The sequence below is a fragment of the Camelus bactrianus genome, chromosome 1 (assembly GCF_048773025.1).
Source record: "Camelus bactrianus isolate YW-2024 breed Bactrian camel chromosome 1, ASM4877302v1, whole genome shotgun sequence".
NCBI classification, from domain to species: domain Eukaryota; kingdom Metazoa; phylum Chordata; class Mammalia; order Artiodactyla; family Camelidae; genus Camelus; species Camelus bactrianus.
Window position 1 is genome coordinate 6787086 of NC_133539.1, and position 144179 is coordinate 6931264.

General features: G+C 45.7%; 1 protein-coding gene and 1 long non-coding RNA gene across 3 annotated transcripts; one reads left to right on the forward strand and one right to left on the reverse strand.

The window, feature by feature from the left end:
• Positions 1 to 14477: 14477 nt before the first annotated feature.
• Positions 14478 to 97345, forward strand: KCNJ6 (potassium inwardly rectifying channel subfamily J member 6). Its single transcript, XM_010959434.2, has 2 exons — positions 14478 to 15613; positions 92111 to 97345. Exons 1-2 carry the CDS (start codon positions 14590 to 14592, stop codon positions 92434 to 92436), a joined length of 1350 nt encoding a protein of 449 aa, XP_010957736.2. The 5' UTR covers positions 14478 to 14589; the 3' UTR covers positions 92437 to 97345.
• LOC123618180 (uncharacterized) lies at positions 41204 to 47419 on the reverse strand. Of its 2 annotated transcripts, XR_012503382.1 has the most exons (5): positions 47162 to 47413; positions 45629 to 45766; positions 44553 to 44681; positions 44069 to 44184; positions 41204 to 43450 (listed from the first exon to the last, which is right to left on the reverse strand). It is a non-coding gene; the product is annotated as an uncharacterized LOC123618180 (long non-coding RNA). The 2 variants fall into 2 exon arrangements; XR_012503375.1 differs by having other exon boundaries at positions 44553 to 45766; positions 47162 to 47419.
• Positions 97346 to 144179: the final 46834 nt, after the last annotated feature.

Here is a 144179-nt window from a genome sequence, read left to right on the forward strand (position 1 = left end):
CTCAAGGTCCTCCACTGTTCTGGAGGTCAGAGTCTGAAATTAAGGTGTCAGCAGGGCCGCGCTCGCTCTGAAATCTCTAGGGTAGAATCCCGCCTTGGCTGTCACCTTCCAGCCTTCCCAGCTGCTCCTTGCCTGTGGCCGCATCACTCCCATCCCCGCCTCTGTCATCACAGCACCTTCTCTGCGTCTCTGTATGTCCTTTCCTGTCTCTTGGGAGAATGCTCTAATTGGATTTGAGGCGCACCCTAATCCGGTATGATCTCATCTTGATCCATATTTTACTTACATCAGCAAGTCTCTACTTTCAAATAAAGTCACATGCTGAGGTTCGGGTGGACATGAATTTGGTGGGGACACCATTCAACTCACTGCACTGGTGAATCCGTCGCCAAACCCAGTGGGCGTGGTTCAGTAGCTGTACACCGCATTTGTTCTGGTTATTTAAAACAGAAATAGCTTTATGTGTCCTACTGATTTTTAGATGATAGAAATATTAAGGGAAAGTTTAGATAGAAAAAAATGAAAGAAAGCAAAAACATCCACAAACTTGCAACTCAGAGGCTGATCTACATGAAGGTTTTGGATGACATTCTTCTACACACACATATAACTGCCAGAAGGCAGTGAGTGCAGGGTAGACTGTACACTTTATTCTGCTTTTCCACTTAACGCCGTGGCATAGACAACCTGCCCGGTTGATAAACACATACCCTGTCATCCAATAAATAGGTGCTGGGGCATGCTGCATGCCAGGTACTTTTTCCAGGGCCTGAGATCCAACAGCCAATAAAACACACATAGATCTCTGCCCTAGGGGAACTTCATTTCTGATGAGGCAACAGACAAAAAAATGAATGTAATAAGTAACTTCTTTCATGCTGGAAGGTGAAAAGTGCTGGATAAGAAGCAAACAGTAGCACAAGGAAGAGAGATGTGAGTACCGGGCAGCAGTGAGTGCGACTAGAAGTTCATCCAATCGCAAAATACTGGGAAATCATTTTTAATGACCGTGTAGTACTCCATTGATTATATCTGCCACAGTATGTTTAACCAGTGCTCTGTGGATATTTGAGTTGTTTCTAATTTTTTGTTATTATAAAAGAGGCTGCAATGTGCCTGGACTACAATAGATGGACACTTGTAAAATTTTCTTGGGATAAATGTCTTAACCCAGAATTGCTCATACAAGGCATCTAATCATTTCTAAATTGTGAGACCTCCTGTCCCTCTGTCCTCCAGAAAGACTTTGCCAGTTCTCACATCTGGTAATACACGCAAGTTCACAAGTCCACTGCCCCTCCCAGGACGTATACTCCACATAATGTATTTGTGATTTATTTTTAATGTCACCAACTTTAGAGGATAAACAATGTTATTTTGCACTGCTTTTACTTTGCCATGGTTGAACAGTCCTTCCATATGCTTTTTAGCTCTGTGTATTTCTTCTCTTATAAACTCCTTATTCATTTCTTTGACCATTTTTTTCCATGGGGGTATTTATTGCTTTTGAAAATTGGGAACATATATGTTATGCGTTGCAAATACTTTTCATGGTTTGTCTTATTACTTTTTTTTAACAGACATTTATAATTTTTATGTTGGCAAAAATAACAGTGTTCTAAAACAGTTTCTGGATTCCAATCATGGTTAGAAAGGCTTTCTCAACTCTGAGAATGATAAAAATACTCACATCTTCTACTCCTTCTATAGTTTTTTTTTTTTCTGCATTTAAATCCTTAATCTATTTGGAATTTATTCTGATCTGTGGAGTAAAGAAGGGACTCATCATTTTTCTTTCGAGTGAACAGCCAGCTGTCCCCACAGCATGTGCCAAATGCCCTCTTTGTCTGTCCCCCAAGATGCCAGTCCCACCTGCCCCTTGGCTTCCTGCCTGACCCTCCCCCTTCTTTTCACATCTTTCATCCTTTCCTCAGCACCCACTCTGGGTTCTGTACTTCCGACTTCATATTGTAATTGTTTCCAGAACCTGTCTTTCTATTCACTCCACAGTCTCCTGGGGAAGCCTGCATCCCTGCCCATAGTGACACTTCCACTCGTCTGTACTGACAACCTCCAAATCTAGAGCTCAGTCCAGGTCACTGATAAGTTTCAACACCACGCCCCTGACTTCCCACAGGAGAGCGCTCACCTGGGTGTCCACAGACACTTTAAACTGAAACAACCCAAACCACATCTGCTTCTGCCTCCTGGTCTCAACCACCCTGCCATCCCCCATTCACCTGGCCACTCCTTCCCACAGCCACTAATCTCCAAATTATGTCAGCTTTACTCCTTATTCAGCCCCACGTCCACTGCCACCCCTTCACCCTCATGGCTGCTCCCTTAATCCAGCACCCCACCATTTCTCCTTCTTACTAGCATCCTCCTAACCTGGACTTCAGCAAACTATAGCCCAGTGAGTCAAATCCAGCCTACAGCCTCCTTCTGGGCTGCCCATGACCCAAAGAATAATTTTACATTTTTAAAGCATTGTTAAAAGTTAAAAAAAAAAAAAAGAGTATGCAACAGAGACCTATGTTGCCTGCAAAGTCTGAAATACTCATTATTGGCTCTTTGCTGAAGAAGCGTGTAGACCCTTACCTCTAACCCACACGCCTTTTAGTGGTCTTAGACACCCAGGCACTCTGTATGCCCATTGCTCTTCCCCCTAAAATCACCCCATGGGCTTTACTTAACGATTTTCTTAGATTCAGGTGAAGCAACTGTCTCGGTTTCTACGTTGCCAGGTATATGGGATGGGACACCTTCAGATCAAGTCCTTGACGATTATTTAGCTCCTGGGCGCTAAATTCCATAAGTCACATGCCAGAAGGGTCTCAACGTTTTATTTGAAAATATCTCTTTTTTCCCCTTTCTGATGATAGAAGTCATATAAAGTCATTCTAGAAAATTTGGGGAAATCAGAATGTTTAAAAGGAGTATTAAAATCGCCCACAGCCCCCCTCTGAGAAGTTTCCTATTAACATTTTTTTTAACATTTTTTATTGATTTATAATCATTTTACAATGTTGTGTCAAATTCCAGTGTTCAGCACAATTTTTCAGTTATTCATGGACATATACACACTCATTGTCACATTTTTTTTCTCTGTGAGTTATCATAACATTTTGTGTATATTTCCCTGTGCTATACAGTGTAGTCTATTCTACAATTTTGAAATTCCAGTCTATCCCTTCCCACCCTCCAACCCCCTGGTAACCACAAGTCTGTATTCTCTGTCTGTGAGTCTATTTCTGTCCTTTATTTACGCTTTGTTTTTGTTTGTTTGTTTTTGTTTTTGTTTTTTAGATTCCACATATGAGCGATCTCATATGGTATTTTTCTTTCTCTTTCTGGCTTACTTCACTTAGAATGACATTCTCCAGGAGCATCCATGTTGCTGCAAATGGCATTATGTTGTTGGTTTTTATGGCTGAGTAGTATTCCATTGTATAAATATACCAAATCTTCTTCATCCAGTCACCTGTTGATGGACATTTAGGCTGTTTCCATGTTTTGGCTATTGTAAATAGTGCTGCTATGAACATTGGGGTGCAGGTGTCATCCTGAAGTAGATTTCCTTCTGGATACAAGCCCAGGAGTGGGATTCCTGGGTCATATGGTAAGTCTATTCCTAGTCTTTTGAGGAATCTCCACACTGTTTTCCACAGTGGCTGCACCAAACTGCATTCCCACCAGCAGTGTAGGAGGGTTCCCCTTTCTCCACAGCCTCTCCAGCATTTGTCATTTGTGGATTATTGAATGACGGCCATTCTGACTGGTGTGAGGTGATACCTCATTGTAGTTTTGATTTGCATTTCTCTGATAATTAGTGATATTGAGCATTTTTTCATGTGCTTTTTGATCATTTGTATGTCTTCCTTGGAGAATTGCTTGTTTAGGTCTTCTGCCCATTTTTGGATTGGGTTGTTTATTTTTTTCTTATTGAGTCATATGAGCTGCTTATATATTCTGGAGATCAAGCCTTTGTCGGTTTCACTTGCAAAAATTTTCTCCCATTCCGTAGGTTTTCTTCTTGTTTTATTTCTGGTTTCCTTTGCTGTACAGGAGCTTGTAAGTTTCATTAGGTTCCATTTGTTTATTCTTGCTTTTATTTCTTCTAGGAGAAAAATTTTTTAAATGTATGTCAGATAATGTTTTGCCTATGTTTTCCTCTAGGAGGTTTATTGTATCTGGTCTTATGTTTAAGTCTTTAATCCATTTTGAGTTGATTTTTGTATATGGTGTAAGGGAGTGTTCTAGCTTCATTGTTTTACATGCTGCTGTCCAGTTTTCCCAACACCATTTGCTGAAGAGACTGTCTTTATTCCAATGTATATTCTTGCCTCCTTTGTCAAAGATGAGTTGACCAAAAGTTTGTGGGTTCATTTCTGGGCTCTCTATTCTGTTCCATTGGTCTATATGTCTGTTTTGGTACCAATACCATGCTGTCTTGATGACTGTAGCTCTATAGTATTGTCTGAAGTCTGGGAGAGTTATTCCTCCAGCCTCTTTCTTTCTCTTCAGTAATGCTTTGGCAATTCTAGGTCTTTGATGGTTCCATATGAATTTTATTATGATTTTTTCTAGTTCTGTGAAATATGTCCTGGGTAATTGGATAGGGATTGCATTAAATCTGTAGATTGCCTTGGGCAGTGTGACCATTTTAACAATATTGATTCTTCCAATCCAAGAGCATGGAATATCTTTCCATTTTTTAAAGTCTTCTTTAATTTCCTTCATCAGTGGTTTATAGTTTTCTGTGTATAATTCTTTCACCTCCTTGGTTAGATTTATTCCCAGATATTTTATTACTTTCGGTGCTATTTTAAAGGGGATTGTTTCTTTACTTTCTTCTTCTGTTGATTTATCGTTAGTGTAAAGAAATGCAACTGATTTTTGAATGTTAATTTTGTAACCTGCTACCTTGCTGAATTCTTCAATCAGCTCTAGTAGCTTTTGTGTGGACCTTTTAGGGTTTTCTATATATAGTAACATGTCATCAGCATATAATGACACTTTTACCTCTTCTTTTCCAATTTGGATCCCTTTTATTTCTTTCTCTTGCCTGACTGCTGTGGCTAGGACTTCCAGGACTATGTTGAATAGGAGTGGTGATAGTGGGCATCCTTGTCTTGTCCCAGATTTTAGTGGGAAGCTTTTGAGTTTTTCACCGTTGAGTACTATGCTGGCTGTAGGTTTGTCATATATAGCTTTTATTATGTTGAGATATGTTCCCTCTATACCCACTTTGGCGAGAGTTTTGATCATAAATGGGTGTTGAATTTTATCAAATGCTTTTTCTGCATCGATGGAGATGATCATGTGGTTTTTGTCCTTTCTCTTGTTGATGTGATGTATTACACTGATTGATTTGCGTATGTTGAACCAGCCTTGTGTCCCTGGGATGAACCCCACTTGGTCATGATGTATAATCTTTTTTATGTGTTGTTGGATTCTATTTGCTAAAATTTTGGTGAGGATTTTGGCGTCTATGTTCATCAGTGATATTGGCCTATAATTCTCTTTTTTTGTAGTGTCTTTGCCTGGTTTTGGTATCAGGGTGATGGTGGCTTCATAGAATGAGTTTGGGAGTATTCCCTCCTTTTCAATAGTCTGGAAGAGTTTGAGAAGGACTGGTATGAGTTCTTCTTTGTATGTTTGGTAGAATTCCCCGGTGAAGCCGTCCGGTCCTGGACTTTTATTTGTAGGGAGGTTTTTAATTACTATTTCTATTTCCTTTCTAGTGATCAGATTGTTCAAGTGTTCAGATTCTTCTTGATTCAGTTTTGGTGGACAGTATGTTTCCAGAAACTTGTCGATCTCCGCTAGGTTATCCAGTTTGGTTCCATATAGTTTTTCATAATATTCTCGTATGATATTCTGCATTTCTATTTTGTTTGTTGTAATTTCTCCATTTTCCTTTCTTATTTTGCTAATTTGTGCTCTCTCTTTTTTCTTCTTTGTGAGTTTGGGCAGAGGTTTGTCAATTTTATTTACTTTTTCAAAAAACCAGCTTTTGGTTTGGTTGATTTTTTCTGTGGTCTTGTTAATCTCTATTGTATTTAATTCCTCTCTGATCTTTATTATTTCCTTCCTTCTGCTGCTTTTTGGGGCTTTTTGTTCTTCTTTTTCTAATTCATTCAGGTGGTGGGTTAAATTGTTTATTTGAGATTGTTCTTCTTTTTTGAGGAAGGCCTGTATCGCTATAAACTTCCCTCTTAGCACTGCCTTTGCTGTGTCCCATAGGTTTTGAGTGGTTGTGCTTTCATTATCATTTGTCTCAAGGTAGTTTTTAATTTCAGCTTTGATTTCCTCATTGATCCATTGTTTTTTCAATAACATATTGTTTAATCTCCATGCTTTCCTTTTTTTCTCCTTTGTTTCTCTGTTGTTGATTTCCAGTTTCATGGCATTGTGGTCAGTAAAGATGCTTGAGATAATTTCTATCTTCTTAAAATTGTTGAGGTTTCTTTTGTGCCCAAGTACATGATCGATCCTGGAAAATGTTCCATGTGCACTTGAAAAGAATGTATATCCTATTTTGGGGGGGTGTAATGCTCTGAAAATATCCACCAAATCTAGTTTTTCTATTGTAGTGTTTAATTTCTCTGTTGCCTTGTTTATTTTCTGTCTGGAAGATCTGTCTAGTGATGTTAATGCAGTGTTAAAATCTCCAACTATGATTGTATTCCCATCAATATCCCCCTTTATCTCTGTTAGTAATTCTTGTATGTACTTAGGTGCTCCTATATTGGGTGCATATATATTAACGAGTGTAATATCCTCATCTTGTATCACTCCTTTAATCATTATAAAATGTCCTTCTTTATCTTTCTTTATGGCCTTTGTTTTAAAGTCTATTTTGTCTGAAATCAGTACTGCAACACCTGCTTTTTTGGCTTTTCCATTTGCGTGGAATATCCTTTTCCATCCTTTCACTCTCAATCTATATGTGTCCTTCTCCCTAAAGTGGGTCTCTTGTATGCAGCATATTGAAGGTTCTTGCTTTATTATCCAGTCTGCCACTCTGTGTCTTTTGACTGGAGCATTTAGTCCATTAACATTTACAGTAATTAATGATAGATGTGTATTTATTGCCATTTTGAACTTATCTTTGCAGTTGAATTGGTATATCCTCTTTGTTCCTTTCTTCTTCCTTTTGTGGTTTGGTAATTTTCCTTTGTATTATCATGGATTTTATTTAATTTTTGTGACTCCTTTGTAAATTTTTGGCTTGTGGTTACACTTTTTTGTAAATCTATCAACCCATTACTATAACTGTTTTTATTAAACTGATAGTAACATGATCTCAAACACATCCTACTGTTAAAAAAATTTAAAAAAGAAAGAAAAAAATATTCTATATTTCCCTGCCTCCCTCTCCCACTCTCAGTGATTTTTATATCTTCTTTTATAATTTCATGTTTACTTTATTTGTAATTCATGAGTTATCACCTTTCCAGTTGTGTGTTTCTCATTTCTGTAGCATCCTGCTGCTTTTCTATTTAGAATAGCCCTTTCAATATTTCTTTTAGCATGGGTTTAGTGTTGCTAAACTCCTGCAGCTTTTTTTTTTTTTTTTTTGTCTGTGAAACTCTTTATTTCTCCTTCTATCCTCAAGGATAGCCTTGCTGGGTAAAGGATCCTAGGCTGCATCTTTTTTTCATTCAGGGCTTTGAATATATCTTGCCACTCCCTTCTGGCCTGTAGTGTTTGTGTAGAGAAATCAGCTGAGAGCCTTATGGGGGTTCCCTTGTAACTTACTCTTTGCTTTTCTCTTGCTGCCTTTAGAATCATTTCTTTATCCTTGACTCTGGCCATCTTGATTATGCTATGTCTTGGTGTGGGTCTATTTGGGTTCTTCCTGTTTGGGACCCTCTGAGCTTCCTGTACTTGGATATCTGATTCCTTCTTTAAGTTTGGGAAGTTTTCAGTCATGATTTCTTCAAAAACCTTTTCAATCCCCTTTGATCTTTCTTCTCCTTCTGGGACCCCTATTATGCGAAGATTGGGACACTTTATATTATCCCATAGGCCCCTTATGCTATTTTCATTATTTTTTATTTGCTTCTCTTGTAGTTCTTCTGAATGGGTGCTTTCTATTGCCCTGTCTTCTAGATCACTAATTCGTTCCTCTGCATTATCTAGTCGGCTTTGCACAGCTATTAGATCATTCCTCATCTCTGTCAATGAGTTTACCCATTCTACTTGGCTCTTCATTATAGCTTCAATTTCATTTTTGACATATTTTATATCTCTAAACACTATCTCTTTTAATTCCTTCAGCAATTCGATCACTCCTTTTTTGAAATCTTGATCTAGTAGGCTATCGATGTCTATTTCGTTGATCTTTCTTTCAGGGGATTTCTCTTGTATTTTTAATTGGGAAAGGTTTTTCTGCTTCTTCATCTTGCTCATACCTCTTTGGCACTGTGGTTTATGGAGTATCAGTTGTTTATTTTGGTCCTTAAGGATTTTATCTATCTGATGCCTATTTAGGAATAGAACTTAGGAAAAAAAAGAAAAAAAAATAAGAGAGACAGAAAGAATTTTAAAAGAAGGGAGAAAGAGGGTTTGAAAACAGTGTATAATGAATAATATAAGAGTGAGTTGAAGCAGAGTATTAATCGGGTTGAGACGTCCTTTTAAAACCTTTACAAAAAAAGGGGGGGGAGATGAATAGATAAAAACAGATTTTAAAAAAGGGGGGGGGGCGGGGTTTGTCGGTGTTCTCCTGGAGTCTGTGTGCTTTTAATGTGAAGTCTTTCTGTCTTCCTCCTGTTTTGGAAGCTCAGCTTGCTCTTTTCAGAGGCCCTCCATTGGCGCCCTCTTCTGTGCTGCTCCCAGCACCTGTCGGCAAGCAGATCGCGCCTCCTCCTAACTCTGGGTCAGGTGCAGCTCTCCTCTGCTGTGGGCGGGCGGGTCGCTGCCCCTCCGGATGCCGCAGTCAGATGTTGCAGACTGGCCAGGTAGGAGGGCGGGTCGTGCCCCCTCCCAGCACCTCGGTCAGGGGCTGTGTTCCTGCCCGAAAGGCGGGGGGTGCCGCTCTCCCTCTACCTGCGCGCCGCCGGTAGTTCCGCACTCTGTGTGGCTGCGCGCTCCGCCCTGGTCGGTGCTCCGCCCTGGTCGGCGCTCCGCAGGTGGGCTCGGGGAAGACCGAGGGACAGCCCTGTCCCTGCTCGGAGCCAAAACCCAGCTCCTTGCTTGTCTTTGTGGAGCAAGTTCTCTGAGGGACCAGGATGGAAGGATCCTGTCTGCCCCGGGCTGCAGGCCAGTCTCAGTCTGGCCTTTGAGGCTGCTAAGCCCTTCGGTGCGGATGCAGGTTTTGCCCCCGCCCCCGCCTGGGTGCTCAGCGCGGAGGATATGGCGGCTGTGCCTGAGCCCTGCCTCTCTTTCCCCCGAAAACTTTCCGCGGGTTTTCAGAGATGGGGGTGTGCACCCTTCCCCCGAGAGCACATCAACCTTGCTGTTTTATGGAGGGCCCAGGTTGTTCTGCCTTGTGCACCCACAGCCACGGCGCGCAGCCCCTTGCGTTCCCCCAGGGCTGCCTCCGTGCAGCCACTTCCATCCTCCGCCCGCTTGTGCAGCCTGGCCCTGCCCGTGGCTGCCGGCCCGCGTCTCAGGCTGGGTGTCGGGGGGACGCTCTGTGCCCGTTTAACTTAGTTCTGTTAGTCAAGGGCTGCTCTGTACAGATCCGAGCCTCGGGGGATCCCCCTCCGTCCCGCTGGCCTCCCAGTTGGAGAGGGGAGACCCAGCGAGCGAGCGCCAGTCCTCCTTTGCCTCTCCCTCCCGGCGGGGACCCGTCCCGCGCTGCTTTGCCTTTTGTTCTTTCTTTTTTCCTTTTCTCCTACCAGATTTTTGGCGTCTTTATCTTTTGAAGAGGGCGATGTTCTGTCGGAGTTCCGCAGGTGCTCTGGTTGGCTGAGTGGGTCTGTAGATGTGGGTCTTGGTGTAGATGTGGGTCTTGGTGTATTTGTGGGAGAGGGTGACCTGCGAGCATCCTTCTACTCTGCCATCTTCTCCCGGAAACCCCTATTAACATTTCTGTGTGTTTCCTTCCACTTTTTGATTCTGAACGTGAGCTTGAGATCCATCCTGTTTTTCTGTTGGGTTTTCCCCAAAAATACTAAAAATTCCGGACATGCTCTTCCCCCACCCCCAGAATTCGCATATAATCTGAAATGTAGAATGTCCCATCAGCGGAACATCCATGCCAGCCTGGGTCACCACGGCAGCCTTTCCTCCACGAACGGTGCCCAAGAAATTCTACGGGCTGCTGGGATCAGGTCCTTCCAGCTTGCAGCTCAGTCACGCGTTCTTTCTTTCAGGTGAATGTTTCAGCACCAGGCTATTTTGCACCTTAGCTAGTTTTATGTAAGTTGATCGTCTTCCTGAAAGAGAGAGAGAGAGAAAGAACAAAAGGCGGGGGGTGGAGGGACTGGATTTTTCCTGCAGACCCACATTTACTCTAAACCAAAATACAGGAAAATAACTCAAGTCAAGTAAATCATCAAGCTCCCTGGTGCCGCTCGTCCCGTCCTTTTGCATGCTGTACAGCACTTCACAGTTAGCAGCTATTCCCTCCACATTATCTCTGGTCAAGCCACGTGCACGAGGCTGAAGGACCAGGGCGCCGGTTCTGACTTGGAGTCCGAAGTGCATGCGCATGGCTGGGGGCCCAGGGCGAGCTCTGGACAGGTGCTGGGGGCCCTAGGTGGGGGAGAAGGGGTTTGCGTCCTGGGCCGTGCAGGAACGCGGGGAGGAACGCCTGCTTTCCCCACTGCAGCTGCCTCTGGCCCCGCTGAGCAGCTCCAGTGCTCTGGCAAATGCAGTTCACATCACCCCCTCAAATTCACACCTGGGATTCCAAGAAAGAAAGAAATGTTAAGAGCTCTCATTAACACCCCTTCTGTAGCTCCCTGCGAGCCTTTGCTTTCGTGCCCACGGGTGCTGAGGCAGCTCTCAGCTCAGGCCTGGAATGGCCCTCTCTGGTCCAGGGCTCCCTGCGCGCTCTGGACAAGGCCTGGAGGCTGGGCCCCCACCCTTCCGCCCACTCCACGCCACCCTCCTCCTCGCTGGCTTCGCCTCTCCTGCCCCTTGCAACTCCTACCTCAGTTCCGCCTGCTCTCCAGGGCCTCTCTCATTTCCATGGATTCGGGGTTTCTCAGCTCTGTGCCAGTTCCCCACCAGCCGCTACAGAGTGAAAGGTCCACTTTGCGCCAAACCGGCACCCACTGCGCCACTTGAAGGGGCGCCCCTGAGGCCACCTTTCCCCCACACTCTCCCCCACACTCTCCCCACACTCTCAGGGAGATTTGGCTCTGTTTGCTTTCATTTCTGTTTGTTTTTTAAAAAGGCACTGAAGTAGCATATGCCTTGACTTTTTTTCCCCCAACACAAAACACAGGCATTTGATTAATGACATGCTAGTTCATTATAGACACTGTTAAAAAACCAAATTCAAGGGAGTACATTTGAAGATCAAACTGGCTTTATTCAACGATTCATGAATCAAGCAGCTTCCCATCTAGCAAGCAGACAGGAGAGGAGCTGTACAAAATGGAAGGATTTTAAAGGCCTAAAGCGGATGGGACAGAAGTCATAGCCAAGAAAGGACTGTTCAGGCTGGATCAGCAAGACAGGGGTCTCTGGGGTAGATTACCTCACCAGTGGCCAGGAAATTCCAGACTGACTGGTTCAAGGTCACATTCCTGGGAGAGACTGAAAGTGTAATTAGAATAAGTACTCAGTCTGGGTTGGCAAACAGAGAGCTTAGCACAAGGGACTCCATCTTGGGACCCTTACTTCTTTTTAACACCAAACCCAAACACCCCATCTTTACTTTCTTCCTTTCTGCTTGCTCTTTCCCACACTAGCCCCCTGAGAATGCTTCTGTCTGCTCACCTGTGTGGGTATGACTCCCCGTAAAATGAGAGATAAGGCTCGATTTGATAATAGACACAAAATACATAACTGCTCAAACATGATTTTTTTTTTTCTTGTTTCTAGTTGGATGGCAGCTCTCTGCCACCAGCTTGGGGCCCAGGCCCCTCCATCTCGTGACTCCATCATCCCCTGTAGTAGGAGCAAGTCATGGGAGGAGGCATATCCAACACTGAAGGCCTCAGCTCAGAAGGGCACACGCGCTCCAGATGGGCCAGAACTTGGCTCGTGGCTGCCCCTCAATGCAAAGGATGCTGGGAAGTGTGGCCCAGTCCTGAGCTAGGAAAACAGAAAAAAACACCTTTGGAGGATGAACTGGCAGGCTCCCAGGACTGCCCAGAGCACTTATCTCTCTCCACTCGCTCATTAATCGTTCAAACACCCCATCTTGCAGGGGGGTGCTAGCGGTGAGCATAAACATCACCCATGACCTCCATCCAGATCCCCCACACTCCCCTCATCCTATCCTAACCTCAGCTGCCTCCTTTGACTCCTGTCCTGGTATCTATTCCAAGAAAAAGAAAAAAAGAAAGAAACACACACACACACACACACACACACACACACTCAGGGCTACTGAGGGTAGTCTAAAAGTTAAAGCTGTCACACCAAACATCAGGCTCTCAGACCAGATGCTGCCTCTTCTTTGTGCTGAAATATAAAAACAAGTCTGTGGGACTGGTGATTAACGAAACTATCCAACCAAGAGCAGGGTTAATCCATAAATTAAGTTGGTATCACTCAAGCCCCGTCCCCAGCTGTCTTCTTATTCAGGTAAATGTTTTCTCAACAGACTGTTTCTCCTTTAACCAAGGCGGGGAAATGCACAGCTAAGTCCGAGGACACAGGATGAAAGCCTGGGGGAAGAAACTGCCTGTACAACTTTTAGAAAGCTTCAAAATTATTGACTGAGGAATTTCATATAGTGTTTTATAGGTGTTTCAGAACAGTATCTGTTCCAAATGTCCCTTTGCACTCAGATTCTGGGAGAGTTTTCTTAATGCTTTGCATTAATCATAAAAGCCATCAGAAAGAAAATAACCATAAGTCAAAAACGCAAATGTTAAATGATGAGGCAGAAACCAAATCAAATGTGTAAACACATAGAAAGAGAAAGAACATTTCCCCCACACTTTTTTTTAACCTTGGCATTGAATCAACCATTAGGGTCTAATGCGTGCATACCTACCAATAAAAACCATGATTTTTTAACTCTGAAATTTAACTGACAACTTAAAGAGCTCACTCAGAATACTTACCCCTAAGTATACGGACAGAAGCGAAGGAAGCATTTATTACAAAGGAATGTTTATTACATGCCTGTTCCAGGCAGGTACACATCATGTGTGTGGTTTTGTTTAACTTTATAAAACCCTGTGAATTGGCTATCATGATTACCATTTTGTAAATGTGGAAACTGAAGATCTATGAATTCATATAGTGTATTAGTCTACTCAGCCTGCCATAACAGTGTCGACTGAAAAAAATGCACACCCTAAAATATGAGAATTGTGTTTTATTCGGCGGATTTTCTGAAGATTTCAAACCCAGGAGACAGCCTCTCAGATAGGTCTAGAGGGACTGCTTGAAGAGGTAAGGGAGGAGCTAGAATATATAGGCTTCTTTGCAACAAAGACCAGGTAGTCAGAACATCAAAAGATTACTGTTAATTAAAGAAAACCAGACATCTCAAGTTAAGAAATTTAGCCCTTTTATGTGTCTGGGAAGATGCAAGACTCCAGGCACATTGAAATCATTCCTTTGCTATACACCTTAGCTGTCTAGGGCCAGTGTCCCCTTCCTTCTCATCCCGAGTCCCCTCTGGAAGCACCACTGGGGGTGGCTGCAGAGGCCGAGGGCTTCGCGCCGGGCAGTGCATCTTTATCCATCCTGAGTTCCCTCAGGGCTCACAGTCTGGCCGTGCTGTCTTGATGGCTGCAACACCCTTTGTTTACTGACGTGTTAGGCAATATTTTCCACTCACAGCAGAATACCAGACACCGGGGGACTTAAACAACAGTGCTTTATTTTCTCACGGTTCTGGGGGCTGCAAGTTTAAGATCAAGGTGCCGGCAGGGCTGGTTTCTGGTGACCTCTGGAGGGTCTGGAAGACCTCTCTCCCTGCCTTTCCTCTGCGTGCTCACCCCCTGCTGTCCCTTCCTCTTCTTATAAGAACACCAGCCCTATTGAATTAAGGCTCCACCCTTATGACCTCACTTCACCTTAATTTCGTCCTTCAAGTCTCCATTTCCAAAAATGTCACATAGTGGGGTTAAGACTTCAACATATGGATTTGGGGGGATACAGTTCAGTCCATAACAGGCAGCCTGTCCGAGAGCCCACAATGGCTAAGTGGCAGAACCAAAACTGTCTGAATCTAAACATTTCTTTATCCAGAGTGCGCTGCCTTTCCCATGCCACAGCATCTCAGATAGAACAGGGAGACATCCCGCTGTAAGGACTGGTTCTGAGGACTTGCTGGCAGGGAGACAGCTTCACAGCAGTAAGCTCTGTCCTGGTGGGAAGGGCAGTGAAGTCCTTACACAAGCTAGAGCTCAGAGCACAGAGGTCCAAGGCAGCCTGCCCAGGTGATGCAAAAAAAAAAAAAAAAAAGCTTCATCTACTCTGTTAATAGGTACACAAATGGTATTTGTTTTCCTACCATGTCATACACAGTGGGGATTCCATGATCCCCCAAAAGCCAGCATTTCATTCCGCTTTTCTTTTCTTTTCTCCAAACCACCAGCTAACGTCCTGGAGGGCGACTCCATGGACCAGGATGTTGAGAGCCCTGTGACCATTCACCAGCCAAAGTTGCCTAAGCAGGCCAGGGATGACCTGCCAAGACACATCAGCCGGGACCGGACCAAAAGGAAAATCCAGAGGTACGTGCGGAAAGATGGGAAGTGCAACGTCCACCACGGCAACGTGAGGGAGACCTACCGCTACCTGACCGACATCTTCACCACCTTAGTAGACCTCAAGTGGAGGTTCAACCTGTTGATTTTCGTCATGGTTTACACGGTGACATGGCTCTTTTTTGGGATGATCTGGTGGCTAATTGCGTACATCCGAGGAGATATGGACCACATAGAGGACCCTTCATGGACTCCCTGCGTCACCAACCTCAACGGGTTCGTCTCTGCTTTTTTATTCTCCATAGAGACAGAAACCACCATCGGCTATGGCTACCGGGTCATCACGGACAAGTGCCCGGAGGGAATTATTCTCCTCTTAATCCAGTCTGTGTTGGGGTCCATTGTCAATGCATTCATGGTGGGATGCATGTTTGTAAAAATATCGCAACCCAAGAAGAGGGCAGAGACCCTGGTTTTTTCCACCCATGCAGTGATCTCCATGCGGGATGGGAAACTATGCCTGATGTTCCGAGTTGGGGATCTGAGGAATTCCCACATCGTGGAGGCTTCCATCAGAGCCAAGTTGATCAAATCCAAACAGACCTCCGAGGGGGAGTTCATACCCTTGAATCAGACAGATATCAACGTAGGGTATTACACTGGGGATGACCGTCTGTTTCTGGTGTCACCACTCATCATCAGCCATGAAATTAACCAACAGAGTCCTTTCTGGGAGATCTCCAAAGCCCAGCTGCCCAAAGAGGAACTGGAAATTGTGGTCATCCTAGAAGGAATGGTGGAAGCTACAGGTAAGGCGTTTTCCGTGCTGGGCTATCTGTGGGATCCATGCTTATTTTAAACTGGACCTCACATTCTTGTTTACAACAAAATACGGAAAACTGAACATCACTCACTACTGACACTGCCTCCTTAGTCATGAACTAGGATGCCACTGGTCCTGTAGCCTTAAGTATATCCACCAAGAAGTCTAACCATTTAGAAGAAGAAGTCTAACCATTTTCAAAGTCCTTTGGAAAATAAATTGATAAACTTTTTTTAAAAAAACACCTCTTAATATAGTTTAAATTTTGAAGTATTTACTTAAATTAAAATTTGACCTGTCTCTAAAGCACTTTTTAGGCAGTTTTTAAAACATTGTTTAATTTAAATACTTAAGGTTATTTATTGCCAAGCCAGGGGGAAGAAGTTAAGCCTTTCAGAGGAAGCCTGACAAATTGTTTTAATAAAAATGCAATTTCTCCCCTTTTTTGGAAGCTATTTGCAAGAAAAACCCATAGCATTGGTTTTCCTTTTATATCAAGTGAGCGTGTGGTGTCTTACCATAATCTACCCACTAAACCCCCAGTAGACAAGATAACACAGACCCAGCATATAACTCAAGCAAGAAAGGAAAAAAAATGAGATCCCCTTCTCATAACGCTATCGATGCTTCTGCTATGGAGAGCTAACCATTGGAGTGTTTTAACAAAGATGGTCTGTTCTCCAAAATAGAGAAATGATCTGTTTTTAATGACATCTTCACTCATGTCTTAACTTCACACGTGTTACGCATCCCAACAGCAAAGCAGGTTCTGCCCATATTTATCTGCAACTTTCCACAAAATAGAGCCATAAACTCTGACTGAAGCTAACGATAGTGCCCCACAGGGAAAGAATGAGCTAGAACACCAGTCCACGCACTGCTTTACTGTTCTTCTGAGTTACCAATATTGGCCTCAGAATCCTCTTTAGTTATATGACCTGCCTTCTGTGCTCTGAGGTCTTCAACTGGAGGCTCAGGGTTGGTTTACATAATCTGAAAATGCACGGCCACCAGCTGGACCCCACGTTCTTCATCCACTCATCACCTGGATCTCAGTCATCCATCAAAGGAAAGTCATTGTTTCCATGTCTCTGCCCCCCTGGACCCAACTGGCAAGGTCATTACCCCTAACAAATTTCTCTCATGGTGGTAAAAACCTTTGCAATAAGTTTTTTTAAATGCAACAAACAATGAAAATGTGAGTAGAAAGCTTTGCATGGAGCTCAGTGATATGAGTGTGCTCCTTTGCCTAAAACCAAAAGAACATGGAAAATAAAATAATTACTGTGAAGTTCTAAAATAGTGCTGCATACGTGAACGGAGCTATATGCACCCTGAACCTGACTGTGGGGTGCACTTGTGATGCGATAAGTGTGTGGGAGGAGGAAGGAGAGGAGAGGAGGCCCAGCGGGGGTAAAAAAATGAATCACACAGGGAGCTCTGTCATTTTCCCACTGACCAGAAATTTCTCCCGCCTCGGCTGAGCACAGGGACTCTGGATCCCCCTAGTGGTGGCCACTGAGGTACAGCCTCTGGCAGCATAAACTGACCACTGGTGACGCGGTTTTATTATTCAATTCCTCACTACAAACTCTCCCGATAGGACAGGAAGGAGGGCAGTGGACAAGCCTTGTTATCTCCCATCTCTGAGCACAAGAAGCAAAAGCCACTGGAGATGTGCCCTCTGGTTACTGGTGCTAATCTGAGCTTCAAACTGCAAAGCTGTCCCAGTCTTGAAAAAATAGACAAATCCAAAATCAGCGAATTTTCTTTGCGATGTCCCTAAGTCGGAATCCTCCCTAGGAGAGACCCTGTCTCTCTGATGACAGCTTGTAATGAGTGAGGCTTTCCGATGAGAGGAGCATCATTTTGTTGGTAATTAACAGTGATACTTGCCTCTGAGCATTCAGTGGCCTTTCTACTGCTTTCTTAGAGAAAACTGGGAATTTGCCAGCAAAGAGAATCAAAACACCCCTATTCCTGGGAAAAGGCAACCACTGTTAACTTTCTTAAAATAATAATTTTCTGCAAAGTGGAGAGAGGAGGGCTCTAGAAAGTTCTGTGTTCGTCTAGAAGCTGGACACGTCTTGATACTTTCCTGAAAGGATTCATACAGTTCAGTCTTTCTAGCACGTTTGGTCTCTTGAACTTCAGGGGGAGGATTTTTCCTTTGTGAATAAAAAGCATAGTTGGGATTTACAGGAATTAAGCAGACCCTTGGAGGGGGAAATGCTTCAGTGAATTAAAGTCACAGGAAAAAAAATAAATGTGGACCAAATGCACACTGAGAAAAGCAAATTTACCAGGACCTAATTATTCATCACAGGGCTAGATGGGAAATCAGAAGCCATGAAAACAGCAAGCCGACCCAAAACGACTTGTTTTACTCATCACTTCTTTCAAAAATGTCGTGGTTGACCTTAAATAACTCTCACTGATCTCAATTAGGGGACCTCTTTCAAGGATGAGCCCCTCACCGCCACCCCTGCAATGCCATCTTCCTGACACACACATCGTGAGCACACGATGACTCTGACATGTTTTCTGGAGACCCGAGATCTCGTGCGGCAGGCTGACCGTGCGGGTCCTGCAGCCTGCTGGGCTCTCAGGCCCCGCACTGGCCAGCAGGGCGACACATCATATTCCAGCCCCAGCTGTGCCTAGCCATGTTACTCAGGGTCAGGTGCATCTTTAGAAAAATGCATGTAAGCTCCTTGAAGGCCAGATGTGAGTCTTGCCCACCTTTGATGTCCTGAGGCTCCTGGTCCCAGTCCTTCACTCCATAGGTTCTCTGGCCTCATAAAAGAGAGACCCACACCCACAAAAGACAGCTGTCTTGATGGACAGCTTCACTCTGGTCCTGCCCAGAGTCAGGGAATGTGTGACCTCTCAAGAACCTTCCAGTCATGTGATTCTATTTTTGAAAGTGAATCAAACCCTGGAAAATTCTGACACCAGCCACCCAGACATCTGGGGACTGGCTGTGTCTCATCCCACAAATATATTTTTAAAGGGGGCCCTTTATGTTCCTGACACATGGGCAATTTTGAGATAGTGATGTTTACAGCAGGGTTCACAGCTACATAAACAAACATGCAGAGCAGCTGTGGCAAGTATGCATTAAAATAGTAAAGCATTCATATAGGCTGTTATTTATAGAGGGCAAATTGGCCTGGAGGCTAGATGACAGCTACACAGAGCTGGGCCCGTTGCCAGCCAGCTCCTCACTATAGCATTTCTGATTGATGAACTTCCATATTTACCCCCAACCATTATGCAACTATGACAAGCAGCCCTTCCCAACACCTCAGCAAATATGCCTCCTTAGGATGAATCCCCATTAAGCTTTTTTTTCTTACATTTTTTCTTATGGAAACTATAAAACTTATACAAAAGTGGACCAAATCTTATAATTAACTCCCACGTACCCATCATTCAGTTTCTCTAATTGTCCATTCATGGCCAAACTTTCTCCATCTGTGTCACCACTCACTAACTGCCCCCCAATGTGAGATCATTTTATCTGCAAATATTTCAATGTGTGCCTCTAAAAACTAAGGATTCTTTCAAGAACATAACTATAACACCATTACAATGGCTAAAATAATTAATGATCATTTCTTAAGATCCAATATCTACTAAGTGTTCCAATTTCCAATTGTCTCAGAAATGTCTTTTTAATTTTTTTCAAATCTGCTTGTTTGAATCCAAAAGAGGCTAACACACTGTGATTGGCTGGGATCTCTTCTAAGCCCCTTCTCTAGGAGTTCCCCTTCCATCTCTGTGGGGTTTTTTCCTTTCAAGTTTTTCTCAAAGAAGAGTATCTCTGAAATATTTATATGTTATGAGGAAAACGGGGAGAAGTGGAAGGTGGGAGGAGGCCAACTTAATGAAGATATACTAGATAACATTTTATAGATGAGGAAACAGGGCTGACCGTCCAAAAGTCAGGATCTATGGGTTGCCAAGGAGGAAGGGGGAGTGTATATCAGACCCAGGGGAAGGCACACCGGAAGCAGGTGAGGGCAAACCGGAAGAAGACCAAGGCAAACCAGCCTTCACCGTAGAAAAGCTCAGCTCTGTTGCTTGAATAACTTTATTCACGTGCAGAGAGTTTAGTCACATAAATCACGTCACAGATCATAGGATTTTTGAGTTGAAGAGTCTTTGCTCTCCTCTTACTTATTGCGGAAATGGAGACCCAGCAGGACTAGGGACCTGGTTAAGGTCAAACAGCTGCTGGCAGAGCAAGAACCGGAACTGTTGTCCAGCCTCCACGTTCAGTGCTTTTTGTGTCATGAATGTGTTGGTTCATGAGGATTCTGTAGCGCAACAACCCCCCAAAAAGCAGCTAGTGTTTCATGGGCAGACAGGCTCTCTTTTCTTTTCTGTCACCATTAGTTCTTTTCCTTTAGGGTTTCTCTGTTGGTCTCCGATGTTATGTTCATTTTAAAATTCTTTATTACATTCACATGAGTTTTTAGCAACAATATCTGAAAATGAGATGTGCCACAAAACAGTTCTGAAATCAAAATTAAATAAGTACCATCGACAAAAAATACTCCTGGGAAAATATGATGTCCTCTCAAATCTGATTTCCAAGCAGCATTTCTCTCTGCTGCAATCAAAATGCCACTTCACTATAATAAGGGAGAACATGAGATCAAAGAGTCTGGAAAGGTGACGTTTCTCAGCTGAGATGGTTGAGGTTTAGCATTACAGTACTTTCAGGCTGTTTCTGCTAATGATGTTTCATAGCCATTATATTTTTCAAACCTCATTTTCTCCTTTTGGTAAGTTACTGGTAATGCCCCCACTGACAAGGCAATATCTCCAGATTTACCATTTTTCTTTTAAGAGTTATACCCCAACTACCTAGCCTGGGAAAAGAGTTAATTGTTAAGATCTGAAATGCTAAGATCTTGGGTGAAAATTTCTGGGTAAATCTCTATAAGGTGCAATTTTTTAAAAATCCAAAGATGTGACTTTATTTTTCCTAGATAGAAATCTACAGCTTATCAACATCAAGAAATCCAACTAACCTTTCTTCTTTGAGCATTAGTTTCCAGTGATTTATTTGGGGCTTCCTCCCAAATATCCACCCCAGTATAATATACCCCAGTAGTGTCATTGGCTGGATAAAAACTGATAATAGCTTCTCCCTAAATATGGTAAACTTTCCGTGATCCTAAACAGTTTGCAGACACTGTGTTCTGCCTAATAATCTGAGGTTGGATGCTGTAGAGGACATATAGAATTTTACAGTTTTTTCACCACTCCTCTAAAGGAAAGAATACTATAACTCTGTTAAACATTATAACTTTATTAAAAATTTCTCATAATTGAGAAGTTACCTAGGGTCTCATAACTTAGAAGGCAGTGTATCAAGTTCACCATATATTATCGTGGTTGAAAAGACAAAAACACTGGATAATTATAAAAATTTTCATTATTAAAACATCAGTACCAGAAAATCCATTGTTCTTCTCCAAATGGGCCATGAGGAGCTACTGAAATAGTTGCTCAATAGAAGTCAGTGATGGTCACATAATATATACAATTTAAAATTCAAAACCAAGGAGAAAAATAGACTAGCATCTAAAAGTTAGGTCTGACTCAAAAGTCAATATTCTTGTTGGGAAGAAACTGCACCTTTCCAATTAAGAGATGAGTGTCAAATAGTAGGAAACCTCTAATTAGTGTATCCTTAAATAAATCAAGCTTTATTATTTCCTAGAGCATTCAGTAGTATGAGGGCTGACAGTATGATGCCAGGGCAGCAGTCCTGCTGGACAATTTCTAATGACCGGAAGACGACCATCGGGGGAAACCATGTAAATTATTCACACACACACACACACACACACACACACACACACACACCCCTCTGCTAAATAATTAAACAGCTAGAGTAATAATTAATAATTAAATAAAATTTTAATAATTATTTATTAAATAAAATTTATTTATTTAATAAATAATTAAATAAAATTTAATAATTAATAATTAAATAAAAATTTAATAATTAAACCTCTCTCTGCCACATCTCAGTTTATCTGTACTTCTTTGTGTCATTTATAGTGTCAGGCCATCTTGGGTTCAAACCACAGTTGCTACATTCATGGATTTACTTAACCTCTCTAATGCCTCAGTGTTGCCGCTCTAGAAGAGAAGCAATCATGGTACCCACCTCATCCGTGACTTTTCAACTTTACAGATTCTCTTAGGTCAGATCACTTCCGCCCCGCCAAGAGACTGCACAGGTGAAAGACAGTAGAGAGCAAAGCTTTGTAAGGAGGGAAGCCAGACATTTGGGAGGGCCTGTCCCAGGAGCTGGCTCCATTGTTTCTGGGGACCTGCAGCTGGTGTCTCCAGAGAAGGACAAATGACTCCCCTCTGAAGACACTCTGTATAGTCAAATAGCAAATGGCAACCTGCGATAGCCAGTGCAAGAAATGCACACTCACAACATGAGAGTAAATGCCAGCCTGGCCTCTGTCCCAGTTATCTCCCATGAAGTAAAAATCGATGGGATTTGAATTAATGAGGATCACTGGACGCAGAAGAGACTTTGCATTCCTATAGATAGTAACATTTCATCATTATAATTTCTGTCCAAAGTGGACATGAATATAGATTATTCTCAGGTCTTCTAAGGCAACTGCTCAAGGAGGACAGGATCAAGAGTCTGCATTTGAAAGCACTGTTTCTAAGTCCCAATTCCCCTGCTAGGTTTTTCATAGGAACTCTAAGGTGTCAGTTGATGCCCCAATTTGGAGAATGTATATTTGTGCCATTAACTCAACTCAACTGAATAATATTTATTTCCATAATAAGTCCTTATAGATACTTCTGCTTTAAAGTACAGATATACTTCAGTCAAGTGGACAGTGAGTGTGAATTTCTATACAGCCAATTCCATTGTTTTCTATTTACTGAGAATGATAAAGATACTGTAGCAGTCGGCTTTGGCTCCATCGTGCTGCAGTAACAAACAACCCCAAGGGCTTAAAACACAAAGGTTTATTTCTCATATACATTACACGTCAGCTGCAGCTCTGTTCACATGTTGTTGTCTCCAGGATGCAGACTGAAGGAGCGACCCTGGGTAGACATGCCATTTTCCTGACAGGGAGAAAAAGAGGGAGAAATGACAGAACATCTCACTTCTGCTCACCATTTATTAATCATAGCAAGTCATATGGCAGTGCCTGATGTCCACAGAATAGGGGAATATAATTCTTTCACAGGGACTGGGAATAAATAATTCAGAACAAAATAGTACAATCTACCACAGATACCCAAGTGGTTTTGAAAACCCATTATGAGTTAAACATTTTTGCAAGTGAGGGTTTAAAATGTGCAGTAGTTATTAGTGTTGTTCACCAGATATGTCCAGCGTTCATCTTTCTAGATACATGTTGGCTCATATTCCCCTGTTTCCGTTGAATGAGGTCATGTGACTTACATTTGTCCCACCAGCATAAGCATATGTCATGAGTATCACTCTGAAGGAAACGTCACAAGCTAACACATGATAATTCCCTTCCTGTGTCTACAGTTCTCATGGAAGCATGTGTCACAGCGAAGTTTCTGTTATTCTGGACCCTTGACTGGCTTTGAATAGACCATTGCCGAGTCACTTGGGACTTGTAGCATGACTGAGAAATAGCCTTAAGTTGGGTTAAGCCACTGAAATTTGTGTTGTTTGTTACCCTGGTATTAACAAGCTTATCTTGCCTGACACAAAATGTCATGCAAATATTTTGACCCGTTGGCTGTTGTACACTGCTAATAGCTCCAGACTTGCCAGGAAATGACAAGTGTATACAAAAGCACAGTGATAGTAGTCATTACTGATTAAAGTTTATTAGTATGCTGACAATTATGGCTCAATGATATGTTCTCTTTTGATCACGGATCTTGGCTTCCCAATCAGGCTCACCTCACCTAACCGCAGGAGGCAGGTAGGGGCAATCAGCTCTTGCGAAACCGTTGGCACTCAGTCTCTTGAAAGGGCGTCTACTTGTTCATACTCTTAGACTGCCCCCAACTCAGCATTATCAGGCAACCACACCAGTTGATGCCCTGGTCCAACCGCATCCATAACAGCCTGGTGCTATGCCAAGTATAACCCAAAGTGCAAACAAGCATCCAGCTTGGAAACCCTTAGGGGAGGTAAAAACAAAATTTAACACTGAAAGAGAAGAATTAATTTTGACTCTGAGCTTCCTGCCCAAAAGCAGGAATAATATAATAAGAAGATTTAGGCTTTGACCAGCCTAATTAAACCCTGTTGGAGTTTCCATTTCACTGCACAACATCCCACAAGACCATTTTTTGGGTTTGATGATGGTGATAATTTTTCTCTAGTCTCTGAGGCCATCCTTAGAAGATATTAATTAAACATTTGCTAAGAATATGCATTTTCTTTTACATTTTCTCAAGCATTATTAATTACATAGGGTATTTTTTAAATTAATTTGTTATGGAATGAGTGATTCTTTAAATTCTATAGTGCTTTACAGTTTTCAAGTTTCACACACATGACTTCATATTATCCTATAATAACCCTTTTCATTCCCCCTACCCTCATATTTCCCCTCCCCTCTCCCCACTGGTAATCACTCGTTTGTTCTCTATATCTATGTGTCTGCTTCTTTTTTGTTTTATTTACGTTTGTTGTATTTTTTAGATTCCACATGTAAGTGATATCATACAGTATTTGTCTTTCTCTGTCTGATTTATTTCATTTAATATAATATCCTCCAAGTCCACCCATTTTCTTGCAAATGGCAAATTTTCATTATTTTTTATGGCCACATAGTATTCCACTGTGTGTAAATACCACATCTTCTTTATCCATTCATTGGTTGATGGACACTTAGGTTGCTTCCATATTTTGATAATTGTAAATAATGCTGCTGTGAACATTGGGGTGCATGTATCTTTTCAAATTAGTGTTTTCATATTTTTTCAGGCATATACCCAGGAGTAGAATTGCTGGGTCATTTTGTATTTCTATCTTTAGATTTTTGAGAAACCACCACACTGTTTTCCACAGTGGCTGCACCAATTTACACTCCCATCAACAGTGTACAAGGGTTCCCTTTTCTTTACATCCTAGCCAATATTTGTAATTTGTGGCCTTTTTGAAAATAGCCATTCTGACAGCTATGGTGTGATATCACATTGTGGTTTTGATTTGCACTTCCATATAGGGTGAATATTAATAGAAATCTGTGAAAGCTGATGGATAAAGGAGGGGCTGGTGGGTAATGATATTAGATAAGAATACACAGGAGGGAGCACTGAGGAGGCAAGACTGAAGGTTGAGTCTAAAATGGACTAGTGCAATGTTCACATTGGCCCAAAATTAAGTATGTTTAATAAAGCTCAAAGATCTAAAGTAGTAATAAAGTACTAGTAATAAAGAATTTGCTTTAGATACTTGGTTATATATACATTGTATGTCTCCCCAAACAAAGTTGGAAAAGGTGTAAAACCTATGAGGAACAAAAATAACACTCATCTATGATTCTTGCAGAAGCTCGTAAGAATCCACAAGGCCCAACATGGGGCAAAGAGATTTCTAAACACCTCTGTGGGTCTTTCCAGCATGATCCCTTTGTGTTCACCCAGACGGATCTCAGCATGTTCAGCCCAGCCTGCAGACCCTGTGTCAACCCCCAAGCCTAAGAGAAGAAAGAGGTCACGTTCATTAAGCCAACAATAGATAGGTCATGACTACATGTAAGGGGGTAGGTTTATTGGCCATCAACAAATCAGGCCAAGAACAAGGAAGGACAGGGATGTTTCTAAATAGAGCTTCACAGCCTCTGCTGCTGTGAGGACCTGGCACAGAGTCACACCTTGTGCTTGGTGGACGACTTAGCAAAAGCCTCATCTACGCTGGAAATGTCCATTCCTGACATTGAAGGGACGAGCTGTGGGCACTTGGAGTTCCCATGGCAGCAAAGCAAGGTGTCCTCTATTGCCACGTTGAAGGGTAAAATGACACAGTGGCACTTCTTTCCCTGAGTTCACTCTGATGCATGCTCACCCACGTGGGAGGGGGCATCTCATGAACAATGAGCATCTTTAACCTGGGAAGGCGGTAGCCCAGGGGACAGGAGGCAGAGAAGATGCTAGACAAAAATCTGCTGTTGTCTTCAGAGCTTCTCGTGTGTCCCGCCCTAGGGTCTCTTCTTCTGATGAAACAAAATCCTGGGATGGACCCAAGGAGAACGCATTTCAATTTAAATGCTTAGTCTGTTTATTTTCCCATCCACCAAAATCACGATTTCCACTTCCTCCTCTTTCTTCAGTCCTCCAGTACTACTCCCACTTGGATAACAACCTGGCTTCACACTTCGCTGAGAAAATAGAAGCCATCAGACTGGAAGGCTGGCATCCCTGCAGGGGTCTATCCACCACCCCACCCGGGCCTTCTACCACTGTCTGTCTTCCCTCCTGTAACTGTGAGGTTCTGTTCAATCCAGGACCAACCTCGGATTCTATGCCTTCCTCACGCTTAGAGATGTTAATACTGCACCACCCTCTCCCCCATCATCAAGTTTTTTCTAAACAGTTTATTTCCATCATCATAAAAACATTTCCTAATATCTACCATTTTTAAGAACAAACAAAAACAAAACTACACTTCTCCTGGTACCGTGTCCCTTTCCAGTATGATCCCATTTCTTGATTCTCTTTCCCATATTTCTTCTAGAAAGAATTGTCTGCATCTCCATCGACAATTTTTTACTTCTGGCTCCAAATGAGCTTCCATTGCTAGCACACTGAAACTCACCAACAATGTCCATCCTGCCAGGTCCAAAGGCCACCCCTCTATTCCTATCTTCCTGGGCCTCTTCACGTCAACCCTGTTGACCACTGCCTTCTTCCCTAGCCTTTCTTCCCTGATGTTCATCACGACTTCTGCTTTCCCTCCTTCTTCAATGAAAGCTCCTTTCCATCCTCATCTTCAAGCTACTTCTCCTTTTCCCAAAACCTCAGAGCCCACTCCATCCAGAGTCCTATTCTCCATCAGCCCTCTCAGTGACTTCAGCCAGGCCCCTGGCTTTAATTACCATCTTTTTTGCTTTTGACATCAAATTTCTATCTCTGGTCCTAACCTTTCCCCAGAGCTCTGAACTCAAAGATCCAGCTGCCTACCTGGCATCTCTATTTAGGTGCCTAACAAGCTTGTACAACAAATGTGACCAAAGCAGAAACTAGAGTGCCTAGAATCCCCTAGAGTCTGCTCCCCTCTCCAATCTCCCCCTGTTCATAAACACATCATCAGCCACGCCTTGACTTGCACCAGAAACTGCAGCAGCATCCTTGATTCATCTCTGGCCCTTATCATCTAGAAGTCCCATAGATGTGGCTTCCCAAATCTGCCCAGCTTTGTGGTTACAACCCTAGACTGAGTTGTCATAACATGGAGGAAATGGTGTTCAACTGGATCTCACTGCTTAACTCTGACCACCGTACAAAAGTCCACTTTGCACACAGCAGCCAGAGTGATGTTAATAAAATGTAAACCAGAGCAAGTCATTCCCATTCTGAAAACCCTCCAATGGATTCTGGCTGCGCTTGGAAAATCCAGGTTCCCTGCACGGCCTACAAGGCCCTCCTAGCCTGGCTCCAGCCTGCTTGCCTGCTTCCCCTTCCAACCACTTTTGCACCTGACTCACCATGATGTGGCCAAGTGGGTTTTCCATTCAGAGCACTCAGCTCTTACCAGAAGGTCTTCTCTGCCCACCCAGTTGAAACGAGCTCCCATCCCTGTGCACCTGTCACTCTGTATGGAACTTGTCACCAGCTGACATTGTCCCGTGGGCTTGTTTGTTAGCAATTAGAATGTGAACTCCTTGAGAGCAGGGCCTTGTCCTACTCTCTGCTCTACCCCCAGGACCAGGAGCAGTTCCTGGACCACAGTAGGCACCGGATAAACATGTAGGTGTAGAATAAATAAATGGAAGACTGAATGAGTGAAATATCCTATATGGTCACAAACCAGGTTGGTCCCTTAAACACCGAAAAAGTCCAGAGTCATTTAAAATTGCCCCCTGCCCCCTGCCCCCTTCCCCCACTAAAATCAACCTAACCTTGGTCAGCTTGAAGCCTCTCCCACCTGAATCTGGGAAACACTCCAAGAACCAGTTCCAACCACCCCTTCTCAGGCCGCTTCAAGGCTCCCTTCCAGTACCTGCCATTGAAGATCTTGGTGGCTCCCCTGGGCTCCATCCTGGAGACTGATCACCTCCTTCTGCACATCCTCCCAAAGCCACCCATCCCTGCCTCTTGGCATCAACTCCTATAGGTGTGCAGGTGGTTCCCACAAATGCAGCCCCACCTCTGTATCCTGAGTTCCAGATCCAGAGAACTAACTGGTCCTGGATGTCTCCCATCTAAGTGGCTCTCAGGTCCCTTAAGTCTAACAGATCTGCTCCTTCTCCTGCATTCCATCCCTTGACTAATGGAGCCTCTAGTCTCCAGGTTGCTTGGGTCAGAAACTTGGTTATTATCTTATGTTCTCTCCTCCTTTGGACTCTGCAGCCTTCTCACTCCCAACTATTTTCCTAAGCCCAGGACTGCCTAACCCATAGGGCTTCTTTGTGCAAATGAGGAAAAGCCATCTTTTCTCAACTCTATTGCCATCTACTGGGTCATTCATGTCACAAATATATAAATGTATCTGTACCCCTTAGATGTAGTGAGTTGTGCAGTGTACAACCTGCACAACTGTGTGTGGTGGCCCTTGCTAAGCTTGCCCATATCATCTTGTACCTGTGTCCAGTATCCAAACGCCCTCTCCTCTCCAGCATCTTGGCCACTGCACTTGCTCACACCACAACTCCTCCCCTCCCGCATCCTGCCCGTCTTCCCCAATCCTGGACATTACACTGCTTCCATCCCAACTTCGACTTCCCTAACTGTAGATTCTCACTTCTGCAATTCCCCTCCTTGCAGTTATCAAAATACGCTTTATAATCTACAAAATCCCATACCCTCACTTCCCCCGCTCAAAACTCCCAGTGGCCGCCAAGTAGCTAAAGGCCAATCTCTTCTGCATGTCACAGCCATGCCACTTACCCAGGAGCCCTGTCATTTGCTCCTCTGCATGCATGTGCTGCTGGAATTCCCGAATACACCATGGGTTATTTTGCCTCTGGTCTGCACACGTGGTCCACCTAGAATATTCTCTTCCATTTACCTTCCCAGTAATGTCTACTCCCCACCAAACCTCCCTGCAGACACTGCCCCCTGGGAAACCCTTCTGACTGCTTGGCAAACTCAGGTGTCCTCCCGCTCTGCTTCCCTGCATTTCTACAAATCTCCACGATGTCTTACTGCATCCTGAGTGACTAATCACAGGGCTGGGTGTCCCCAGCAGACTTTATGTTTTTGCACATAAAGGTCATGCCCTGTCTTTTTTTCTATTCCCAACAATTCACCCAATCTCACACAGCATGGGTGCTCAGTGAAAGGCATGAATAACATCAATGGCTTTTTTTAAAGCAAGGTCTAAATGTGTCTCAGGCGCCCTGAAGCATTTCCTTTCACCTGGTACCATGTTACCCCAACTCTACTGAGAGCCAAGGGCCACACCTGCCTCCCCTATGAGGCTGTTTATCCTCTAATTTAAAAATTAAAGACATGCTTTATTAAAAGAGCCCGTTTGTTCTACAAGATCCTTTCTCCATCCAATATTCACCGTGCATCTTACAAATTCCATCCAATATAAATAAGATCGTTTATAGCAGAGATCTGAAAAGCAAACTTGGCCCAGAATTTGATCTCAAATCACACAGGGAACTCTGACAAGTATATGTATGACTGTGTCCCTTTTTAAAGCGAGTCTAGTCCACTGGAGACTCGCTGGGGACAGGAGACAGACTCCCAGAGCAAGTGGCCCTTAGGCCTTTCATTCCAACTCATCTTATGCACGGAGATGTCCCCTGATGCTGTCTGGTTCTGCTCTCGAATCTCCTCCCCTCTGCCAAGGGGCCAAGCAAATCACTCAGATGAGCAAATGGTGGGCAAGGGAGATCCCTTCACCTAAGCTTCTGATCCATAAATAAATAGGGGTCTCTCACAATCTAACCCTCACCCACTACAGAAATGAAAGATGCGGGTGGATGCCGAATCAGGACACACCACCCCACCTCCGAAGCCTCCTAGGACGGCTTTCTGAAGGTAGAAACTCAACAGGCAAGGTGTCTTAGGCTGAGATGTACTCACTCTGCAGGCAGGGATTTTCCAGAAACTTCCAGTGTCTGGCATTGTGCAGAGTTAGCCAAACACAGTCCCGCCCATAGGGAACTCACAGTTGAGAGCAGGAGGTTGGCAAAATGTTTTCTGTAAAGGGCCAGGTAGTAAATAGTTTAGACTGGTGATGTCCCTGTCATAACTACTCAACTCCGCTGCCTGAAAGTCGCCATGGGCAGTAAGTTTAACAACGAGCGTGGCTGTGCCCCAATAAAATTTTATTTATGGATGCATAATTTTCACATCATAAGACATTATTCTCCTTGAGGGCTTTTCCCAACCATTTAAAAATGTCAAAACTACTTTTAGTGCTCCCCTGTTCTAGGCAGTGGGACTGGACATAAAACCAAATTATAGTACAAGACAAAAATGCAATCAGGTAGACAAAGAACATTTTTACTGGGGAGGTGGGCCAGTGGGCACAGGAGCTGTCACTCGTACTCCCAGCCAGCACCCCACCTCGCCCGAGCTCCGCGTGACAGCAGCAAGCCAGGCAGCCCCCGGGAGGAGGGGGAGCAGCCGCAATCCAGCAAGATGAAATCACTTGCGTGTGCTTTTTCAATTTGCATTCCCCCAGAGTGAGAAGATAACAGGGAGCAGAGGGTTCCTGACCTTTGCGAGCGAGCTAAAATTGAACTCCTGTTCAAAAGAAGAGATGCGTCAGTAAACAGTGCTATTATTAACACCACGTTTAAAGGGGAAAAAAGAAAGAATGTGAGTGCCTTTGTTTCAGGGAGGGTGGCACTGACGCTCCCTTTTGTGCTTGCTCTGTTTTTCCTGGGGTGAAAATTACTCCCCCTGCTTAAAGGTGTATGACTCCTCTTACGGCAGCATTTATTCTTCAGGACAATTCATTTGGAGGTGGAGGGGCCTAAATTCCATTCCATCCATAAAGAGCTTTTCTTGGTCCAAATTCCCTTCTGCCCCCTGGCCCCCACCCCCATTTTCTTAGGAGGCTGAGTGGAACCACAGGGATGAGCCGTCAGGAAGGCACTCAACATTAGCTATCAATTACACATCCACCCAGCCCACCCCTGCCCTCTGAGACCATCCTGGGACTCAGTCCACAGAAAGGTGTCCTTAACATATTCGTCAGAAATGCCTCCAATCATACAACTTGCTGTCAACACAGCCTCCACGTCACATTGTTCAAAGTGTCCAGGCACTGACCCAACCCCACATGGTGGGCAGGAAATTCTCAAGAAGACCCACGCTCGTGCTTTGACTATATTTCTATCTAATCACAGGATCTTGAATCAGAATAATCATAACAAACTCTTGAATGGCAGTAGCACCTTGGAACTTTCCTCGATAAAAATCGTTTTCCCCAGGGTGGATTTTCACCGGGAACCACACATCGGAAGGTTTTGGGTACGCTCACAGTTCGCCGTTGTTCCCTGCATTCCCACACTGCTTTCTGCGGCTCCTTCCCCAGGCGCCAGTCCAGATTCTCCACTCTGTGTAAGGTCTGGCAAGTGCCACCTCCTCCATGAGGCCCTCCATGATTCAGCCAGCCCCTTGTTCTCACCTCTAATCAGGTCCTGTACTGCCCCCTACTTTACCAAGTGTCACTGTCATCTCCCAAGTGGTCTGTAAGCCACATAGTGGTGAGACCTGACCCTTCTGGTCTTTTCTCTCTCTGGTCTCCTGGGCACAGGAGATGACAGCGCATGTTGGTGATGGCTCAAGGACCCATCAGGGGACCTCCTGAGCTGCCCCTAGGGATCCCAGACATGCAGGGAGTTCTTTGTCAACAGTGTGACGGGTGTCGGAACCAAAGCTGGTTATGAGCTCAGTTACAGACACTCAGCATCGCTAACCCACTTCGGATCTCTCACAGTGATTCTGTTAGCCGTGCTGGGTCACGAGTCAGGGGCAGCAGGAACAGTCCTCCATATTTCACATTTGCTGCATCATCCTCTCCAGGTCTACCTACAGGTGTCAACACAGATAGGTGTGTGTAAGCATGTACGTGCATTTGAGGGTTTTTTTAAACCATTCGAAGGCAAACTGTAGACTTAATGCCACTTTACCCCTAAACTCTTCAGTGTACACTCCATGAACGTGAAGGCAGTCTTCCACAGCCACAGCAGGATCAGCAAAATCAGAAAACATACTGATACAAGACTATTATCCAAAAACCTGATTCAGATTTTTGCTGGTTTTCCAAATAATTTCCCTCATTGTCAGAGAAAAACACCAGGTTATGCTTTGTTGCCGCGTCTGTTAATCTCCTGTGACCAACGGAGCACCTCTGTCTGTGTTTAACTTTCAACGCATTGACTGTTTTTTGGAAGTATAGTGGGTTCACAGTGCTGTGCTAATTTCTCGTGCACAGCATAGTGATTCAGTTACACACACATATGTGTTCCTTTTCATATTCTTTTTCACTACAGGCTATTAAAAGGTGTTAAATATAGTTCCCTGTGCTATTCAGTAAAACCTTGTTGTTTATCTATTTCATATATAGTAGTTAGTATCTGCAAATCTCAAATTCCCAATTTATCCCCCCACCACCCCCCTCTTTTTCCCCTTGGTAACCACAGTTTTGTTTTCTATGTCTGTGAGTCTGTTTCTGTTTTGTAAATAAGTTCATTTGTGTCCTTTTTTTGGATTCCACATGTAAGTGGTATCATGATATTTGTCTTTCTCTGTCTGACTTACTTCACTTAATATAACAATTGCCAGGTCCATCCATGTTGCTGCAAATGGCATTATTTCATTCTTTTTAATGGCAGAGTGGTATTCCATTGTGTGTGTGTGTGTATATATACACACACACACATACACATATACATGTCACATTTTCTTTATCCAGTCATCTGTCAGTGGACATTTACGTTGTTTCCATGTCTTGGCTATTGTAAGCAGTGCTGCTGTAAACATGGGGTGCATGTATCTTTTCAGATTAGAGTTTTCACATATGCACAGGAGTAGGGTAAGACCTTTTTGAAGAGTATAGGCCACTTACTTTGTAGAATGTCCCTCAATATTGACTTTTCTGGTGCTTCCTCATGATTAGATTTGGGTTTTGCAGTTTGACAAGGTCACAGCTGTGCTCTTCTCAACCCATCCTATCAGTAGACACACAATATTGGTTTATCCCAACCTGGGTGATGTTGCCTTCAATCGCTGGTTAACGGGGTGCCAACCATCTTTCTCCACTGTAAAGGTATTATTTTTCACTTTATGCAAAGTATCCTGTAGACAGATACTTGGAGACCATGTAAATATCCTGTTCCTCTTTGGACTTTCATCTTAGTGCCCATTAATGATTCTTACCTGAATCAACTATCACTAAGATGCTGACCAAATGGTGGTTTTCTAGCTCCATGGTCCTTGCTACGTTTAGATGTTGACTTTCAACTCTAAGGAAGAGCTTTTCTCCTTGCCTTACTTATATATCTATCTCTTTATATCAGCATGGACTCACTGAGTCTTATTTTATCCAATGGATAACAACCTGCTACTACCATTATTTATTTGGGATGCTCCAATTATTTGAGATTTGGCCAATGGGACCCCCTTCAGACAGGCTTCTTGTCCTTCGAACACTCCCCCATCATTTTTGTCCTCTTTCTTCCTTTATGGCACAAACAGATGTTCCAGGCTACCATTATAATTTTCCAGTCCCTCCTATGGAGTCATATATTTGTCCAAATATTTTTTTTTTTACTCTTTTTAGTAGAGAATGGTCTTTAGAAGTCAGTATCTGAGCACTAGGTGTGCTGAGCAGATATGCACATTAGGCTCCTCCAGTTACAAAAGAGAAGATCATTTCTGGCCCAGCTCCACTCCTGCTAAATGTATATTTCTGAACTAAACCAGAAACTTGTCAGGGAGAAATCCCCAGTTCATCTCCTCCAGTAGGTGTCAGAAAGTTGCTCTGCAGTCAGGCAGACCCCAGCTTCTTCCAGCAGGCCTGTAACCCAGCTTTTGCACCTATCAGAAAAGCAGAGAGCGAGCCTGGGTTTAGAAGCCCCCTGCAGAGGGCTGTCACTGAGCTGCAGGGAGCAGCATCGGTCCTGTGAAATTGACCTCGTGTCTCCTAGGAGGTGGTGCTGGCTACAGTTTTGCAAACTCTCAGAAGTTTCCTCCTGTTACAGCACTAAGAATAGTTGGCCTTTTGCTTAGCAGTTGATTTCCTTTTATGTGGCAGATGCTGTAATTCTGTAACTAGCCAGGTCCCCCTCGTGGTTGCAATAATGCCTAGAACGGTACGTGCGGTGCCGGGAGCAGGGCTGCGCGCCGTGTGGTGTGCGTTTTGACGATGCCTCATGCCTGCTGCTTTTTAGGACCCCGTCCAAGGTGACGCTCTCTTCCCTCCATCATGAGGGTTGCTGCTAATAGGCTCTATGTACGAGTCGGGCAGAGCTGCCGTTAAACACACCGCAGGCTTGGCAGCTTGAACAGCACTGACTTCCCCGCGGTGCTGGAGGCTGGAAGTCCCAGATGGAGGTGGTGGCAGGTTCGATTTCTGGTGAGGGCTCTCTTCCTGATTTGCAGGCGCCTTCTCCTTGTGTCTTCATGGGGCCTTTCTCCTTTGTGCTAAGAGAGGAAACTCTCTCCCTCTTCTTAAAAAGACATCAGTCCTATGGGATAAAGGCTGTATCCTTATGAACACATTTAACCTTGGTTTCCTCCCAGCAGGCCCTGCCTCCCAGCACAGCCACACTGGGGCTTGGGGCTTCAACATGTATTTGGGGTGGGGGGCAGGCAGGAACACAATCGAGTCAGTAACACTGTGTACACCGCTGGCATCCCCATGGACCACGTCAGAGAAATAATAAAGGGATACAGTGTTGGCATCCTCACTGAGAGTCTGCAGCCTTCACTCCACTGACACCCAGAGCACAGACACCGCCAAGCATGCAACTTGGCTAACTGCGCTTTATCTAAAGTTACAAAAAGCAAAATCCACTAAAATGTGGCTCATTCTTCTATAATCAGGCAGTCTGGAAAAACCCTAAAGTGTCCCATCACCCCTGCCTGGAGCCACCCCGTCACTCCTCTCCCTATGGAGCTCATTGTCGCTGAAGGTGCCATCGGGTGGGAAGGTCATGGGTTTGAGCCAGGATGCTGCCCCGTCCTGGCGAGAACCCCCCGTGTAAACACTCAGCAGGGCAGCCGTGGGTCTCTGGCCACCCCTTGGCAGAAAGGAAAAGCCTGAGGGCACACGGCTACCTGAGGTTGGAGTCTGGGAATGTTGCATCTGCCCTCTAGCTTCCGGAACCTTCTCTGCACTTCCCTTCCAAGCCCCTCAGGCAGGAAGGGTGCTGTTGGCCGAGCGGCCAGCACAGCACAGAGCAGCATTCATCTGTGGCTCTGGGAGCGCTGTTTCAGCTCATGCAGTGGGGCATCTGTTTTTCTTTCCAAATTGCTTATTGATTCATTTTGAATTATCAGCCAGGCTGTGTCACCCACCCTCCCACGATCCCTCCTGCCAACAATAGTCTGAGGGGCTCAGTTCTCAGGGCCAGCATGCCTGCCCAGCAGAGAGGCCTAAAGACCCAAACACAGCTTCTGCCCTTGCATTCAGCAGCCCTGGCATCTCCTGTCCTGCCCCAGAGCCATGCAGCCACCTCACCCCCCACACCTACTTCTTGCCCCGGGATTTGGCCATTTGGACCAGGGCTGTCGTTTCCAAGCCATCACCCAGGATTCCATCTTGAGCACTCATCCATCACAACCCCGTCCTACCAGCTCCTTCATCCTCCAACTCAGTCACACTCCTGGGGCACGCTCCCCTCCTTGTGAAAGAGGCATTGGAGACACTGTCCCCCAACCTGTGATGCTAATCAAGAGACCACAGTATATACATCCCTGCTCAGGTGTCACTGAACTAGTTGTTGCTTGAGTGCTGTCTAAAACATCAACCCTGGCCTCGAGAAACGAGAAGACACCTGCGACATAGCACTTGGCACCATCAGTATTAGAAGGAAAAATGATCACATGTAAATAGTTGGTCTGATCGATTTCCAGATTGGATTAATTTCCTGCTGTCTGGTTAGAGAGCGTCCCGGGAATGTTTCTCCCTACCCAGCAACCCTTTTAATTAAAGCCAGAAAACAAAATGGAATGTAAACAGCCTGTAGCTGGTCATGGATGAGACAGGGTTGCTCACAGAATCAGTTTCCTGTGGTTACTGACAACACAAATAAAGACTGGTATAAAAAGCTACCCCTTCTTGGCATCTATATTAAGAGCAAAACTTAACATATCTAATCCAGCCCTTTTATTCTAACTTGAACTAAATAACGATTTATTTGAGGGAAGTGACTTTAGAAATTTGGGCTAAATAGATGTTTCCTTCGCGTGTCACCAGGTGATTGTGGCTCTCAGTGGGAGAGCTGTCTCTTCGAGAATGTCAGATTGTCAGGACTCTTCCTCTTTGAAGGTGACTTGTAAGAGCTCTCTCAGCTTTCTGATTCCTTCCGAAGCCAGGGTCTAAACTCTATTTCAGAGAGAGAGAGAGGCTTGACGCCTTGCCCCAGAGTCCTGTCAGAACCGGGAGAACGTGGTGCAGACTGGCCCCACATGCCCATCATTTTCCTGGTTTTTCTACTGAAATGGGAGGCAGAGATATCAGCATTATTCTCATAACCAGGAATTGAGATTGAAGAGGTTATGCTTGCTCCTGTCTACTTTAAATCAACGAGCTTTAAACACAGTTTGAACCCCGCATGCAGCTCCTTGGGAATTATTCTGAAAGGGGAAATTAAAAAAACACTACATTTATTTCTCAAAGGGAGAGGAAGTTGAAATACAAAATTTAAATGGGAACGTGGGTGCCTCTCAGTGTTCTTTAATCTCTGGAAGTGGCCACATGTATCAAATGTCAATGCCACAAACCCCAAGTAACTATCAAAGTGTGTTAGAATCTAACCATGTCAAAAATTGCTTGTAATAAGCAATCAGCTGAGGGTACAGATGTCTTCTTTTAGTCACATAGAAAAACATCGCAGAAGACATATTTGACCCACAGTGATAGATCATAGCCAAAGTGCGTTGAATGAGTGAATAAATTCATATCTGCACCACTGTTTAACTTAATGGGTCCTTCAGGGTCCATGGAGTTCTAACGGGGCTGTGCTTTCCAGGTAAATACAGGTGTGCTGGTAACTATTCAGATCCTGCCCCTGCCAGGTGGCCTCCGACCATGTCTCACTACACCCCACGACATTCCTGATCTCGACTCATGCCAAAAACTGAGCAAGCACAGTGGGCTGAAGCTCTGCCCGGAGGCCATTCCAGCCAGAGGCAAAATCTTGAACTGGGGGCAGAACAGGACATCCGGGAGGAACTCTTCAGAAGTCAGCCTCAGCTGGTGCTCCCACCCAGGGGACACGAACTCCTTCCAGCTTCCAGCAAGAGCTGTGAGGCTCCACGAAGGTCAGCAAAGCAAGCAGTCAGCCCCCAGCTTGGTGGCCCAACTTTTCACTCACATTTAAGGCAAATAGTGAGAAATGCAGGGTCAGATCTGAGACACTGCCCACCCCTACCTCACCTGTCCAGCTGCCCCTGCAGCAGCTTAAGGGGCTGGTAAACCTACACTCTCAGCCTCTGTCTCCACCCTTCCTCCTCAAAGATGCGGCTTAAGGATGCTTGGCTTGAAACTGACAAGTAACTTGAAGCTTCACCATGAATGCATTACTCTGATCTATGCATTCTCGGTAACCAGGTCCCCAGAATTCCAGAAAATATTCACAGGCCATTGGCAAAGTCAAAAATCTTGAGGTTTCCTAAGATTCCCAGAGCAGAGACCTTATATCCTACCAATGTCTGTTACAAAGGCAAACGCATGTAGCTGCCCTGTAGACCATGGCTGAGGTTGCAAACTTACCCCACAGTTACTCCAGGGCAGACAGACATTTTATTCAAAGTCTTATGGTTGACAGTCTTTGAACTTGTATAAATTTTTATATAACATTATAACATATATAATGCAATATATAATATTATATATTATACATATATACACAATATGTATACCTACAATGCATATATTTAATAATATTTTCACTACAATTGAGTTATATTAGTTCAGGATATATACAAAGACTCCCCTTTGACCTCTAGCATGCTGTCTTTGAATCTGATATTTTAGCCAAGATTTCCACCCATTATGTCACTATCTCTATTAGACACCTTTTCTAAAACTGTAGGACTAAGAGCAAATACTTACTGAGCAACCAAGTCTGGTTTCTAGCCAAGTGTCAGCATAGCCAGGTGTCATTCATGCATAATCTCAGGTATCTTATCCAACACCTGTGTCCCTCTTCCCCACTTGTTTGGCCATCGGAATTCAATATCCCAGGACGAGCCTTGCTGGTATTAAAGGAAAGCCAGAGCAGTTAAAGCAGTAAAAGCAGATTTTAATCAGGAACTATTACAACAGGGACAGGAGAAATCTCAGCACAGAACTGGGCTCAGTTCCAAATACAGTAGGGACAAGCAGGGACTTACAGCCAAGGCGGTTGAGGGGAAGGGATCGGTGGGCGGAGAAACACTAACAACCAGGCAAGGGGCCATTCTGACCAAACCCACCGACCAGGATTCCTGCTGAAGGCAGGCCAGGGCGATCAGACAGCATCTAGGGAGCGGTGAGGACGAGGAATCTGATCAGATATTGAGGGCGATCAGATTTCGAGCGGGGGATGGGGGTTCTGGCTAAACAAACTTAGCAGGAATTTTGCTAAAATTGGGTGATGCAGAGACAAACACAAAAGTCCAAAGGTCAGGGGCCTCATTGAAGAGAGGGCTCAGAGGAGTTTGCCTAAGATTGGGTCAGGGAGAGTCTCTGTCACCAGTGATGGGTTACATTACATGCTCCGTTAGGCTGACGGATGAGGGTGAGGTTCACCACGAAAAGCTGTGGACCTGTGATCAGAGCATGCACTCGCGTCTTGACCTTGCCCTGTCCTTGACTAAGACACCTGGTTTACCTGGATCCCCTGTTCTTTTATCTGATGGGAGGGGTAATAACCTGCATGGCTTGGTTCTGATGATTACTGAATGAGATAAAAGAGCTTAGCACAGAATCTGAAATATAGTAGAAAATCGAGGGGAAAAAAGGTTGCTTTTTAATTCTTATTTTTATTGACGTGTAATCATTCTATATCTCTAGTGCTCAGAGGTTCTACTCACCTGTAAAATGACAGATGGTTCAAATTTCTAAAAGTGTCAAGTTAGAAAAAGCACTCATCCTCCTTATTCAATGGCAATTTTTTCGTAGGTTGAATCTTGACAGGTGAGGTGGGAATTCTGTCACACGTAATTCAGATAACGGGAGAACACCTTGGCTCTAAAATAATCTTGAAAGGAAAAAAAAATACAAACCTGTCTGCTAAGCCCTTACCAAAAAATCAGCTTAGATAAAGACTGGAGATGTCTCTATTTCCCATTCAGGTGTTCCAGACCTAACACCGGTCGGATGAGAGGGACGCCTTCTGTCTTGGGTGGTAGGGCTCAGTGAACAGCAACAAATATTTAAGTCATCCAGAATCATTGAATATGCTCTAAATCAAACCCCCAAAAGACTTTGCAATTACCTGACACTTGTTTATCTGACAATTTGATAAACCTAGATTCCAGAATCCAACTAAGAACCCTAAGTGAGGAGAGAAATGCAACCACAAGAGACATCAGTGTCCACCGGCTAAACCTCGTGCAGTTCAGCACAGTAACTAAGGCAGACATGAGGACAGGCAGAAGACAGGATGTAAAAATAGGCACTTTCTTCTGCTGTACGGAAGAAAGATGTTTCTTTTTCTAATAAGGAATCCTAAGAAGCCTGGTTGACTGGATTCCCAGACCAGAGCAGACCCAGAAGTGGTGAATGAAGGCGGAGATGGGTTTGCACCTGCTAGCATGTGGAGAGCAGAGAGGTGAGGTCTGGCAGCGAGAGAGGAAAGCCCAGAGCTACACAGCCAAGAAAAAGAGCCCAAACGTGCAGCTGTTGGGCACCGTTCCTGCGCCTGAGAGCAGGTCTGTGTCGCAGGGCAGCACAGGATTTCAGGTTTCAGCAAGATGGCTGGGGGATGTGAGAATGCATTTAGATTACACTCGGCATGGTCGGCTTGCAGGGAAAGAGGGGTGTTTGCCACACTGCAGAAGAATTTCTGGCTTCAATTCAGAAGCCTTTATGTATTTACAATAAGGAGAAAACCTCGGGCACTGGAATGTCCACCCTGCGGTGTGTAATCCCATATTGCTGATACAGGGGCTGGGACCCAAGGAGCCATTAGCCTTCCTGGCTTCCAGTAGACATGTTCCCAGCCCAGGCTGTCCCAAGCAAGGATGCTCCTGCCACCCTGCTCTAACCCAGGCCTGCTCCGGAAGCCCTTCTGAGGGCCAGGGCGGTGTGAGCAGATGACACCCTCCGTCCGAAGGGGCCGCCTTGGGTCCTAGGAGGTACCCTGCCCTCTGGGGGCCACAGGTCCTCTGTGTTAGGGAGGAACAGCCCACTGTGGCAGCAAATGGCCATCCTGGGCCTCACATTCTTCAGAAACGAGCTTTATTTGGCTGAGTATTCTTAGGAGCTTGAATTCTTCTGCCTTCAGGAAGGGTATGCTCTGGGTTTCCCCACAGGGCCCCCTCCTCGAAATCTCCCCACCCCACACTCATCCCCTCCCTCCCCAGCCAGTCTGTGTCCCGGCCCCTGGGCGCGCAGGAGTCTGAGGCCTGTGACCCTTGTGTCCTGAACATCATGTGACAAAAGAGAGGAGGCTGTGGACATCGAAAGCAAGAAACAGGTTCAAGGCATGGTTTTGTTTGTTTGTTTGTTTTTAGATTTTTTTTAATTGAAATATAGTTGATTTACAAGGTTGCATTAGTTCTGGTGCACAGCATAGTGGTTCAGGCACACACACATAGATTCTTTTTCATATTCTTTTTCATTGTAGGTTATTACAAGAAATTGAATGCAGTCCCCTGTGCGATGCCTTCAGACCTTGTTGTGTATCTATGCTGTATATAGTAGTTTGTATCTGCTAATCCCAAACTTCTAATTTGCCCCTCCCCACCCCTTTCCCCTTTGGTCAGCACAAGTTTGTTTTCTATGTCTGTGAGTCAAGGCCTGTTTTTTAAATCATAATCATTCTTTCCCACCCAGACGAGAGGCACCGACCGCAGTCCTCCACCCACACAGCCAGCTTGACTTGGGTGATGAATCTCTCATTTGCTTCAGTCTAAAGCAGTTAGATTTTGCCTGTCACTGTCCTCAGCTGTGCATGTTAAGAGTTGCCCAGAGCAAAGCCATCTGATTGCCAGGGAAGGATCAATTTCTGCTTCCTCGTTTTTTTTTTCATTTTCATCTCGATGTTTTTACTTTAAAAGTGCTAGTTGCACGTGGTAAGAAATTCAAATAGCATAAAAGAATATATAACAAAAACACATCCCCGGCCCACCCTCTCTTTGCCAGGGCCTCTCCTGGAAGAGATCTGCTCACAGCCCGTGGCATGCCTTCCAGATACGTTCCATACTTACTCAAGCATATGTCCATACGCATTAATACATATTTATATTGTGTTGCCCAAATGGAAACATACGTTTTTGCCCATGGTTGACTGCTTTTCTAAAAATATAATGTATGTAAGTATTAACATATTCTTTTTAAACTGCAAAGTAATATCCCATTTTATGGGTGTCTGCTCATTTGCATAGCTAGTGCTCTGCTGATGAATATTTAGATGGCTTCCTACATTTTTTTCCATTACAAACAACACTGCAAGGAAACTCTTTGATTTCCCTAAAATAGAATCTCAGAAGTAAGATTGATGGGCGAAAAGAGGATATGCATATTTTGCTTTTAAAGATGCTGCCAAATTGCCCCCCAGAGGTTGTGTGGATTCACAGCCCTCCCTCCAGAGGGGCGCGGGCCGCACGCACAGACGTTCACCCTCACTGGAGGCAAACAGCTCACTGATCTTTGCTGGTTGCGTGAGAGAAAACGAGGCGTCATTTACATTTCTTAGAGTGGAGTTGAGCATTTTTTAATATATTTACTGGTGCTGCTTTCTCTGCCCTTTGCCCATTTTTTTTTTCAAATGGATTTTTAGCTTTTTCTTCTTGATTTGGAAAGTCCTGTTTTATACAAAGAAAATTCACCCTTTCTTCATCACGTGCCATGCAGATGCATGTTTCACAGTCTGTCCTGTGTCTCATGGCTTTCTTTGTTAATGATATTTTTATTCTTTTACCTTTGGCCTGAATATTTTTATAATGGTTTTATTTTATGTAGTGAAACTTACCAATATTTTTCCTTATGAGATCCTAGTTTTGTGCCATAGGCAAGCTCATTTTTCAGGAACACAAGAGTAGAGTTAGTCTTGCCCCTATTCCTATGTTACTAACATGAAATGACTGCCTTGTTTTCCCATAGTCCTTTTAACAGTCTAACTTTTAGACTGAGATCTTTGACCCAGCTGGACTTAGCTGGGAGCCCGCTTGCATTTCACTCTGAATGACTTCCTGGTTGTCCTAACACTGCCCACTGAACAGTCCATTCTTTTCTCCGCTCACTTGAATTCTCATACTTCGTGATTTTGCCTGACCATCCTCAGCAGAAGAAAACACAAATCGATAGTAAATATTCCTGATCTTTTGGTTTTAGTGACTGCTTCAAATATCAGTCTGAGCTCCTCTAAGCTGCCTGTGCCCACATGACCTTTCACAGTTGTTATTGTTGAACTGTGTCCCCCAAAACTGAGAAGGTAAAGTCCTAACTCCCAGCACCTAAGAATGGGGCCTTATTTGGAAACAGGGTCACTGCAGACGTAATTAGTTACAATGAGGTCTTACTGGGGTACGATTAGGTCCCTCATCCTAACCCAATATGGCTGCTGTCCTTATAAAGGGGGAAATTTGGACAGAGACACGTGCTCCCTGAGAGCATCATATTAAGGTGAAGGCAGCGATCAGGGCGGGGTGGGGTGGGGGGATGTAGTGCATCTCCAAGCCAAGGAAGGCCAGAGAGGGCCAGCAAACCAGCAGAAGCTAAGGGAGAGGGTCTTGCAAAAGACCGTCCATCACTGCCCTCAGAAGAGACCAAACTGCAGACACCTTGATCTCAGACTCCGACCTCCTACCACCCCCATCAGGCTTTAAGATTTCCTTCCCTCTTCTGCCAACAAATAAGCATGCCAAGCTGGGAAAACAGGCCTTGAAGAGACAGTGCATCCGAGATTCCTCAGCTGAGAAGTATGGTCTGCAGTGTATTCACTGAACTGCAGCAAAGCCAATGGGCGCAGAGGAGGGGAGGTGGGAGGAGAAAGATGATGGTTTCTGGGAACCCTGAGGAAGAATTTAATCAAAGCTGCTCTCTTTAAATACTGTTTTTCAAAAAGCAAGAACCTTGAAAATCCGTCCAGGAATGGGGCTTTCTTGACTGCCACGTCTCTGGGCGTCCAAGCCATGGCTGTCCCCGGGGGATCCACACCTGCGACACTGGCTCCATCTTTTCCCGCAAATACGACTTTTCTTTCAGGCTTGTTGGGGTGTCTATGTGAATTTTTGGCGATGTCCTGTGGCTGATTTCCTCCCTCTGGGAACACACAACAGAAGAAATTATCATGTAAATCAGGATGGTGATATGATCCAGGGGACACATGTTTCCAGGAATGTTGCCCTCGCTTGACGCCAGAGATGGAGCGCAGTGGGTGGGCGCAAGCTGAATCTACTTGGAAAGGCGGGCTGGGCGGCGGAGCTCTGACTCGGCCAGAGAGTGCCGTTCCCGAGGGTCTGCTCCTTCATGAAGCATCCCTGCCCCTGCTCCCCACTCGCTCCAGAGCTCCCGAAAACTGCTGGGCTTGCAACACCTTCCTGGCAGGCTGCAGGGGCAGACAGGCGCCCTTCTGTAGTTCTCAGCAGACCACTCGGGTCACTGCTCAGGCACCAGCCCATCTGTAGGGGGTAAATCGGTGACCCCCTAAAAGATGAGTTTATGCCCTAAGCGCCAGTCCCTCTGAATAGGGCCTTATTGGAAAGAGGGTCCTCGGAGATGTAATTAAGCAAAGAATTCCAAGATGTGATCATCCTGGATAACCCACGTGGTCCCTAAATCCTGTGACAAGTGCCCTTATAGGAGACAGAAGAGAAGAAGGCACAGAGGAAAAGGCCATGTGAAGACGGAGGCAGGGACGGGAGTGATGAGGCCACAAACCAAGGAACATCTGGAGACACCAGAAGCTGGAAGAGGCAGGAAGGATCCTCCCCTAGAGCCCGCAGAGGGAGCCCGGCCCTGCTGACACCTGGATCTCAGACTTCGGGCCTCCAGATCTAAGAGAGAAAACATGCTGTTCTAAGCCACGCAGTTTGTGGCGATTTGTCACAAGATTTGGCAGCCACAAGAAATTAACACACCATCCCTCCGAGTAGCCCTCCCCTTCTGCTGTCTCTAAAAGGACATCTAAACAAATAGTATTTGTGGAATAAAGGGACCAGCAAGACAGAAAAGCATCAGGCCCAGGGCAGTCCCTCAGCATGTGGGCACACCAGACCTCTTTCCCCTAAATAAAGAAATAGAGCAGCAGGTAGCCGTCACCATCAACAGACAGCCATGGGACTCCGTAGTGGGTGAGCTCAGTGGGCCTAGGCGGCTGCCCAGAGCCCCAGCCTTCCAGAAACCACCACCCCCCCCCCTTTACCTTCTCTTCGTTTTCTTAGCTTTTTCGTTGTTGCCAGCTGACTTCACTCGCATAATTCACCAGCCACGTAGACGTTCACAGAGAGAAAGTTTAATGAACAGCAAGACGAGAAAACATTATATGTGTTTCCTTTTAGAATCAAAAAAAAAGGTTATAAAGAATCAGACTGAGTGCAGACATTCCTAAGGAAGCAGGGCCTCTAGGGACAGATCAGAGTGAAGCCAACAGGCTTCTGTCAGAAGCTCCTGATCAGATTACAGGTTTATATTCGGCTCAGGGCAACACAGGATCCTGCACTAAATTCACTGATAAGCATCCATCACTCTCCTCTCAGACCGAAACCAATACAGAACCATCCACAGAAGATGGAGAGAAGGGCCCAATCAGAGAAACTTAGCCAGTTATCAAATTACCACCTGGCTGTTTCTAGGTGATCCTTCACTTCAGTTGCATTACCCCTGCCAACACCTTGGGGAATTCCTCCACTAATTTGAGAGTCTCAAGTTGTTGCCTCCAATGAAGAAATGCCAGGAAAAGTCAAGCATCGAGAACACTCAACCCCTGGAGAGTTAGAGAGACGAGAGGCAATCTGGGCCTTGGCATTCTTATTTCTGAGGGGGCCATGGGACTACGTGCTAAATCTACTCTTTGATATGTACCAGGGAGATTTCTTGAAATTGCTTAGAAATCTTGCCATCAGCCCTAGGGAGTCACAGCTCCCTCTGCAACCAACATGTTGCTCACCCCAGTGCCCTTGATGGGAAACTCTGCAGAAATCTTCCAGTAGCAGTGGGTCCCCCTCTCGAGAGAGAGAATGGACTCTCCAGTGAGCACTGAGGTCTCAGAGGTGTGGGTTGAAAAAGCTCCAGGAAGGGTCGTGGAGATGGTGGCTGCACTGTTCTGTGCAGTAGGCATGTTAGTCTGGGCTCTCCGGAGAAAAAGAACCAGTGGGATAGGGATGGGTGGATGATAGATAGATAGACAGACAGACAAACAGACAGACAGGTAATAGCTAATAAATGGACATAGATAGATAGAAGACAGATAAAGACATTTATTATAAGGAACTGGCTCACATAGCTATGGAGGCTGAGAAGTCCCGCAATCTGCAGTTGCCAAACTGGACACTTGGGAGAGCCAGTGGTGTAGTCCAGTCCAAGTCCAAGTCCAAATCCAAGTCCAAGTGCAGAGGCAGGAGGAGACCAACGTCCCAGCTGGAAGACAACCAAACAGAGGAAGCAAAACCTCTCTTTCTCCACCTTTTTGTTCTATTCAGGCCTTTAACGGGTCGGGTGAGCTCCACCCACGTTGGGGAGGGCCTTCTGCTTTACTCAGTCCACCAATTCAAATATGAACCTTTTCCAGAGACACCCTCACAGACACACCCAGAGTAACATTTGACCAAATATCTGCACACCCAGTGGCCCCACCAAGTTGACACGTACAATTAACCATCATGGTACGGATACCAAAGGTTTCAATGGCAGCCACGTGGGGCGCAGAATCGGCCGAGCAGCCGTGCTGTGGCTTGGGCAGTGACTGTCCTTGGAGACTGGTGCAGTCTCAGAACCTGAGCTGGGGGTGGGGGGCATGCTAGAGGGTCCTGGGAAGCACAGGTCTGAGAAACAGCCCCGTCACAAGGACCGAAACGGGCAGGCCCTTGACGGCAGCCAAACGTTTGGGAAGCCAGCAGAGACGCTGTCACCATGCACGCTGGCTTGCCTTCCTGCAGGTGCCCTTAGTCAGTGGCTCGGCCGGGCGCCGGCTGATCGGAGCAGGGTCCCGCTCTCTGGTGAGCAGAGTCCCATCACCCTCACACACATGGTTCTTGGTTACATATTTCACTCTGATCTGTCCCGAGAGGACTTGTTTCCCCAGGAATTCCTACACCAAGTTGGAGTCTCCATATGCTTTTTCTCCCAAAAGGGAGAAAAATAAGTAAACAGCAACAGAACATGAGCTGTTGTTTATATGTGCTCCTGGCCAGTGGGGAAGCCACTTGAGAAAGAGTGAGTGGAATCTACATGTCTAGCCTTCGTATCTGAGACTTAAATTTTTACAAAGTGATTCTCTGTAGGTTATTTATTTATATACAAACATCTAGCTAGAGTCAAACAAGAATTTTAATAAAAGGAGTCACAATGTTAACTGGCCCTTCTGCTGACTCAGGGCTTCCTTGGGCACCGATGCCCACAGGTAACTCTCAGTTGCTTCAGAAATGAGTCATGAGGATGTTCGGTAAAGCCCTGTACGGTCAGTAGATAGGGTTTTTTCAACAAAGTCTAGGAGGGGTGTGAGTTCGGCATGCTGGCTCACTGCATAAGGCAGCCAGGAGAAGGCACTGAGACCAACGGAGCTCTGGGCACAGACGGTCCTCCCACAGTGACCTCACTCCCCTTCCTTCACTCCCTCACTGGCCAGTGGACACCCTCACCCTCGTGCTGGGTTTGGGTTGCCAGATCTCACCAGCTGGTTAAGATGAGGGCTGAGTCCACCTTCCCTTCACCCAGCAGGAACTCTCCTTCTTCCCCACTCTTCCACCTTTGCCCCAAATTCATGCAATTACTACTAATAAAGTTAAAAATAAGTCGCATTGACTGAGTACTTACTGCATGCCAGGCACTGTTCTCAATCCTGTGTATGTACAAATTCACAAAATCCTTACTCCTCTACAATGTAGACATCATTATTATCACCCTAATTACATGGGTGAGGAAGCAGAGGGAGATTTAATTAACTTGTCCGAAGGCACAGAGCTTCTGTACTGGTTCTCTGTTGCTGCACAACAACCTGCCTCTAAACCCAGTGGCTGAAAACAGCAAATATGTTTCTGTAAGTTAAGAATCAGGAACTGCTTTGCTGGGCGGTTCTAGCTCAGGATCTCTCAGGGGCTTGCAGACGCAGCCAGGGCTGCAGTCTCCTGAGGGCTTGATGGGGCTGGCGGATCCACATCCACATGGCTGTTGGCTGGAGGCCTCAGTTCCTCCCCTTGTGAGTCTCCTTACACGCTGCCTGAGTGTCCTCACAAGGTGGCAGATGGTTTTCCCCAAAGCAGGCGGTCCAAAGAAGACAAAGGGAAAGCCTCAGTGCCTTTAGTGACCTCATCTCTCAAGTCACACATCATTACCTCTGCTTTTAATTAGTAGTTCTAAATGAGTTACTAAGTCCTGCTTTCCTGATAAGCCCTGCCACTATGAGGTTGTTCTGACTATCCACTAAGTTAGCCAGCGACTTCTCTCTGGTCCCATAGGACTTTGTACATAGCACTCAAATTGCATTTAACATTTTGTGAATTTACACCCTCGACTGGAAGGATATCTCTGTGAGAGTAAGGTCTGTGGGCCAGGCAGACAGCAGGCACTCCAAATGTGTGTGATGAGTAGATGGATGGACAGATGAATGGATGGGTTGTTGGCTGGTTGGATGGATGAAGTGATGGATGGGTGAGTGGATGAATGTGTTGATAAGTAGTTGGGTGGGGAGATGGAAGGATGGATGGATGGATGGATGGATGGATGGATGAGGGTTGGATAAATGATTGGATTCATGAACAGTTGAGTTGGTAGGTGGGTGGGTGGATAGATGAATGGAGACACACAGCTTCTGATATTATATAGCTCACAACGTTCCAATAAAAATAAGATTAACTATATAATCTGGAGAAATTTACTAAAGAAAAACATTATGGAAAATAGCCTAATCAGGATAAAACCATATGAAAAACAAAGCATAAAATTTTAATACAAACAACAACAAAATGGAAGGAGAAAGAAAGGAAGGGACAGGGGAAGAAATGAAAGGGCAAACAAAAGCACCAGTATTTTGCAAACCCAAAGATTTGGCTCCCTTGAGTAATACTGTTTTTTCCCCAACAGATTGAAAATAAACTGTCTGGGCCAACTTGCTCTCTGGGTAGGACACAGGCCGCGTGTGCCCAGTGTGCCACAGGAGCAGACCCAGCACTGAGCTGTTGCCATGGAAAAGCCATGGTCCCCAGGCTGTGTTTTCAGAAGCCCTCCCCCTCCCTGCCCCTGGGCTGTCAGGCTGCAGCAGTTCGGAGCTTGCCTTAAGCCACAGGAGGGATTGGTCCTGCAGTCAGAGGCAATAGTCCAAGGCCAGCAGGGCAGTGGGCACGCGTCATCCTGGCATCTGGGAGGAGGGACTGGAACCAATGATGGATTTCTGCCATTGGACAGACAGAGCTCCCTGCATAGCCTCAGCCTGGCCAGGAGCCGGATCCCTACAGTCAACTTGGACCAGGACTGCAGTCACTCCTGATAAGGTCTCAGGTCCCTATGCTGGGGACAGTGGAGGTCGTGAAGGGGATGCAGAGCCACTGTGAGACCAGAGAACCCCAACAATGTGGGCAGAGCCCCTCCACTTTCTCCCGTGGTTCCTCAACCTTGGCCCCACTAATATCGGAGCTTCTTTGCTGTGGGGCCATCCTGTGCATCGTACGGTGTCTTGCAGCAGCATCCCTGACCCCCGCCCTCCAAGTGCCAGTAGTGCGCCCGCCTCCCCTAGCTGTAACGATCAAAAGTGTCTCCAGAAGTGGCCCATGTCCCCAGGTGGACAAAGTTGCCCACTGAGCACCACTGTTCTGGCAGGAAGGTCGACCACTCTGCTTTCCCACTGTCCTGTTCATTCGCTTGTCACCTCCCTACAGGCCGGCCCTGGGCACAGCCCCTTCACTCACGTGACCCCAGCTGCCCAGGACCATGTGGCATGCCCACAGCCCTCGGTGGGGGCTCCCCTCTGAGGTCCTTCCACAGGACACTGAGGGTGTCCATTGCGTTCATTCCATAATGTTTTGTCAGTGTTCCACAATGATGTATCAGGTGCCCAGTGTCGGCTGGTAGCGGGGTACAAGGGTGACCAGAGGGCAGGGCCTGCCCTGGGGAGTTTAGAGCCCACCTGCCCACCATGAGCTCCTTGGGGTCACGGGACAGAGCTGGGACAAGACTTCCTCTCTTATCACGCACCCTCTTCTCGGGGCTGGAAACTTCTGCTCAGGGTGGGGCAGAGCGGAGGCAGCCAAGGACTGAGGCATCCCGGGGCTAAAGGCACCACCCCATTACACCCCTCCCAAATCCCGGGTCCAAGGAGAGATCAGGAGCAGTTCCTCCCGGAGGTGCTGGGGACTCCAGGACCCGAGGTGCAGCCCGAGCCGTCCCGGCGACAGCATCTTTCCCACCAGCGTTCGCAGTGACAGCCAGGTGCTCACTGTTCCGCAGTGACCAGAAAGCAACCTGGGCGGGCTCACCGTCCACGAAAGACATGCAGGCGCGAGCGCCACCTAGTGCTGCAGCGCCCACACAGCAGGCCTGGGAGGCCGCGCACGCCGGGTGCCTGGCGGACAGTTTTTAAGAACTAATGCAAAACACAGAGAGAGACACTGCTGTCAGACACAGATAAGAACTATGCACACTTTAATCACACAGGGAACTATATTCAATATCTTGTAGTAACCGTTAATGAAAAAGAATATGGAAAGGAATATACGCATGCGTGTATATGTGTGACTGAAACGTTACGCCGTACACCAGAAATTGACTTAACGTTGTAAACTGACTATACTTCAATTTAAAAAATAAGTTAGAATTAAAAGAATAGATAAATAAATAAAACCAGTGCGTTCCCTCCCTGAAAAACATCCTTCGACTCTACCCCCTCCCTTGTCAGGTTTAATCTGTGCGTGTTCGTATCTCCCAGGCAAAGGCAGAGCCGTCAGCCCTGGGACTGCAGACGATGGAAGGAAAGAGCTGCGGCGTTTGCACTAACCCTAAGCCAAGCGCAGTAATGTGACAGCGAACAAAGCTGCTCAGGTCTCCTGGGCTCAGTCCAAGCCAGGCACTTACAACACGATGTGAAGGGTGTCCACTGAGTTAAGCCCCAGGCACCTGGGAGCTCCGGACAGGGCCGCCTGAGGCCACCCGGGAGCCCGGCGCGAGGCTGCCTGGGGGAGAGCTGCCCTTGCCTCTCCTTAGCCCTTAACTGAGCAAGTTGTCCAGATTGTATGCACCCATTCATTCGTCATTAATTGAGCACATACTAGGCAGTGTTCTCGGTCGGAGGCACGCAGCAGTGCGTGAACCAGGCCCCGCTTTCACGTGTTTGTGTGCGAGTGAGCAGGAGAGAGAAGCTCAGTGAGAAACTACGCGGGTCGGGGGGTGGGGAGGAGGGACGTGCACAAAGGAAAAGGAAACGGGGCTCTGGAGTAGGGGGTGGGTGTTGGGCAGGGGAGCCAGGGAAGGTCTCTCTGAGAAGGTAATGTTAGAACCTCCCGGGACAGGGAGAGTGTGAGCCACGAGATCGAAGAGGGAGAGTGTTCCAGGCAGAGAGAGCCTGAGTGCAAAGGCCTCGCGGTGAAAGGCAGCTTAGAGAAAGCGAGGAGGCTGGTGTGGCTGGTGAGGAGGGGCGTGGGCCGAGCTGGGGAGCGCGACACCCCTGGCACCTGACCCAGGAGCCGTCGTGGGCCACTGTGAAGGACCGCGGGCCTTTGCTCTGAGAGGGGAGCTGTGGATGGCGTTGAGCAAGGGGTGGCGAGATGTTACATGCGTTCTTAAAGGGTCATGTGGCTACTGTGTGAGCTGAGATGACCTAGGTCCAGGTTTGCCTGGGCGGAGGGGTCTCCCAGGAGGTGGTAGGACAGTCAGTGCTAAATCTGAGAGTGACAGCAAGGCTGGAGGAGCTGGTCGCCCTGGGCGTGGCTAGCGGCAGGCAGAGGGGGAGAGGCCTGCGGCAGCCATTCAGGCAAGAAGCGATGTTGGGGCAGTTTAGGTTGGAGGTGGGAGAGCCGCCCGTGAGCTCCATGTCTGCGCCTGGGCATGTGCAGGGGCTAGTGGGTTCTTCCCTGCCCCACACCCCAGAGCAGCCTGTTTTCACTGTCTCCATGGCCCCTGGATGGAGGCAGACTTCACGTGGGTGGAATACACTGTAATCACTAAAGAGAAACCCCAGAGCTAAAAGTCTCACCATGAAAGCGGACAGGTAAACCCTGCTCTTCAGCCACCTGCTCTTCCAAGGCTCCTCCAAGTGTCTCCAGTGTGTAGCCGGGATAGGTCCCAGCAAGAGGCTCTTCCCCTTCTTGCCTCCACTGATCCACCTGGAAAACTCCTACTCATCCTTCAAAGCCCAATCCATCTTTTTTGAAGACTTCCTTGCAACCCTCTCACCCAGCAGACCCCTCCCTTCTCTCTGCCCACCTCTAGCCCTGAACACACCTCTAAAATGAATGCACCCATCTATCTGGTTACCACATATGTCAGTGTCTGCATCCTTGTGTCTGACCCATCCTTGCATCCTGGTGCCCAGCACAGCATCCAGTCCTTAACTGGTGTGTGATGAGTGAGTTGAATCCATCATAGAAACAAGTGAGCCCGGCCACTGGACCAGGAAAAGCACTGTTCTGGGATATGCCCTCATTTCTGAGGCTTGGAGATGATCCTGTGCCTGAAAAAGGAAGACTGTAGCTCCAGGAGGGAGGATGGATGAGCTGGCGAGAAGCCGGGTTGGAGAAGGAAGAAGAAGCAGCCATCTCAACAGCTTCTCCTGACCTCAGGAGCATCTTACAATAGTAGGTGCTCACCATGTTTTCAGTGTGCGCGGAGCTGCCAGCCTTCCTGCAGCCAGGGTCAGGCCACCAAGAGCATGGGCACCCATCCACTGGGAGCCTGTCCTCAGTGGTTCTCAGCCATGGCTGCATCAGAACCATCTGCTGAGCTTTGAGCAAACACTGCCCACAGGCAATGACATCAGAATCTCAAGGTGGAGCCCAGGTGCCAGTTCTTTTGAGAAACTCCCAGAATCTGCCAAGCACCCCCACAACCAAGAATTATCCAGCCCCAAATGCCCTCGGTGTGCTGCTGCAGAACCTGACGTAGAGATACGAGGGGTGACCCAGAAGGAACTACCACTTACTGGCACTCGTTACACACTCAGCTCTGGGTGCTTTGCCTCTGTTCTCATTTGATTTTTAAGGGAAATAAAATGAAAGAGGTACTAGCATTGTATTCTCATTTTACAGATGAGGGAAGTGCATCTCAGACAGGTAGAGGGACCTGCCTGGGAGTTGGATGTCCCAGCAGCCTTCTTAGCAGCTCCATCCCTCATCACACACCAGCCCCCGGGTCATGCCATCCCGCCCAGATCATGAGAGTCCAGCTCAGCCTAGGGTCAAAGTATCCAGGGTGGGGCTTAGCACTACTCAACAGGAAAGAAACCAAGACTAGGGGCTCTTGGACCCACAGAGGCTGACCTCCCCCATTCCCCAATCTACCCTTTGTACCCCATCTTCTCCCCTCTCCTCTGAGCCCCAACCCGGGCTGGAATCCCTCTACTCCTAATTGTGTGGTTTACAGAAAATCACTTAACCAGTGCCTGCCTCAGTCTTCCCACCTACGAAATGAGAATTAGTAATACCTTGCTCTCAGGTTCTCAGGGCGCCTTTGGGGTGTAAAATAAGGTCACACAGAAAAGCCACCAGCCGAGGCCCCGGCGTCACAGCACTGCGCTCGCTTCTGTCTCCTCCTTCCACGTGCCTCCCGTCTATTCTCTAAACTCAACGCATACGTCCTCCAGGAAGCCTTCCCAAACCACGTCTGACACTTCCATCCTCCAAATAACTAAACCACCACACCTTTAGCACGAATTCACACGTCGCTCTCAGCTGCTGTCCAACTCCGTCAGGATGTTTTGTTTCTTAGATACACTTTAAATTGCTAAAAGGCAGTAGACTTTGAGGAAGAAAATCGCCCGTGATGCTTGTTGGATGGGTGGCTGATTTCACCCAGCAGATGCTTGGATCCACCTAAAACCCTATTTTAGTTCTGTTCTGCCTCGAACCGCTGAGAAAGGCAGGAGGGGTTCGTCCTCCTAGACAGAGCTGTGTGAATCCCAGCTCTGACTCTTACTAACACCGAAGTGGCAACTCCCACCTTGAAATTAGGTGGAATAATTAAAAATTGCCTTCCCGCCTGGTCTCACGGTTTCCCTTTACAATTCAGAAGTACTTCTGAATCCCACGAGCTTTGTCTGCATCTTGCCAGTTGCTAAAGGTTTATTGGAAAACCAGAGTGAGTCATGATTACCTCCTCCCTGGAGAAGTGACCCGTGATGCTCCACTTTCCCCACCATGGATAGCCTCGTCAGTGAGGCTCTCTCGGGAACAACCTCCCCAACTAACACTGTTTTATGTTGCACAATCCTTAACAATAATAGTAGTTACATTTATTCAATGCTTACTCCCCTAAGTGACTTCCAATCACCACTCCTCTAATCCTCACAAGGACCCCGTGAGGTTTATATTATTGTATCCCATTCAGCAGATGACCAAACCAAGCCTTAAAAAGAGTCTTCTTTTTCCAGTCTCTGTACCATTAGAGTTATCTATCCCTTAAAAGTTTAAAAGAGCCCACAGTAGACCCACTTGGATTTTTCCTCCTGGTGTTTCCTTTTCATGAAGTCTTTCCACTACCAATTCAGTTTAATAGTTATAGGACTATTCAGGTTTTTCTATTTCTAGTTAAGTCAGTTTTGAGAAGTTACGTATTTTTTAGAAATTTGCCTATTCCATCTAAATTTTCAAGTTTACTGGTATAAATTCATATTTCTTGTTACATTTTGATATCTCAATGCATCTTTAGTTATGTACACTTTTAAATTCCTAATACTGTCTATTTAAATTATCTTTCTTTCCAACTGTGTTCATCTCATTAGGGGTTGGTCACTTTCATTAGCCTCCAAAGAGTCACCTACATTACATTATTATTAATTATTAATGTAAATCGATTACATTATTGTTTTCTCTTTCATTACTTTCTGCTCTTCACTTGGTTGTCGCTTTACCTCTTTTTCTTTGTATTATTTCTGCTACTTTTCCCCTTTAAAATGGATGTTTCATTCATTCATTTTCTGCCTTCTTTTTCTTATTCTAATATGACTTAGGGTTAATTTTCTAATTCTCTAGTTTCATCCCACAAGTTTTGATATGTAGTTTTCTCTTTATTGTTCAATTCCAAGAGTTATCTAAAGTCTATGATCTCGGCTCATTCACTGACAAATTATTTGGACGTGACTATTCCCAAAAGCATGGCATCTCACTCATCTTCCTTGGTTATTGACTTCTAATTCAATTTCATTATGGTTGGAGAATGAGCTGAATGATAGCTTCTTTGGAACTTATCAAGTCTTGTTTTCTGACTTTGTACATGGTCAATTTAACACGTACTCTGGGTGTGCTTCAAAGAATGCAGTCCCAGCCATTGGATGCAGCGTTTGACATGTGTTTGTGGTATTAAGCTTGTTAATTGTGTTCTTTGTGTAGATACATGTGTTCTCACTGATTTCTTGTCTGTTTAATCAAGTACTGATAGAGACTTCATTACGATAGTGAACGTGTCCATTTCTTCTTGTTCTATTTTGAAATATATAATTAGATGTACATAAATTTAGCATATTTATATCTTCTCATGAATAGAAACTCTTAGCATCATGGAGTGATCCTTTCATCTCTTGCAGTAATTTTTGCCTTAATCCATTTTGTCACAAACCCATATGGCTACAGAAGTGTTCTTTTGGTTACTATTTGCCTGATATACCCCATTCTATTATTTTCCTTCAAGCTTTCTGTGTTCTTCTGTTCCAGGAATGCCTCTTATAAACAGGATGCAGTTGAATTCTTTAAAAATTCAGTAGGATCATCTTTGTCTTTTTACCAGGAAATTAGTTGAGTGCCCTAGATCAAAGGTCTGGGGGTGCAGTGGTTACACAACTTTCCTGTTCACATACTCCTCAAAAATCTGGGCAGACCATTCGGCCTCTCACATAGTTTTAATTTGACATCTAAAATATTTATCATAAGTTGAAATTATTGCAAAAGATTTGGGGCATATTATAAGTACTGACATTATATAATGACTACATAATTCACTTAAATATATTTCATGAGATGTAAATATATAACAATTCAATAGTTATCATCCATTTTAAAAACAAAAAGCAAGCTTTTCTTCAAACGTCTGAAATTTTAGTGTCTTTTTCTTTTTTCTCGGACTCATATTTTCATTTCACCTCCCCTACAGAATTTCATTCTAGTGCATTACACTTTTTGTGCTTCAAAATCTCTTGATCACAGTATTAGACTTCTTTACAACAAGAACATGTATATAAATTTAAATTTGAAAAAATTCTTCTCATCATAAGATTTCAAGGATTAAATTGTTTTCTTCTAGACAGATATCATTACAACATAAGAAGAACACAAATGATCAAAATATAGGTACGTTAATTTGGGGTGAATAATTATTAAGTACAAAAGCAAAATTTTTTTAAATATACATCTCCTAAGGACACGGGTGCGGTTTTTATTTTTATGTGTAGCTGTAGATTACTATTACTTATTGGTAATCTGAGACAGGGATGGGCTTTACTTCCATCCCAATTTAGTGTCAGTTTGGCTACGAGTACTGATAAGCATTATTCCTATAAATACATAAATAGGGGTAGAATGGGCATCAATATAGCTTGTCACTCGGTTCTTCGAACTTCTTTGCAGTCATTTGTTTTAAAAATCATGTATTGATTAATCATCAAAAATTATGTTAAATGATCCACAAGCTGATACATGAATTAGGCCCTGCTTCAGTTTTGTCAAAAGCAATTCCTTAGAAACTAGCTACTTACAAAAGGATCCGTTACTAGTCATTCTAGTCAATCTCATTCTCAGTTTCAAAGAATTATACAAAGGTGGGGGGGCTTTATCAAGGCTGTTGCCAACAGTATTAGTAGCTAACACTATTAACTAGTATCAAGTTAATAATCAAAGTAATCAAAATTAATTATACCAGTTACCCTTGTAGATAGGGCTCTCTTGCAGCCCATTTTCCAAAAATTTTAGAAAAATCAAAATATTCATTTCAATAGATCTTTTCAAAGGAAAAGTTGAATAGGATACTCAGTAATTAAAATTTTGGCAATATTTAATGCAAATGGTTCCCATATAAGTCTGAATGGTGTCAAAGAAACTCTACAACACTGTCTTACCTCTGATGTATGGTACCTTCTCTCAAAGAGATCTGTCTGTGTTGAAGGTGGTGAACACGCAGAGGGGATGCTCAGAGGCCCGTGGGTCCACCCCGTGGGCCTTCTCCCAAGCCCGGGTATTTCTACCACAGGGAAGCAGACGAGACGTGGAGTCCTGTGCGTGTGTGTTTGCTGCTTAGGTGACATGAGGCACCACCATCTAAGAGTCTTTGTTTTGTCCTCATGGGAACAGTACACGCTGTGGACATAGTAAGGGGTGGAAGGGGCAGGATGGCTAAAGGGAAGTTGGTACCCGTGTGCCAGCCCACCCTGCAACACGTCTGGATTCAGAACCTCCCACCTGGCCCAGAACACCTGCCCCGAGCACTCCCCACCAGGGCGGTGCGCCGAAGACCCAGAGCAGCACCCAATTACAAGCGTGTCCACAGTTCTGAGGTTTCTTATCGCCCCTTTGTCTCGGGCCTCGGGAGGTCCTCGCACTCTGGGGCATTGATGCTGGTAAAATGTGGCCATTCTCGGTCAAGGGCAATGAGACCAATGAAGAGACTGCAGGTGTGTGTCAGGCAGATGCGTCCGGGAAATGCTACCTGGACGGCGAGGCTCTGCAGGTGACGCTGTGCGGAGCGGCCTCACCACAGCGTCCCCGCGGCCATCTCACTTCCCTCCCCGCTTCCTCTTCCTGCCTCCAGGGCTTCCCTTTCCTTCCAGCTTCGTCCTGTACTGGCACTGACATTTTTATCAGGTACCAGGCGTTTTAAGTGTTTCAGAGGGGAACAGTTTTCTGGTTGTCTATGCTGCCATACCATCAGAAACGAAAATGCTTGTGTAATTTTACAAAAGGTTTTGAGTCCTCACCTGTAGGGAAGGCGGGGAGAAGCCAGAAATGTACAAGATTGAATCCTGAAGTCGAAAACTTGGGCAAGTGTCAGTCAGCCTGTCCCTGATAGTCCCCGGCGGTCGAGGGTGATCGTGGTCCAGGCACTTAGTTGAGGCTGGAGACCACTGGCTCCTCTGAGCCCCATGGCAGTGCGGAAGCTGAGGCTGGAGCTGGCGCCTACCCTGGGGGTCCTGGGGGGTGGTTAGCCCAGGGTTCCCTGCCCTCGGATGGTCTGCTCCTACCATCCAGCCTCTGCGCTTTCCCTCTTTTGTTCCTGCCTCTTTCTCTTTCTCATGCTTCCCTTTTCCATCCTCATCGTCTCAGCTACATCTCAGACCTACCTGGGTACTTATAGCATCTCTAGGCATTGGGGGTCACAAAAGATCTGCCCCATATGTGAGGGGGTGGACACTTCCCCCCACCCCCACTTAGAACAAGGGCTTCGCTTCCAGTAAGGGCAACCCGAAAGCTGGGGCTCACTCCTCGAGGGTTACTCACACCTTTTGGGTTCACTTCTACGACTCATCTGGTGTCTAGTTCACGGTCAGGAATGCAGCTTCCCAGTTAACACATTTCTCTTGTGGAACAGTGTGATCTGATTCAACCATGCTGCAGCTTCCAGGAGTGTCTGGAAAAAAACAAAACCCAGGGACTGCCTGTAACTCATCCTCTGAGCTCCACCCGCAGTTCCAAAAGCCTCTGAGAACTAAGTTCTAACCGACAAGCCCTTACAAAGCGGAGAAGCACTGGAGGCCAGGAAACTTGATTAAAATGCATCTCGTTTGAGAAAAGAGTTAAGAGTATTCCCAGCTCAGTCTCTCCAGCTAATGTAAACACGGAAAACAAATTACTCACTTGAGGAGCAAGGACAAGGAGTTTTATGTTTTGAAGTGCGGGAGCCAACATTTCCAGACAGATACTTAATGTTTTGGGGGAGGCAGAATGGAGAGGAGATTGGCCTGGGAGTTGGAGGGTCTGAACAAGCCCCCAGGCTCTGCCATTAGCTGGCTGGATGGCCCGGGGCAGGCTGTCACTGCCTCTGTTTCCCCACCTGTAGCAGGAGGCACAGGAATGGCCTCTGAGCCTTCCATTCCTGATGAGGCAGGATTCTGTGCCGCAGAGAATTCTCTTGGCCTCAGCTTCTCTTCCCCTCCCACCAGTCCTGCTTCTGGTGTTCGCATTGTCTGGGGTGCCCCTGGGAATGAGCGCAGTATTGGGGTACATCTTCTCTTTCCACTCCTTCTGTAGACAAGCCCTTTCTGCAGGGCTTCTTAAACCATCAGAAAGTTGCACACAAGCATCACTTCCGCCGGCCTGAGGCAGCACTCTAGCGAATGAAAAACTCTTCTCAAACGTTCTGCACTGCAGGGATTTTAGGACCAGTTTTATGCGGCAGAAACATGATAGAGACACTCGTGCACGTGCGAAGGCATTTCCAAGAGATCTCGGTTTTCTCATCCAAACTAAATTACAATGTCATGCTTGTCTTCAGGGTCCAAACGCTTCTGTCTCTCCCTTTAATTCACTGTGTGTTCCTGCCATGTGCTTGCGATGCTCTGATCTCGCTTTATTTTCCACTTAATCTCTAAAATGAACGTCCCTGTTACACCATGGCTGGTATGAAATCAGTTAATTGGGCCCTTACTGCAGACAGCCACGTCCCCTGCCCCCACCATGTTCAGAGCAATTCTGTGCCACGTGTAATAAAGTAATCTGTAAATAATTACAGAACAGAAATATTTACCGTAAATATTAAGAGAGAACACTCGAGAGAGACAAATGAGTCTCAGAGCTCAAGTCCAGTCCGGCCTGGTGTGATGAACTTGGGTGGCCAACAGATCTGAGTTCGAATCCCCACTCACCACTTCACCCGCTTGCAAGGCAATCTTGGGAGAGATGTGGTCATAAAACATAGGTCTGAAGCTTGCTGTTTCCCCAGCAAAGGCACTTCACGTTGCAGGGACTCCTTCAAATCAGGTGGGTCAGTTTTGAGAAATCATCACTCTATTTAACTGTCTTTTCATGATGACCTCGTTTAACTATCTTTCCACCAGAAATGAGACGGCAAAACTACAGGAGTCTGATTTTCACCAGGTCCAGAAAGTTAGGGGAGCCCCTCTGGTTCATTATGGTCATCCTGCTGGACCCTTGCCCAGCAAACAGCGTCCCCTGAAAGGAAGGAGAAGAGGAGGAAGACAGAAGAGAGTCCTGTGTTCCCCATCGAGCTCAGGCAGGTTCTCCTGCTGCTGATGGAGAACTGGGGCTCTTCCTGGGGGTGCTGGGGCAGATCTTCAACCATCTCAGAACCACCCACCCCCGTGTCAGAAGTGCCTCCCTGGGGTCCCAGTGGCTGGGCCTCATCCCAGGCCCCTCTCTAAAGTTTATGGAGCCAGAGCAGGAACACAAGTGGAGCCCCCAGGAAACACGCCTCTTCTCTCCTGTCTCCATCTCTCAACTCAGCCAGAGGGGCCGTGCAAGTTCACCCATCAGGTGTGTCCAAGCCCAGGGGCCCCACACAGTCAACTCTGCGACTCTAGCCAGCGCAGGCCTTGGAAGCCAGATCAGGGTCATTTGGGGAGGGCATTCCCAAGTCCCAGATGCCTGGGGGTTGGTGGGAGATGGGGGTGCGTGGAGCCCTAGGACTCCTCATCTCGGGGAGGAAGGCCAGCACAGCCACCAGCACAGGGGCACCCCATCCACTTCCTCAACCTCAGAAGCAGCCTCTCTCCATCCCCTGGACCTTCAGGTGGAGCAGAGCAGGGCCATCCTCCCCGTGCCCTGGACCTTCTCTCCGGGGCCAGAACACGAGCGCCAAGACACTCCCCAGGGCTGAAGGAGGAGCGAACACCCCTCATTCTTTCCAGGGTCTTCCAGCACCTTCCCCAACAGGAAGGGCCTGGGGGCCAAGCGGTGTGGGAGCACCTCTGTCCTCACCCCAGCAGGATAGCACCCCAGCCAGAAACCAGGCCGAGGGTCTGCTCTCCAGGGCAAGGTCCAGGCAGGCAGGCTGGAGAGTGACAAAGATGAAAATTGCTCTTGGATCCGAGGCCCGCTCCCAGCTTCCGAGAGCTGCTCCTGGATCCCTCCCTGCAGCTCTGGGCAGCCTGGACGGGAAGATGGAGGTGGCACTGAACTGCCCATTTCAGAAGTGGAAGCACCAGGGGCCAGAGGTCAGCCCAGAAAGAGGGCCACCGAGTATCTTTCACACCACAAACCAACCTGGGTCTGCAGCTGCGCCCTCGGTAGGACCCAGCAGAGAGAGGGGAGACAGTGGGGACATTGAGGCGGGGCCCTGAGCAATCATCAGGGGTCTAAAGCCAGCGAGCTCAAACCTGGCATGCATCTTCCAGGGAGGAGGTATTCAAGACTGGATGCAACACAGAAGGAGCCCTGAGCGGTCTGATGAAGGCGCTGGCCTCCGGGAGTAAACACCTGCCTGCAGCACTGGGCCAGGAGGAGGGGGTGGTGGGCAGCGGACGCCAGTCTCCAGGGCAGGAGTGCGCCTTTTGTGGGGCACAGCCACATCGCCCTGCACCCAGATGCGAGCTCCTGCGCGGCTGATGTGATGTGCACGCCCTGTGCCTGCCCAGTCCCCGCCGGCTGGGCCAGGGTGATGGCCAGCACCACCGGCTCTGTCTCTAAGCCCACAGGGTCCCATGTGTCATGGGACTCGGAGAGAAATCGACAGACAAGGGTGGTCGTGCGATACCAAGTCCATGCATTCCCGCTCTCCCCCTGGGGCTGGGCTGCACATGTCAGCAGCCAACTCCAGAAACAGGAGAGGAGATGGCAGGGACAGTAGCTCCCCCCAGTGGAGGGACAATGTTCTTCAGAACTGGCCCCAGCATCGCACCTGTTGGCCTGGCCTCCTACCCGCCTCTGTCTCCTTTCTCTTCCATCTCAAGGCTGGGCTCTAGGTCACGGTCTCAGAGGAAGAAATGCTGTCCCTCACATGTGAGTCACTGCCACCAGGAATGCCCTGGTCATCAGGAAGAATCAAGGTGTTACTGTGTCCAAACTGGTCCTGCTCAGCCCACAACAGGCCAGTAAGTCAGGAGACGAGGTGTTGGGGCAAGGAATAACGACTTTATTCCACAAGCCAGCAGACCGAGAGGATGGCAGACTAAAGTCCTGAAGAATCATCTCTCTTAAGTCAGAATTCAGGCTCCTTTTATACTAGAAAGGGGACGGGCTGTGGTTGGTTGTTGCAAACTTCTTGATGTCAGAACCCTTAGTTCTTGCAGCTGTCCATGTAGGTCAGGTCATAGTGTCCCTGTAAACCCCCAACAAGACAAATGCTATTCTCTGTTCTGCAACTTCTTATCTCTACACTAATGGGAAAGTGTTCTACCCTTAAGGGCCAGAGCCTTGAGGACGGGCTCTCCTGCAGATTTCAGGCTCTAGGCCACGTTCTGTTACAAAAGGTGCAGAACCAGCAGGACTCAGCACAGGAGACCGAGCCCCGGGTTGGAGCCAAGGGAACAGACCTCATATGGAGTCAGGCTTGTTCCTCCCTATTACAAAGGGAAGGCCTTGCATTAAGGCCAAGAATCAACTGAACAGTAAAGGGAGATCACTTCCTATCACTTCATAAAATGAGAGTTTTAACTTTGCAAAGAATTTTCCCATCATTCCTCTTGTTCATCCTCCCCCACCATGTCCATCCTCTCTCATCGTCTACACTGCACGGCCTGCATAGAGATGTACATGAAATCCAGAATTAATTCTTCCTTGGAATAAAGAGTCTGTTGAAATTCTTGTAAAGAACATCCAGTGAGTTCATTCCGCTCCTTTGTAAATAACAGCAGCTTTGATTTGCACGTCACGTTCAGAGGTGTCATCTTGGAAAGCGGAACTACTTCAGAGAGTAACCTGGCTACCGCTGTGGAGGCTGTTGGTCTGGGAGCTCAGGGGCTCACCTCCAAGCCCTGGGTGTCAGTTAGCCTCCTCACTGTCAGTAACACGCGTAACGCACACCCACACGCTCATCCACGCTCAGACATACTTCCCTCACACTCACGCACACACTGTCTCCCACACACATTGTCACATGCACACTCACACACTCAATCCCTCTCTCTCTCTCACACACATACACACACACACACACACGAGCTGGAGCACAAAGACAAGTGTCACAAGCCCAGGCGGGACAAGCTAAGATACAGTTGGACCCAAGAGCTCACACGATGTCGTGGGGGGACCTTGCCTGCCTCCGTCTCTCAGCTGCACTTCCTGGGTGTTGCCTCCGCGGGCCAGCCGCTCCCACACCTCCCAGGTTCAGGTTCAGTGGGGAAGGGCTAAGGCCCTCTCCCGCCGCTCCCGTGAGCTCTGAGAGCCACCGCGGTAGGGTCTGTGCTGGAGTGGGTCGACTTCACACTTTGAGGACCGTCCTCCCTGGCATGGGGCCATCTTACCTGCGTTCTCCAGGAGTTGTTCCCACCGAGGCTACGCGTCCCTAACTTTCTGTGGAAAGTACTTTGGTCTCTAAAGCGGGTTATATACTCTTACCCGAGGTAGCCTGTTAAAAATGAGAAATATTACCTAGGAGGGTAAGAAGGGCAAGGTCGTTAAAGGAATACTTCTGCTCAGAGGACCAAATTAGAATGACACCAGAACTAGGGGCGGACTAGGGGAGAAACTGTGAAAGAGGACAGCCTATCAAATACTGACTGAAGTCCCACCGTCCCAGGTGGATGCATATCCTGCCGTTACAGAGCCTCGCACACTGGGCGGCTTAAACAACAGAAAGCTGGTCTCACAGTTCTGGTGCCAAAGTCCAAGATCAAGATGTTGGCAGAGCCATCTCCATCTAGGGGCTGTGAAGAAGGACCTGTTCCTGGCCTTTCTCCTAATTTCCGGTGGTTTCTGGCTGTCTTTGGCATCCCTTGGCTTATAGATGTATCACTCTGACCGCTGTCTTCTTTTTCACATGATGGTCTGTGTGTGTCCTAATTTCCCGCATTTTAAGGACACCGGTCCTGTTGGATTAGGGCCACCCAATGACCACATTTCAACTTGACTAATTGCATCTGCAGTGACCCTGTTCCCAAACAAGGTCACATGCTAAGACACTGGGAGTTAGGGCTTCAATGTATGAATTTTAAGTGGATGCAAATCAATCCATAATACCATTCATCCTGGAATTAAAGACCAGTTGATAACAGTAGTTTCCCTAAAGCATTTACATGCATCTGCTTTATTTTTTTGCAGAAGCTTGCCTCCGCTATCAATCACTCACCCTACTGCCCCCTTGAGTATTTTCATCCTTCCCTTCCTCTGTCGTAACACCCCCTGGGGACAATGTGTGCTTACAGACCCCAGCCTGCTGGGGCAGCCCAGCCAACACCCTCCCACCCTCACACCCTGTGGCCTCTGGCATCGATGGTGACGAGTTCACAGCTCCATCTCAACCACAGCCTCCACCCTGTCACCTCTCAACCTTACCTCCAACCTTACCAACCCATTGATTTTACTCCAAACCGCTTATCATATCTTCCTTTCTCCAGCCTAAGGTCTTCACTTCTTTCTTTATCCAGCCTAAGTTCCATGGCCCACCATTTCAACAAAATTCTTGGCAGCCATTAAATTTTCCCTTTCACTCTTCCGTTTTCTTGCAATTAATGTTGCACCACCTGGAAAAATGTCAGCCTTGGAGGAAGCCAACCATCCACCTTCCCTGAGCTACCCTGGAGCAGCTGATCTCTGCTGGATGATTCCCCCACACACAGTGGGCAAATGGGCATCATTATAAATTCATGGCACCCAACCTCAGAAGACCCTTCACCACCAGCCAGTAATACCACTGCATTTCTCTGGTCAACTTGCTCTCCCAAGCTCCTTGAGGAACACTTCAAACTTGCTCCATTCATATTCCCTCAGCAAATAATCGTATCCCTTACTTCATAAAAGAAATTGAAAACATCAGATGAGCATTCCTCGGTCTCCCCTAAACAAGCCTATGAACCTCCCTCTGTCTCAGTTTATCCTTTCCTTTCTTCTCATTGCAACAGAGAAGGTGCCCCTCCTCCTGTGATGTCAGTTCCTGCTTCTATGCTTTGGATCTCATCCCCTCTCTCCTTCTCTAAAACTTGGGGTGACCAACCATCCTAGTGCACCCAAGACTACTCTGGGTTTTGCACTGAAAGTCCTGGCTTCCAGGATACCCTTCTGACCTGGGCGAACAAAGACAGCCATTCACCCAAAAACTCTATTGATAACACCCTCTTTTTCCTGAATATTCAGCCTCTCCCTTGCCTGTGAATCCTTTGCCTTTGTGTCATAGTGCTCAAGTCCCTTTTATTAAAACCAAACAGAGCAAAACAAAACCTTCTCTGCTCCCGCTACAAACAAATTAAGAGTGGTCTGTATTCTCCTCCTCTCTCTTCTCTTTGCCACTCACACCTCCCGTCCGTGTCTGACCCCACTGCTCGGCGGACACATCTCCTCAATGACCTCTAGTCTCTAAATCCAGTAAAAGCCAGTTCCAGTCTTCATTTTATTTGTCCTTCCAGCAGTTTTCAGTGTTGCCCACACTTTCCTTCTGGAACTGCTCTCTTTCCTGGGCTCCGATGGCATCTAACCTTCACTGGTTTTCTTCCCGTCTGTCCATCTCTTTGGCTCTTGTTCAAGCTCAAAATCCTGTAACTATCCGTGAAATGTCAGAGTTCCCCAAGTTTCAGTCAAAGCCTCTTCTCCCTCATCTTATTCTGTCTCCAAATCTCATTCCCACTCACAACTTCAGTTACCCTACACCAGTGACTCCTACGTTTCCCCTAACCCAGACATGTCCTTGGAGTTCCAGGATGCTTTATCCAACAGCCTATGTGAAAGCTTTTCTTAGGGCTTGGGCTTCAAAGGCACCATAACTCAACATATCCAAACTCAACTCACAAACACTCCCTAAATCCGGGCCTCTCCTGGGATTCCACATGTCAGTGCATCACCCCACTGTCCATCTAGCTGCTCAATCCAGAAACCTAGGAGACATCTGGTACCACCCCCATCTCTAATCCAGCTTCAAGTTTGGCCTATGTCAACTCCCATCCCTTGAGTCCATCCACTCTCTCCCTCTCTGTGGCCATTCCACTTGGCCTGCCACCATCCATCTCTTGTCCAGACCGTCTGGAAGGCTCTCCCTGTGCCCTCCAGCCCCCTGTCCAGACTGCAGCCCTTTCCAAAGCATAGATCAGGTCCTCTCTGGCGCCTCCTTAAAACTCTCCCAATGACCCCTATTGCTCTCAGAGGAAATGCTGGTTTATGGGCATGACCCGCAAGCCCACATGTGTGGCCCTGCTCCCCTCTGCAGCCTCGTCTCCCACCATAGCCACCCCACCACTCTCCCACCACAGGGTCTTTGCACACCCTGCCCAACAACTCCTTTCTCTCCCCACTTCCCTTCACTGGACAAGGATCATTCTAACACCAAGAAAGCCTCCTCTGCTTACCAACTTACCCCAAGTCCCCCACCCTTTTATATGTCCATATCCTTCTACACCTTCCTTGCATAAAACTCATTACAACTTATATACACCGATCAATGTTTGTGTCCAAACTTGTGCCCCACAAGTTTCAAGAAGGCAGGATTGTGCCTGGTTTTATTCATTAGTATGTCCCATAATTACCACAGTACCTGACTCACATAATAGGCACTCAGACTTGCTGGATTACTGAATGCTTTATATATATATAGCACCTGATCTGGGCCAGCAGTGGGAGTGAGTTCCCAATAAATAAACAAACAAACAACAAAAGATTTGTGTAGTGCCACTAGAATTAAGTGTCCCACTTTTGAGATGTTGTCTAGATATTATCAAATATTTATTGAGCCTACGATTTGCAAAAGATACAAAATCCTATTCAGGTTACCTGATTCAGGGGCGAGGGTGGGGGTACAGAGTGATATTTACTAAGCTCCAGAGACTTGCTGCCTAGCTGAGGAAATAAAACTCACATTCATTTTTTTTTTATAATAGTAATAAATAAAACCCTTAAAAAATAGTCAGGCGAAAAACAACTGAATATGACAAGACCCGAGTGAGTGATACAGACAACAAATGACTCAGAATTCCTGCGGCTAACGCTAGCCTGGATGCTCAGAGAGCCCTCCTCGTGGCGTTAGATTGGACTCTGACAGGCAGAGCAGGAGAAAGAATATTCCAGAAGGGAGGAGGCTGCCTCCCTTTACTGCGAGCCTGTGATGGGTCAGGCACAACTCACTGCACACTTGTGTGGTGCACCTCACAGCAACCTGGGAGGTGTTCTTACTCCTCTTGTACAGATAGGGAAACTGAGGCTCAGAGAGATGAAGTGACTTGCCCCAAGTCACACAGCAAGTGAGAGGCAGACAAGGGCAGCGTACTCCCAGCAACGGCTCTCAGCCGTCGCCTCCCTGCCCAGACCCACCTCGTGGGGGCAGATGGCTCAGAGAGGGCAGGAGGGAGCTGGCCCCAGACATTCCAAGCCGGCCTAGCATGGGGTCAGACAGCGTCCAAGCCGTGCCTCACTGCTCTGCTTTTCTAGAATGCAGACACGCCGGGCAGATTGTTTTAAGAGCTGGAATGAGAGTTCCTTGGTTATTTCCACAATTGAGGACATGCTTTTCTTTGTCAAATCCAAAAAGAGATAAATAGACAGACTCTCATCCTATGCCACCAATCTTAGCAATATTCTGTGTGCTTTACCTAGTCATCTGAGGATATTCAGTCCTTCTAAGAGTCCAGGACAGAGCTAGTCTCCAGGCACCTAGACAGAGAGAGATGGAAACCAATCTACTGGGTTTTCTCCCTGACCCAGCAAGCATCTCTTCCATTTCTTCCTATTAGAGTGACACTGTCACTTTGTGAAATACAGACTTCTTATCAGATTGCTGAGTCAGTGAGGTAGAGGGAGCTCCCAGGTCAGGTTGTTAATAAAAATCTTAAAATCATATTTGAAGGACTGCCACGATGGAAGAGTGCATGAACAGTTCAGAGTCAATTAAACATTTAACTAAAAAAAAAATTGAAGGCTTTGCTATAAATATGTAACCAAGGAAAGATACTATAAAATGGTCAAGTGGAAAGTAACGCAATCACAAGTCTACTCTGCTCCTCATTAGAAAGCAGAGCTGGAAATGAGAGGGTGAGAGCAGAAAGGCAGAGCTGTCAAACTACGGAGACTCTCAGTAGGTTCAAACCATCCTGCCAAGAGTTGGGAACATCCCTGCAAAAGCAAATGCACCTAATGAGATGCTGCTGGAGGGTGTGGTGCACCCTGCGGGCAGGAGGGGTCCCCAGAGCTTGGAGAGGATGGACCACCCTCTGTGCACCGCTGCTGGGATCCCGGCTTGGGGTGAGTACCTTCCAGGCAGAAGGACCCCCCCAGTTGCATCTCCTATTGACTCCCCTCCCACACTCTCTGCCTGAATCCCATGGACCCAGGCGCAGACTCACCTCCACTCCAGACCTTGGAGGCCCATTGTTTGATTATCTGTCTCATCTTGTTCTTTCCCATTTTTCCATCCATCCATTGATTTATTGAGCACCTGCTATTTGCAAGGCACTGGGTAAACACTGTGTGAGGGAGAAAGCTTACTGTTGAATAGGGAAGGGGAAAGTGAGGCAGATACGCAGATAGCTAAGGTATCAACAGAAACTGAGCTGGGATGTGTGGGACCCCAGCTCAGTCCTCCGTGCTCTGGGCTTTGGCCTTGAACGGTACTAGTCACTAAGGGTGCTTTTCCTCTTGGCATTGTCTCCACGCCCTTCCCAGGCTTAACACTTCCAGCTGACACCCTTCTATGCAAGCATTTTAGTGTTTTTCAAAGTTGGCCTGCCACTATACATTTTCTGATTAATGCAGATCATGTCATAATTTATTACTTTCACACACATTGGTTTACACTCCTTATCGGTATTTTCACAGCAAAGTAGTCCTTTGGAAGTGCTGTGAGTTATCAAGTGAAACACAGGGCCTCCAATGAACTGAGAAACATTCCCCCAGCCCCTCTCCACCAAAAAGACTATGAGGGACACAAAGCCACCAAGGCCATCCGCGGGAAGCAGGGCTGTACCGCCCATGAAGCCCTTGGGAGGGGCACCTACCTAACGCACATAGAAGATGTTCACTGAATCAAGTTCATGCCATTCAGTCACCTTCTATTCAGTGATGTGGAATAAACATATGAGAAGTAAATGTGGCTAAATCAGAACCCAGGCTGGTTCGTTTGGAAACAGCCCCTTCAGAAATGTCAGGAAGCGGCAGCCCACCGAAGGCGATCAGGAGCTCACGGCTGCATCTCTGCAGACAGACAGCCTCTGGCCATGGACCGCTGTCATCCCCACTGCCTCCCGCCACGAAGGCCCTAGTTTCCAACTGATATCATCATGGTTTTGTCGTGGAGGGCTTTTGCAACTTACAAAGAATTCCTCTCTACGTCTCCTTCAGTTTCCCACTCGATACTCCTTACTAACTTCTATTGAAAAGTTACACACTTGTAATGAATTCCAAGTCTATGGAACCACACTGAACACTAAGTGGAAATCGGAGGCGTTGCCAGAAGAGAAAGGGCATCACGTCTTCCTCTTAGAAATCCAAGTACTAGGATTCCGTGGGTCCAGACTTCTCGGGCCTCTTCCCCCACAGCTCAAGGACATTTCTGTTGCAGAAATGAAACAGAAGTCAAAGGGAGGGAAAGGAGAAATGCAGTGATTTTAATATTTCCAGTTCTTTAAAATAATAACTTTAAAAATCCAAAGTAATGAATCCAGTGTGATGTGACTGTAGAAATGAGACTCTGGGAAATAACGAGAAACAGGGAAGGAGGATGGTTTTCATCCTGTTGTCGGGCCGGGGAAGGCCCCATCACATCCGTGCTCCGGGAAGCAGCACAATATGGAGACCCTCTGCACTGAGAGCAGCCGTTGTAAACACGTGCCCACGGACAGGCTGGTTAGGAGAAAACGCTGAGAGAAGGAAGTTTGATTATCCAGAAAGGAAAATAAACTCTTCTGGTTTTCATCCCCCAGTCTAAATATTAGCCAGATGACGCTCCCCGAGGCCGTGGACCAGTTCTCCAAGTTGATGCTCACGATGTGGGCCCTCGCATTCCCCAGAGGAAAGGCTGGGCGGTGGCCCCCACTGCTCCCCTGAGGACCATTGTAAGTGCTCGGCAAGCAGGTGGCAGCTCACGGAGGCTTGAGCAACGAACACCCACTACTTGCAAGACTACGGCCCCAAACTCTACAGACACAGCAGCCTGGCCTCACCATTCCAGCCTCCACCCTCGCAGGCAGAGCCTCCTCCCCCCTAAGTCCCTTCCCAGCCTTGAGCCCCAAGTCCCTGCTGCTTTGAGGAGCACTTTAATTCTTGTGAAAGGATTTGAGAAAGGCAGAGGGGGCGCTCCAAGCTGCCACCCCCACAAGTTCCTGACACCGCCCCGGGAACTGCAGGCCTCTGTGCCTCTGTGGCCGCAGCCGCCCAGCTCCCTCCTGGCAGCCTCAGAACAGCACAGATAACACGCGTGACACCTGACACCCCTCGCTGGCTCAGACCACGTGTCCCAGGTGGAGGTTCAGGGAAACACAATCACTGTTAGCGATGCTGTTACTTCCTCGTGCTCCATCTTTGTAAACCAAGCCTCGGACCCGCCCTCTAGTTCCACCAGGTGCGCGCTGTTTTAAAATAGAGTGTATCCAAAAAAAGAAGGCAACTCACAGATGTAGAGAACAAACTAGTGGTGACCAGTGGGGAGGCGGAAGGGGGAGGGGCAAGCTACAGGTAAGGGAGTCAGAGGTACGAACTGTTAGGTGTAAAAGAAGCTACAAGGATAGACTATACAACACAGGGAATAGAGCTGACGTTTTATAACAACTATAAGTGGAGTATAACCTTTAAACATTGTGAATCACTATACTGTGCACCTGAAACTTATGTAATAGCGTACCGCAACTATACTTCAGTTTAAAAAACGATAAACAAATAAATTAAATAGAATGTGTCAATAGAAGAGTCGAGGCTCAGTGAGGCCAATAGATCAGGACACAGTTGCCATTGCAAAGACGATTTGTTACAGATCCCAGGAGGAGGGGACACGCCACGCCATGGGGGTGGGGGGACATGGGAAGCACCGGACTGACTAGGAGACAGAGGGAGGGGGAAACTACAGCAAAAGCTCTTATTGTGATTTTCGTGGGGAGTGTTGACCTTTAAAAAAAAAAAAAGTCTACTTATTTTGCCAGCAAAATGAGTTTATTCAGGAACAGAGAATTGCAATTCAGGACAAGCAAACTATGGTGACCCACAGGCAAGTCCCGAGAACAGAGGAGGGGCTTGAAAGAGGAAAACTGGGGAGCACTGTGGGGGTCTGTTGTTGGCTGCAGGTGGCGGGCGGCTTGTGTCGTGGGGTCAGAAGGAAATCTTTCTTCCTGCTGGGTCTGTAAACTTCAGAGCTTTCCTGTTCCTTTTTAAATGAGATTTCCTTAACTAAAAATAAATAAATACATAAAGACACAAATGAATTTATTTACAAAACAGAAACAGATTCACAGACATAGAGAACAAACTTATGGTTACCAGAAGGGAAAAGGGGATGGGAAGGGATACACTGGGAGTCTGAAAACACTAACTGCTATATGTAAAATAGATAAACAAAAAGTTTCTACTGTAGAGCACAGGGAACCATATCCAGTATCTTGTAGTGACCTATAATGAAAAAGAATATGAAAAGGAATATATGTATGTATATGTATGACTGAAACATTATGCTGTACACCAGAAATTGGCACAACATTGTAAACTGAATATACTTCAGAATGAAAATTGGAAAAAAAAAAAAAAAAAAAAAAAAAGAAGGCTAGTTTCTAAAAAGAAAAATGAGATTTCCTTCATCTGTTTCCAGAGAAGGGAGGGGTGAGGCAGGGGAGGCAGGATGAGGACTGGCTCGTCTGGGTGACTGCAGTGGACTCTGGGCGTGGGAGCTGCCCTGGTTGTCTGATCCCTGTCTCTGGGGGGACTAGGGCAGGTGAACAGTGGCCCGGGAGCCTGGAAGCCCTGGGAAGGCGGTGGTTGGGGGTGTGGGTTCTGGTCTGTATTTGACAATCACTCTCACAGGCAAGTGGGTTACTATCTACCTACAGGGATTGGCTAACCCTGGGAGGGGCGGTCCCATCAGGGCCAGCAAAGCCCCAGATGCCAAAGCATCAGACTTCCGGAAATAAAAGACATGGTTAATAAATCGGCTAAGGACCAAGCCATGAAACATCCACAGAATACTGCTGTCCCTCCCCATTCCAACCCTAACAACATACACACCCCCTCAGACAGGTCTTCATATTTAATAGGACACTCTTAGAAAGACCCCAAAATTCACAAGAGTCAAGGAAACGAGCCAAAATAAAAGAATCAAAGCAGCGCATCGAGGATACAGTAAGGATCACACAACAGCCTGTGCTTCATGGACGGTGTCCTAGATCAGGGACGTGTTAAGGACGCTGCACTGGGCTGGATACCCACGTGACATCCCAGCTGACACACGGTTTGTCTTCCTCCCACCCGGGCAGAGGAGGAGTCCTGCCTCACCCTTCAGTCTGACCCATGCACACAGTCTCCACCGCGCTGTGCAAGTACCGCTGTCACAGCGAGTCTGAGCCGACTGCTGAGCCGCCGTGACCCAGAATCCCGGCACCTGCTGTTCCCGTCTCTCGAGAACGAGAACGCGGCTCAGCATCGCCCCCACGCCGGCTGGAACGGACCGGCCTCCCTCCCGGAGGAACAGTGAGATGAGATGGCAGAGATTAGCCCGAGGGGGAACACAGTGTGTCATTCGGTTCCTCCTTCCCTTAAAAGGCAGAGCCAAGTAAACGCTGAAGCTCCTGGAACACAGTTATCTCTCCAGGATAACGACAAGCTACAAGTGTGAATCCAAACCCATGGGTTGGGCCTGTACTGCCCGACTCCCAGTCAGGCTAGAACGCGGACACCTGGTGGTGACTCAGAGCCAAAGGATGAATGATAATGTGGTTTATTTCACCACACGAAGTTTCCATCCACTTGAAATGATTGATTCTTGTGTAACATCAAAAATCCAAATTTAAAACATCAAACCCACCTGGTTTCGCATTTTTCACCATAAATGGTGTGCAATGAAGAATGCAGAGATGGGGTGATATATACTTTAAATCAATACTTCAAAATGGGATTCAGACTAAAGCAGGCGCGGGTTTTAACGGTAGGATGCGTGTTTACGAGGATGGGTTTGTTCAGAAGGCTTGCCTCACGCTCTGAAAACCAAACCACATTTTCAACAGGTCAGGAAAGAATCCAGTTTGGAAGAGAGGATGCAGGTTCCTTAACAGAATCGTGCATAGAAGTCACCCCAATTTCACTGACTGTTCACTGTTAGTGGAAGAACAAGGAAATTCCAACAGATCGCAAGAATGTCACTGGATTTGTGAGTCAATCTGCAAAGGTCTTGTTTGTTTTTAAAAATCTGTTGCTTTTGGTTAAAAAAAAATTTTTAGGGTCAGTTTTTTCAAAAGAAAAGCACCTGTTTTCTTGCAGTCAGCGTTTCTCACCCTGGTTACTTCTTCCCTTGCCGGGCAGCCCCCCTCCCCCCGTGGGAAGGGCACCTCTGAACCTCGCTGAAAACGTTCTGAGGAGAGGAGGGAGGGCAGGAAGTTTGGCCATTGTTCTGCAGGAATGCCATTAACTCTAAGAAGAATTTAAAATATGCTCAAAACATTTCCTTTTTGTTTTCTTCAATTTTGTTGAGATATCATTGACACACAGCTCTGCGTAAGTTTAAAATGTACAGCATAGTGACTTCCATTGACCATCTTCCTCCAGTTCCCCTTCCCCCTCCCCCACCTCTGATAACCAGACATCTGATCTCTTTTTCTGTGAGTCTGGTGGCTTGGGTTGTTTTCTTTTTCAATTCCACATACAAGTGAGATCATACGGTACTTGTCTTTCTCAAAGCATCTCCTTTCGACAAGCTATTAATAAGGCAGCACACAAACTGGTCCCCCAAGAACACGGAAACTGGATCGCTCTGCAAATTGATCAAATGTGGTTCCTAGGGTATAAAATTAATGCAAACATAAACGATGAAAAGGCAATAAAAGGGTTGTATATCGAGGCCACGCCTAAGCTATATTTAATTTTCAGTTAAGGTGTCCAGCTTCTGTACACTCCTGAGAGATGGGACAGAATCGTAGACTTAAAGGACAGTCAAGAGGAGGAGTTCACAAGTTCTGTTCCCTTCTCACACCTAAATCATCCCCGTGCTAAAAACCGTGGAGAGTCGTACACATTCATCTCACAGGCAGAGACAAATCTCCGTTCAGGGAACTAAAAGCTGTTTTGACAGGTGTTAGAGGCTTTGGATTCTTGGCCAAATCAAATGCAAATCAGTTGATGTTCTTTCTCTCGAGTAACCCATGCTGCCTTCACCGAGACCCTTCTCTGCACTGTCAGCTCCCTTAACAACCGCCCAGGTGCAAACTTATGGCAAGGGGCAGTCTAGAGACCTGGGTCACTGGGACACCAAAGGTATCCACAAGATGCCAAAATGAGCCTTTCTTGAAGTGTCCAGTTTTCAGTGGTCACACTTCAGTCCAGAGCTTGTTGCCAAGTGACAGATGGAGACTTCCAGACCCATGGCTTCTGCTAACCTGAAGCACCCTCCTGCCCCATCTTCAGGGCCCAGCTGAAGGCATCCTGGTTCAGAAGCCCTCCCAGCCGGCCCCACCCGGAGTGAACCCCTCGGCCTTTAAACCTGGAAACTCCCCGGGCATCTCATTTCAGCTTTGATCACATGCAGCCTCTAATCCCCTGTTTTGTCTTCCCCAGGTGAAGGCGTTCTCTCTTCAACTGGATGTGTGCCATCATAGGGGTTATCAGTGAAAGAAATGCACGTTATACTTTGTAATTTCCCCTCACTTTTTTAGTTCCCCAAATCTTTACTGGGCACTGACCATGTCCCACTCTGGGCACAGTTCCAGAAATAAAACAGAACAGACCCTGTTTATGTTCCATCAGGGGTGGCAGGCATTTTCTGAAGAGCTGCAATGAGGGTCTCACAGGGGACAGGCGGGTGTGATGATTCAGAGTGACAGGGAGACCTAACTCAGAGCCAGGATCAGGAAGGGCTCCCTGGAGGAGGTGATATGGCCCCGGAGGAAGGGCTCAAGCCAGCCAGGTGAAAGGAGGATGGAGGTCAAGTGCAGGGAGCGGAGACCCAGAGAGACGACTGTAAGAATTCGGGCTTTTATTCTAGGAGCGATAGGAAGTCACTGAAAAGCTCTAAGCCAGACGCAGATATAATGAGATCTCTGTTCCAAGGTCACTCTAGGGGCAGGAAAAGGAAAGAGAGGAAAGGCTGGAGGCAGGAGATGAGGAGATGCCGCTGGAGATGAGGGTGACACGGGTCAGGGTGGTGACAATGAGGGGAGGGAGCAGCGGAGATTCCAGACATATTTCAGAGGCAGGATCAACCTGATGTGTTAAGGGAGTTGATTTTGTGGGGAGGAGAGGGTTCCGTCCGGGTGGTGGTACCGGTGCCTGGAATCAGGAGCCTGGGGGGAGGAGCAGGCTTGGAGGGAAAAATCATACACGTTGCATGCTCCATTAGGGGCATTTACTGAGCCATCGGAGGGAAGATGCCCAGTGGGCAGGTAAATGTCAGGTTCTGGAGATCAGGCTTGAGAGTCAGGCTGGAGGTCTGAAAGCCAGAAGCATGCGAAGAGGGTGTAGACAGAGGACCCTGGAGCCCCATAAGAGGGTCTTGACGGCCAGGAGGACCTAGTTGCTGGTTGGCAGGGTCAGCTACAGAGCCAACCCAATGAGCTTGCACATAGTAGGAGCTCCAAGGTCACTTAATTGATTTTTAGAGGACATAATCACCAATCTGTTGCCTGCCCACAGCTGTGTTTCCACGAGTTTTGGGGTTTTATAAAAAGCTGGACAGGTAGGCTGAGATCACCAGCTAGAGTTCACTTCAGCATTTGTAATGCTTGATTGCCACAAAAGCAATGTAGTCAGTGGTGCATGTAAATGTTAGTCTTCTTGAAGCCGCAATACATGCTTCTAACTCCAGTGAATTACTGTGGTGGGACGAGAGTGCACAGGTCCAGGGAATTGTCCATCTGGATATCCTTTACCTATCAAAAAGATCCTACATCTCTTGCCAAAACTACACCCCAGCCCCATATGTCTACATTGTTCTAATTCTCAAACTCAAAACTTGGAAGTCTTTTTTTCACTAGACTCTTAAAGTCAACTGAAATAAGATGTTAATGTTCAACTATGCAAGACTAATAGAATCACCTAAGCTTTTCTAAACTTCATAAACTCACCGGAGGGCATTCTCAGGATCACAAACTTTATTTTTCCCTCCAAGATGAGGCATTTTAGTTATACATGTCGTTTTTCACTTTATTTGGGAAGGAGGGATTCTAAGCATTTTAAGCCAACTTTTAAAAATATGTTCAAGGAGAGTTAATAATTTTATAAACACACTGTTACTGCATCCAAACTTGTTATTCTGCTCACCGCACGACAGGCCAGTAAATCAGGAGACGAGGTGCTGGGGCAAGGAATAACGACTTTCTTCAGAAAGTTGGCAGACCAAGAAGATGGCGGACTAAAATCCTGGAGAACTATCTTACCCAAGTCAGAATTCAGGCTCCTTTTATACTAGAAAGAGGAGGGGCTGTGGTTGGATGTTGCAAACTTCTTGGTGTCAGAATCCTTGGTTCTTGCAGCTGTCCACATGGGTCAGGTCACGAAGTCCCTGTAAACCTCCAACAAGACAAATGTCTCTGTTCTGCAACTTTTTATCTCTATACGAATGGAAAAGTGTTCTGCCCTTAAATGTCAGAGCCTTGAGAACGGGCTCTCCTGTAGATTTCAGGCTTTCGGCGACATTCTTTTACAAAAGGTACAGAACCAGCATGACTCAGCACAGGAGACGGAGCCCAGGGTTAGAGCTAAAGGAACAGGTGTGATATGGAGTCAGACTTGTTCTTCCCTAGGACAGCAACACTCAGACAAGTAGAGTCACAACTGACTTTCTCTACAACTGAAATTAACTCTTAAGCTCCCTTTCTGCTCCCTAGTACAAAAAGGGGTGGGGGAAGCCTTAAATTTGCCCATGAAAAGGTAACTTAGTCACTTCTAACTTTAAATGCAGTTAATTCAGATCTAAACTACCATTTGAGATATTCCCCCTCTGCCACCCCAGGAGCAATCTGAATTCGGGTGAGTTATCCATCATTTTGGCACAAGGGATGGGGGATATGGCCCAAGCACATCCTGTCTCCTTGCTGCTCCCCCCAAGGTCCTCGGGGCATCACATGACATCTTTGTGTATGATCCAGGTGCGCACCAGGTCCCCGTGTGCCTCTCCCCACTGGGCCCACCAGCACCTCCACCCTGTCGCTGGCAGGATGTGGGAACTCCTGCCCACGCACACTCCTGCCTGCACACCAGCAAACACAGGCACTTGCATGTACACACGGTGCACACGTGCACACCCACGCCCAGCCACTCTGGGGCCCGCCCCACACCGCTGCAGGACACTCCTCTCTCCGCGCTTGTCCAGCCCCCGCCGCCAGGCTGCTCCGGAGCCCAGCCAACCCCAGGCTGCTCTGCGTTGCCTGAGATCTGCCAGCACCAAGGAAAAGGGCCCAAGTGCTGATGGCTCCCCCTCAAACTCTCTGGGGCCCTTTCATCTCGGCCCTCTTCCCACACTTAGGTCAGGCCCAGGGCAGGGGATTCTGGGCCGCTTCTTGAAAATCCTGGCAGTATGCAAACCCTACTCACAGCACCCCTACCAATACCTCCACTCCATCCCTCTCCCCAGCTGGTTTCACAGTTCCTGATGGCCCAGTGGTACAAGAAGGCTTCAATTCTCATAGCCGTGGCTTCTGGAACTCCCAAATCCTTTATATTTTATCCCAACCAAGTTTTTCTCTGTTAATGAAAGTTCTGCTTTCCAGGCCACGGTTGCAACTTTGGCCTTAAAGTGTAATTTAGTGTGTCAAAGCTGAGAGCATGGGTCCAGCCTCTCCCCACCCAGCCCACGAAGCTAGGAAAAGCTTTTACTGGGTGGGTGGGAAGACACAGGGCAGCCAGGGACAGCCTGGGATCACCAGGAATAAAACTGCATCTGAGACCATTCCCAAAGATTTTCCCTCTGCATGATCATGTGTCCCTCCATGAAAATTCAGACTGCAGGAATCAGCTCTAAAGTGTTGTGTCCTTGACCAACAGAGAGCACAGCGAAAACCTTAGCAATCTGGCTGGAAAAGGGAACCAACACATCAGGGCAATTTGGTGCCAAGGTTAGACAGACAGTTTTAGGATGCTGAAGACAACCAAGCTAGAATGCTCATGAGGTCTGTTGCCTCTCATAAGTGCAAAGTCCATGGACAGATAAGGCATCTGCTCCCGGTCACCTTTTCCTGTCTCCCTGCTCTCAGAGCCCCAATACGGCCACCAGCAGCCACGAGGGCTGTATGTGCCCTGGCTCCCAATCATGGGGGAGAGCTCCCTTCTGTCCATCACTCTGTGCAACGGTCTTAAATTCATCCTGAATGAACCATTGAGTGAACCTCATTTTTTTTCTGGAACCAATGACTGTGGCCAAGAAAACTGAGACGGTCAATAAGCTTAAGCCCAGTGGGACCCAAAAGTTCACGGTCTGTCACGGAGGGGTGCACCTAGTAAAACTCTGAGTACTTGTAAGAAGGGGATATAGGCAACAAATATTCACTGCAAATTCATGATTACCTTCCTGTCTTAATCCTCCTTTGTTTGTCTGATCAACCCACTCTCCCACTCTCCACAGAAAATTTCAGATCTTCCCCCACCCACTTCCTCCTTCACAAAGAAAACAGGGACTTCCAGACAGAAATTCCCTCAACCCTTTGCCAACACATCACAAATCTACCTGGACCAACATCCATGAGCTGTGAGGACAGAGGGGTCCGTCCACCCTGACTTCCCAGCTTTGCTCATCTCTCCAGAACCACTAGCTACCGACCACCTCTTCTCCTACCTGGAGGTCGAGCCCTGCCCACCCAACCAGGGCCTTTTCCAACAGTATTTGAACGTGGTCAGGTGTCTCATGTCTTTAAAAACTCACTCAGTCCCATATCCCTTGCTGAGTATCCTTTCTCTCATATTCATGATCAGATTTTTGAAAAACTTTCCTAAATTCACTCAGCCCATTTCCTCACCTCAGACCCACTTCTCAAACCCCTTCACTGGCTCTTTTACCCTTCAGCTCTTACTAAGCTGACAATGACCACCATGTCTGAAATCCAGTGTATACTTTTCAGTTTGGGTTTTACCTCCTCAGTTTTGGGCACTGTTAACCACCTGCCCTTCTTGAAACATTCCCCTCCCAAGGCTTCTGCAACCTTCCACCCTTTGGCTTTCCTCCTATCTCTCTGGCCACTCTCTCTGTCAACATCCTGGGCGAGCTCATCCTTCGCCATTCATCAAATGTTAAGTCTTCACAAGGCTTATTCTCATCCTGTTTCTCTCATCGCATACCCTTCTCTTGACAATCTCATCTGCCCCCAGGCTTCAATTCCATCCATATGTCGCTGACATCCTGATGTATATACACAACCCTTGGATTTGAGACCTGATTATCCCAATGACCTCCTCAATATTCTTGCATATCCTAAAGTCACAATAAAATGAACATTCCTCCAAACTAAACACACTATTTTCCTGTACTCAAGATTCCCAGTGGCACCAGCATCCAGCTCATTGCCTGAGCTGGAAATCTGGGCTTCATTCTTGGCTTTTCCTTCTAACTCACTCTCACGACAGAGGTCCATCCATTTGGCCTCCTAAACTTATCTTCAGTGTATTTCAGCCTCCCCATCTCCACTGATTCTTCTCTAGTTCTGATAACCATAATTTCTTCTTTGTGCCATTGAAGCAGCTTTCTCGATATCCTCCCCACCATGTACTTTGCCCTCCTCCAAGTCATTTTTCCCTCTGTAGCTAGAGCAATATTTTCATTTGGTACCAAGCTCCCCTCACCTACATCCCAAACACACTAGTCTTTCAGCTTCTGAGACACCCTCCTACAACAGAACCTTCCTCTGCCAGTGCTGTTTCCTTGACTACAGTGCACTCATCCCCACCTCACTCATCCCCTTCCTCGTCCTTCAAGTCTTAGCCCAAAATGCCACACCTTCAGGGACACTTTCACTAATTCCCACACCAAACCAAGTGCAGTTCCTTCGTTATGGTTTTATAGAAGAATCTGCCTTTTCTTCACTGCATTGATTAGAGTTTTAATTTTGTTTTTATTTAGATGTTTATTCCATTTTCAGTAGACTATAAATCCAGTGAACCCAGGGACCATGTCATCTTTTGACTCTCAGAATCTGCCAGAATGCCAGACACATAATAGGCCCTCAATAAATATGTGATGAATGACTAAACAAATTACTATCACCTGGGTTCCTTTATTGTTAGCCACTAACAAATATTTATTGGACATATTACCAACCACTGTTGCCAAACACTATAGTAGGCGATGGAGATAAAGCGGTAGCCAAGACAGAGCTGCCCACAGGAACCCCTGCCCCTAGACTTGATAAGGTATAAACAAATATGGACAATTGCAATTCGGTGAGGAAGATGCCAGAAGGGTGAGCAGTGGCCACTGGGGAAGCACGTGAGCTGCTTACAACCCAGCTGCAGTTTAGCTAAACTCTCCCTTCCTATTCTCTGTTTTTCCTTAAACTTCTTTGTCCTCACATGCATGCACACACCTTCCCTAAAAGCAGCATTGTTTTATTCTTTTGATTTTGCTTCTCTTCGTGTTGTCTGAACCTGGGATTCCACGAGCTTCAGTGAGTTCCTGAGCACCCGACCATTTGCAAACTTTTGAATGTATGCTCATTTTTAAGACGAGAGGATCAGTGAGTTTCCCAAGATTCCCAAAAGGGTCCTCAACTAAAACAAGTTAAGAACCACTGCCTAAAAAATGCAGAATAACGGGGGACATTGAAGAGATGAGTGACACTTCAAACACCAAGCATCAAAGAATATTTTGAAGTGTTCACAGCACAATAAGGCATGAAGTAAACCCTGACATCAACTGGAAGATGCAACATGCCATCTCCAGATCTTTCCCTGTAGGGTTTTATCCCATTGGAAAAAAATCAACATGTGACAAAACACTTGATGTACGGGACAACTGCTATTGACCAATGCGTCTAATTCTACAAGCAAGGTCAGCTTTTATACTTGACCAAGGGAAGGAAGGGAACTAAGAGAATTGCCAGCGATGTCCTCAAGCAGAGCCCAACGTTAACACTTTCATAGGTGAACTTTCTTGTAGATGCTGTCATACCTTTACTCTGGTCATTATCCCAGTGTGACAGGTGAGGAGTAAGGGTCATTAAGCAGCCTATCCAGGCCACACTGAGACCCCGGGCAGCCCAGACTCAAACCTGGGCCTGTCTGCCTCCAGCTCCCAGGGGTCAGCGCCACTATATCATTGGGGATCCTATGATAAAAGGAAATGAGCACACCCAGAGATTCCACATTACTTTAGTAGAAGGAAATCATCATACAGCTTCTTGTCCTAAAATATATTTGCTCCATAGAGTCAAAATGAGAAATAAGAAAGTGTGTACATGCATCTTAGTGTTCATAGCAGCACTACTTACAATAGCCAGGACAGGGAAGTAACCTAAATGTCCATCGACAGATGACTGGATAAAGAAGATGTGGCAAATATATACAATAGAATACTACTCAGCCATTAAAAAGGAATCAAATAATGCCATTTGCAGCAACATGATTGGAACTGGAGACTGTCCTACTTAGTGAAGTAAGCCAGCAAGAGAAAGAAGAATACTATATGGTATCACTTACATGCGGAATTTTTTAAATAACACAAGTGAATTTATTTACAAAACAAACAGACTCACAGACATAGAAAACAAACTTATAGTTACCATTGGGAAAAGTGGATGGGGGGATAAATTAGGAGTTAGGGATTTGAAGATACTAACTACCAAATATAAAATAAAGAAACACAGGTTTCTACTGTAGAGCACAGGGAACTATATTCAATATCTTGCAACAGCCCATAATGAAAAAGAATAAGAAAAGGAATCTATATATCTATTTACATGCATACACACATGTATAACTGAATCACTATGCTGTACACCAGGAACTAACACAACATTGTAAATCGACTATACTTCAATTTTTAAAAATGCAAACAAGGGGGAAAAAAAGAATGTGTGTATATCTATGTTTGCTTATTATTACAAAAGGAAACACAGGAAGAGTAAGGCAGAAATTCATGAAAAGGGCCACATACAGGAGGTGGGCAGAAATGGGATAGAAAGAGTAGAGATGGGAATGAGACGTTTCTGAATATATCTTTTTATGCTGGCCTAATTTTTGGACTATTTAAACGGTTTACAGTGTCTTTTTTTTTTTTTTTAAGAAAAAAAAAAGATGACAAAAGCAAATCCTGAAAGGAATTACAATTAGAAACAAATGAACCGAACTAGATATAAAACAGATAACACGGCCACATAGAAAAAAGAATGAATTCAATAGCTTTTGAACTCACTACTTTGATGGTACTACCTCAGTGGAAATAGCCCAAGATTAAAAAGAACTGCACTTTTTAATTTTACCTTATAGGTTTGTGGTTGACGGTGAAAAGGACCAAGCCCACCTGTACTATTAACAAAAGGTGGTTTATTCAGACCATAAGGGACAATCTGCTACTAACTCATTCCTTCCAGTAGAAACTCATAGAACTTTGAAGGGGCGGATTTTATAGAGTAAAAGGAGTGAAAATGAGTCCGTGATTGGTGCATGTTTTGTTATAGAGCTGTTGGAAGCAGGGACGCTTTCTGGTGGGTTTTCAAGCTCCCTGGGCAGTCTGTGATTGGTTAGCACTACCTACTGGTACATACTGGGGGTTTCTTAGAAAGTCACCTGGGGTTTCTTCTTTCAACTGGAAGAATATCTGGTCTTCTGCTTTGAGGTCCGAGTCTTGTAAAAACAGTTCCTCAGCAGACTTCTTGGTGTAATAACGCCAAAACTGTTGGTAGGATAGAGTCAAAGATAAATATGGAGCTTGTTGGGAACTGGGAACCATTGGAGAAGAGAGATACAAATATAGAATGGGAGAGACTGAAGAAGCATAGAAGCATCCTGCAGGTTGTGGCCTGACTTGAGGGTCTCTCATGCTTTCTTTAAAAAAAGCATCAAGGTTGCTTAGTGTCTCCAAGCAAGGTTCTGAAGATGGTAGCCAGTAGTCCAGAGTTAGTGGAGAACAAGCATATTTGTGTGGAAGACAAGGTAAGAGTGGACAGGCTTAGGAGAGCTGCTGGGAAAAAATGGTAGGTAGGAGAGAGTGGAAACACGGGTAAGACAAACGGTGAGCAGGTACCAGTTGGCAGCCAAGTTACATCACCTAGTGGCGGCATCACTTTGGCCATGATGCTTCATCCACACTCCACGTTATTCTGTAAATTTAAGTATAAGGCATTTATAGGAGTTATGAAGATCGCAATCAACACATGGCCCCTTTTTCAAAAGTGGAAATAATAGTGTGGCAGTTGAGGGCATAGGCTCTGGAGCCTGACTCCTTACATTAGCACCCTGGTTCCACTCCTCTGCTACTAGTCTGCTCGGGCTGCCATAACAAAATATCACAGATTGGGTGGCTTGTCCAACAGAAATTTATTTTCTCATTGTTCTGAAGGATAGAAGTCCAAAATCAAGGAGCCATCAGGGTGGGTTTCTGGTGGGGTCTCTCTTCTCGGCTTGTAGACGGCTACCTTCTGTGCCCTCATGGAACACGTATGGACACGTGGAAAGAGTGAAAGCTCCCTGGTATTTCTTCCTCCCACAGGGACACCAGCCCTATTAGATTAGGTGACTTCATTTAACCTTAAGTCCCTCCCTATAGTTCCTATTTCCAAATCCAGTCACATTAGGGGATTAGACTTCAACATTGGAATTTTGGAGGCATACAATTCAGTACATAAAACTGTGTGACCCAGAAAAGGTACTTAACCTCTCTTTCCCTTAGTTTGCTTATATGTAATGTAGATATCGTAGCATCATCCAGCGAAGAGGGCTGTTGTAAGATGTTGTCAGTTGGTTGATGCATATAAAAGCATTCAGTGCCTGACATACAATAAACACCCAATAAATAATGTTTATTACTTAATTCAATATTTGATTTACGAATTTATCAGCCACTCTGGTGAGAGTAGGACTAGGGGTACACATGTAGAAGGTCTTTTTTTAGACATTAAAAAAATGCACATTTCAATATTTTTGTGTGTAGCCAGAGGTGAACCTCAATGGCCCTCCAATATTTCGGTAACAGAAGAAGCATGCTGTTTATTGGAGGGGTTTTTAACCTGAGCACAAGGCAGGGCTTGTTATTTAAATGATCAGCAGTTGGCCGAGCCTACTGAATTAAAATCATTATTACATTATGGAAGAGATTGCTCTATACTGCTTCTTTCTGACACTGGGCTTGATAAATCACCAACATTGTTCTCCCACATGAAGACCTATAAACGTAAGTGCAGAATGCTTTATTACTGTGCTAATTCAGTGCAGTTTTTATTGAGAATGAGAACAAGGAGTAAAGGAAAACATTACATCATGTAGCCTGGCATTTGAAATAAAAAGGCAAAACGTCTGTAGTCAATTGTTTCTGAATATTGGCAACATAAATTAATTTTACAGTATTCCAATGTGGTGAGGGTGGTTTCTATCCATCTTATTTTATTGGAATTATATTCTCCAGTCAATTTTGATGCATTTTTTATCTCTGAGTGAATACTTCTGGCTTTATCCAGGGGGCTCTCTCTTGAGGATGGCTTTCATCACATTGGTATTCAGCACAAAACATCTCCCGTCATAATTTGTCACTGCGAATCTAAAAATAGGGCTTTGCCTGTTAAATCTCCATCTCGCAGGGCCCGACCTGTGTTTGCTCAGTGCATGTGAGTCCCTCAGCTGGGCCTCAGTTTGGTTTCCTGCCTTCCAGGGATTTTAGTTCACCACCACCAGCAAACTCTCCCTCCCTCTCCACTCCTTACTTCTAACACAGTCTGACTCAAGGAATGGAAAGCCACCAAAAAGATGGGCTGTTTCTGTTCACTCCCATGCAAGTTAAACTCTTGGAAGATTAACCAGAGTTCCAACCAGAGAGTGTTCTCAGTGGAGAAATTATGAAAGGCAATCATTTTTTAAAGATACACACACAGATACCCCTTTGGGCTTTGGGGAAATAAACCAGGCAACGCTGCTACGGAAATTAAGGAGCCTCCTCAAGCACAAAGTCCAAGGTGCGCCTGGCCCTGCGAGCACTCCAGGAAGCCCTTCCTCCTCTAGTCACTTGCCCCAGCGCTGCCTTGCAATGGCACCTGCTCCACTCCACGTCTACCTGTTTCTTTTGAGATTGTGGGGCCAGATTCCCCAGAGGTATGATGTGAATGGTCTCTACACCTCAGTTCCCGCATCCGTAAAATAGGGAATAATAGCACGGGTGCGTGGGGCTATTATAAGGACTGAATGAAATAAAAAGGTAAGAATATGAAAACGAATATATGTGTGCATATGCATGACAGGGACATTATGCTGTACACCAGAGATTGACACATTGTAACTGACTGTACCTCAGAAAAAAAGGAAGCAAGGTAAAAGGCGCAGGAAAGCCCCAGCTCAAAGTAACTACTTAGGAATAGTACATGATGACGATGACAATGATAATGAAGAATAAGGACAAAACGAGGACCATCACTCATAGCACAGGCCTTAGATGCCACGTTCCCCTCCCTGATTTAGCCTTGCCCACCTCTACAGTGCCTCTCCGTTGTGAATTTCCCAGGGTGATCTGCACAGAAAGCAGTCAAGGAGGCGATGTAGGGTAGTATCCTACTTCCCAGAGACTCAATTTCTGACTCACTGTCAAGGAAATAAAAATGCATGAAAAACAAGTTCAAACGTGGGAGACACAATCATGCATTTCTGTTTAATTCCATCCGCTAGAGCACAGATCCCAAGGGACCACGGACGGAGGTCAGGCCCCGGATGCACCAAGCCGCCCTCCCTTCCCCTTCCCCCCACCATACATTGTGAAGGCCCGAGGCACCCTGTCTGATATTGCTCATCGTGAGCCCTTGGTTACTAGGGAACACAGGCAAGGGTCCTCACTTCTGAAAGTCCCAGTCACAGTACCTGATTCTGAGCTGCTGCAGGAATGAAAAGATGGACTGTAAGTTCCCTGAGGCTAGGACACCGTACCAACGCATGGATCCCGTTTAATAAATATTACACAAGTAAATGGATGGTTAACACAGAACAAGAAGAGCCTTTGCACAAAAGATAAGCAGGCTAATACTCCAACAAAAAATGGAATTAGTGACCTCTCAAAATACCGTACTTGCAGTGTTGGAGGGCATAGCTCAGTGGTAGAGTGTGTGCGTAGTATGCATGAGGTCCTGGGTTCAATCCCCAGTACCTCCATTAAAAAATAAATCAAATAAGTAAATAAAACCTAATTACCTCCCTACCTATATGTATAGCTATACCTCCCTATAATTAATTGATTATAGTACTTGGCAAGTACTAAATAATGTCTGCCACATATGTTACAGGCATAAGAAAACACTTCTCATTTGACTGTTCAATTTAAAAGCCAGAACATCACTGTTACAGCTACTTCTGCTTCCCTTCCCCACCCCAACATAACTACTTACTTTTATCATTCCCTTGATCTCTTAAAAAAAAAATTTCTCTACGTGCCCCTAAATGATATATTATTTATGCTTACTTTTAGCTTTATAAAAAAGTATCATATTTTATATATTCTATATGACTTGCTTTTTCACTCAATATCATATTTTCTAATTTATTAATTTATACACTGATATTTATTGCCTATTGCCCATGGATTCATCCTGTTTTTCTTTTTCTAATTCTGCACCGACTTTCTGCTCTAATGTAAGCATTGAAACCTGTGCATTTTCCTTACTTTCCATGTATTGACATTTTAAATTTCAGTATGATTCAGTAAGTACTATTGAACTTCCATTATAGTTTCTTCATTGAATTTGTTTAGAAGTGTGATTATATGTTATGAAACACATAGTCATTTCTTTCCATTCATCTTTTCTTTTTGTTCTTGGTCCTGGGCATGCAAAGCTCAGGACTTGCATCAATTCATACACAGAATTAGGGGAGACTTCTCTCCAGGACTGTGCTTTCTGGGATTCCCCACCCTTTGCAGCTCCCAGGTCACCTAGACACCCTCTGCTCGGATCTCTCTCCAAAAGGATCTCTCCCCATACTGCTGTATAGTTTCACTGCCTCGGGTTCACTCTGGGAGAGTGAGAAAAGAGAAGAAAACACAGCCACAAACTCTGGTCCGCAGAGTCCCTCGTTCCCAGTCCTCTGGCCAGAAAGCCTTCCTCCCGGCTCCAGACAGGGAAGCCCTGAGCGCTGGGTGCAGAGGGACAGAACTTAACAGGGCCTCCCCACCCCCTGCTCCCGCTCAGACATGCTGTCCTGGTCCTTTGCCAGAAAGACAGATTTTCCCTCTGAGGTTCTGTTGCCAGCACCTGCTGACCAGTTCTAACCTGGGACCACTCTCAGGTTAAGCCAGAGCATAAAAGAGGAGAAAAAAAAAACAAGAAATTTATCCCCAAACAAGTCATTCTTCAAGTTTTGGTACCCCAATCTTCCCGCTAATAACAACTGTCCAGAGACTGCAGGCGGTAGAAGTCCTGGTTGCAATCAGTGAGAGAGAAAAGCTATACTTACTTCATCTTACCCAGCAAAAGTAAGGGATGGGACTTCCCTTACTTTATATTGGACTTACTTTTGATTACAATAAGGGCTTTTGTAACTTTCCAGTATCTAGTTTGTATTTTAGCCGAGGGTCCTCCCTAGGTAGTTTGACATACCGCTGGAAGCAGAAATCTCCTACTTTCTTTTCCAGTGTCTCACAAGCCATCTTTTAATTCAATAATTCATTTCAGACATTTCCAATCAATAATATTAAGTTGCCTCTCTATAGTTCCCTAAGTCCTCTCTCTTCACTTAAAAACAAGTATTTAGGGGGAAACTCCAATGTTGAAGCACTATGCTAAATGCTAGGAATATGGAGACAAACAAGAGAAACAAACCTCGAGGCATTCACAGTCCAACGAGGGAAACAGACACCATTAGCTGCAAAGGCGGTGCTAAGGCCAGTAATAGGGTGTAACTGAAGTGTCATGGTAGCCCTGGATTCACAGTTCCAACTAGAGACTGGTTGGTCACAGAGCGCTTTAGAAAGGAGATAATAAATTAGTTAGCTCTTGAAAGATGAGCAATATCCCACTGGGGAAAGGGCATACAAGATGAAGCAAATACCACAAATACAGGCACAAAAGCACAAATGCAAACAGCAGGACAGCCAGCGCGCCCAGAGGAAAACGTGTGATCGGAACTTGGAGGACTTTGCAGGTTTTATTCTGCTCGACAAAAGAAGCGTCTTTTTTTCCCAGAGGTTGCTTTACTCACTGAGATACCTACCTCAGGAGACCCTGTGATGATCTTTCTGATGTGAAAAGCAAACATAACTTGTATACACAGTGATAGAATCTTTTTTCTGACAAGATCTCCTTTTTACCTTATATTTCTATATACACCTAGATAGGTAATATCTAAACCTTACGGGCATGGTAAACATACATTTGTCATTCCTGTTTTCCTTTATTAGAGTTGAATATTTTTACAGTTTTCATTTTTAATCTTTTTTATGAAGCAAATAAATTTCTGCATCCTCTGCTTGCAAAGCCTGAAACACAATCCATGAAAAATTGGTCTCAGAGTCACGGTCACACTTCACGGAGTTAAAGTGACATCACAAATCACCGGGGCTCCACTGTCCCCTGCTGATGTAATTTTGTCAGCCCCACCTTTCTTACGACATTAACCCAGTTGGTTTTATTTTGTCCCTTTTTCAACATCAGTAAAAATCACATTTTTTAAAAGAATGGACTGGAATCAACGTGAAAATGTAAGACGGAATCTTTCTGAAGAAAATGAATATTATCAACTTAAACTAGAAGTACTTTTTACTATTGTACTGATAGACAAATACATTAATCATCTTTTTAATCTCTTTTAAAATGAATTAGGACACCAAAAGATGAATAGAAATTGGAAGCACATCCATGAGCATTTGTTTAAATCTTTCTTATTCATTTTTGGCTACATAAATCAATCCTATTACAATGGTACTCTGAAAAGGTATTTCACTATCCCTATGGAATTCAATAGGCTCCCATAACAAAGTACCAACAGGCTTAAACAACAGGAATTTACTGTCTCGTAATTCTGGAGTTCAAGGTCAAGGTGTTGGCAGGGTTGGCTGCTCTCCCCTTGGTGTGTAAGTGGCCGTCTTCTCCCTGTGTCTTCACATGGCCTTTCCTCTGTGTGCACCTGTATAACTAATCTCCTTTTCTTATAATGGCACCAGTCATACTGGATTAGGACCCACTCTAAAGACCTCATTTTAACTTAATTACCTCTTTAGAGACCCTCTCTCCAAATGCAGTCACAGTCTGAGGTACCGGGGCTTAGAACAGCCTATGAATTTGGGGGAGGGGGCACACACAATTCAGCCACTGGTTGTTTTTGACAAACGACCCAAAGGAACAGGATATTCACACTGGGCAAGCTCCGTGAAGAGACAAGCCTTGTAAACCGGGTTTTCTAGGGAACTACTAGACACTTCAATGATGATAATTCTGAGCAGGAGGCTTTGAGAGTTCCAGTCCTGTTCTGGCCCCTCCAGCTGTTGCTAGGCTGCTCCTCTGCACCACAACTGCAGGCTGTGGCTTTTCAAGGCTAACATAAAGCTGAGCAGGGGGAAGGTTAAAACTCCACAAAGCTCAGGGTTCTTCCTGAAATTCAGCCATTTGTCTTAAGCAGACACTCCCAGAGTTCATTTACTGAGCTCTGAAGGAGTCTGCTTCGTCCATCGCCACCGGTGTTCTCATTGCTTTCACGGAGGAGGCAGTTTCTGGAGGTCCTTTCTCCATCCCCGCCAGTCACATTCTCTTGGCGGCATCCTGTGTTGTTTCTTCACACCTGTATCCCAAGTTTCTAATTCTCTCTCCGGCCAATTCCAACTGGATCTTAAACCTCCATGTAGATTTTAATTTCAATAACTGTATTTTTAATTTTTAGCTCCATTTGGTTAGTTGCACAGCCAGAAATGAAAATCTAGGTGGATTTTATTTTATTATTGCCTGTTTTCTAGTCACGTTACAATAAACACATACCTCCTTTTGGGGAAAACATAGCTATAAAGTTATTTTATCACCGTTTCCTTTTGACTTCCTGCTTGTGCCTCATTCTGAGGCCATGTATCCCTGCCATCAACTGTCTCCCCCCATCACTCCCAAATAGGTAAAGAGTTGGTAACTCAAAAGAGAAACATTTTTTGAGAAATAAAAGCAATATGCTGTTGCTCTTTGCTTCGCAATGCTCAGTAGGCCTGCAATACTTGTTTTTGGGGTATGGGGGCAGGGAGAATCAAATAATTGTGTCAGCCAGGGAAATCCTGAAGAAGGGTAGCGTTCCGCTTTGGGGGTTCAGAGGAAGTGCAGAGGGCTGGACGATGGCTGTGCTGGCTCAGGTTCTACCAGCTGGAGCTGGGTCAGTCACTACATCCCCGGCACCCCAGGTTCTTGTTCTAGCCACGAGAGCAAGCACAGTGCTGTGGGAACGCTTTGGAGACCTGAGCCCTTCTGTGTGAGACCCCTCCTCACCCCACCTGCATTCAGCATGTAGATCTTATTGGCTGTCCAGACGGATAATATACTGACTGGCTGGCTGGCCTTTTCCTGGATGAATGAACGCAGGGTTGCAGTATGGCTATCGTGAGTTCTAGTTACTTTTACTTTTGTGGACCCTTTATTCCATTAAACAACTTAATTATGTTTTTATATAATTATATACTATGTATAAAGCATATACTATACTTTATATAAAAATGAATATACTAGTATTTTCTTCTACCTAAAAGTTCTTTTTTTTCCTCCTGATTTTAAAGGAAAATAATAATTTTCACAGGCCTCTAAAAGCACTGTGGGCACTCAGCACTGGGTCCACTGAGCTAATGGAAAAATCAGCCCCGCAGGAACGGCTGGATGGATGTTTCCATTTCCTGAGAAGTTTCACAAGAGAAGTCTTCAACTCAGAAAAAAACGCACCAATGACATTCCCCATATTTTATACCAAGCCTGCTGCCTGGTTTTCTTTGCTAAGGAGATGGGTGGAATGTCCCTTGTTCTCCTTTTTCATGTTTAAAAGGAAGCTACTCCTGACTCCTGGGCTGCCAGTAGCTCATATGGCATTTCTGTGCATGTTAGAAAAAGGCTTCTTGTCTTTAAGCAGGAAGGCGGGGAGGGGAGCCGGGGGCACAGTGCAGGCAGGTGGGGTATGGTGTGAATTTAAAGGATTACATTATTGCTCAGTCTGAACAACCATCTCCACTGGTCCTGGGGAAAGTACAAACTCAGGTGGGCATCCCTTCCAACCTCATTTGGGGACCACAGTCATGCCCTGTGTGTCATGGCATTGGGGGTTGGAGTTAACACTAATTCAGCTTAAAGACATATAGGTGTAGTTCATAAACCAAATTTCATTCTAAGTCTTTGGCTAGAGCATTCAAGTCCCAGTAGGACTCAGGCACAGCCTTTAAAAGCAGTGTGAGATCAGAGTCATGACCTCAGAGGGATCCTGGAGTAAAAGTAGACAAGCAGAATCACGTGAGTGTGCACTGGTGTGCATGTGTGTGTGTGTGTGTGCATGACCCTGAGGGCAAGTGTTGCCTGCTGTGAGCCAAAACTCTCATGCTGCTCCCTGGGACTCTGCTGGGAAGCCTGGAATCCACCACAGGCATGACCCCCTGTGTCTACAATAAGAAAGGCACCGCCTTAGTTATGGCACTATTACCGAGTCCAAGCTTGTACTGTGCACTGCACAACAGGTCCATAAGTCAAGAGGTGAGTTGTTGGGGCAAGGAACAGAGACTTCATTCAGAAAGTCAGCAGATCGAGAAGATGATGGACTAGTGTCCCAAAGAACCATCTTCCCCAAGTAAGAATTCAGGCTTCTTCTATGCTAAAAAGGGAGGGGGTATGGTTGGTTGTTACAAACATCTTAGTGTCAGAATCCTTTGTTCTTGCAGCTGTCCATGTAGGTAGGTCATGACGTCCCTGTAAACCTCCAACAAGACAAATGTTATTCTCTGTTCTGCAACTTTTTAATCTCTATATAAATGGAAAAGTGCTATACTTTTAAAGGTCAGAACCTCGAGAATGGGATATCCTGTGTATTTCAGACCATAGGCAACATTCTTATCTCGAAGCCAAAGCAACAGAATACAAAGGTTAAAGTAGAAGAAACAGATCCAATATGGAGGAGGAGCTGTTCCTCCCAGTTACAGCACCCTATGCGGGTCACAGTCTCAACAGCTGCATGCAGCAGCCCCGCCTGGCTCACCAAGTCCCTTAGCGACGCAAAGCCCACGTGCACACTCACTAAAGCCTCCATTCTCTCTCTGCAGGGATGACGTGCCAAGCTCGAAGCTCCTACATCACCAGTGAGATCCTGTGGGGGTACCGGTTCACACCCGTCCTGACGCTGGAGGACGGGTTCTACGAAGTTGACTACAACAGCTTCCATGAGACCTACGAGACCAGCACCCCGTCCCTCAGCGCCAAAGAGCTGGCCGAGTTAGCCAGCAGGGCAGAGCTGCCCCTGAGCTGGTCCGTCTCCAGCAAACTCAACCAACACGCAGAACTGGAGACAGAGGAGGAAGAAAAGAACCCCGAGGAGCAGACGGAAAGGAATGGTGATGTGGCGAATCTAGAGAACGAATCCAAAGTTTAGTCCCCTGGCCGGGCAACCCCTCTCCTCTCCCCCGCATCCTTCCCTCGTCTCTCATTCTCTTTCTTTTCTGTCTCTCCTACTTTGTTCTTCCTTTGTATTTAAGTTTGGCATTACCAGAAAACAAATCTTCAAGGTGTAAAATATCTACCTGCCCTCTCTCAGTTATTCGGGTTGACAAGGCAGACGCGGATTGGGTTAGGTTGTCACGCGCCCTCATTTATGGCCCAGGTCTTCTCCCTAAATACGACACATCCAACTCCTGGAGATTTAAGTACTTACCTGCATGTGTCGCACAAAACCAGAGCACTCAAGCGAGCGCGGCAAAGATGTCACCTGGGACAGGATCAGGAGGGTCTCTGGTGCCTACTCACTCATGCAGGGAGACACGGGGTACAGCCCTCAGTTTTATACATCTCAATAAGTTTCATCTGCGGGGCGAGGTGCTTGCCCCATGCGGGCATCGCAGTCACAGGACCCAGGTGAGGCGGAGACAAAACCCTGTACATATATACGCCTTATGTAATTATTTTCCTTTGCAGTTAGTAATAAAACCCAGCATGTACAAAGGTACTGCAGAACACAACTTCTAAATGATGTACATAGGTGTATAATTAATGTAGGTTTAGATACATAACTTTAGAAATGAGACAAAAAAAAAGATTCCCAAAGTACAGTAGGCATTTCTGTTCCGATGTCTCTGTTTTCTGGATTTCTTTGGTCCCACTGACCTCTGGCCCTTTAGTGCATGGCCTTTGTTCTGTGTCCCAGACTGGCAGCCGTTTGGGTACCTCTGTTCCCTTGCTAAACCTTTCGTTGAATCTAATAAGCCATAGGTCTGGGGGAAGTTTGGAGGTCCAGGAGATGGCAACACCCACCACCAATATACTGATTTACTGTGAAATGTTTACAAAACTGAGGTCTCTTTTTTAAGACATCAAGGACCTCGCCGACTAGCCTGGGGGAGAATTCCAGGAGGAGGCCACGCTCTGGCACATTACCAGTCATGTGTTCATGCTTTTCAAGTGAGCTCTTACCCTTTGTAGCACAACAGTTTGAGAAACTTTTCTTCTGTAAAACCATTGATTCTCCAGCTGTTCCACTCTACCATCACAAGAAACGACAGACTATTAAAAAATGAGACATGATTAAGTTAGTAGAAGATGGTTTGGGTCTAAAGTCAAGAAATTCATGATGCAAGAAGTCGGTAAAGTATCTTGTAATCACTGATCTCACACACTTTGACTCCATCTGGCACTCTTCCTGTGGCTGGGGGCTTACCCATCAGCATTTCTTGCATGGGTACTTTTTTTTAATGAAATTACCACAGTTCAACATTCAAAGATTAGATCAACAATTTTGGCGACTGTCTAAGAAATCTCTCTAGAGTATGCCAGAGGTTAGAAATCAAATCCAAGGTAACTCCCAATCAAAGAAAATTTTTAAAAAACTAGTCTTAATTCATTGTAATCTATAAAGAGAAAGAAAAAAAGTAAGAAAGAAAAGAAAGGAAGGAAGGAAGGAAGGAAGAGAAAGAAAGAAAGAAAGAAAGAAAGAAAGAAAGAAAGAAAGAAAGAAAGAAAGAAAGAGAGAGAGAGAGAGAGAGAGAAAGAAAGAAAGAAAGAAAGAAAGAAAGAAAGAAAGAAAGAAAGAAAGAAAGAAAGAAAGAAAAGAAAGAAAGAAAGAAAGGAAAGAAAAAGGAAGGAAGAAAGAAAAAGGAAGGAAGGAAAGAAGGAAAGAAAGAGAAAAAGGGAGGGAGGGAGGGAGAGGGGAGAGAAAGAGGAATGGAAGGAACCATATTGTGTTCTGAGAATCTAATTTTCAAAATGAAAAAAAAATGTTCAAATGGAAAAATAAAAAAAGGAAGAGAATCTTAGACAAAACCTCAAGGGCAGGTGGAGATTTTGCACTGAAACAGATCTTTCACATTAATTTTGCATTTATAAACTGTATGTTCCCTAACACAATTGACCGTCATAAATATTCATTGACTGGATGCAAGTTCATTTTCAGCTCCTACAGCTGTGCTCAGTTTGAGGCTCTGCACCATGCAGGTCAAAGGTCTCAAACTAGCTGTCCCTCCTTGTCGCCCTTGCCTTCCCTGACCAGATAGCACAGGCCTTCACTGTAGTTCGGGGACCCTGTCTACTGAAACACATGTCCCAGAGATAAGGAAAGTGGCTCCTCAGTCTGACATGGGGGTCTCTCTTCTCCCACTTCTGACACCTTGCATCAAGACAACCGCTTCTTGGCACTGACCTTATGGAAAGCAAAACTGTTCACCATAGCTCTTCCCTGTTTGCCAACATTTCATTTTCCCATTGAATATCTGTTGAATCATTTATTCATCCCACTCACTCTACAGAGGAGGTTGTAGTTGAGGAGGAGGAGGAGGGCGCCCCATGCACTTCCTGCAGGCTGTGGGGAGGTACTGTGGCCTTACCTCTCACTGTAGCCTTATGAAGGGTGCTCTTGCCTTGGGGGCGCTAACCCTGGACCATCACCAGAGTTGCAGGGCGAGGCGTGGTAGCACAAAGCAAAATCAGCTGGGGCTGCAAACAGTCTGCTAATTTAGCTCTTGAAGACTCAGTGGGCCTTTTGAATCCATTGCTAAGGCTTAAAGGGCGCGCAGCTTGGGGCCCTTCAGCACGACCGCACGAAGAGCCCTGGCAGCCCTCGGGTCACGCACACGCGTCAGTCCTGTGTCTGTGACAGGGCGCCTGGGTATGAGGTCTCTCCCTGTTTCTCCCTGTTTTTGGTATCAATGTAGTTGGAGAAAGAATATGAAACCAAATCTCATTTTTGTAATGGGAGCCTCTGAACCTTTAAGTGAGGATGCTCCAAAAGAACCTTTTATTAGAATGTCCCTATCAAACATGTCTATTTTTCTACAATTATTGATAACAGTTTAACAGTGTATTTTGTGTCAACTGTTAAAATTTGGAACTGAAAGAACCTCATCAAGACTGAATTTTTCTAAGTAGCAAGTGTTGAATGGTGTTTTTCATTAAGACAGTCCAGCAAAAATGACCTTAAAATTTCTGCCCATTCTACTCCACCATATCCAGTCTCTGTTCCATCTCCACTCACTTTGCTAGCAAATCAAGTGCTATAGAAATAAATAAGCCTATTTTAATGCATCAGTACTCATAATGAATGAGGACCACTCTCAACCTGGTATTTTGGTCTGTTGGTTGGTGTATTTAAGTCCCTTTCCCATAAAAGCATCATGGTATCCATTAGCCAGATAAGAACTTGGGACTAAAGGGTTACAGTTTGCCACAGTTGACCCCAATCTGAAGAAAAGGGCAGACTCAGCTGGGAACATGACCTCCCCAAGGGCTGCTAAGACCCTCAGATTCTCATTGCCACCCACCCCAACATGCTTTCCAACTGGAAGAGCACCTATTCATTTATAAGGCAGCGTTATGTAACTAACGACGTTGTTTGTTTTGGGCTGTCCCCTGAGCAAACTATACCCTTTTGGATTAACACACTTGCAATCACTGTAACGTCTGGTCATTGCTTTTCCATCCCTTCAAAATATGGCGTTCCAGCCTGGCTGGTCCAGTTAGGTAGACACTTTATGTCCACAAGAAGGAAATCTCTCTTCCCCCACTCCCTCCCTCTATCTGTCCCTCTCTCTTTTTCTCTTTCCCTGGTTCTCCGGTTCTGGATCCATTTATTTAGTTCAGTATTTTATGTTCCCTATCAGAAATCGAGCTACTGTCTCTAAAAATGTCAATCTATTTCTTAAGCACAATGTTCTCTTGCCAGTTTAACCAAACTAGGGCTCTGAAATGTCTCTTTTTCATGATATTCTAATTAAAAAATTATTCATGACTTCTTTCAAAAGCCTAAGTTTTGAAGTCTCTAAGCAATATTCTTATGTTTTCCCTCCTATGTTTTCTTACATTTCAGGTGTCTTACTTTATCCCCTTTGCTTTTTTATTTAGATTAAAGCCAGGGTCTTTGGGGTGTTCAGAAACTGTTTATAAAGTTGGGAGCTGGTGGACAGAGAAAGAGACTATAAAAATTCCATTAGAAAACTACCTGAACTCACCAAAAGACTGTGGAATCATTTGATTAGCTAAATGATTCAAGATTTAAAAAATTAAGATATTCATAGTCATTTCCAAAACAGCTTGTCAATAGTCTGACTAGTTTTGATCCTTTCTTTCCTTGACTTGGATAATACTCTGTGTGATTCAGAGAGTCATAAGGTAGTTGAAAATTAAATGCCCTACATAGCTGGTAAACATTATCTTTTGTGATTTCCTTTCAAAGGATGGCTATAAAGTCAAAAATAAAGGCAACATATATGCAATAGATGATTCATTGATATTGCAGTATAATATAGTAAAATAATAATATCTTGCTTCTAGACTTTATGGCCAACTTGTGTTTAAGATAAGGTTATCCTTCAGTTTAAAATTGAGTAAAACCATACTTCTTCCTAATATATATCTGCCCTTAACATCTTGAAGAGCATCTGATGCAGAGTGTCTTATCTAGAAGTCAAAATTCTGTTAAGCTACTATTTGATTTGGACAAAGCACAGTATGTACAATAATAACAAATCGATATCACACCCCACATCGTGTGGTGTTTTGGAGCATCCAGAGCGCTTGCACAAATTATCTCGTTAATTCTAATCCACCATGAGAGCTTTGTACTATAATTTACACTTTACAGACGGAAAACTAGGGTTTGGGCAAACTGAGTAATTTCTCCAAGGCTCCAAGGCCAGTCAGTCACAGATCCTGGTCTCAAATCCAGGTACTGGGGCTTAAACCATGGGCTCTTTTTACTATAAAAAGGGTCGGAAAACCAAATCTGCTCACAGAATCTGGCCCACTGCCTGTTCTTGCACCCCTTGTGAGCTACGAATGATTTTACATTTTTAAATGGTTGGGGGAAGAAAAAAATTAAGAGAAGAATATTTTGTGACATGCAAAAATTATATAAAATTCAAATTTCAGTGTTCATAAATAAAGTTTTATTGATATTGGTTTATGGATTGCTTATGACTGCTTTCACAATATACAGCAGAGGTGAGTTAATTAAAACAGAGGCCACACAGCCAGATGACTAAAGTATTACTCTCTGACCCTTTCCAGGAAAAGTTTGCCAACCCCAGTACTGTACTATTAAATACTATTAGTACCACTAATTACTTTCACATATTGTGCTATACTGTTAAGAGATCCTTGGACAACTTAGAGTAATGAGGTTCTTTTCCAGTATAAATCTATTTTCCAGTATAAATCTATTTCCAGTATTGCTCATAGGTTTGTTCAAGGAAAAATAACTCTTTTGGGAGGGAGGGGGGCGGGTAAGAGAGACAGCTGCTTCACAGGACTTTGTGTTGAGTCTCAGAAAAAAAACTCCTTCCTTTTCATAACCATTCCCCCAAGGATGGTAAATAGAGTAAACAGCCAGGCAGGATTCAGTGGCAGCTCAGAAAGTGATGTGGTAAAACTATTCACTGATGAACGATAAAGAAACAGGAATTCTCAGTCCCAGGATTGAGCTATTGCTTCCCAAGTACACAAAGGCACTTAAATATGTAGATAGTTGGGCCATGAGTCTCTGCTGAGTGGGGGGAACTGGATTTGCAGTAGGTACCTCACATCCAACCAACTTCCCCTCCCCTACAAGCCTTCTCTCTAATGCTCTCCTGGAGCAGAACTAACCAGACTGCTGAGCTGTCTCTCCATCTTCCTTCGTAAGTTTCCTCTAGCCCACAATTAATCAACGTGGTAAGAAGAACTTCGAACCACCACTCTTGTTTAATTGTACTAGAGCTGGCTCCCTGTAGCTATTCAGCTAAAAGTTTAACATGCAAGTAAAAATGAAATGCTTCTCTTAGAAAACAAACAGGTTCTTTGAAAAGAGTTCAGAGAGAAACAGAGGCGTAGTGAAGGGTTGTTGGGTTGTTTGCTGCTTTCTGAGTCTGAAGCACAAAATAAAGGCTGGTAATTACAGAAATATTGGATGGAAGGAATCCAGACAATGGAGTTTTGAGATAAATCAATGACATTCTTTAAATCACTAAGCTGAACTCACTTGTATTCTAAGGAAGCATTTCCAAAACCAGACATAGGTCAGCCAAGCTAGGTTTTTTTTTTTAATCTCTTTAGTTCTATTCCAAATATATCAGGTTCTCTTATGAGTGCTTTCTTGGAAATTAGGTGGGAAAGAAAAAATTTTGTAATAAATCATTGTGATGTTGTATTGCTGACAGATAAATGATGGAAAGTGAGATGGATTTGGTCCTGTGTCTGAAACTAAGCAGGTGATGGTATCTGCGATCACGCAAAAAGCTCGAGACCCTGCAACTGCCTGGAACAGCATAATAACTAAGTGGGAGGGGGAAAAAATCTCGAAGTTCAACACCATAAAACTGAAATAAATGTTACAAGGAGTCAAACTTGTACTTGGCCTCATTGCCTTGGTGAAAGAAAGCTTCATGCAACCACCTAATTCAAATAGGAGAGTCATGGGGAAAGGAGGACAAAATAACCCTCAAAAGAATAGTTCACTGAAGTAGTCAACAGGACTAAGTGATTGAGACTTATCACCAGTGAGAAGTGGTATTTATAAAGTTATTTTTAGACACTACCCCACTAGGCATCAATCCTAATGTGCTCTATAGTCAGCTAGGGCATTGGGACCACACAGGCAACAGATCTTGGTTCCAGAGAACTAAATGTTCCTACTGACAAAGTGTGATTAACCATTTCAAGATTAAGGCTACGCACCCATTGTATGAACACTGAATCATGAATACTGTGACATCAACCAGCCAATCTTTATAAGAATAGGAAGGGCTGCTTTTCTCAGGCAATGTAAATGTCTGCTACCAACAGGCACTAGTTAAATGCACATGTAATTCATCATCATTTCTAAAGTTCTAATAGAAGACATAAAATCACCATCCAAAGGAATGAGATCCCAGGAGCCTAAGATCAGATCTCTTTGGCGACTAAAACCCCAGTCCAAGCTGAATGCCTTATGGAATAGATCAGTATTGGGTCTATCAGCATGAAACACAACTAGCAGAACTGGGTCAGCTGGAGCTCGAAGGGCTGGGTTCCCAGCAGCTGCGCATGGTTGGAACCTCTGGGTCTTTAGCCAGCATTCTCAGGCAAGGAGAAGGAACACTGTTCTCAGATCCCCCCATAGCAGATGCCATCCTGGCATCATCCCTCAGCATGGCTGTCTGTGGGGCTGGGGATAAGCTATACCCTCCCTCGTCTCTTGGCTCAGCCTGGGGTAGTCCAGAAGTCTTGGTCGTGGCCACCACCTCTCTGGGTGAGCCTCTCCCTCCAGCTGGTTTCTGCCCATCCACACAATGACCCCCCAGAAGTGTCTGCTGGGAACCCTGTGTCTTCTGAGCTTCTCTTGGCCAGCACTCTGGACCCCAGAGAGCACCCATCTGGGTGAGGGATGATGACACTCCCTAGAAGACCTGAAGTAAGACCTTTGGAGCCCCCTATGCACAGGGGCGCTTCTCCCACATGTAAGTCAAAATCAAAAAACACAAACACATAAATAGAGTAAGTGTAAGAAAGTCCAAAAAAGTTCTCATTTCCCATGGTGATGACCTCACTGCCTCTTTTTCCCTTTACATATCTAGTTCTTCAAATTCTGGAAATTCTCACTTTTGGGTATCACAGTGCTGAGTACACACTTGGTTGGCTCATCGGCCACTTCCGCCATCTCCCTAGATGAGCTGACCCTGTTCCCTCTTTTTAAGTAAGAGGTCTTGATCTGTTCAAATCCACTCCACAACCAAACAAATGCTGCCCCAAGTCAAGAAATCTTACATCCCGTCCCTTTCCTGTGACAGAGCCACCAAATGAGGCAGCAACATCAAGGGTCTTTTTTTGATTTGCAAGTGTCACCTCTGGATGGCAACACTTGGAGATACAACTTAGGCTATCCCCAGGTGCCCACACAGCTGTCACATCACTGCAAGTTGTCAACCAAGCGTTCTACCCAGCAACTCTTTCTGAATTTCCTCCCCGGATAACCACCAAAGTCATCTTTCCTGGTACCTTCCTCTGAGCATTCATTCCGTTCATAAGCAGCAGCCAAGAACCTATCACTGGGGCTAGTCCTATTTCTTATCACTTCATTGTCCACCATCAGTTTTAACTGAGCATGTAATCTCTTCATAGTCTGACCTCCTGAGATGAAAAAGTAGAATATTTGGTTCCTGCCCCATAGACATGAGACACTGAGAGCCCACGAGTGATGGTTGGGCATTATGACATCAGTCCATAACTGAATAAAGGATCCATGAAGTCTTGTGCTGAAGAGACAGGTGGATCATTTCCAGGGAAATCTTCTTGTTCATGTGATTAGGCTAGCCAGTTTGCCAATGATAGTCCTAAATATCTTTATTCAGACCAATGAGTCTGCATCTAAAATGAGAGTCACACAAGGACAGCAGTGAACCCTCACATGTGTGCAGGACTCTGAAATGATGACCCAAATATCTGTCAGTGCAAAGTGGTCATTCCTATTCCACCATCTGCACAGACTGTGCACCGGGGAAAAACCTAGTGCCTATGTGGTGTGTGGTTATCCAGGATGCGCATGGCTGCTGACATAGCAACCCACAGCCTATCAGCCTATCAGCATGGACCACTCCATGTAGTCTTTGATGAAAACTGGCAGTGGCCCGAGGGGACTGAGGCTCCCCAGGACTGCTCCAGCTGTAGATAGCCTTGAGGGAAACTGAGGAGACATGAGGCAGTGCCCAGGCAAATAGGTACTCACACAGCATGTCAGGTATAAGATATCCCTACCCCTTCTTCCTAGGATGGCCTGCACTTAGGTGGCCAAACTGCTCCTAAAAAGCTACTCTTTAAGCCATCATCCCCATACACACACATTCCCACAACCAAATCACATTTGCCTTTAAAAAAAAAAAAAGATTCCAAAATCAAAACTAAATTCACATCATCTGATGTAACAGATGTCCAAAGAAAAGCAATCTTATTAATCTCTGCCTAAAAGATTAAGATTAATACAAAATAAAGAGTTAGATAGTGTTTCAATAATAAGCCCACGTACAAACAATGGCGATTTTTAAAATTTACTTACGAATTCTTTTAGAAAACCTAATTTCATATCAGAGATGTTCACGTTTGCCCCCAGGATGCGAAGTCCCCCAAATACCATTTCTCCTCAAACTTGCCATTTTCCACCTCACTTTGAACCTGAGAAAAGATTCCTCGACGTCAGTATGAAAGTAAAGTGGAATTTAGCACTGAAGCTTTCAGATTTAAATTCAGTCTGGCCCCAGGAATCATGCCAGTATAAACTCTGCTAACCAGGAACAACTCCGCAGCAGTCCTACTGGACACCAGCCTCAGGGAAACGGGGGACTTGGTGGTGCTCAAGAAGATGGCCTGCTTCCTGTGAGAGGAGCTTAGTGTGCAGATCTCTGAGTCATGCCCGCACTGTGCAAGTCGGGCCAGACCAGATCCCAGAGTCTGCAGTTCACCTGGTCAGCTGACCATGCTCGGATGGGGTGTGAGGGAATAAATGAGAATGTTCTGCAGCCTGAGCACCTGCACTGGAAGACTTGACTTCCATCTTATTTTCTGATTCTATTACAACAGGCATCAACAAAACACGTGGCCTGTTCTCCTGTGGTTCCTCTCTATTTGTATCTTCATATGAGTTTTTTCCCCCTTTTCTAAAAGAAAAAAGCCTCCTCTAAACATTACACAATGCAGTGGTAGTTTCCAGTCTTTTGTAAGTAACACATTAACTGAAAAATGCAACAACCCTCTCCCTGCTCCCCACATACACATATATATACATATACACAAATACACATGAACTTACACACACACACATACACACACACACACACACACACACAGCCTTCCCAATCAGTTATGAGCTGGTCCTCATAAATGAATTTCCAGAAAACTGAAGCCTTAAGAGTAACAGTCACTTCCCCTCTGCCCCCCTCACCATCACTGTGGGATTCTTTCTAAAATGCACCATACGCTTCCCTGAACCTACAGGAAACAGGTCATAAAGTAACCTTTCTTTTCAGTGGTATGTAGAAAACCTGGATTCAGTCTGAGGAGGTCAGGATTCTGGTCCTGGTTCCATCCCCAGATGAGCCATCAGGTCTTGGATAAATCAGTGAGCTGCTTTGAGACGGATTTCTCATCTTTTTTTAAATTAATAAACTTTATTTTCTTAAAGCAGTTTTAGTTCCACAGCAAAGTTGAGTGGAAAATATAGAGAGTTGCCACATCCCCCTGTCCCCACACAGACACAACCTCCCCCATTATCAACATCCCCCTCCAAAGTGGTACCTTTGTCACAACTGATAAACCTATGTTGACTTATCATTATCACCCAAAGTCCATAGTTCACATTAAGGTTCACTCTTGGTGTTGTACATTTTATGAGTTTTGACAAATGCATGACGTATAATGACATGTATGCACAACTGCAGTATCATACAGAATAGCTTCACTGCCCTAAAACTCTGTGCTCTGCCTATTTATCTCTCCCTCCCCCTAAACCTTGGCAACCACTAATCTTTTCACTTTCTCCATAGTTTTGTCTTGTCCACAATGTCATGTAGTTGGAATCATGCAGTACACAACCTTTAGAGGTTAGCTTCTGTCATTTAATAATACAATACACATTTAAGGTTCTCCATGTCTTTTCATGGTTTGGTAGCTCATTTCTTTTTAGTGCTGAGCAATGCTCCTCTGTCTGGATGTACCACAGCTTGTTTATCCATTCACTTACTGAAGGACATCTTGGTTGCTTCCAGGTTTTGACAATGATGAATAAAGCTGCTGTAAACATTTGTGTGCAGGTTTTTTGTGTAAGCATAAAGTTTTTATTCATTTGGGTAAATAAATACCAAGGAGCATGATTGCTGGATCACAGGAAAAAACTATGTTTAGTTTTGTAAGAAACAGCCAAACTGTCTTCCAAAGTGGCTGTATCATTTTGCATTCCCATCAACAATGAATGATAATTCCTGTTGCTCCACATGCTTGTCAGCATTTAGTGTTGTCAGCGTTTTGGATTTTGAATGTTCTAATAGGGGTACACTGGTATCTCATTGTTTTCATTTGCATTTCCCTGGTGATATAGGATGTGGAACATCTTTTCATATGTTTGCTTGTTTGTCATTGTATTTCATCTTTGATGAAGTGTCTGTCCAGGTCTTTGCCTATTTTTCAATCAGGTTGTTTTCTTACTGTTAAGTTTTAAGAGTTCTTTGTATACTTTGGACAATAGTCCTTTATCAGATGAATCTTTTGCAAATATTTTCTCGCAGTCTGTGATTTGTCTTCTCATTCTGTTGACCGTGTCTTTTGCAGAGCAGAAAAATTTTAATTTTAATGGAGACCAGCTTATCAATTCTTTCCTTCTTGAAACATGTCATTGGTGCTGCATTTTAAAAGTCATTGCCATACCCAAGCTCATCTGGGTTTTCTCAAAAGTTCTCTTTGAGGAGGTTTATTGTTTTGCATTTTACATCTAAATCCATGATTCATTTTGAGTTAATTTTTGGAAAGGGTGCAAGGTCTTTGTCTAGATTATTTTTTTTTCTGTATGTGAATGTACATTTTTTTCCAGCATCATTTGTTGAAAAGACTATCTTTGCTCCATTGTATTGCCTTTGTTCTTTTGTCAAAGATGAGTTAACTGTATTTATGTGGGTCTATTTCCGGGCTCTCTATTCTGTTCTATTCATCTGTTTGTTCTTTCACCAGTATCACACTGTGTTAATTACTGTAGATTTATAGTAAGCCTTGAGGTTGGGTAGTGTCAATCCTCCAACTTTGTTCTTCTCCTTCAATATTGAGTTGGCTATTTTGGGTCTTTTGTTTCTCCATGTAAACTTTAGAATCAGTCTGTCAATATCCATAAAATAACTTGGTGGGATTTTGACTGAAATTGCTTTGAATCTATTGGTCAATCTGGAAAGAACTGACATCTTCACAACATTGAGTCTTTCTATCCATGAACATGGAATATCTCTCCATTTATTTAGTTCATCTTTGATATCACTCATCAGAGTTTTGTAGTTTTTCTCATATATATTTTATTAGATTTAAACCTAAGTATTTAACTTGGGGGAATGTTAATGTAAATGATGGTGTATTTTTAATTTCAAATTCCACTTGTTCATTGCTGGTATATAGGAAAGTGATTGACTTTTTGTGTATTAACCCTGTATCCTGCAACCTTGCTACCATGGAGTATTAGTTCCAAGAGTCTTTTTGTTGATTCTTTCAGATTTTCTACATGGACAAGTATGTCATTTTCAAACAAAGACATTTTTATTTCTTCCTTCTCAGTCCTTCTAAGCACTGCTTTCACTGCATCCCATGAATTTTGATAAGTTGTATTTTCATTTAGTTCAAAATTTTTTTAATTCTCAAGATTTCTGCTTTAACTTATGTGTTATTGAGATGTGTATTATTGAATCTCCTTTTTCTATCTATCTTTCTGTTATTGATTCCTAGCTAAATTCCACTGTGGTCTAAAACAGACATTGCATGAGTTCTATTCTTTGGAGTTTGTTAAGGTGGTTTTATGCCCCAGAATGTGGTCTATCTTGGTGAATATTTTATGTAAGCTTGAGGAAAAACTCTGTCTGCTATTACTTTCATCTTTTTTCAGCAGGGATTTGAATCTTACAATCTCTGCTTCTCTGATTCTAATCTCAGTTTTAATCTACACCACCATTAGATCTGATCTATACCACCCTTACACTAAATAGCTCAAATGGTTTAGCTTTAAAGTCTTAGCTGCTCTTAATAGTTTCATATATTCTTTTGCTGGCATGGTGAAATTTCACTACCATCCATATGCTTGTCTCCAGCATCCCCTCGCCAACCACATCCTCCTCTCCTCTCTTCTACCATCACTAAACCTGCAGCAAATAAACAAGTTGTGAGTTAGGTGCCTTCTAGACTAATGAGGTATTACTGGATAAGCACTATACTCTCCTGTACAGTAGAAAAATCCCCAAGGTAAGTTAGCATCTTTGATAGAAAATCGGTGCATGAACAACCCAATCAGCTCCAGCAGGTTACTGGCAACTTGCTTTTAACCCTAATGCAGCTCTACCTTCCCTGAAGCATGCATGTAGGACCCTAGGGTAAATAAATAAATAAATAAATAAATAAATAAATAAATAAATAAATAAATAAATAAAACCAAGCAGAATACAATTAAGGAGGCAAGAAGCTCAAACCATAATAACATTTTAATTCAACTGCTTTATTTCAACTGTATCACTCTCTTCCACTATTAAATGAAAGATAATTCACTGTATTTGCCTTTCCTAATAAAATAGCACAATACTAAGGCCCAGAACATTTTCTATGGCCCTATAAAATACAAGGTTGTTCTGTGAGACATTTCCTAAGATAGGAAAAGAATATTATTCTGGAAAGTTCATTAGTTCAAAAGTTCTCAGCAGGGCCTAAATTTCACTAGTCTTTGTAATCTGAATCTATGAAATTGAGGGTAAGTCTTTGTCTGCTTTGAGTGCTGCATGTATGTTTCCATTGACCTGAAAGTTCTCATTCTTACCATCACACAGAACTATCAGGAACTATTTAAATAAAACAAAGCCCAGCCTCTCCCAGGACCAGGTCATCAACTAGGGTGTCAATGGGGTGCGTGTTGGTGTTCCAGGTCCAGTAACCATTCCTAGAGAATGCAGGTGTTCTCACAAGAGACAAGGCACAGACATACTTGATCTTCAACAATAATCCCAGAAATTCTTTTAAGAACTTGAGTTTTTGATAAATTTCTCTTACAGAGAAATAAAATGTTTCATTTTCAAGGCACACAAAATTCACCAATACTGGGAGCAGGCATGCACTTGTATTTCCATTCTCAGGGATCTAAGCCACCGACTAAAACTAGACAAAGACAGAACTCGACTCAAAATAGTCTGAAAGCTGGTTGATGCTCCATATTTTGTTGTTCCAAGTCTACATTTGCTTGGCTGAGTACTGGCCCATGAACACTTGTAGTTCAGTGGTTGATGCCCAGGCAAGTTCCTCTGAGACTCCAAGAAATAGTGACTTCTTCTGCCCTCAACAAGTCTACAACCTATGGCTACCAGCTCCTGCCCTGTGATAACACATGCTGAGTGCATCGAGCCACACAAAAGCCCTGTGAGCAAATACTGACTCCCACTTTACAAATGAAGATACTGATGCATACGAGAGAAATTAACGTGTGCTAGTTTTAGGAATAAGACAACTTAATAGAGAGGGTCCAAAAACCTTTCTGAAATTTCAAGAAAGCATATCAGCTTCCATGTGAGCCATCAGGGCCGGCTTCCTCGGGAAGGAAGGGACATTTGTCCTGACATTCCTTGAGACTGGATGGGATTTGGAAGATACAGATCTGGGAGGAAGGGCCTTCCTTTCAGTCTGAGCAGGAGCCAGCATGAGAGAGGGTCCAAAGACAGACCCGCACAAAGCAAGATTGTGCAGGGTCCAAAGACAGACCCGCACAAAGCAAGATTGTGCAGGGTGCCTAGGCCCGCCTGGATGGGATGGGATGGCTTGTTGTAGGACTTGATAAAATATGCACTTTGAAAACTGGTGCTAAATTGTAAAAGACTTGGGATTCCAGGCTAAGGAACACAGACCACAGAAGGACTAATAAACCCACTGTAGCGCTTAAAAGGCTTTTAAGGTTTTAGGATTGAATTTTTAAAAAAAGAATAACTTTCACTGGACAAAGGCAAAACGTCCCTGACAAAAATCTCAAGCCCTTTGAAATGATTCAGTGAATCTGTGGAAAACAGAATAAATCACTGATGAAATTTCAATAGCATTTAGTAGTAAACTACACGTCCAGCAAAACCATAAAACAGGGGTTAGTATAAGAGAGATTTATAGATATGAACCAATGCAATGCACAAAATAAAGTTTTTTCAAGCAAAACCAACGATCCTTTAGAGACAAACAGAAAGAAAATAAGAAAGTGCATCTTCCAAAAAATCCTACAAAGGCTTCTGACTTTTCCTCATGATAAGTAACTAGATTTGCTTCTGGAGACAGTGTTGCCAGCCTTCCCACCACGCCAGGTAGGGCTCAAGTACTGGTTTGGCTCCTGATCCATCTTTCAGTCCTTTTGTAACTCAGCTCCAAGTACGTCTGTGCACGGACATGAGGCAAAAGCACGCTAAATGCGAAAGCACAAATTATGTGTTGAGAAATCACTACAATGCCAAATTTTTTTTAGAATAAAAAAAAAATCTATCTTTAAGAACTAGCTGTGTTAGGGTAACTGTTTACATATTGAGGTGTTCCTCTTTTTTTTGACTGGAACAATAAAAAAAATTTCATATGGCCTTGGTTTCTTCTTTGTGTGTGTGGGTGTGTGTGTCCCCAAAGAAGTCCGCCTTTTCTGCAGGTGGGAATTTGAACCATTTCTGAAATGCTGTATTCTGTCACAGGACCACCCAGGATGTCGGATCTACCCCCATGGAAATCAAGGACCGTACCATGAGTTTTCAATAATTGCCCCCACCCTGAACCTCGCCCCACCATCTTCCCCTCTCTCTCTCCCACTTTGTCTGTCTCTCCATCTCTCTCTCTCTCTCCCCCAACATCCCCCCTCCCCTCCCCCACCCACCTCTCCCCACGCTCCGCCTGTGGCCAGATCCCAGCAGTGGGTCAGCCCTGCTCCTCCCCACACCTGCCCAGCTGGGTGGCACCCGTCTGATACCCGTTTGCTGTTTGCACCTCATGGAATTTTCAAAGATGAAAGGGACCTACAGCAGTTCATATCCGCTTGTCACAACTCTAAGTGTCTTAACTAGAGGAGTTTAACGACACATGATAGAGTCCAAAGTTGAAATAAAGAAACCATCCTAAGAGAGGTTTTCGTGTCCTCTGTTTTCCATTTTGTGTGGGGTTGGCTTTGCCCGACTCCAGCAACTCAGCTCTGACTCCTCACCCTGGGAGAAACCCGGTGGCTTGGCCGCCCGCCCACTCTAGGGAGGCATGAAGGAAGCCCCTGAGTCCAGCCAAGTTTTCCAATGGCATGCTGGTCACCTCACGCTATCACATGAACAAAAGCAGTCATGTGAAAATCCGCCTAGGTTACATCCTTCCCCAGAGGCTGCCAGACATAAAACCCTCAGGACACCACCACTATTTCATCCCACTTTTCCTAATGGGCCCCCCACCCAGCCTGGCTGCTACGACTGATGGAGTTACTGGCCTGTCATCTGCGTCCCCCAGCCCCTGTGCATCTGGTCCACTTAGCACTCACCATGCCCAGCAGAAACCCAAGGAGATGCGTTCATCCCTGCAGGTGCCCAAGGGACTTGGAACAGCCAGCATCTCCCACTGCTAATGCTTTCCTGAATGTCATCTTAAGCTTCCTTTCACCAACACACTCCCTTTTACAAGTTTTGACCATATAATATGATTATATTTCTCTTATAAGGAAATATATTATTTGGGGGTCTTCTCAACAATTGCTGTGGCTACAATTTTCTTAAATCACAGCTTCCTGTTTCTTTTTCTTAAAATCCTGACGTCATCTCTAGAAAGAAGACTAGGGAGACAAATTCCATGCACAAAAGATGCTCTGAGCAGACCAGCATCAAGGAATCCCAGAGACAAGAAAACGAGAAGGCCAGCCCCTCAAACCGCAGCTTGTCCTACCGGAGCTGGGTAACCAGGCGACAGCGCAGCCTTGCTGAAGGCCACAGTCAACACATACTACCTCTCACTTCCAGCTTCTTTCCCACAGGCCAGCCGCAAAAAGAAAGAAAATTGTTTTTCCACTTTCACAGCCTCAAGGTGACCAGATGATTCCTTCCCTTTTGGGACTCTGGTTGCACCCTACACATCCAGAACAACAAAACCACAACCTGTGAGCATGTTTACACGTAGGTGCGAGGAATTCCACATACGTTATCTTATGTAATCCTTCTAGCCCTGCAAAATCAGGAACATTAGCCCCATTTCATAGCTGAGAAAACAGAGGCTAACAAGTATAATACTTTGTCCAAAATTACACAGCGAGCTACATTATAATATTGAACTGAAGGCTATACTGCCGATTACGTGTTAAACATTCTGCGATCCAGCAAATTCGTGTGGAGAGGAAGAAATCCAAAGCAGAACCAACCATCATTACCCAGGCAATTACGCGGCCATTAGGCTCAAGCCAGGAGGGGGCAACAGAACATTAGCCAAGGAGCCAAGGCCGGCAGGGGCTCAACGCTGGCTGACAAAGGAAACTAGCTGATGGGGTGTCCTTGACCTCCTCGGCAGGGTCTCTCCACCGACGCCAGGCCTGGCTGGGTCTGTCCCAGAGCTGGCCATCGGGGGGGGGCATCCCAGCAGTGCCACGGCAGCGGGCAGAGATGGTGCAGGCCGAGCAGGACCCGACAGGTCTGAGGACACTAGTCAGCTGCACAGTCGAGCAGCCAAAGCCCCAGCGAGCCCGCTCCCCTTCCACGGCTCCCCCACACCTGGCTGTGCCTTCGATCCAAGCGACCTGCCTCTCCTGGGGCAGGCAGGGATTTCTCAGGACCAGGGTTGTGTCTGTTTGACTCCTCTTGTGTTGCGCGCCCCACAGGTGTGTGCTCACGAGGCACCCGCTAAGTGGCGGAACCAGGGCTGAGACCTTGGGCCAGGGATCGTGCGCTCACTGTCCCAGCTGCCCTGCTCCCACCCAGTGGTGGTGAGCTCGGGGCCTCGTCCAGGCCCGCACAGGGATCGTGCATCCTCGCTGGTCCCCAACAGATACCCTTCTCCATCTTCACCTGGGAGGGAGGCTAAAATCTTTATCTACCAGTTTACTGGGCAACTTTTTTTAATAGCCTCCTCCCCAGCCCAGCTGGCCGACCAGTCTTGTCTTGAAGAAATGTCCCAGGTATATGCTGCTCCGCGTAAAGTCACCGAGACTTAGAGGCTTCAAACAACCATGTATTTTGATCATAATTTTGTGGGCCAGGAGTTCAGGAGGGCGTGCCAGGATGGCGAGTCTCAGATCTGAGAGCCGTCAGCTGGGTGGTAGGTTTCCTTGCTCAGTTCCAACTCCACGTGGCCACTCATGACCCAGGACTCCCACAAGACTCAGCCTTTGCCCAGCGTGGACATCTCCAGGCGTCCCACTGCTTGCAAGACAGCGCTTCCAAGAGGCAAGAAGCCCGCACCGCTCAGCAAAGGGCAGCGCCAGGAACAGAGCCACCTGTCACCACATTCTTTTGGCCCCAGTAGTCACAGTCCCCACCCCGACCCCAGATCCGAGGGGGCAGAGACTCCACTCCACCACGGGGGAGGGGCAGGTTCATTGCTCCATTGCCCTTGTATTGGAAAAACCCGCCCTACCCACACTGCAGCACCCGCAGCCTCTTCCAATCCACCACCGCTAGGTCCACAAGGGCGTGGTGAAAGGGTTAACCCCTTCAGCCCAGGCTGGACACTGTCACCGCCCCTTTCTACATCTATCCAGACAACAGGCACTGAGACCCTCCTCAACTTTCTCCCCAATAAGTCACACATCCTTTATCCCACAAAAAAAGAAAAAAAAAGCAAGAGGAAAAATAGAACCTCATCATATTAGTAACATTCCAGTCAGAGCGTTGCAGTGGCTCCCTGACCACAACCCAACCGTCAAGAGCTCTATTCATGTCATTCCTGAGTTTTCCCCTGTGCTGAAGGCACCCAGCACTGCCTTAGAAAATGATCCTTGTAACAAAAAAAAAAAAAGGATGCAGACTCACAGATGCAGAGAACAAACTAGTGGTTACCAGGGGAGAGAGAGGAGGAGGGAGGGGCAAGGTAGGGGTAGGAGAGGAGGAGGCACAAACTATTACGTATAAAGCAAGCTACAAGGACGTATTGTGCAACACGGGAATACAGCCAACGTTTTTAATAACGATAAAATATAACCTTAAAAATTGTGAATCACTATATTGTACTCCTGTAACTTATATAACATTGGACATCAACTATACTTAAATTTTTAAACATTTTTAAATAATAAATTAAGCTGAATCACGAGAAAAAAGATCCTCACTCGTGTGAGATGCGACCGGGTAATGGGCTTGAACAAGCCCCAGACGGGAGAAGCCCAAGACGAGAAATGCAGTCAGACAGCTGCCCAGACGGCCCCAGGACACAGCTTGACCGAGGTAATTGACGTCAAATGGAATCCAAACAAACAGTCTCTGGGGTCTGGTCCACTCCAGGAAATGCTAAAGGGAGACCGCCAAGGCCAAAGATCCATGGGAGACAAGTTAGCTGGAACCACCCTCCTCCCCACTCCACACACAAGGAAGGGCAGCCAGGCTGTCGGGTCCGGAACCCACCACGATTCTCCGATCTGAGCAGGAGTGATCTGCTCTGAGTCTGGGGCCCCATCAACAAGACCTTGCATGGCATCTGGAAGACATTGTGACAATGACAGTTCACCTTGATGGTTTTCTGTACGACAGGCGCTGTCCTCAAGTTTCACAGGGAATGAACCACAGAGCACACGTTGTCTCTATTAAGTCCCACAACAAGCAGGTGGGTGGGAGCCACTGGAACCCCACTGAATGGCAAGGAGATGGGCGCTCCCAGGGAGTAGGTGACCTGACCACTAGAGGTTCGTTAGAGGCTCTGCCAGGGTCCAGCCCAAGGTGCTGCACTCTGGGGTGGGGGGCTCTTCTCAAACTGTTCAGGCTGCTGTCACCAAGCAGAGGACGCTGAGAAGAAAGCAGGGGCTGAAACCCACATAGGAATTCCCAACGGCCACCAGGAGAAAAGGACATCCCAGATGGAGTCTCCTCGGTGAATCCCAGAGAGGGAAGTGGGAAGAGAGAGGGGGGAAGCAGGAGAGACAGAAGGGACAGGGGACAAGGGACTCTGGAATCTGGCATCATCCACTGAAGCGGATTTCTTGCATAACTTGGAACACCGTCTAAACGTAAACCACTCCCAGAGCACTTGGCAGTCCCTACCATTCAGCTGATAAAAGCTGCTAAGAGTTGCAGGCTGCCATCCTTCTGAGGGAGATCATGAGATGACCACAATGGTCAAGTGCATTACGGAGACAGAGTAGCCTGCCCAAGGAGCGGCATTTGTTCTTCCTGTGGGTCGCTGTGTTTAGTTACACTTTCCTGGAGCATTTTTAAAAAGAAAAAATACACAGTGTTGAGGTTTGTTTTGCCTTCCCTTCTGGCTACAACCCATCCTCTGGGGGTTACAGGCTGTCTGCATGAAGCCAGAGCACAGGCTTAGGAGGGGTCTCTGTGGGAAGCGATCACCCCCTTCTCATCCACAGATATCACAGGGCCCCACGAGGGAGAAGCAGGTCTGGAGTCCCTCTGGAGGTCTTCATTCCTAGGAGGCAGGAGGGCAGGGGGGCAGCTCCACTGAGAGGGAGGCAACGGCATGCACACTTTGTGACCCTGAGCACTGGAGCCAGGGCAGGTTCTGCAGACTGCTGGACCAACCCACCCGGCTTAGGTGGCACTGAGATGTGCCCAGCTTCCACACGCTTCCCAGGGGCTGTGCAAGGGGCAGGACCAGAGCTCACCCAGGTAAGTACCAGGGCTCACCTGTGGTCATCACAAAGCCTGGATCAGTCTGGAAAGCACATCATGCAGCCTCCGACATGGCAGAGAGACACTGCCAAGGCAACCAGGCAACAGCATCCCTAGCTGCATCTAGTCATGTGCAGCATCCTTCATCCCTGGAGCCCTATAGCACACAGAGACCTAGAACTGTAAGCTTTATACCAGGAGGACACAGTCCCATCCTTCATTTCACAGCTGAAGGCTAGAAGGGGATGCAGGTGGCTGCATGTCACCTTTCCAGCAGTGACAGTCAGAAGCAGGACCCTGACCTCCTGCCATTGGTCCACCAACCCTGCCTGCGTGCACCTCACACTCATATCCGAGATGACGTTGTTCTATGCGACCTGTTCATGTCGACTCTGCCAGCTCCTTGAACACAAGTCCAAGTGGCTAATGACCCAGCAAGGAAGCCCAGCTCTGTGACTGCTGTGAGTTGACAGAAGCCACTGGGGGAGCTGACCGAGGGAGAAAGCCCCGGAGGACGGAGCCGCACACTGGTTACACACACCTGCTCTGGGCTCAGGGAGGAGGTCGGTGTGGATCTGCCAAATTCTGTGCATCTCTGGGCAAGTCACTCAACCTCCCTGAGCCTCAGTACCCTCAGCAGGACCTATGTTGAGTGCTATTGTCATGACAGATGAGACATTGTGAGCAAAAGTTTTGCTAAGTGCCTGGACCATACCAGCGTTCAACAATTATAGTCAAGAAGTATCATCATCAATTACCTTTCAAGTTACCGCCCTGGAAAAAATGCCAGTTCCCTACTGGAATTCCCACCCAAGAGAATCTAAGCACAGAACCCCAGAGAAGGGACAGGAGAGTGACCCACCCCGGGACCTGCTGTCCACAACCCATCCTCCTGCCCTCATCACCCAGGGGAGACCAAGTCAAGCCATGCTTGGTGTCATCTCCCACTGTCTTCCCTGGCGCTGCACCAGCATGAGGGCCCAACTACTGCCCTGCACAGCGTGGAGAGGGAAGACCGCTTAACTACAAATTCACTTTTTCCCTGAGCTTGAAAAGTTTGGGAACACATCCTTAGAGCCTAAACAGGCCCCCTCCACCCACTGGGACACACAAAAGGAGAAAGCCAAGCCCACATCCTGCCCTTCCGGCCTGTCTAGGCTGCAACATCGCCAGTCTCCTGGAGGCCCTGCTTGGAGCAAGCAGCTTCTTTTAAGTCTGGAATTTTAAGCCCTTTTCTCATCCATCCTTCAAAGACAGTAATTTGGACAAAGCACAGCAGGCTGCCCACCTGACCATGGTCACACAGAAAGTTCTGCACCTGATCATAGAGTAAAAATGGCAGCTACTTGGCCTCCAAATACTGGGTACTGGGCTAAGTGCTTCACGCACATTAATACATGAGACTCCCCACAACACCTGATGGGCTAGGTTTAATTATTCCCATTTTAGAGATGAAAAAACTGAGGCTCAGAAAGTTTCAGTAACCTGCCCTAGGTTTCATGGCTGGCAAGAGGGGGAGCCAAGAGTCTCATCTACCTTCTGATGGAGCATCTGCACAAAGCATCCTGGTTGTCCTCCCACGTATGTCGAGACCCCTCCAGCATCTGAAGCTAAGATATCCATGCACCCATGGTCCCTCAGCTAACAGAAATTTCTGGAATCTTTGAAGGCCAGAATGGCAATAATTTGTAAAAGAATTGTTTCTAGTGGGTCTGGCTGTCAAAATGCCTGTCAGCCTCATCTGTCAATCTGTCACCACTAATGAGGAAAATCCACATTATTAAGACTGGGGAAACTTCAAGCAGCCACTTCTAATTATTTCATTAGCAATCCACTGCTGCTTACCACCACCCGAGACAAATATTTTTGAATGTTATCATTTCTTCCGTAAAGTTGAGCTCATGTTACTAATTCAGCACCTAAAATAAGAAGATTGTGCACATTAGGTTAAAAAAACTGAGACTCTTACAAAAATAAGGAGCAACCTTCTGCTTTCTAGAAGAGTTCTCTTCTCAGTGAGGTGGCCCCTCTAGCTCCACGTGGATGGGGCACGAGATGGCGCTGGCGCCTGAGACGGGAGGCAGCTGAGAAACCCCAGGGCTCACCACTCCATCACTGAGCTCAGTCCAGATCGCCCAACACCCCCAAATCCTGGCAACATTATACCACCGTGGAGAGGGCATAATGGTGCCCCACATAATGACCTAAAAGCATAAGAAGTAAGATTAGCCCCTGAGCTTTTAACTGTGATGTCAGGGGGCAGGGGGTGGGGAGCAAAGCTGCCTGAGACCCCCCGGCATCCTTCCCCCATGTTACAGGGTTGGGCCGGGGGATCCCAGCTTGGCAACACTTTTAGTTAACTCGGCTAATTTACACTCAGGGAAACTGAGGCCAAGAGATGATCAACATGGGGCAGGCTGAGGATGCAGGGCCATGCGACTCCAGCCTCCACTTGCCCTCTGAGGCCGGGCTGTTGGGGCCCTTGACAATCTTTACAGAAGGGCTGGCACACTCATGCTGTGTTTTGGGAAGAGTCCTCTAGATGCAGAGGCGTCTGGGAGGCCAATAATGGGTACAAAGAGCCCTGTGGGGTCACGACTGTGGGGCGAGGATAAGGAGCACATACATACACAGCAGACACTAGACGTAGACTTGCCGGGACATGGCGCTGCCAGGACGTGGGAGGGAAAGAAGCCCTACGTGGGCAGGGACTTTTTATACTTGATTCACCATCAAAGTGCTTGGAACAGTGTCTGTTATGAGACAATTGCACAGTAAATATTTGTACAATAAATGAGTGAGCTTGTTCAAAAAGATACATGCACCCAATGTTCACAGCAGCACTATTTACAATACCCAAGACATGGAAGCAACCTAAGTGTCCATCAACAGATGACTGGATAAAGAAGATGTGGCATATTTATACAATGGAATACTACTCAGCCATAAAAAATAATGAAACAATGCCATTTGCAGCCACGTGGATGGACCTGGAGATGTCATACTAAGTGAAGTAAGTCAGACAGAGACAAATACCATATGAGATCATTTATATGTGGGGTCTAAAGCAATGATGCTAATGAACTTATTTACAAAACAGAAACAGACTCACAGACTTGGAAAACAAGCTTATGGTTATCAAAGGGGAAAAGAGGGATAAATTAGGAGTTTGGGATTAGCATATATGACTACTATATATAAAATAGATAAACAACAAGGACCTTCTGTATAGCACAGGGAACTATATTCAATATCTCATAATAACCTATAATGGGACAGAATCTGAAAAAGAATATATACATATATCTGAACCACTATGCTGTACACCAGAAACTAACACAACATTGTAAATCAACTCTGCTTAAATAATAAAAAAAAATTAAAAATAAAAACAACCTCAAGGGGAAAAAAGTGAATGAATTTGCTAATTGCTCACTCCGTGACTGGCACCACACATATATTAAGTACAATCCTGAGAAGTTTTTTTCCTCTTGACCCCAAATATGTGGTATCTTTTCCAAAACCACTTCTCCAACTCTCCAACATCAACTGGGCATTCAGCAATTCAATTCAATTCTGACACTATCCACCTGGATAGTTAGAGGGTTAAAGGGTTCATTCAATCCCTCAAGGCTGCCCCCACTTCAGATGTCAGTCACAAGTCCTGGGCCACCCAGCCTCTGGCCACACGGCTATAAATCAGAGGGTCCCAAGACCCCTTCCTCAGGTTTGTTAATCCTCTAGAATAACTCACAGAACTCAGGCAGGCGCTTCTCTATAGATAAACAACAACTACTATATATAAAATAGATAAACAACAAGGACCTTCTGTATAGCACAAGGAACTATAATGGTCCAAAAATGGAAATTACCCAAATATTTTTAATAGTTGGAGGGATTGCTGAATATAGCACGTGCATACAATGAGCTGTTAAATAGCAATGGAAAATAATTACTGCTGCACAAAATACTATAAATGAATCTCATAAATTTAATGTTGAGTGAAAAAAAACAAAGAGTATATACCATAAGATTTCATTTGTACAAAGTTCAAAACAAGACAAAATTACACAGAAGCTGCATAGTACTTACCTCTGAAGTGTGGCAGATCTTAGAATGGTCCTGAAGTGGGAGCATGTTATAGTCTAATTCCTGATCTGACTGGTTATTAATGGGTACTTCTATTTTGTAAAAATTTGTTGAGATCTACATTTATGATCTGTGCATTTGTATGTGTGTGTGCTATACAATTCAATTAAAAATTTTTTACTAAAAAACAGTAAGTCACAGACTGGGAGAAGATATTTGCAAACACATAATTGAAATAAAAGATTCATATTTGGAATATATGAGGAACTCTTGAGAATCAGTAAGAAAAAAAATCCAATAGGAAAATAAAAGGCAAAAGATACCAACAGATCATTCACAAGAAAGCTAAATGCAAGGCCGAAAAACATAAAAAGATGCCCAATGTAAGTACTAATTAGGGAAATAAAAATTAAAACACTGAAATATTTTATAACCATCAAACTGGAAAATATTTGGAAAATATTTAGAAGAATTATTTTATAACCATCAAACTGCATAAAATATTTATGCAGACATAAAGTGATGAGATCACTTACAAGCAGTGGCTATTTGAAGGGTAATTTGCTACAATCTGGAAAGAAAATATTTGCTCTTCAATCCATCAGTTCCATTTCTAGGAAAATATTAGAAAACTCCCACAGACGTTCCATTGGGAAAGTGGCACAAGAGAGTTTATTCCATTATTTGTTTGCAATAGAAAAAAATACCTACAGTATGACATCAATAAAATACATTCTGAACACATGCGAAAATACGGATTCACATCTAAGACTGTTAATAGAATTTTCAAATTCGAGATGACAGTTATCCCCGGGTGAGAGACCAGGCAAAGAAAGGGGTGATGCGAGGACATGCTGGGAGCTTGGCCCACCATTTGTGTCCTTTTTGCTTCTTAAAGAAATAAGAAGAAAGTATGACAAAATATTGGAAAAATGACAAATATGACAAAACTCAACAGAGCTGGGTGGTAAACGTGCTGCTTGCCATGAAGTTTTCTGTATATTTGAAACCCTTCATATTTTAAGAAAACCATTCAAAAATATGCCTCTTTTTTAATTTGATTTTTAAAGAAATTCTAATTGAATTAAAATTTTAAATTTTTATCTTTTAATCTTAATTGGATTTAATTTTAATCTTTTTTTTTTTCTAGCTGTCACTCTAGTGCCACAGCAGCTAAGCCCATGGATACAGGGGTTGTTAAACATTACTCAGTTGAACAGAATGGGCATAAAACAGATCTAGATTCACTCACAACGCTGTAAAGATGTTATTCCAACCTGGAAATGCCCTACACTGTCAGTACAGTCAATTTCTTGCTAATTCAGAAAAGTATGCGTCTTAACTTGGTGACTCTTCCTCAAGCAGAAGCTCTCTCAGAACCTCCCACACTAGCCCCACCGTTGCCACGGCACCTGTACACGGACTACGCCCCGCCCCTCTTCTCACACTTCAGGCTGCACACCGCCTGGGCCTCTGTCAATGAAGAGAAAAAGATGAACTGATTGTTCTCCAGGCTTCTGCCCAGCAGCGGATAATATGCAATGTCTTCTCATTTCTTTTCGAAATGGGCTACCTCCCGCTGACCACTAGGTGGGACATCAGCTTGCCAGTTATTGAATAAAAACATGCATAGAGAATTCTTGAGGCAGCGTGTGTTGCTGCACAGAGGGGTATGCTCAGCGAGCTGTCAGAGGAACAGCTGAGTGGGGTGCTTCCCAAGTTTGGAAGCATCATCACTTTCAACCCCCGCTGATATCATTTATTTTGGAATATGGAGAGTAATACATTGCTAACTCGCACAAATTTAAACATATACTCAATTAACTGGAATTTTCTTTGGTCCATAATTGGTTTTTTTCTAGCTAACTGTGGTTGAAAGAAGAAAGAAGGAAAAAATGGGAAACAGCAGTTATCTGATATCCATTATGTGTCAGGAAGCAAATTACAGCTTTATCTCGTGTGACCCTCATGCCTGTCCTTCAAGGAGGAACATCATTTCTCAGTTTCAAAGGAGGACGCAAAGGCTCAGAGATGTCAGGCACCTCACCCAGCAGCCCACACAGGGGAGCAACCGAAAGGCTTGAGCCTATCCCTCTCTTCCAACAAGGCCTGCCCGCTTTCTGTCATGCTCCCTCTCCAGAAAGACTCTGGGGTGGAAGTCTGAGAGACAGAGAATGCAGAGAATGTATTTAGTGAACGTAAACACTCGCCGGCGCAGCTAGAAGAGGAAGACCTGATCAGACAACAGTCAGAGGGTCCGTCACCTCCAGGTTCTGCCCGAGCCAAGATCACAAAGTAAAATGAAAACTATTGTCGCTTATTCTCTCCACAGAATGAGTTTTTTAAAGAAGTGAAAGGTCTAGGGAACTATTCTTATATGTCAAGAGGCAAAACAGGGCCCTGATATGGTCTTTTGACTCCAGAACTGGGAACAGATTCTCACGAGCAGTGTGTGCATTTGTGTGTGTGTGTGTGTGTGTGTGTGTGAGAGAGAGAGAGAGAGTACTGGGTGGGGTGCGGAGGTAGGGGGTGGATTACGTGTGTGTGTGTGTGTGTGTGTGTGTGTGTGTGTGTGTGTGTGTGTGTGTACTGGGGGGGCGGGCAGAGGTAGGGGGTGGATTACGCCAGGGACGCCACAGCAAAGTACCACAGACCAGGAGGCTTCAAAGAGAAACGTACTTTCTCACAGTTCTGGAGGCCAGAAGTTTGAGACCAAGGTGTCAGCAGGGCTGGTTCCATCCTGAGGCCCCTCCCTTGGCTCACAGACGGCCGTCTTCTCCCTGTGACTTCCCACGGTCTCCCCCTGCACCTCTTGTATCTGAATCTCCTCTTCGGATAAGGACACCAGTCCTACTGGATTACAGCCTGTTCATATAATCTCATTTAAACTTAATGACCTCTTTAAAGGTCCTATCTCCAAATACAGTCGTGCCCTGAGGTACTGGGGGTCAGGAGGTCAATACACAAATCTAGGGGGAACACTATTCAGCCCAGAAAAGAGAAAATACAAGCTGTGAAGGAACTAGATGGGGGCTTGTGGGATTCTATGCAAACAGTCACAGGGGGTGACACACCCTTGTTTAGCCACCAAACTGGGATGGAACCATCCTCTCTAGAAATAGCCCAACTGACTGGCATCAGAGGTGAATAATCAGCAAATTCTTTTTTTTTTCTTTTTTGATCATTTGAAAATAACTATGATGAGGATTCTGGGAAGATTATGAGGCATATTTTAATCTCTCCCAAGTTCCCCCATCAAAACAGACCAAGCAGAGAGTGTATCAGAATCAAAGACCTTGAACTTCTACAACGAAGTAAGTGACAAGGTATCCCAAGGTATCACAGAAGGAGCTTGTGGGGTAAATCACCAACAGCCACGAGACGCGTGTGGCTGAGGATCCGTGCAGGAGGAAAGAGAGGAATTCCAACAGGGCAGAAAACAGGAAAACCACAGCATTGCTCACCTGTATTCCCTGAAAGCACAGAGGTCCAATTTGAGAATGGTAGCATCCAATTCACAGGGGTGTACAAGGGGACCATGGGACACCATTCTGACCATGAAGGAGCAGTCGAGAAGCCCTCAAAAACACTACACAGAACCTACCTGTCAAGGCAAACTTCACAATGAGGTGATCAGGAAGAAATGGTGCAGAGAACAGAGGTGGTACAGGAAAAAAAGAAGGGGAAGGGGTCAGAATGTCAGAGCTCAGAAAATGCGATTTTTTTTTAATCACTTTGCAGAAGCAGGAGCGGGAGCGCCACAGCCAGGAAGCTAGAAAACCTATCTTGGTGTATCCCTCACTCCTACAAATACAGAAAAACTCACTTCACTTAAAAACAAAAACCAAAATGCAAAAGAAAATGATCATGGCCAATTCTAAAATAAAGTTAATACAAGAAGAAAGAGGAAAAGATCATAATACTATCCTTACAGACAATGAGAGCAAAACAATGCTCAGCTGCACAGTGCAGGTGAAAATGTAACATAATATTTGAAATGAGGTGAAAGGAATTAAGAAAATGATAGATAGTATTAAGGTGTAACTTAAATCAAAATCAGAAACATTCAGAAATATAAGCTTTGAAAGGACAGGTGACAGAACACAGAACAGGGTTCAATGTATGAGGAAAAATTATCAGAAAAACTAAACTAGAAGAGACATTAAAGGCAATAAACACGACAAGTAATGGCTTAAAAGAAATAAAGTATAAACAAAATCAACATAGTGCAAAATCAAAACCAAATGAAGAGGTTCCATTTCTGTATAAGATGTAAAAGATCACAAAAGACCACCCCTACAGCGTAGCAGTGAGGAAGCACTGGATAAGCTTAAAATTGTATTTTTCTGTATAGCCATTGAAGAACTGTAGATTCAAAGAAGTCCAAACAGACTGAAATCCAGAGAAAGAAGAGTCCTTCTTCACTGAGCACAAATCAATGGCCTCTTCCATTACGGGGGGGTAAGTTGTCAAGTACAGGCGCCTGGATGGGCAGGAACACAAGTCTGCTACAGGCAGAGAAAAGCTGGGGGAACAAGGAGAAACTGAGTATTTAGCAGCTGATGTGTAGACTTGAATCTGGTGGAGTCCCAAACGCAGAGTCAGACATCACTTTCTACCAACTCTCTCCCACAGAAATTTACTGAGCAAATGGCGGCCAGGAGGATGACACAGGAAACCAAAGAGAAATTGTGTGGGATCATGATGCTCAGATCTCACAGTCCTGCTGGAAGGACGGCGACCCCACACTCAAGATCTTTAAAACCAGAGGTGAATTAAATTAACTAGAGTGGCAACCGCAGTCCTAATTCACCTCAACTAATGGAAAGACCAGATCCTAGTCCAAGATGCCTGACTCACCAAAGAGCAAGCACTTCCTGGGAAAAAATTACTTCTGTCAGTTTTCACTGCTTTGTTGTATTCAAACTGTAGCATTTAATTGGAAAAAAACAAAAAAAAACTAAACTAAACTAAACTAAAAGACTTGTGAATAAGCCAGAAATTAGGACCCATAAATAGGAGAAAAAGTAGTTAATAGAAACAGACCCAGGGATGACCCAGAGCTGACCATGAGCAAATAAAGATTTTAAATGTATTTTTATATGTTAACATTTTTAGAGTGCAATATGGGCAAAACTGGTGAAAATATAAGGAATTTCAGCAGAGAAATGAAATGAGAAACTAGTTGGGTGCAGAAATGATTTCCAGGAATACTCCTCCTGCCCACTGTTCAATTTACCTGGTGTGGTAACATGAATACCATAATATATTTGCCGTGAGAATCTCATTTCTTTAATCTCATAGGACAAAAAATTGCCTTCATAAGACCTAACGTTGTTAACTACTGTGATATGTTGCAATAGTTAATCCGTTTTCTTTTCAGGTTCAGTGATTGAGTATTTTAAGCACATATTATCAACTGGATTTTTCTTTGAAGAGCCTAATTATACAGAGACCTATTATAAATTCATTCAAGCCTTCTAACTTGCATATAATAATACTATAAGGACTCTAATACATGTTTTTGAAGATTCAAGAGAGAAACCGAAACACAACAGGAATGAAAAAAAAATTATTCAAAAAAGTTGATAAAACCTGAATAGGCCAGTTTAGCTGCAATTTGAAAACATGTTTTGGAATGTTTCAATAAAATAAGTGAGAAATTACAGACTCGTATGAACATTTATAAAAAGTGCCTTTTTTGACACTAAAATTTGTTTAAGCACTGAGAGAAGATGCACAGAAAAATTAATAGAATATTTAAAAGGCAACAAACATGAGAAATGAACAACGGAAATCTATGCACTATTGAAAAGAGAATTTTAATGACAAAAACGTTTAGATGATTCTAACAACAGTAAATCATCAAGCCAAGGAAATAAATTTCTAATAGAAATAATGGTTTCTTGAATGATTTGGTAACCAATTAATAATGAGAAGTGAATCACAGGATCACACTGAAATAAGATTTCGATTTTTTGCTTATGTGACACTGAGGAAGATCATGTGAAACTCCTAACATGCCTCTACAACAAGGACATTGACAACCGTCAGGTTAAAGAGGGGTGTCAGTTCAGACTGTTTAAGAGTAGTCAATTACAAGCAAATTTGAAGTGCCTTGCGATCTTAAAGCTCATATGTGGAAGAAATTCAGCAGAGATGGCCCCAATCTTAAGAACAACCCTAAAACTTTACATGACATTACCAATAACGTGTTGTTAGGTTATAATTAATTGAGTAATTAGTTGATTAGTTAATCTTTGCCGAACTGTCAATAATAAATAAGTATTGATCACTTATGCCAGAGGAAAGACTGAATTACCAATCTATTCTCTCTTTTAAAATATATTTAAAAATTGTTGTCATATGAAGGGGAAAGCAAAAATATGCAGCTAAAAAAATACAGAGGGGATAAGAGGATGTTCTGGCAGTTAATTAATAAAATAATATGTTACTTTTCTGGACTTTTTAATGTGGGTGTTATTAAATTTATAACTGATGGTGATTTTTCTCTCCTAAATATTCACGGTCATATCTAACTCCATATTCATTATTTAATGTTATTTGTTATTAAAATGACTCCCCCAATAATACAAGCTTCAAGCCTCAGAAAACCTAGCTCTACCTGCACAGAGTGGCCAGTCTCCCTGGGCATCGGCCACGTTCCCTGTGACAGTGGGGGTTAGGGGATGCAAGGATATACCCTTCAGGTCTTTTTAAATAAGTTAACAATATCTCATTTTTGTTTGACGGTTTTGTTTCTATGATTTGTCTTTTCCCCCTTAGGGAAGAGTCGTCAGTCATGTTAATGAGAGTGACAGCATCCCTGGGTGGGAAGCATCCTGGGGACCATTTCACCCCCCTAGAAGCAAAAGGTAATAGTTGTTCCACCACCAAGCAGAAGGGCTCTGTGGAAAGACAGAACCAAAATCACATGCTCCCTAAAAGAAAAAAGGCAGGCTGACCAGAGATGGGGTGATAGCACCCCAGGAGAGGTTCCTACTCTTGGGGCTTCCTGGGCAGGTGGCAAGACCCAGAAGTGTGGGAAGCTGATGCTCTGTGAAGGGAAATTTGGCACTGTGAGACAGACCGGGAGAATCTAGTAGATGAGTTCTCCCTGTCTCCCTCCGGAAGGATGGTTCTGAGAAGCCACACATCCACATAGCCTGCCTGGAGGCAGTCCACAGGACCCACCCACCAGCCTTTCTGGTGGAGCTGGGACAGGTGAGGACACACCCTCTTGTTGGCTCTCCTTCCTTCTCTGCTCAACCAGTTATTCCTCCTTCTGGCTTCTCAGGGATTTTCACACACACACACACATATACCCCCAACAAAGGGTTAGCTCATTATATCTGTTCTTTAATTTCAAAAAGGTGTATCAGGAAAACCGACCTGGAAGTCTAGATCCAAAGTTTAGTCAAATCTCCAATCACTTATTCATGGAAAGCATGATGATTCTATCATCGGAAATCAGGCCCTTCCTGTCCTCAAGGCTCAGCTGAAAATGGAAAGCAAAATGCCCAGATGTGATGAAGGCCTGGAATAAAGGCCAGAGTTACCCAGAGAGGCCAGCACCGGGGAGCATCAGATAGCATGTGGGTGAGGTGAATTAAAGATGGAATCCAGGGAATGCTGTGCAAAGAGCTTTGCAAACCCGGATGTGATAGAAAAGTGAGTTCCCATCAAATGTTGAAGTTAGGCCTGGCTACAAATGACAGAAAATTGTCAAAAGCAACTTTTTCAGTACTCTGGAAATTAACCAAAGGCTGGCAACAATTTGAGGAGATTTATTCAAGAAAAATGACTGACTCTTGGTAAGAAATGTGAGCTTTGTAGCATTTTAACTCGCCCTAGGCCCATCTTCCTCTTTCCAGCTGGAGTAGTCAGGGCGTGTTCCCACCCAAAAAAGCCCCATTCCCAGACTTGGTCATTATTGTCCTGTTGGCAAGTTTCCTCAAAATCCCAGTGGCCACACATGACGAAGGAAACAGACGTGATAAATTTGGTTCAGAAAAGTTCGTAAACAAACAGCAGCTGTTGCCAACAGAGCCTGGGAGATGTGATTTCAAGAGTTTCCACAGCATATGGTTTAATACGTCCGGTTTTCAACAGAAAAGGTATTAGACCCATAAAGACACAGGAAATATGGCCCACATGAAAAAGAGCAGTCAGAAACTGCCCCTGAGGAAGCCCAGATGTAGCACTTACTAAATAAAGACCTTAAATCAGCTGTTATAAATAGATTCAAAGAACTAAAGGAAGCCATGTCTGAGAACCAAAGGCAAGCGTGAAAAAGAGGTCATACCAAATAGATAATATCAAGAAAGAGATAAGAATTATTTTCTTTAAATAAACAAAGTACAGTAACTGCAAAGAAAAATTTATGGGCAGGGCTCCCCAGTAGATTTGAAGACAGGTCAGTTGAGATTATGCAGGCTGAGGAAGAGAAAATGTCTTAGTTAGCTCAAGCTGCTGTAACATATACCAAAGACAGGGTGGCTCAAAGAACAGACATTCATCTCTAGCAGTTCTGGAGGCTGAAAGTCTAAGATCAGAGTGCCAGAATGGTCAAGTTCTTGGTGTGGGCTCTCTTCCTGGTCCACACAGGGCAGAGAGAGAGAGAGCTCTAGTCTCTTCATCCCTTATTAGGGTACCAATCCCATCATAAGGCTCCACCTCCATGACCTCATCCAAGCCTAATCACCTCCAAATTTCACCACATTAGGGATTACGGCTTCAACACATGAATTTGGAGGGGGAAGGGGACACGAAACTTTCAGTCCACCACAGGAAAAGAAAAAAAGAATTTTTTAAAAAATGGACAGGGTCTCAGGGAGCTGTGGGGCACCATCAAGTGTACCAACATGCAAATAATGGGCACCCTGGAAGGTGTTTTCTGCCACAGGACATTTGCACCTACTGCTCCTCCGCCTGAGTTGTCCTTCCCTTATCTAACAGCATGGCTCACTCACTTTCTTCTTCCAGGTCTCTGCTCAAATATCTATAGAGTCTATATGTCTACCTATCCCTCCATGGTGGTAAGTTCCAGGAAGGCTAAGAGTTTGCTGTTTCATTCCCTGTCACACTGCCAGCTGCTGGCCCAGTTCTGGCACTCTGCAGATGCTCAACAAATAGTTTTTGAATGAATCAATTCTATCAGCCATAAATATGTCTGTATGCTTTGATCCAGCAAACTCACTCCTGGGAATTTAAGCAGATAATTAAAGAGGAGAGAAAAGTTAGGTGAACGCAAACATCCATTGCCATAGAGTCATTTGTTGAATTTCATCTTACCCAGGGCACGGGGAAGGCTAATGATGAAAACTCAGTATATGGAGTTGGGTTTTTAGGAAAGGTTCCTCAGAAGAGAGGGTCTTGAGCAGAATCTTGAAGGAAGTAGCAGACCTGGTTTAGCAAAGAAAGACTCCAGCCGGAGACCCAGGGGGAGAAATGGATCTTGAAGAATAAAGCCTAAAGGTCAACAGTCAGCCATTGATTCAGGGGTCCCAGGGGAGTGGAGTTTGAGGACCAGAGAGAAGTGGGCAAGGGGGCCTGGAAGTCATAGAGCACACTTAAAATTCAGCATAATTGAGCTCTTCTCTCAATAAACACTGGAGAACACCAAGATATTATTCATGTAAAGTTTGCATCTTACAAAGACTGTTTGAAAATACCTGCAAATGTGTGAAGTGTGTGAGATTGCTCTTCCAGCTCAGGAAAGTCATTCTGCAGTTCCTGGCAGATTTGTCAAACATCCTCCCACCTGGGTTTCTAATCCAGAACCAGCGCGGATCAGCGAGGGCGGGCCCTCCTCTGGAGAACACCTCCACACCTGGTGAAGATCTGTATCAGACCATTTGGGGGTTGTCAGCGTGTTTGCAACTCTGTCAGAGAAGCTTTGAGAGTAATTGCAACAGAAAGAATGAGAAGCCATTCCTCTGGGTGAAAAAAGTCCTTAGAAAAATTCTTCAGGCAAAAACATTTAAGAACACAGTAAGAAAGACAAAATGTTCAGCACGTGGGCCTCCAAGGACATTCAGGGGGCTCTGTCCTAACTGATGAGAAAATTATTCAGGCCCACGTACATCTGAGCAGTCCTACCGACAAACAAGCCCCATTCATCTGGGCATCCGTGTGGAAGCAGGCACAGTGTTGGTCTCAGGCTGGTGTAGTGTCCGTATTCAGCTTGCCTAGAGACATAAAGTATACAGGTCCCACGTCCCTTATCTGAAACTCTTGGGATGTTTTGTGATTCAGAATGTTCTGGATCAAAAAGAGAATATGACATGCAGAAGTTACACTTCATGGCAGTGCCAGTGACATCACGTGGTACCGGTGATCAAGCACGCTGGCCTCTCTGTACAAAACAAAAACATTCGCAACAAGTGGAATAAAGACTACACAGAGCGCCAACTCAGGTCCAGGTTTTGCTGCCAAATGAGTTTGCCACCAAGCTATAGAACACTTTCTGTTTTCAGAGCCTCTGGATGCTAGGATTGTGGGTAAGGGAGGGTGGATTGTGGAGACAAGCTCCTTTTCCAGAAAGCCTTGAAACTGCTAAAAGGAGTGAAGGCACGTAAGGCAGCAGACAGAGCTGGGCTCAAGGACTTCAAACGCTCAGACGCCGCACCCAGACCACACACAACATTCACTCGCGACACGCGTGACCGACGGAAGGAAAGGCAATTCCGTAACTCGTGATCACCGAGTCTTCCAGAAGTGAGGCTCACCGGGAGCACCTGCGGTTTGCCGGGAACCCAAACTGGAGGGAACAGGGTGGAGAGGCTGCTGGAGAGATGGGATTTGGCGAGAGGATGAGGATCTGCTCGGGAAAGAGGCAGACAGGAGAGCAACAGCGGGGCGTCGGCTCCGGCAGAGGAATGGGGTGGGCCCGGAAGTCAGTTTTTGTGCTGTTTTGCTTTAGGATTTGTCATTTCAGTGCTTCCTCGTCTCCTCACAAAACCGTCAGCAAACTCCACATCTCGTCAACACACTGCCGAGCTGGATTTAACTCCATGACGCATGGAACTGACAAGACTTGCTTCAAGGTGAGCATGAGCCAAGAACAGAGCTGTCCCTGGGATCCAGCCACCCCGCACTCCAGGACACACTTGCCCACCACCTGCATCCGAGGTCAGCTACCACAGTCTTCAGCTCAGCGGGACACCCACAGCAGGAGACCCTTCCTGCAGGAAGGCTTTGAAGTGATGCTTTGGAACAGGAAGCTGTGGTATTGTTTTCCAACATAAGGATGTCTGAACGAGTTTACTGACAAGTACATGAAGGAAGTGAGGCCACTAGGTTTAAGTAACGCTGATACCAGCAGCTGATGTATCTGGCACAGTCTGAGCTCCTTACAAAGATTAACTCATTGGAAAGGAGGTGGGAAGGGATAAATTGGGAGTTCAAGATTTGCAAATATTAACTGGTATACATAAAATAAACAACAGGTTTCTTCCGTATAGCACAGGGAACTATATTCAATATCTTGTACCTATAATGAAAAAGAATATGAAAACGAATATATGTATGTATATGTATGACTGAAACATTGTGCTGTACACCAGAAATTGACACAACATTGTAAACTGATTACACTTCAATTTAAAAAAAAGATTAACTCATTGATCCTCAGGACAATCTCATTAGGCAGGCACCATTATACTTCTACTTTACAGATGAGGAAACTGAGGCATAGAGAGGTTTAATGACTTGGGTGAGGGTGGGTGCTGGGATTTACACCCTGGCGTCCATGTTGTTAATAATATACTAAACTCTAAGAAGAGAGGAACCGTAGAATAGAATTATTTTCTGTGAAGGCAGGACGGGGGAGAAAACACTCAGCTGTAAGTCCTTTCTAGATGTCTGCTTCTTGGATGTTGAGAAACATATGGGTGCACCCTGGATAATGACATTAAAGGAATGACCTTCTGTGGATTTCTTTAGGGTGCTGGCCAGGCCCTCAAAGTCAATATTCACTTATGTTTAATCTGTGGAAAGTGACTGCAACACTCTCTCCCCAGCATGGCATCTGGGAGACACCAGTGCACTTACTGCTGGTGTCATGTGTGCTGGCTGCCCACACGTGTGAGCGACTGCTATCCCATCACTTCAGTGTAACCCAGCAAAGCAGAGCATCCCTCCGTGTCTGAAGATCGGGGGGCTTTCAGGGCTGACCCAGAATCCAGCACCCCACCAGCATGGTGGGGGCCTCCCACCTTCACAGCAGGTACAGGTCTGCTCTACTGCATTCATCTAAACCCTGACCTTGGGGAAGAGGATCAGGACACCTCCATGCTGTCCCAACTGTCACCCCACCAATCATGGCCTAGTGGACCCTGTGGTTCCGATGTCCTTGCTCTAGAAATGCTTTTCACAACTCTGCCTAGTACTTCTCCACAAATTAAGTCTTAGATTTTTATCACTACAAACGCCAAATGTGTGGGAACCACTATGAAGCCACTCCTCCAGGTCACGGTGTTGCCAAAGCCAAAGTTTCTCACTGTAAATGAAATTTTCCTTGGGTTTTCTTCTCAACAATAATCAGTTTGATCCCATATAGATTCCTTCCAACGCAGGCTACCATCTCTAGCTCCTTGGCACTAAACCAAGGAGAGCCTGAGGGCTGAAAATATTGGCCAGAGAGCTCTCACAGAAGAGCTGTTAAAGGTTTGGAACTTTTGAACTCTGGTTTTATTTGGTTATCAGCTTTACTCAAAAGGAAAATAAAATGCCATTTTTATCGTGAAATACATTTTTATGATGCAAATGGCTTGATGGTTTCCCTCCTACGTTGGATTTTTAAACTCAAAGCCTAATTCTCTTTACATTACTACATGTGTTCCTACTTAACTTTCGTGTCATCACAGTGACTACCATTGAACACTGTGGTTTGCCTGTGCCCTTAAGTTCCATAGTGACCAGGTGGCTTTGTGCACATGATCTGAACTCTGCCCCTCCGCTGTACAGTGAAAACGATCAGACTCCTCAGTCCTAAAGAACATTTTAATTAAAATGCTAAAGGCGTGATCTACAGCAGGAGGTCTGACTCAAGCTATAAGGAATCACTGCCACTGAATGAATGAACAGTCACCTTCAGGAGAATGGGCAAAGTTTTTGTATTCCCAGAGATTTTGACAAAATGAGTATTCAGTCATTGCAGCTCCTAATGTCACTTAGGAGAGAGATACAACATGTGGAATTACCAAATAACAATTCAGAACAGGATACTGATAAGCTGCAATGTAGGCCCTTCAGGTTATGCTTGGGGAACGCATTCCAAGACCTCCGTGGATGCCTGAAACCGAGGATAGCGCCTACATATAACCTATGTTTTTCCCTAAACATACACGCCTATGGTAAAGTTTCCTTTATAAATTAGGCACGGTAAGAGAATAATGTCACCACTACTCCTGTGCTCTGGGGCCATTTACTGAGAGGGCCACTAAGTGACTAACAGGTGGGACATGCCCAGTAAAATGATGATTCACACCCTGGGAGGGATGGAGCAAGGCAGCACGAGCTTCATCATGCTACTCAGAACAGAGCACAGTTTAAAACCTATGCATTGTTTATTTCTGGAATTTTCCACTTAATATTTTTGAGCCACAGTCGACCTTGGTTAACTGAACCCACAGAAAGCGAAACTGCAGATAAGGGGGAACTACTAAAGTAAATTAAAATGGAGTGAGAAATGGGGGTGGGAGAGGGGGAGCTGGAGGAAGGTGGACAAAAGTGGAAAACAAAGAATGTTGCCCACCGTACAGTTCTACAAGGACTGAGTCATGAGCCACTGCCATGCAGGACACCCTGAAAGGAATTCAGGGCAAAGATCAGGAATGAGGCATCCTGTGCTCCGGGAAAACAGGCAAAGCAGCCCCTTAGTTAGAAATATTTCAGATGAAACTTTTTATGAACCCAGCTTCTTGCTTCTTCCCATACTTAGAAAAGCACTAAAATCATTAACTGGTATGTTCCTCATGACTAGCAGGAACCTTCTACTGACATGTATGTTTGATTGCATGTACCCCTTTGCCAAAATCACACGTAAACTGACTTCTCCTCCCACCTCTCTGAGCTATCTGAGAGGATGTCTCCCAGGCTATAGTCCTCAGTAAGTCCCCTGAAACTGAAACTCACAGCTCTCACCTTGTGCATTTTTGGTTTTCAAGTCAACAAAAGGTACGAATTTCCAGTTATAAGATAAATAAATACTAGGGATGTAATGAACAATGTGATGACTATAGTTAACACGGATATATGGTATATTTGAAAGTTGTTAAGAGGGCAAATCCTAAGTGTTCCCATCACAGAGAGGAATTTTTTTCTTTTCTTTTTATTGTATCTATAGGAGATGACGGTGTTAACCTGTTGTGGTTATCATTTCAAAATATATGTAAATCAAACCATTATGCTGTACACCGTAAAATTATAAAGAATGTATGTCAATTATTTCTCAAGAAAATTAGAAAAAATAATTAAAAGGATTTTTCAAATGATGTGAAAATTATAAGCAGAAGGTACCAACGGAGAAGACTGAAGAAGTTGTGGAGAGATGGGTCATAAATGTGGTGCTAGGTAAGTATGAGCATGGTGGGCTCGGGGAAAGAGAGGAGAGAGATGGGACCAGGTAGGGTCTACATTGGAAGGCAACGAGACATAGGTTGGCTTGGGAGGCTAAGGATGAAATGTAGAGGACCGAGGAAGGTTTGGTTTGGTTTTGTTTTTCATGGAAAGAAACCCTTTGCAACTCTTCCACAAAGTAGAACAGAATAGATGTTCTTCCTCCTGATCTTTGTCTTGATATTGTTATCAAAAGTAATTTGATGTCCTTCTCCCGCTGGCCCCTGTGTCCAGCTTGTACACCTACACTATTATCAAAAGAAGCAATTCTCCAACCTTTTGTGTATGTGGACCCCTTGGGACCCTGTTACAGGGCAGGCTCTGATCCGGCAGGTCTGGGGAAGGGCCTGGGATCCTGCATTTCCAACAAGCTCCCAGTGACGCTATCTGAGGAGCAGACTTGGAGTAGCAAGATCTACGGTCTAATTCTCGATTAGGGGAAGTGATATTGCAGAACCTCCCCCGCCCAGGGAGCTTCCTCATGCTTGCCTGCACCATCTGCACCAATCTACATGACTTGTGGACTTTCCACCCCAAATCTGCCTGCAGACTGATCCATGACAGAGATCAAAGATTATTAAAGACTAGGGTTTTGTTTTATATTCAACAAAGAAAACAGTCCAAGAATGCCTTCTGCCTTCTCTCAGCAAACTCAGAAATTACAACATTCCAAGTAGACTTGGGGGTGGTCTCCATTTGTCAGTCTTAACAGCTCAACCAAGGGAGTCCTGAGTATCTCCTAAGCACAAGCTTTGCCATCCTTCCCATTCTCTGGCGCTTCATCCAAATCCCACAGCCTTTTTCTTGTATATCAAAGGGGCTCCAGAGCAAGATCCTTGGAAGAGACACCAACAGAATGGTGACTGTGCTGAAAGCTCCCTAAGAGCCCACATCAACCCTTCTGACGCCAAGCGCTGGATGTTGTAGGCAGTCCCATGCCCAATTGGCCATGCATGTCTAATTAGACCCTTTCAGGTAGATTTTGCAGCAATAAAATTTACATATAGTTGAGGATATCCTACTCCCATGCTCCCCTCCACCCACAGAAACAAAACCTCTCTACCCAAGTAGAGACAAACTTGGACAAACTCTGCCCCTCATACAGCCAATTATCCGCAATCAGGTGCAAACCATCTCACAGAACCTTGTGTGTAGGTGCCAGGAAATCCCAGGTAAAGGGAGAGTTCTGGTCAACCAGGCAATAGACAAAAAGGCGAAGGCAATGATAGAAGGGTGTGGAAGAGAGAGGCAAGTAAGAGAAAGAGGGAAAGCATGAATCAATGAAGGAATACACCAGAAACGGTAGCTAGAGGTTTCACTTGGACATAGATTTTGAAACACAGTCATTAGTTCATCTTTCCCTTCTTTCAGGAGATGACTCTGCTTTCTATTTGTTATGAAGAAACTACAGTGGAAACGTGAGACCATTTGAGCAAGACTGGAGTGGCCTTGCAGACTGAGAAGCAGTGGAGTCAGCCAGAAGCTCCTGACCTTGACCATGGTCTCTGCCTTCCTTCCACCTTCCATGTCCTAAACCAAACAATAAATGCAGAGGCCTACAGAAATGGTTCTCTGATTTTACGGTGCTTCTGCAGCTTCTGGAAACAAATTAATTGCAGATTCCCAAACTCTGCCCCAGGGAGTCTGATTCACGAGGTCCTACTTCAACACAGGGATTCACCTTCTGATGTAGGTGGGGTATGGACCACATCTAGAGAAGGACGGAATTGCTGCCCAGTTTCCTTCCAGGGCTTACTCAACTGAACTGCACTTTGGGAAGAAACTCAACTCTACTCCAGTGTTCTGCGATCAATTTAACTGTGGTTTTTAACAACTGTATTCTGATAAACTGAGGTAGCCAGAATATAACTGCAGGGCCTTAAAGTCTTCCTATGAGGGTTGAAGCAAAAATAAATAAAACAAATCAACCCCAGAAGGGTAGGAATTTCTGAAGCTACAGCACAGTGCTTTACATTGCAAAGGCTCTAAACTAACTGTCTCTCTCTCCTCCTCTTCCATGACGCTCCCTTCTGGCCATATAGCCCTCAATTTTTTCACCTCTTCCCCTGAAAAAGGCCACCTGGACTCTGTCTCCTAGGTCAGGGACCCTCCCACAGCCCACTGCGAAACACAGTCGGGTTTCCTGTCTCCTGTTGCTCTTCTCTCACACTGGGGATCTGGAGTTCTATGGAATGAAGTATCCAGCGTGTTATCCTTAGATTGAGACCAGAAGCTCTCAAGTTAAGTTTATATTGTTTTCCCCAAAAAAGCCAGTGAAAACAGGGGTCCCACAGGGGTTGAGGACCCCTATTCATTTTGAGGAAACATGGTATTGATTAGAAAGTGGAGGGAACCACAAAGGACTTCAACTGTTTAAAATCAAAACAGGTAATACCTTAGAAGTTGATGAATGGGAAGAAAACTCAACAGTAGATTTCACAAGGTCTAATCAGTGCTACTCCTTGCTAAGAAGTAGGTGCAATTGGAGCAGAGCGATAACACTTTTCCTGTCAGGACACAGCCCAGTGGCTGGTGGGCTTGGCCAGGAGAATGATCCTCACAGCCCAGTTCATGTGGTCAGTTGTCAATGACCAGTCTACTGTGCAGTGGGCAGTGTGCCAGCTACCGTGAAGAACGAGAAATTGCACACACAACCTTTTAAGCCTTACCTCTTGAGTCTCAAGAGTCCTCCTGGGTAAAATGAAGGTGACATCTAACTCGTAGGGTCATTGTATTTGATAAATTAGTGCCGAACGGGGACCACTTGGCAGTGGAAGCCGTGGTATATTGCACTACAGTTGTGAAAGGGCTGTTCTCTCTCCCCTTCCAGAGTTCCTTATTTGCTGAGGGTCTCCTGAGTCGGTGTTTACACCACGCGTGGAGCTGCAGAGAGCTGGAGGAGGATGTGGAGGAGGGGGACTCGCTGTTCATTCAAGCAGAGCTTCTGGGAATCCTGGGCAGGCTCTGCTGTAAATTCCCTCAGAAGTCACATCCGTGACTTGCCAGACGCAAGCAGGAACGAGGGCCAGCAGCAGCCCGCCACCTTCTGCCAGGAAAGAGAGAAATAGTGCCTGCACCCAGGAGTCACAGAAGAGGTCTCACTGTAGAGTCCTCCCTGCCGATCCAACTTGGGGAACCCGGGACAGGCGGGGGAGGAGTGGGGCGTTCGAGGTCCGATCTGCGTCCCCCAGGGGGAACAAGAGTGAAAAGCAAGTTGGGGCCGGGCTCGGATACTGCGGGGAGGGGAAGATGACCTCTGCAAGGATTCTCCTGGGAGGGTGCCCTCAGGGCGGTGAGAGCCGGCTTCCCGCACCGCGACACAGGCGACAGCGGGGGTGTGACCCCGCGCGGAGGGCTTGCTTTCCTAGCGCACGCCTGGAGCCCTGGAGCATGCTCTGGAAAGCCCTGCCGGAGAGTTGCCCGGCAGGACGCCAAGCTCAGCACAGCTGAGGTGTCCGCCACCGGAGACCCAGCAGGACGGACCCATAATTGACTTGGTCTGCAGGACAGCCGAACTGCCCCACCCAAGTGAGCGCGCGGGCGCCACTTCTCCCGCGGCTCCCGGGAGGAATGACCTGGCCCTCAGGGCGTGGCCAGGGAGCGTCTGTCCAATCGGCGCCCCGAGAGCGCGATCACGTGTTCGGCAGCCCGGGCGTCTCTTCCGCCTCGTAGCTCCGCCCAACGTGGCGATCGGCCGCTGGCACCACCCCTGCGAGGGTCTTATCGCGAGAGCTGGTCTGACAGCTCGTCCTCTGTCCTGCGCCGGCTGGAGTCACGCCTCAGTACCGAGGCTGCGGTTCGCCGTGGCTCCCGCACAGAGTGCAGGGGGCTCCCCAGAGCAAGGGGCGAGGACGAGAGCGCCGGAGGGGCCTGCAGCCGGCTTGCCCGCTCCCCGCCGGGACAGCCGCGCCCTGCGGGCCTGCACACCGCCCTGGTGTCATCTTGTCGCCTCCAGGCCCTTGACCAGCACTTGCCAGGGCCTCAAGTGGTGGCTGGGTTAGCCGGCGTCAGTGGAGGCTTCCTGTGGTTTTCCTGCGTTTAAACGTCTTTGTCATCACTCTGCACTCCGCCCACTGAAACCCTTGAGGCATGGAAGAACATTCCAGCAGTAAATCCGGAGTCAACCTCATCTGAGAAGATGTGGTAATGAGAGCAGCTCGTGTCTGCGAATCCCACAAAGGCGCCAGTGTCTCCCCCATCTCTCCTATCCTTTAACGACCCTGCAGGGCAGGCTTTGCCTTCCCCACTTTAGAGATGAGAAAACAGGCCCAGACGGGTAGGAGGAACTTGCCCAAAGTTGCATAAAGCCAGACTCTACATCTCAGCTGCGTGGGATGTCCAATCGTAATACCGCTGCTGAGTGACCCAGCCTCAGGCCCGCACTTCGGCCCGGAGGTCTGAAGGGAAAGGCTTGGCTCAGTGCCCCCGTGCGCTTGTCAGGGAATGGGCTGCGTGCTTGATCCCCTGTCCCAGGTGTGCCCGCTGTGGAACCCAACCTCGGGTCCCCAGGAGAAGACAACCTGTCAGCAGGACCCACCAGAGCCCCTTACATGCCCGTGGCCTTGGCGCTGCCCCTGGACCCAGCCTTCCTGCCCCAGCACCTTGTTCACACTGGGCTTGGAGGAAGGAGGAGGCGGACTGTGGGCTCCAGCCGTCATGAGAATGCTCTGGCTATGAGGGGCCGCTTCTTGACCACAGAGCTGGCCAGGAGTGAAAAAACGGCCTCCCTCAGATACACTTCTCTGAGGGAAATCCTAAGGGATATTAAAATTGTCCCAACTTATATTCATTCATGTCAAATGAACATTTGTCTCAGGCCCAACACGATACCTTGGTAGAGCCAAACCAGTTGACTTCAGCCACCTACAGGGGAGCTAGAAGCCCCCTACCATTTAAAACACTGTGGAAATGCCCGAAATTCCACCGCTAGCAATTCTCTGAGATTAAGAATCATCCTTTTCAGATTCTTTAATATGTGAAATTCCTTAAACCCCTGATTTTCTGGTAGGAGAAGGGGTAAATTAAAGGGCTGAGTTCCTAGGAAGAGGGAAGAGAGGACACAGAAGAGGGAAGCCCTCTCCGTCCCCATGCCCAGGGACTCTGGAGAGAGTCTGAGAGAGGGGTCTTCCCACTTCTTGCAGACCACTCAGGAAATTTTAAGACCTGGTCTCTCTAACTCACTTAATACTCCTCGAGCCTTCAAGGGGTGCTTTTCTGCCCTTTGAGGGGTTCTGAGACCACATGAGCCTACTGACTGCTCACAGTCACATGTGACCACATTCCAGAGATATGAACAGGAATCTCAGGGCTCTCTACGGGCCAAACTGCCCTCCGAGCAGCCGGGTCATCAGAGAGTAAGATCTGGCCTTTCCCAGGATTCATCAGAACCACTTCTGTTTCCCATTCCAGGAAACAAAGCAAAGCCATAGTCAGAAAATAATGAGAAAGAACTATGAAATCAAAGGAAAAAGAAAACAAGTTGATAAATCGACAGTGTTGGCTCAAAAGTGGAGACTAAGAACCCCCAAGATGACATAAGCATTAAACATGATTATTAAAATGGGAAAAGTTATTCTGTTTGGACATGCTCTTGACTCCTGTCTCTTCATCTGCTCAGACTCCTGCTGATTTCAAAGCCGAGGTTGGGCACCGAGGAGGAGATTTACCGTTTATCATCGGAGGACAAAAATATGACCTTCCTTCCTTCCTTCCTTCCTCACTTTTCTAGAAATAAAAGGAAGATTCAGAAAGCAAGAGCATGTCTATAAATTTTGACAAATGATACCATCAAAATGAAGCAAATGGCCAAAGGGAACTAAATCCATCTTTGGTACCCCGACCACCATCAGCAAATGCTTGCTTGGGCAGTAACATTAGTTAGAATCTAATGTGATTCAATGAAGGGAAAACTGGTCACCAGAAACCTTGTTGGTCCCCCAGTAAAGACACCATCACTTCTAAGTACCTGGAGGGCCAAAGGCACCCAGAATTCTTGGGCCTTTTACATCTTGGTGTGGGCCACCCTTCCCTCCTCCTCCACAACCCCTCCCCGCATCATGGCACAGAGCAGGTGCTCACTGAAGGTCCCCTGAGCAAGCGTCAGCACACACAGCAGGGGCAGCAGGGAAGAGAGGCCCGACGCAGGAAGAGTGCGCCGCCATCCCGGGCCCCAACCCCACCGCCCCATGTTGGTTCTCCCCACCTTCTAGGGGTCTGACTCTGCCTGGTATTTCTGCCAGAGCTAAACAGTCACAGCAGGGGCCCAGGCACAGGTCATGAGGACAAAGGAAGCAGCAACTCTTTCTATTTGCACAGCACTCTACAGTCTGCAAAGCTCTTTCCCATAATTGCCTTTTAGAAGGTTATCATCACAACCTCTAGAGATCAGGACACGGAGGCGCAGTGTTAGGGGCTAAATTATGGCCCCCTGGACCCAGTGTAATCACAAGGATTCTTAAAAGATCCAAGAGGAAGGTAAGAGGGTCAGAGTGTGAGGTGAGACCCTGGAGGCAGAGGTCAGAGTGAAGTGACTGCTGGCTGTGAGGGTGGAGGACCGGGCCACGACCCAAGAACTGCAGACAGGCTCTAGAAGCTGGAAAAGACAAGAAAACAGATTCTCCCGGGACCCTCCAGAAGGAACACAGCCCCGCCAACACCTAGATGTCAGCCCGGTGAAACCCATTCGGATTTCCGATCCCCAGAACTTAAGGTAACAGATTTGTGTTGTTGCCGCTAAATTTGTGGTAATTTTTAAAGCACCCATGGGAAACGGACACAGGAGGTAATGCCCAAAAGCAAAGGCTAAAAGGGTGACATGGTTTTCTGGGGAGCACTTCTGTGGGAGGAGAGGACTGGAGGGAGGGAGAGTGCTCACCATCCTGTGCCTTTCAGTTCTGGATAGTTCTTCAACTCTGTGCATCTGTTTGATAAACATGTTTTAAATTCAGCAGGGGATCCCTCACATCCTAGTCACCTAAAGTGAGGAAGATGTGAGAAAACTGACCGTAGTGTATCCAGGGACGGAGCCCAAACAATTAAACAGTCAATGGGGGTTCCACGTGCACCTACTGTGTGCCCCACACAAACAAGGTGATACGAGGGATTTTAAAAGATGCCTGGGCCCCTGCATCCAGGAGTCCATCAGTCCCACTTGCCTCTCGCATTACCGGACCCAGAACTGGGCAGAGCTGCCCCGGGTACCATGGGCCCCAAGGCCGTGGGCACTGCGGAGTCAGCAAAGTCAGGATGGGTTGGTGATGTCAAAAGGAATTGTGGGGTCATGCGGGGTCAAGCGGGCCTTAAAGAATCAGAGACTTTTCATGAATGGCAGGTAGGAGGGGCCAAGAGCCTTGAAAGGGAGCTGAGAGCTGCATGTGGTTCACTGTGGAGCCCACCTGGGGGCTCCATTTGGATGGGAGTCACCCCAAAGATGAGAGGCACAGGAGTATACAGCCCACAACTGCAGATTTACGCACCTGTTGTATCCAACCAGGTTTGCCAGGCACTCTTACATAGCTCAGATTCATTAGGAGCATGAACTTGGAGAGTTCCTGCCCCAGTGAGCAGGTAACACTTAGAGGGGCGCGAAGGAGCCCATGGCTCTTCCTCTGGGCATCTTGTCTTCCATCGATTCATTCAACACTCTGTCAGCATCTGCCACAGGCCAGGACCACTCCAGGCCCCGAGAATCCTATGATGATCAGGACCACCTGAGAGCCTTCCCTGGGGGCGCAGGTTCCAGTGAGAGGATTGATGCTGAACAGGTGCATTTAGGAGGGCTTTGAGGAAGAGTAAATCAGGGTGAGGGATGAGAGAGTGTGCTGCTTCGGATGGAGAAATCAAGAAATGGCTAAGAAGCTGACATCTGGGAAGAGGGCGTGGCGTGGGGGCAGGACTGACCTTGATTTACCTGTCTGGGCATGACTGGTAAATCTCCAGCAGAACCTAATGAGTTTCCATGGTTCATCCTTTGCTTCTATCTGTAAGACTAACAACAGTCCCATTGCCACAGGAAACCATTCCAGATGTTTGCCCCCCAGTTGCAAAAGTTAAGGCTCAACCGCTCAGGGTACCAGCATTTATCAGCTGTTCACCACACTGAGCTGGGCGCCCTCCAAAGACAGACGCAGACATGTGGTGACCTTACAGATCAGCACGGGGGCGGTCGGGGCGCCCTGCACGTGCTGTCATCCCTCAGACCCTTCCCCAGGCCTCCGCGTTCTGTACATGGCCGTGGAGCCACGCACACATCTAGACACAGTCATCAGCAGGGTTTGGTGTCACTGTCTTGGGAAACAGTGCACGTCTCTGCGTCCCACTGAGGGCACGAGCCCTGTGGTTATCTTTTGGCTGGGCCTTAGCCTTATAAACACAGACACGTGCCTCCGCCACTCAAGCAGAAGGAATGCGGGCATGTGGCCTTGGAGGTCTGAAATGATCCTCTCCTGAAATGATCCAAGACTGCAGAGGTAAGACTGGGTTCAGGGTTCAGCTGCACACTTTGAGATTTTGCAGTAGTGGTTCCTAATCTTTGGTGTGCTTAAAAATCAATTAGGTGTGTGCTGAAAATGCTGATCCCTCGGCCCAGGGATCCAGAGATTCTGATTCAGACGTTCAGTCTGAAGAAGAAGCTGGAATTCTGGGATTCACAGCCCTCCAGGAGCTTCGGATGCTAGTGGTAAGTCACACGCTGAGAAACTGTTTTACAAAGGAAAGGTAGTGTTGGAGGCAAGTTTTTTTGAGATGCCACCACCTGGGGCAGCGCACAGTCAGGACGCAGAACAGCTTCCTTTTAAAACCAAAGTGCAAACCCCTGGGAAGTTCAAGCAGAGAAGCGGTGGAGAGGAGACGCTGGTAGACAGAGGTGCGTTTTCAACTCATCTCCAGGGCTCCCCGGCTCTTTCCTCCGAGAGTCATCTTCCCTTAGGACTGGTTTCCTTTTAACTCCGATTTCCATAATGCCCATCAAAATTCCAGCCCTAGATCAAAGTCTCTCTCCTCTTATCCCCTGAGGATAACCAAAATTAGCTGATATTTGCAAAAGAATATTAATAAAACTAAGACTGCAGAAAACTAACGGGAATCCTTATTGAAAATACAAATAGCAATGAGCATTCAAGTTTCCAAAATGTAGGTTTCTGGTGCTAAGATGACCATCCAGCAGCACTGAGTGGGTGTCTCCCATCTCCAACCCCAGTATCCTCACTTCCTGGACTCATGCTGGCCTCCTTCCCCCTTCATCTACCGGCCAACAAAACCATCACCGCCCCTGAGAACTGAGGCAGAAAATGAAACGATGGTTTCCTATCCTCTGCCTGGCACCATTCTGGGGCCACCCGGGGGACTCTGGTCCCTCTGGTCCCAAGCTCCAGGCTCTGGGCTCTGCAGGGATGCATTTGTACAAATCTCATTCATCACACACCCATCACTTTGTGGGTAAGCCGTAATAACCCACGCCCGGAGCGGCTCACACAAGTGTCCCCTGCACAGCCACTCTGGAACTGTGTGAGATGCAGCATACAGAACACTTGAAAATGAGCCCTTTGAATTTACATCCAATAAAAAATGTCCAGCTCTCCAGCCAAGAAGTTTAAGCCAAACTCCCCGCTTCACACCCTCTCCGCGGCCCCACGTCTCACACACCCTCCTGAATTCTTATCTTCATAGCTAGTCCTTAACCCATGGGAAGGACCACAGCCGCAATGCCCGTATCTTCAAAACAGAAAAAAGAAAAAAAGAAGAAAATGAGTGATGACAGGACAAGGTGCTGTTTGGATTTGTGAGTTAATTTGTGTGTGACGTCATACAATTCCATAGCATTAAGTAACATGCAGACTTTTAACAGATCACCTTTACTGAAAAGAATCAAATTTCACAGAATGAAGACTGTCCTGGAGAATCTGGGGTGTGTGGTTGCTGTAGTAATCGATGCCTTCTAGAACAAATCTGTGCTTGGCTAATTACAGCCTTCTATTTTTAAACTCATCTACATTCTTCTCCCCCAACCCCAACATTGCTCACACGACTCCGGCAGTAAAATACTGTTATCTGTACAGCCCGTGCCCATCTCAAAATAACTTGTTTCCAGTCAGCCTCCGCCTGCTGTGGGAGGCAAGAGGCCGTGTTCCCCAACCACCTGGAAGGCCAAACGGACACCTCTGAAAGAACCCCAAACACTTAACAAAATGGGAAGAAAACAGCAGCACAGACTTCCAGGGTTACCACTGCGTTGCAAGCACCCGCAGCCTGGGAGTCTGGGTGAGGCCGGCTGCGGGGTCAGGATACCACCGCCCGGAGCCAGGCCTGGGCCCCACACTGCCTCCTGGGAAGCTCTTTGGTCACCAGCCAGAGAGGTGATGGCAGAGCAGCGCTGGGGCCAACCCCACGGTCAGTCCAGCTCCTATGGGACCATCTCAGGTCATCCCCGGGGCCGTGTCAAGGCCCAGTGCTCAAAGCCTGGGAAAAGGCTGCCAGCAGCCATCCGCCCTCCGGAAGCCTGGCTGCCTGGGGGCGTGTTAACTCCATCTGCAGGCCTGACTTCCCACAGCAGGGCTGTGGGTGCCGTGGAAACAGATGAAGACCACCCAGTGACAGCAGGCAAGGGCTATCATTTGTCAGAACTTGCTGCAGCAAGAGGGGCATCTGCACCATCCCCGGCTGCCTTGGTTTGCTCTGGCTGTCGTAACAAGGCACCACGCGCTGCGGGCCTCAGACAGCAGAGAGGAATTCTCTCACAGCTTTGGAGGCTGGAGTCTGAGATCGGGGAATCAGAAGAGCCATGCTCCCCCTGGAAGGTGCTGGGGAGAATCTGTCCCAGGCCTCCCTCCTAGCTTCCAGTGGCTTATCGGTGACCTTTGGTGTTCCTTGACTTGTAAATGCATCCCTGGGTCTCTGTGCAGATCTGTGTCCAAATTTCTCCGTTTTATATGGACACCAGTCATATTGGATGAGGGGCCCACCCTACTAGCTACTACGTCTTAGCTAATTACATCCACAGTGATTCTATTTCCAAAGAAGGGCACATTCTGAGGTCCCGAGGATCAGGACTTCAACACAGGAATTCCTGGAGGACACAACTCAACGCATAAGGCTGGCCTCTGGCCGAGACTCAAAAGCAAGCGAAGCAGGAAGTGGGAAAGCCTTTTGGTGAACAAGAGGGGCTTCAGGTGGGCCTGCTCCGGGCTTGTGCACAGGGAGGCAGGAAGCAGCAAACTAGAAGCGGGCATCCTGTGTGGTTAGTTATGAGAGCACATACGCCTTTCTCTGGTTGGTCCTGAGCTGGAAGTCGGGCAGACGTTAGGGAAGTTGGCCGTCGCTGACTGAGTCCTGGCTGTTATGGGCCGGTTGCTGCAGCGGCTCTGTTTTTATGTATGTATGGTCTCTCCATTGTATGTTCAATCTCTCAGTGCAAATGACACCTCCTGATGTTCTCAGGGTGCTTCTGGGGCTGGAATTGGGGGCAGGTGGTCCAGAAGACCCAGCCCTGGAAGGACTCAGTGCCTCCAAGAGGAGGCCCAGGACGGGCAACCTCACAGGGCAGATCCACACAGACCCGTGGGTCCCCTTCTGCAACCGCCTCTGTTGACGCCCACCAGGCTGAGCACAGACGCGCAGTGGGAAAGTGTGGGTGCTTTGACTCTAGAGCCGCCGTCCTCTGGCTTTTTGGTCTAGCTCCCCTTGAAGGGCCCCAGAGAGCTTTTGCTGGGGAGAAAAGCTATCAATATTTACCACATTAGAACAAAGTGATTTTTAAAATATCTAATCCATTACATGTTCATGTAAGTAACATAATTTTATGAAAAATAACTATACTTTCCAGAAGAAAAAATTGCAAGTGTGGCATTATTTTAAATTTTTGCAGATCTCCTGAATGTCTAGCTGAATAGAAGCCAGCTGGCATCTCGTGCTTCTGCATTCAGTCTGTTGGGGTCGCACACATCATGTAGCCTCTGGAAAACCCACACCACACTCACGAGAGTGAACAGAAGCTAAAAGCATGGTAGAATTACTGGGGAAAATAGTTTTGACCTTGCAGACCCTCTGCAGTATCTCAGGGACCCCCGGGCATCCCCAGACCACCGCCAGAGACTCTTGCTTGTGGACCGAGGCTTGCGGACCCGCAGCGAGTCTGGGGCTTGCCGGGATGTGGGAGGGAGGGGATTAGTGACCACCCTGGTCAAACAGAAGCATCTCACAAGTTAGAAAAGGCCCCAAGCCTGAGTGAAAAGATAAGAAATTTAAGACTGGGGTCAAAGTCAAGTGCTTTCAGTATCTTCACCTCCCACCTGAAGAGGCAAAGGCAAAAAAAGTAGAAATGGGGGGCAAAAAATCCTTATTGCTTGTTCCGTCTTTCCTCCACTAGTTCCAAGGTTAACAATTGTTCCTTAGTGCCCGAGGGGTATTGGTTCCAGGACCCACCTCCCCATCCCAGGACACCAGAATC

Coding starts and splice junctions, on each gene's coding strand:
- KCNJ6 (XM_010959434.2), top strand. CDS start 14,590: ATGGTATTTGTTTTCCTACCATGTCATACACAGTGGGGATTCCATGAT. Junction 15,614..92,110: donor AGGAATGGTGGAAGCTACAG/GTAAGGCGTTTT, acceptor CTCTCTCTGCAG/GGATGACGTGCCAAGCTCGA.